The sequence below is a fragment of the Myotis nattereri genome (genome assembly GCF_964212035.1).
Source record: "Myotis nattereri genome assembly, chromosome: 3".
NCBI lineage: Eukaryota > Metazoa > Chordata > Mammalia > Chiroptera > Vespertilionidae > Myotis > Myotis nattereri.
The window spans coordinates 148,272,458-148,416,636 of NC_138077.1; the positions used below are offsets into that span (position 1 = coordinate 148,272,458).

The following is a 144,179-nucleotide window of genomic DNA, read 5'->3' on the forward strand; positions in this document are numbered from 1 at the left end:
CACAGGTTGAGAACCGCTGTTCTAGAGGAAATGGTAAAGTCCAGCTGGAAAGGAAAAGGGTCTCATCCTTGGGGTGTGTACAGTAGGGGTCAGGCATTTGTTTTTCATGTACTCCTTTGTTGGGGAGCACAAGAGACGTGGATGGAAAGTTGTAAGGAGGACATTCTGAGAAAAGGGAAGTGGGTGGAAGGGTGCCTGCCCTGTTTCTCAGAATTCTGACTTAGGGGAGACTTAGGGGAGTGTCAAAGGTGGTGCCCCTGATTATTCCTTGACCTTTCTAAACATGCCTGCGCACATACAGACCCCGGGTGTTTACTGGAGTCCTTATGCTTAATCCCTGGATGCTCTTGCCCAGAGGACAATGTAAACACATGTGTCCTCCCAAGATTACTCACCCTACTGATTGTATCTAAAGATAAAAGCTGCAATAAAAGGCTAATGAGGCAGGCAATCCAGGAGGCCTGGCTTCTTCAGTTGGGCAAGTCCCTTAGCCCTCTCCCCCACAGTGAAACTCTGTCGGAGTAATCTGTTCATCCCTCGTTCAGAGGGTGCTGGTCAGCCCAGCACTCCTGGATCTCCACCTCCTCCTCGCATAGCAGACACCAGGTATAGTCATGAAGTTTGTGTCCTGCACGAAGAGGTCCAGCCCAGGGGGAGGGATGAGAACGGGCGGCCCAGAGCCCTGCTTCTCACCCGTCTCAGAGATGCTTCAGCCTTGAAGAATGAAAGCTGTGCATTTAGGACGTCTCTTTTTACGTTCCTGGATCCTCACTAACTCTCCTTTTCTGCATGCTTTTCTCTCCTCTCTGGAACTTCGTCATTCTTTTTTTTTTTTTAAAGAAGTTTGCAGCATGGAATAATACAAATGATACAAGTTAATATGTACTATGTACTTGGCACATACAGCCAGTGTGCTGAGCACTTTACATGAATTATTTATCCAGTAAATACTTACTTAGGACTGATTCTATATTGGACAGTGTTCTAGGTGTTGGGGATTTAGGATAAACAGACAAAAAAATCCCTGCCTTCATGGGACTTACATCCAAAAGGGAGATAAAGAAAATTTTAAAAGTAAAATATATGATGTGGAGATGATAAATGTGCTGTAGAAAAATTAACTGAGGAAATGCTAAGATATATGGTGTGAGGAAGAGAGTGTGTAGCTATTTTTTAATCCGCTGGATGGCAAAGATTTCACTGAAAATGGATCTACATGACAGCTCTGTAAGACGTAACATTGTTATCCTAATTTAACAGATGAAGAAACTGAGGCTTAGAATATAAACACCTTTTCTCAAGAATAGATCTCTTACCTATTCCTATGCTGCAATCAGCCTCTCCCAGAGCTATTTGCTCTCCCTTCCTAGCTGTAGTTCGAAGCAATTGCACACAGTGAAGGAATCGTGACACCCTGGGTGGTGCCAAAGGCACGAGGAAAAGGAGAGGTGACTTTGCTGGGGCTCCTACAATCGTGATGGTTAGTAGGTCTGCTTACCTGGTCTCCCTCTTAAGCTAGACTGAACCATCCCCATGATTCTGAGCGAGTTTTGTGGCCGTGGGACAGACTTAAAAAAAAAAATCTTAATTTAAAAATATAGACTTTTTAGAGCAGTTTTATGTTCCTATGTACAGCTTCCCCCACTATTACATCCCCTTCAACTTCCTGTTTACAAAGTTAACTTCTTTCCTGTCCTCTCCTCCTCATGCATTCACTCTGGGCGGCAGATGCAAATAGCATTGCTCACTGGATGCTGAGTCCCCACGCACACCTGGGCCTGCGCCCTCCCTCTTACAGATGGCGGACCCAGCGCCTGCAGAGAAGGTCAAAAGGACCCGCGGAAACCCGGGCAGACAGGTGGCCGGGCTGCTGAGCGAGCGCTTGCAGGGTATAGCTGCTGCAGGGTGAGGCCGTCCCTGCCTGGCAGCCCTGCCAGCTCTAGCAGCCTTCGCCTCCCCGGCAAGGTAGTACATTCTTTTCGAGGAATTCCTCAGCTCTGGGCTTCCCCTTCTGCTTTTTAGTTTATCATCCTGAGTTGGCGCATCCTGCCCTCCAGGCCTGTCTAAAAACCCCTTCCTTACTGTGGGGCCTTGGATAAATATGTCCGCCTCGGGGCTGAGTCACCGTTTGTCACCCTCACGGACAGGAGTGCCGTTTCAGCTACAGGGCTTGCCCGGTGGCGAAGAGGAGGCAGCGTCCAGCCAGACTCCCACACCTACAGGCAGAGCCGCTTCTGAGAAGCCGTCTGGGTGGAAATGTGTCATCATCAGCCAGGCAGGCGGAAGAGAGGCCTTGGCAGGGAGAGGGCGGTGACATCAAGCCCAGTCTTGCCAGATTTGAGGAGAGGTCACCTTTGGACTTGACTTTTGAGGGAAAAGGAAATGAAGTCATTGATGAGGCCCCTCTACTTGGGATTCAGGGGATGAGGTCACATCTGGGTTTGCCTTCTTTGGGAGAAGACAGAGTGAGAGCCTGCTGCGGTTCCCGTATTTTGGGCCCGGGAGGAAGGTATACTGTACTAGCATGTGCCCTTCTAAGAGGCCAGCGAGGTTAGGAAGCCCTTCTGCCTCCAAACAGAGGTTTGCCTTCCTCCCTGCAGAGCTAGCTTTTCTCCTGGAAGGTGCTGGAAGGAGCAGCCCCGCCCAGGCCTGCAGCATGCATGGCTAGTGGCGATCTTCTGCTCAGGACTCCCAGGACCACACTATGACTTTCCAGTGCCCTCCCTGGTCATTTTTTTCCCTTCATGGGACTTTTACTCCATAAATAAATAAAAGAAACTGAGATTAAAACATTGTTGTGGGCCTCTAAAAGTAGCATGGGCCTGAGGTCCTCTGTGCTTGATGACTTGATTGGCTTTGAGGCCAGGGCTCTTCTCACCTTCAGAATGACTTTGCCTGGGATGCGTGGCCAGGGCCTGGGCTGTGAGAGCGGCACAGAGCTGCGGCCGCCTCCCTGCACAGACAGAGGGCACTGAGCAGAAGCAGGGCAGTCCACCAGGCAACAAGCTTGCTTCATAGGACTTACTTCATGCCCTCGCTGGTTTGGCTCAGTGGATAGAGCGTTAGCCTGTGGACTGAAGGGTCCCAGGTTCGATTCCAGTCAAGGCACATGCCCGGGTTGCGGGCTCGATCCCCAGGAGGGGACATGCTGGAGGCAGCCGATCAATGATTCTCTCTCATCATTGATATTTCTATCTTTCTATCCCTCTCCCTTCCTCTCTGAAATCAATAAAAATATGTTTTTTAAAAAATAGGACTTACTTTAGGTGAAGTGCCCTTAGGCTAAGGAATTCATCCAAGAGCAGGTACCAGTCGTTTTCACAGGCAAGGGCAGAGAGAGCACTGTTTGGAAACACAGTGCCATAGGTCATCAACCAGTGTCAAAGAAACAATAGAAGGTAGTAGTACATTATTCACATGCATTCATTCATTCAACAAATATTTATTAAACATCACCTGTATGCTAAGCACTAGGCCAGGGGTCCTCAAACTTTTTAAACAGGGGGCCAGTTCACTGTCCCTCAGACCGTTGGAGGGCCGGACTATAGTTTTAAAAAAAACTATGAACAAATTCCTATGCACACTGCACATACCTTATTTTGAAGTAAAAAAACAAAATGGGAACAAATACAATATTTGTATTTGCATGTGGCCCGCGGGCCATAGTTTGAGGACACCTGCACTAGGCCTTGAGGATACAGACAGTTTCCGGCTTTCATGGAACTTACATAAATATTCTACACTGTACATTTGAATTCTCCAGGGAATCTGTTTATAACCACTGATAGGAAAAGGGGGAGGGAAAAAACAGAATTAAATTTTTGGAAGCCTTGTTACCTATTACCTGCCAGCACTTGACAGGCATTAAGTATTTGATCCTCCTGACCACCCTAGGAAGCTCCAATTCTTTTTCTCTTTGATGGATGAGGAAATGGAGGCTCACAGAGGTTAGGAAACCAGGCCATGATCTCACAGTTCCCAAGTGTGGGAGGGAAAGCTCTTCCCACTCATTCCAAAGCCTGCGATCTTTCCACTTACCTACTCTCTCTCACTAGTTATTTATGTTAAGCAGATATTTGATTTCCTAATAGTTTTCCCAGACTGTATTTACCATGTAAAGTTAAGTATATCCCCTTTTTGCAAAGTTAAGGGTCAATTATCTCAGAAACATGTTAAGTTCAAAAAGGATCAGAAAAGAGCCCATATTAGAAATGCAGGGAAGACAGGACCTTGGTCTATTTGAGGGGTAGTGTGTAAAAGTGAGGTGATGGGGTCCCTGATATATGGGAAAACCACCACAGTCAGATAGAGAGATGAGGGGTCACCGAAGTTTGGGGGAGACATCTATTTTTCATATAACAGTATCAGTTAAGTTGTGACCAGACCTCTGGTAAAGAACTCTGGGTGAGGATTAACAGTAACAATGATAATGATAATGATGATGATGACAACCATAATGACCACAACGACAACAACGATGATGATGATGATGACGACAACAATGAGGAAGAAGAAGAAGAAGAAGAAGAAGAAGAAGAAGAAGAAGAAGAAGAAGAAGAAGAAGAAGAAGAAGAAGAAGGGCACTGAGGGGAGATTCAGGGGCAGTCTCCTGCTGTGATGCTAGGATAGGGGAAGTGACTGACAGGAGGAGGAATGAGAATGCCTTGGGATGTCCAGTGGCCTCCCAGGCAGCTAGAGGAGGGATGCCCTGCGGTAGGCCTCTCACTCCCCCAGGGAAATACCAGACAGAGCAAGATACAGGCCCCCCCAACCCGCCCCTTACCCACGGGTTTGCTTTCTGTGGTTTCAGTTACCTGTCTTCAATTTCAATCTGAAAATATTAAATGGAAAAATTCAAGAAATAAACAATTCATAGGTTTTAAACTGGATGCTGTTCTGAGTAGCATGATAAAATCTTGTGCTGTCCTGGCCTGGGTTGTAAATCATCCAGTGCACCTACTGTTAGTCACTTAGCAGCCATCTCAGTTATCAGGTCAATTATGAGGGAGAGAGAGAGAGAGAGAGAGAAAGAGAGAGAGAGAGAGAGGCCACGTTCACATTACACTTATTACAGTATATTGTTATAATTTTCTATTTTATTGTTAATTGTTAATTTCTTACTGTACCTATTTAAAAATATGTTTTTATTAATTTTAGAGAGAGAGGAAGAGAGAAAGAGAGGGAGAGAGAAACACATCGACGTGAGAGAGAAACATCCATCTGTTGCCTCCTTCATGCACCCTGACTGGGTATCGAACTCACAACTTGGGCATGTGCCTGGCCAGGGATTGAATTGGCGACCTTCCTTTCTGTGCATGGGACAACACTCATCCAACTGAGCCACACTGGCCAGAGCTACTGTGCCTAATTTATAAATTAAACTCCATCATAAGATATATGTAAAGGGAAAAACATAGTATATGTAGGGCTTGGTACTACCTGCAGTTTCAGCTGTTCACTGGGGGTCTTGCAGTGTATCTCCCAGAGATAAGGGGGGACTATTGTACTGGGCATTTGGCCAGACCGCACAAAGATGCGCCAGACCCTGGGAAGCCAGATCTCTGATGCCGACATGTGTGTCTTTGGATACAGTCACTCTCCACGCCTCCCTTCATTCATCCCCTCCCCCCCCTTCCTCCATTCTTCACTCCTTCTTCATGGTAAGTAGAGTATATAGAACACACTTTAATCTGTTTTTTTCTTTATTTATTGATTAAGGTATTACATATGTGTCCTTATGTACGTGACCCCTGTACCCAATCTCCACTCAGCAATGTCCGCACACCCCAGCCTGGCAATAGGCTGACCGTGGGGTCTAGTCTGGGGGTGGCCCCTCTTCTGTCGGCATCTAGTTATTGGAGGACAGCAGGTCTTCCGGAGGCTGTGGGAGCTGGAGACGAGCCCTATCCCTGGCACATGCCGGGCTCTAGAACTCTGTCATCTTCTTGTGGGTGTCTGCCTTCCTCTGCTCCCGCTGCAGGCCCGCCTCCTGGGCCCGGAGCTGCCCCAGCTGCCGCTGGGCTCCTGCCAGCTTCTCCTGCAGCTGGGCCACGGTCACGCTGTGCCGGCCAGTGTTGCGGGCGAGGGCCTCCTGGATGCCCCGGATGTCCCTCTGGGCCTGCTCAATCTTCTCCTCGGTCTGGAAGAGCCGCAGGCTCAGGGCCCTCTTGGTGCCCTTGCTGGCATGGTACAGCTCCTTGCCTCTCCTCCTCCCAAGGGTGGCAGCCCCTGCCTCCAGGGTCCCAGGAGCCTGGCCCTGCAGCTTCTCATTCAGAAAGTCAAACACGCTCTGAGCGGGCGGGCGGCCCCCAGGCCTGCCTCCTCTGCCCCGGTATTTTGGGGCCTGACTAGTGCCAGCCTTGCTGCCCTTGGTCCGCTTCTGTAGGATCTCTGCACACTGGTCCAGCGACTTCCCTCGAGGCAGCACCACAGCGTGGATGGGCTCCACCCGGCCGTCTGAGTGTCGGCCCAGACCCTTGCCAAACTCATATCCCATCTTGGCGAGCAGCCTGGAGCCGATGCCCCGCGTGTGCACCTCCCAGCCCGCAAAGGCAGAGCTGCAGGCCCCGTGGCCGGTGGCGCTGGGTTCCGCCACTCTGGCATAGCTGGAATCGTCCGGGTCACCACTGTCTGAGTCAGAGGATACTGCAGGCTCTGGGCGCAGTGGGGGAAGGATGCTGTCCCCCTCCAAAACGGCCTCCTTCAACAGCAGCGAGTCAAACTTGACTGTGTAGTAGCCGCTGTCCATATCAGTGATCCGTGCTGGGTACCAGAGACCATCTGGTTGCTTGGCCAGACATGCAGCACCAGCCTGCAGGGAGCTCAGGTCCGGGTCCTGGAAGGGGCGCAGCTCATCCACAGAGACCACCTGCCCATGGGAGAACCTGCAGTTGTCCAGGAAGCGGCACTTGCCCTCCAGGAAGAAGGGACAGGGCTTCAGGGACTTGTGGGTGGGGTACAGGTAGAGCACCCGCACACCTGCGGAGCCGTCCTCTGCCTCTTCCGTGCCCATGATCATGGCGTTGTGATACTCCAGGGTGCCCCAGGAACTGTGGTAGGGGGCGTTCACCTTCGTCCCACTCAGCTCTCCCTCATCCTCCGTGTCCTCCCCTTCATCCTCCTCCAGTCCAGGCTGGCTGGGTCCTGGCCCAGCCTTTCTTTCAGGTACAGTGTCCAGTTCTGCCCTGGGAGCTACTGGCGCCTCCACTGCTTCAGCAACAGCCTTCTGGAAAGCCAGGTACTCGGTGGCGTCCTGCTCTGGGCGCTCTCCTTCCAGGGTAGCCAGCAGCTTGCTCTTCAGGACAGACACCAGGCTGGCCTCGGTGAGCTGGATCAGCTCCTTCAGGTCTCCGTGGAGCTGGCGCAGGTCGGCCAGCTCGGCGGGATCCAGGCCGGAACCCAGGGCCAGCTCCACCTGCTGCAGCTGGGCGCCGTAGGTCCGGAGCGCGGTCTGGAGGCTCTCCTCGTCCATCATGCGGGGGAAGGCTGGTTTCCCAGGTCGGCAGGGCGGGTCCTGGGTCCTCACGGGGGTGGTGGAAGCAGAGCTTCTTTACTTCCTGTCAGCAGCTCGGTCACCCTCTTTGTTCCTGAAGCTCCCCCAATTCTACCCTGGCTCCTGCAACAGTCTCCTGAGGGTGAGGATCCGCTTCCTTCCTTTGGGTGTAGAGATGTTGCTAATTGTTGGGGTCCAACCCCAGCAGGTCCAGGGGTTCCCAAAAGTGTGGACGAAGTCGGCGAAGAATGAAAGACACGGAGGCAGCGTTCAGTTGATCATCATAGCCAGGTTCTCTCTCCAGGTTCTCCAGCCAAGTTCTGTAGCCATGTTCTCTCGCTAGGTTCTCCAGCCAGGTTCTGTCTATATTTCTCCTGTTACATCTGTATTTATATCAGTTGATTTTAATCCTATCCATTCTATTCCAAATGTTAGGGCGTTTCTTATCTCCATTCCAGGGAGTAAAGATTATGTAGTTTAAGCGTGTTTGTTCATAGTTAAAGTGATTAACTAACCGCCTGGTACTTAATTAAGGGGTTTTACTGACAAAAATCCCCACCTGGGGAAATAATCTTTCTCAGAGAGGTGACCTTGTTTAAAACACATAGCACTTAAGAAGGGGAGCAAACATATTAAGAACAGTATGCCATATATGCCCTTGAAACATAAGCTGTGCAGATGTTTCTTCCCTGCAGCGACTGTGTCAAGCAGCAAGGATGGACCGGCTTCCGGCACTTAATTCAGTCACTTCCTTGAAATTTCTGATTGTTTCCTAAGAATCAAAGGCAGAATTTCTGATTAGCTGAAGTTTCTGATTATTTGGTCTCTTGTTAAAGCTCTCTTTGCCATTCTACTCTCTTCTTTGTCAGATAGATCTGAGTTAAAATATTAGGAAGAACCTAACAAAGGGAAACTTCCTCCTGCTTATATAAACCATCTACATATCTGGCTGCAAGGTCCTCTTCATATACATAATTACCTGTGGTTGAAAACACTTTATCTCGATTCCTGAAAGCACTTCTGCTGCTACCAACAGCAGGGAAGAGTTTCTGGAAAGAACTACAAAGACACTTAGCCTCTTTAAAAGCTCTACTGTCTGCAACCTAGATTATGCCTGCCACCACTTTCATTATTGTATGTCATGTAGCAGAAGTGTGGCAATTATGTACTTCTATATACTTCCAATCACTGCTATTGCAGTTAAACACTACTGACATAATTAACAACTTCAACTTAAAAAGATGCTTTTCTCTTTTAAATGTCATAGATCTTCATTGTGAAAAATTATACAATACAGAGAAACATAAAGAAGAAAATCACAGTACTAAATGATAACCACCATTAACATTTTGGTGAATATCCCTCAAGTATTTTATTTTTCCATTCCTCCATTTTTTTACTATTCTACTGAAAGATTCTAGTAGCAATTTGATATTTTTTTTTGCCACTAATATATATATTATTTTGCCACGAATATATATATATATATTTATATATATATATATCACATTTATTTCCCTTATGCAGTGAAGTAATCACATGCTTTGTGACATTTAGTGGCTGGGTAGTTGTATAGATGTATCATAATTTACTTCATAAATCTATTGGGAACCACAGTTAGGTTGTTGTCACTGAATGGGGTTCAGAACAGGCCTCCCCAAGATGTGCCACTTTGGTATGTGGGTGTGGGCTCAAGAGAAGCTTCTACCTCCACCCCACCAGCTACCTAGAAGAGTTTAAATTAGGGGCCTTGCCCATGATAAGAGTTATTACCAGAGTCAACTTTTGTTTATAACTTATGGCAGGGCAAACACCTAATTACTGAACATCTGCTCTTCTCACCCTCCTTCCCTCTGAAGCCACAGTTGCCTTAACTCATTCCTTAGCTCAAGATGTCATGTACACCTCATTTAACCTTTCTGGCTCCGAACCTCTCATGTATGTGGGATCTCTGAATCTCTCATGTATATGGGGTTCCTGTACCTACATATGTGATTACATTTGGTTATTTTTCTCTTGTTACTCTGTCTGTTGCAGATTTAATTATTAGACCAGATGAAAGCACCTAGAAGGGTAGAAGAAAGTTTCTCCCACTCCTCTTTTTTTTTCTTCTTCTTAACTTTGTTGTATGTAATAGAGACATGAATACCTTGTGCAAGAATCTTTGCAAGAATCCCCAATTACTCCTTTGCGGCAAATTCCCAGAAATGGAATAGCTGGCTGACAGGATTTAGCCATTTTTAAGTGGTTTGCTAAAATATTGCCAAACTGGCCTCCAGAAAAGATGTATCAACGTACTTTCCCAAAGACACTCAAGAGAGTGACTTTATCTATATCCTCAACAATATACTGTCTTGAAAGTAAAACTAACCAGGCAGTTGAAAAGTAGGAAACTCATTTTCATTGAAACTTCTTTGAATACTGGTGAAGTTGAACACTGTTTTACATGTTTAATTGGCCATTTGTATGTGGCTCTGGGGAATGGTTCATTAATGCCAACTACTCAACTTCCTACTGTGATAGGTACCTTTTACTTATTGGTCTGTAGTTAGCTAATTGGTCATTTCCTCTATCAAATCATTTTCAAAGGGATTTTTATGGCCATGTTTGTTTTATATGCTTCCTTTTTCGTCATCTTCTCTAAGAAGGTCTCAGAAAGTGAACATATGTTAAAAACTGCCCAGATTACTTTGCTTCCAAATTTGCTAGTAATATTTCTTTTAAGTCTACTCATGTAATTACTCTGTTTTGAAATTTTGCACGGACTCCTTTTTAACTTAAAAATGAACATGAAACTCACTAGTGAAAACCGTCTAGAGTAGTGGTCCCATCTAGAGCTGTGCTGTTCAATACAGTAGCCACAGGTGATCTTATCACACACAATATAATAATAAGTAAAGAGGGCAGGAGGACACTTTTGATAGAGATGTTTATGGCATAGATGTGGTGATTATTTCACAGGTAATATACTTATCTCCAAACTTATCAAGTTGAATAGATCAGTTTTGTACAGCGTTTTGTATGTCAATCATATGTGGTCTAAAAAAACTAGAGTAACTGGTAGTCAGATGTGGCTATTTAAATTGAAACTTAAAAAATGAAATAAAATTAAGATTTCAGTTTCTTGATTGTTCAATAGCCACTGTTTTGGACAGTACTTTTTCATCATTGCAGATAGTTCTGGACAGCACGTATCCACAGATTTATCTTTCTCTAATCCTTGGACCTGCCTTCTTCTGTCTCCTAGCCTCTGCTTGGAGTGCCCTTCTCATTTCCTGTGTTTAATTCCCACACCTCCTTCAACATATAGCTCAAATGCCACTTACTCTGGGGAGGTGTCTCCTGACCATTCATGTCCCTCAAACTGTCCTGATGCCCTCGTGGCCCAGAAGAACCCTGGGCTTAGAGTGTCCACTAGAGTCAACTGCAGACATCAGTTCTCTGGTCCTTGTCACCTACCAACTCTCTGAAGGAGGAGTTGGTGTCTTCAACTTCTGATTCCCCAGGACCCAGCTTAGTTCCTGAAAAATAGACAAAGCTTAGTGTATGTTGAATAAGTGAACTACCCACCGTTTGCCTTATCCTGTGTAATGATTTATTCTGAAAAATTCTCAAGAACTGAAAATCATATCAAAAGAAGTATGCAAGAGGTCAGCCCGAACCAATATGCTCAATTAATATTTGACAAAGGAGGCAAGAACATACAATGGAGCCAAGATAGTCTCTTCAATAAATGGTGTTGGGAAAATTGGACAGATATATGCAAGAAAATGAAACTAGACCACCAACTTACACCATACACAAAAATAAACTCAAAATGGATAAAGGACTTAAATGTACGACAGGAAACCATAAAAATTCTAGAAGAATCCAAAGGCAACAAAATCTCAGACATATGCCGAAGCAATTTCTTCACTGATACAGCTCCTAGGGCACTTGAAACTAAAGAGAAAATGAACAAATGGGACTACATCAAAATAAAAAGCTTCTGCACAGCAAAAGAAACCATCAACAAAACAACGAGAAAACCCACTGTGTGGGAAAACATATTTGCCAATGTCATATCTGATAAGGGCCTAATCTCCAAAATTTATAGGGAACTCATACAACTTAACAAAAGGAAGATAAACAATCCAATCAAAAAATGGGCAAAGGACCTAAATAGACACCTTTCAAAAGAGGACATTCAGAAAGCCAAGAGACATATGAAAACATGCTCAAAGTCACTAATCATCTGAGAGATGCAAATCAAAACAACAATGAGGTACCATCTCACACCTGTCAGACTGGCTATCATCAACAAATCAACAAACGACAAGTGCTGGAGAGGATGTGGAGAAAAAGGAACACTTGTGCACTGCTGGTGGGAATGCAGACTGGTGCAGCCACTATGGAAGACAGTATGGAGTTTCCTCAAAAAACTGAAAATGGAACTCCCATTTGACCCTGTGATCCCACTTCTAGGAATATATCCCAAGAAACCAGAAACACCAATCAGAAAGAATATATGCACCCCTATGTTCATAGCAGCACAATTCACCATAGCTAAGATCTGGAAACAGCCTAAGTGCCCATCAGTAGATGAATGGATTAGAAAACTGTGGTACATCTACACGATGGAATACTATGCTGCTCTAAAAAGGAAGGAACACTTACCATTTGAAACGTCATGGATGGAACTGGAGAGCATTATGCTAAGTGAAATAAGCCAGTCAATGAAGGAAAAATACCACATGATCTCACTCATTCATGGATAATAGAGACCATTATAAACTTTTGAACAATAATAGATACAGAGGCAGAGCTGCCTCAAACAGATTGTCAAACTGCAGCGGGAAGGCCGGGGAGGGTTGGGGGGCAGGAGGTAGGGGGGTAAGAGATCAACTAAAGGACTTGTATGCATGCATATAAGCATAACCAATGGACATAAGACACTGGGGGATAGGGGAGGCTAGGGGACTGTCTAGGGAGGGGGGATAAAATGGACACATATGTAATACCCTTTGTAATACTTTAAGCAATAAAAAAAAGAAGTATTCAAGAGGCAACATATTTATTTTCAGAATACAGTGTAGTACAATTATTAACTGCAATAAAGTAATGGAATATATGGGCATGCTGGATGAGCTGCCTCACAGAAGTTAGTTACAACAGTAATACTATAAACTCTTTCTTCTTAGAGATATAGACATATTCCCTTGTCCTTCAACAAATATAATGATTTGTTGAACAATTACAAACCAGATCCTCTTAATAATTCTCACCTCAAATAAAAGCCTATACAAGTTTCTGTTATCCTTAGTCTTCCAGAGCCTCCCTGGGGAGTGACAGCATGTTGCTACCAGAAAGAGCATTTGTGAGCATCAGGTCCAGGATACTTTTACCTTTTAAATTTAAAAAAAAAATCACAATTAATATATATTTTATAGAAGAAAAAAGTTAAACACTAATATGTATAAAGAATTATGGATTCAGTCCCTGGTCAGGATGTGTGAGGGAGGCGGCTGATATATGTTACTTACATCAATGTTTCTCTCTCTCTTAAAAAAAAATCAATAAAAAAAAAAAAAGAATAAAGGAGAACTCACTCATAACCTTATCACCAAATGGCAACCTCTGTTTGCATTTGGTGTGTAACCTCCTCCCATTTTTCTATACAAAGTTTTATATATATATATATTTGGCTAATTTTCACACATCCTTCAACATATAGCTCAAATGTCACTTACTCTGGGGAACACATAGGTATTTCTTTCTTGAAAAAGTGAGATCATGCTGTATTTAGTTTTATTTTTTCAATTACACATTATTAATAAGTTTATGCCAATAAATATGTCTATAACATTGTTAATATGTATCTAGGTTTTATTATAAAAACATATCATTTATTTTAAAAAAAATGCTCCATTGTTTTTGAAGCTTAGATTGTTTCCGTCTTTTTTAGTTCCTCTTGTTAGTAGTGCTGTGATGGCTCCCTTTTGAATAAATGTTGTCCATAGATCTATAGGTCTGAAACTGTTCTCCTTCAAGGCAGAAACAAGGGCTGACCTCTGGGGTTTTAGAAGGTGTGGGGACAGGCAGTTATATACCTGCTTAGGCCAACTCAAGAACAAACCAATCACATCAATGGGTCCTGAGTGTTATTCTGAGGTCAGTGGGTCACTGTGGCTGGATTCCCTAGAAGACAGTCTACGGCAAAGCTTATCTGCTAATGCTTCTTTGGGAAGTGCAATGGCAGGGTTGGAAAAATGAGACAGAAGGACAACCAAGGGAATACTTGTTAACAAATTGGACATGGCCTCACGATAAAACACAGATGGCTTCTTGGTGGCATGGGACATCTCTGGCAGGGCATACCACGCCAATGACCACAGGAGGGAGGAGCGGGGTAGAATTTATTGGCCAACACCCTTGGGTCTCCTTTCCCTCTTTGGTCCAGGTTCACTCTATGGGGCATGAACTTCCCTTCACTTCCAGGTTGTGTTACCTGGTCCCTCTTGACAGCCAATGTGGGGGCTGTCTCCAGCTCGGAGGGGCGGTGCTTGCTTAATGTCTGAAGGTGGTTGGAAGAGTGAGGGGTCCCTGGGTCTAGTCAGGGTAAACTCAGGGGACAGAGATGCTCTCACCATAGCTAGCTCGCTGGGGTCCTGCCAGAACCTAAGCCTCACCCTGGGGAAGGCAGGGAGTGCAAAATACATTAAGAAATGGCACCACCAGGGGAAGGGTTGGCCCTGGCTTTTCAGACTGTGTTTTTCCCAGCAGGTCCATCACAGCCCTTGGCTTTGAGATCAAAGGGATTCTGCAGAGTGCTGTTCATAGGAAACACCGCGTGCCATTCTCCCCGGAGGTAGGACAGGGCTGCAGTGTTATAAAGAGAGGAAAAGGGAAGAGAAGTTCTGTGGCAGGAAAGCTCCACCTTTCCTATGGGGACAGAAAAAGAGCAAGAGGTCAGGCAGGGACACTTGGCTGAGCTGAGCGACATCCTCCTCCGCACCTTCTGGCCTGAACCAAGCAGCCCAGTGACTCAAGCGGGCAGCCTGGGCTCACCCGGGAGCAGGCTTCAGAGAGGAGGGCAGCTACAAACCACGGACATCCTCCTGTGCCCTGAGACCCAGGCACCACCACATGAGCACCCCAGCACCGTAAGGGGCAGGGCCAGAGGGAGGAGGAGAGGTTTGCCCTGAAAGACACTCAGAATTCTGTTTAATTGAGTGGTTTCCTTTATGACTTTCCAGACTCTACACAGGGCAAATTTCCCACAATCAGCTGGACTATTAAAAAAATAAAAATGGTAGCAAAGCAAAGAAAGAAACTAGGGTGTTTAAAAAAGAGGGAGAGGCAGGCACAAAGGAGAATGAGTCTGCTGGATGGCTTCCCTGAGTCTCCGAATGCCAAGGACAAGTTCAAGCAGCACACTCGTGTCTCTGAGTCTCTTTCTGCACGGCCAAGGTTGCTCTGGGCATTGCCAATCTGCCTACTCTGGCCTTCTCTCTGCAGCCTTTGGTTTTCTGGCAAGGCCAGATGAGGGTGTGTGTGTGTGTGTGTGTGTGTGTGTGTGTGTGTGTTTTCCTTTCTTTCTTTTTACAAGGATTTGAAAACCGAAAGGAAGGTCATAAACAAATTCTTTCAGATGATCCAGGCTTTGCTTGCATGTCACTGAGGATGGGTTTAAATTCCTTCCCGTTCCCACAGCCTGAAGGATAAACTGAAGAGCTCTCTGAGGTGGGGCACGTACAGGACACGCTCACGCTGATCTATTATGTCCTTCCATCTGCACCTCCATCACAGTGGCCCCTGCTCCTCCCCTGACCCAAGCCTCCAATGGCACCATGTGGTCACTCAGGCCTCAGTGCGCATTCCCCACAGGCCCCTCATTTCGGTCTGGGGTTCACCTGCATCAGACGTAGCTCAGGTTCACCTCCTGAAACCTTGCCCATCGCCAGGTGAATCCGACCGAAGCCCACCTTGTGCTCAGGTGTGAACAGACGTCTGGGTGTACCTTTGAATAAATACATGGCTGTCTTTTCCTATTAGATTATGAACTGCTTAAAAACACACATCCTATTCATTTTTAGTTCCTCAGCACCTAGAACAGTGTCTGTTACCTGGAATGTGCTCAGAAAATGCTGGCTGGGGGAGAAAGCACTTGCTATCCCACTCACCTCACTTCCCAACGGTAAGTGTTCCCCTGCGACTCCCCTGGGGTGCTCCACCTCCTCCTGGGCAAAGGTACAGGCTTACAGCCTTTATGTTTTAAAAAAATATATTTTATTGATTTTTTACAGAGAAGAAGGGAGAGGGATAGAGAGTTAGAAACATCAATGAGCGAGAAACATTGATCAGCTGCCTCCTGTATACCCCCACGGGGGATGTGCCTGCAGCCAAGTTACATGCCCTTGACCGGAATCGAACCTGGGACCCTTCAGTCCGCAGGCCGATGCTCTATGCACTGAGCCAAACTGGTTAGGGCACGCTTACAGCCTTTAAAGCAATGCCAAGCACATTCTCAGTGTTCATAAATGTTGTCCTTAGAAATATGTGCACTATTTTAGGCTACATGTTAAATTATCCAGCACTCAGTCATAGTCATCATGATACTAACAAATTACTTTTTCTCCGTTTTTATGTTTCAATTACAACTGACATTCAATATTCTGTTCATTTCAGGTGTACAGCATAGTGGTTAAACATTTATATAACTTACGAAGTGGTAAGTCTTGCACCCGCCTGGCACCCCGCATACATAATGATTGCCATGTTACTGATTTATTCCCTAAGTTGTACTTCACATCCCTGTGACTATTTTGTAACTGCAATTTGTATTTCTCAATCCCTTCACCTTGTTCACCCAGCTCCCTCATCTCCTCTGGTCTGTCAACCATCAGTTTGTTTTCTGTATCCATGAGTTTACTGGTAAATTTCTTGAGTGCAAGCACGGAGCTAGGCATGTCATATACATCACACCACTGCCCCTCACAACAGCCTTTGGATGGGTCTTCCCAGACATTTTATAGGCAAGGTGACTAGGACTGAAGGAGCTGAGTGATCGTTACACAACACACACCTAGACAGCGGCAGAGCCGGGATATGCACTCTGGTTGGATTCAGATGCTCTCAGGCAGCCAGAGTTTGGCACTGGCCCTTGATGCCTGTATCTCCAGTTACCAGGCAGCATTTGAAGTTTGAGGGAAAGGGAACAAGCCATCCTTCCTTAACTCCACCCCCTTCTCCTCATGACCCCCCACGAATGGCTTCCCAACATAGCTAAGCATCTACTTGGCTGACTGTATATAGTATTACACTGTCACTTTATTTTATTTTCTGCTGTCAACCCGTAGGTTACATCCCCCAGACCTTGCAAATAGCTATGACTGTGGCTAGGATGCAGGTAATCTTTACCTTGATTAGAACCAGGACTGCTGATAAACAAGACATTTACAGCTTAGGGAGGACAGAATTGGGGTGGTGCCAGCATTAGAATACTTAACCCTTTAGTACTTCCTGGGAAGTTGCCAAAATCCGGATGTCTTTAACATAAGCAGAGGCCAGAGAGTTTACATTAAGCGTCCCAAGGTCGTACATCAGGTGTGTGGAAAGTGAGGATTGGAATTCACTCTGGATTCCAGGCCTGGGCTGGACACTCAGGTCAGGCCTGGGTTGTGGTGGGTCTTGAAAGGCAGGCTGAGGGCCACGGGCTGTATTAAGAAGACGGGGGGGGGGGGGGGGGGGGGCGGCGGGGAGGAGGGGGAAGGAGACATATGTAACTCTTTGTAATATTTTAAGCAATAAAAAAAAGAAAGAAACCTATGTTTGTATGAAAAAAAACAACCATGAAGACAGGGGAGGGTTCTGAGCAGAGTCACAGTAAAATCTGAGCTGCACGAGTTACACGTTGGAGAACTGGCCGAGCAATGGAATGAGGCAGGAGCGAGGGCGGAGGGACGAGAGGCTTGTGGGGAGACCATGTAGGCTAGGAGGCTGTTGCCTTTATAGTAGTTATGCTTAGATGAAGTTTCCTCTCAGCACATTACGCTTGAGATGACAGAAAAGTGGGACTGGACAGAAGACAGCTAGTGGTGAGAGGTAGAGGAGTGTAATTAGAGGTAGAGAGCTGGGAGTTACTATAGAAAGGCTGCAGACATAGCTCTGAAAATAAACGAGGTCACTACGGGCAGGGTAGGGACAAGGGAGGACAGAGGGCTGAGGATGACATGTGCACATTTGGCATTTGCAGAGGGGAAAGGTGGGGAATTTGGGAGAAGACAGGAGGAACAGGCAGAGAAATGCAGCTCAGAGCGACAACTTGCAACAAATAGGCTGATAAAGCAGCAGCAGATGCCAAAATTCCTCTTAGGGATGGAAGTATGTTGAGAAAAACTTTGATAAGCTCCCCAGGGGAAAAGGGTAAGAGTGAGGAGGTGAGAGCAGAGGCCAGGAGATGAGAGAGGGAGTTACACTGCCCTGCATTGGGGGTGAGGAATTTGAGACGGAGGTTGCGGAACAGGGCTGGGAGAGGCAAGAGGGGGTGGCTGAGTAACTCCGGGGCTGAAGGGCTTGTACCATATGGGGCCTTTAAAAAGCCTGCATGGCAATCGTGAATGCTCGGCTGTCTCTCCAAACCTTCCTTAAAGTCTCTAACAGGCACAAAAGCCTGGTGTGAGTGTTGGGGGAAACCAAGGAACAGGGTGGACTCATCGTTCAGCTATAGACAGGGACTGAACACGTGAAATGGTGAGGTGCTGAGTGGAAGACGTTTCATAGAAACAGAGTCTCAGAACCAACAGCCTGCAGCCTGAAATCACGAACACACCAGAAATCGGGAAAGCTTGGGGCGGATACTGGACTTCCAAAGGGCATGGATGGGAGTGTGGCCAATGCCATTTAAATCTTAAGAGACACCCAGACTCCAGCTGACATCTGCGGTAAAATCTGATGATGGAAGACCTGCTATTCAATCCTTATTCTTTCCGAATGAGCTTAATATGTGGGTGGATTTTATAAGAGTGAACCTGAGGGGGGCGAGCCCTCAATAAATGGGTTTGAAGATTTATGAGGCTGAAGGGAGAACACGGATCCTAACGCAGCATTACACAGATTCAGTTCACATGAGCCGCCCTAGGGCAGGCTGCCCAGCTGCGAGTCATTCATTTAAAGTTTTCTGGTCCCTTTGTTTGTGAGTAATTGTTTCCTAGAAAACTTTTCCCCACCCCACAATGTTCCTCCTGAACTAGAAGGATGGAACCTACCAGGGAGGCTGCTGCAAAGCCAGGAGTGGGAGGCTTCTGAGACCTGCTCTTGCTGCCTCTCCTCCAGTCAGGGAGGGGTGGTGAGGCTGGGGAGGGCACAGGGAGCTGGGGCCTGGGCAGACCCTGAGCCTGCATTAGAACAGAAGCCAAGGGACCTGGCTAAGGGCCCCCCCCCCCCCGGCCCCGCCAGGTCTCTTCACTTTCACCACAGACAGGATGAGACCTTTCCTCTTATTAGTTTAGAGGCCTGATGCACGAAATTCATGCAAGGGGCTCTGGCCCTCACAACCCCGGCTTCTTCTAGAGCAGCTGTGGGCAAACTACGGCCCGCAATAAAACTAAAAAAAAAAAAAAGACCGTACCCTTTTATGTAATGATGTTTACTTTGAATTTATATTAGTTCACACAAACACTCCATCCATGCTTTTGTTCTGGCCCTCCGGTCCAGTTTAAGAACCCATTGTGGCCCTCGAGTCAAAAAGTTTGCCCACCCCTGTTCTAGAAGGTCGTCTGGATGGTTGTTCTGCTGTTCGGTCTAATTAGCACATTAACTCTTTATTATATAGGATGTGAGTCACAGACCAAGCTGTGTGTAGGCGTGTGTCCACATGCGTCTCTGAGCAACTCAGGAAGTTTTGGCCGACATTGGGAGAAGCATACGATAGGCAAATAAAATTTGTGAAAGCACTAGTTTAAACCCAGTCAAAAAGTTGATGATGTTGCAAATGCGATTCAGTAAAACAAAATGATGGCTTTCTTCCAGTTATTTCATAATAGAAGTTCTACAAAACTCTCCCAGCTTGTCCAAGGAAATTAGAAGCAAAAAAAATTTAAAAACTAGGTGAAGAAAACTACTAGCTTTTTCAATTTTCTGGTTTTCTACAATAATCACTGGATAGGCTAACAGATTATGTGGAATTTATGTGTTACTTGGCCTCCATGGATCCGGTATATCTTTTTTTTTTTAAATATATTTTATTGATTTTTTACAGAGAGGAAGGGAGAGGGATAGAGAGTTAGAAACATTGATGAGAGAGAAACATCGATCAGCTGCCTCCTGCACACTCCCCACTGGGATGTGCCCGCAACCAAGGTACATGCCCTTGACTGGAATCGAACCTGGGACCCTTCAGTCCACAGGCCGATGCTCTATCCACTGAGCCAAACTGGTTAGGGACCAGTATATCTTTTTTAAAAAATTAAATTTTTATTGTTGAAAATATTACATATGTCCCCTTCCTCCCCCAATTAGCCTCTTCAAGCCCATCCCTGGCCCCCGCCCCAGGCCTTCACCACACTATTGTCTGTGTCCATGGGTTATGCATACATGCATACAAGTTCTTTGGTTGATCTCCAGCCACCCACCTCCACCTTCCCTCTGAGAATCCACAGGGATCCTGTATTTCTTACCTACAATTGCTAGTAAATATTAAAGAGTCAGGGAGAGATGCTGCCCAATGGTTGAAGAGGTTGGTGTGGGTAGTGTGGCAGATTGTACTTTTCACAGATGACCGCAACAATATTTTCTGTTCCACACGTTCTTCTTACAATGTAGCATTGGCCCTCCTCCCATTAAAAGGTGAGGTCTGTGTCCCCTCTCCTGCAGCCCTGAACTGCGTAAGCTTTATGACTGCTTCAACAAATAGAGTATGATGTATGTGACTTTCAAGGCCAGGTCAAAAGCTGACACAGCATCCTCTCTGCCTGTAGGAATAGTTGCTTTAAAACTGTAAATTATCATGTAAAATCTCTGACTCTGGAAACCACCCTGCTGTCAGAAAGCCGAGGCTGTACAGAGATGTCCAGCTGAGGATCCAGCCGACAGCCAGGAACAAGTGCCAGACGTAGGAGTAAAGATGCCTGCAGATTATTTGAGCTCCCAGTCGTTGAGTCTTCCCGACTGATGTTCCCAGAAATTGTGCAGCAGAGATGATAAGCTGTCTTAGTGGTGTCCTGTCTAAGTTCCTTACCCACAGATGCTGAGAGTATAATGAAGGAGTTTTACCTTACTAAGTTTTGGGATGGTTTGTTACTAGTACATGGTAATTGTCATTGGAACAGATAGGAGCCCTATTCAGTCCCTGAGTCCTCCTGAGGACTGGAGAGTTAGAGCTCCTTGGAACACTATTTGAAAACCTCCGGACTAGCCAATATTCCAGGGCTAGAAAGTCTATCTTTCTAATAAACCTGGAATGTAATAGTTCATCAAAAAAGAGAAGTACCTTACCTAGTGTTATGAATTGAATTGTGTCCCGCCACAAAGGTGTTGAAGTACTAACCCCCAATATCTGTGAATGTACCCTTATTTTGAAACTGGAGGTCTGGTGCACAAAATTCTTGCACTCCACGGGGGGAGTGGGGGAGGTGTCCCATCAGCCTGGATTGTGAGAGGGCACAGGCCAGGCTGAGGGACCCCCACTGGTGAATGATCAGGGCCGGGGAAGGATATGGGAGGTTGGCCAGCCAAGGAGGGACCGCGGGAGGGTTCAGGGCATGTCTGGCCCGTCTAGCTCAGTCCCAATCAGCCGGACCCCAGCAGCAAGCTAATCTTCTAGTCAGAGCATCTGCCCCCTGGTGGTCAGTGAATGTCAGTTGAGCAGCCTTAGCATATCATTAGCATATTATGCTTTGATTGGTTGAATGAATGGCCAGATAGCCAGACACTTAGCATATTAGGCTTTTATTATCTACTAGAGGCCTGGTGCACAAAAATTTGTGCACTTGGGGGGTCCCTCAGCCCGGCCTGTGCCCTCTTGCAGTCTGGGACCCCTTGGAGGATGTCCACCTCTGGGTTAGGCCCACTCCTTAGGGGATCGGGCCCAAGTGGGCAGTCAGACATTCCTCTGGCAGCCCGGCAGCCCCGGGGGATGTCCACTTACCATCAGGGAGCAGACCTAAGCTGCTGAGGAGGCAGAGGGGCTCCCGCCACCACCGCTGTGCTGGCAGCCGTCAGCCTGGCTTGTGGCTGAGCAGAGCTCCCCCTGTGGGAGCGCACTGACCACCAGGGGACAGCTCCTGCATTGAGCATCTGCCCCCTGGTGGTCAGTGTGTGTCATAGTGACAGTCATTCTGCTGTTAGGGTCAATTTGCATATTACCCTTTTATTATATAGGATAGAGGCCTGGTGCATGGGTGGGGCCGGCTGGATTGCCCTGAAGGGTGTCCCGGATCAGGGTGGGGGTCCCTCTGGGGTGCCTGGCAAGCCTGAGTGAGGGGCTGATGGGTGTTTGCAGCTGGTCACACCCGCTTCAGGGTGGGGGTCCCCACTGGGGTGCCTGGCCAGCCTGGGTGAGGGGCTGATGGCTGTTTTCAGGCTGGTCAAGCCCCGCCCCCCCAGTGGGGACCCTCACCCCATGGAGGTTTGGCCAACCTGGGTGAGAGGCTGATGGTTGTTTTCAGGCTGGCCACACTCTCTTTATGGTGGGGGGGGGGTCCCCACTGGGGTGCCTTGTCAGTCTGGGTGAGGGGCTGAGGGCTGTCTTCAGGCTGGCCAAGGCCCCCCGGGTGACAGAAGCTCCCAGCCTTTCCTTTTTTTCTTTTATTCTGGGATTTATTTACCTTCTATAATTGAAACTTTGTTGCCTTTTGCGGAGGCTACAGCTGGCCGTGGGAAGCTTGGCTTCCTCCATCACTGGAGCAAACAAGCCTCCTGCTCGCTCCAGCTCTGTAGCTGCCGGCCACCATCTTGGTTGGGTTAATTTGCATATAGTTGCTCTGATTGGCTGGTGGGCATGGCTTAAGGTGTAGCAAAGTTACGGTCATTTTGCATGTTTGTCTTTTATTAGTGTAGATAACAACAACAGAAGAGTAATATGCTAATTAACTGGACATCTTCTGGACATCCTTCTTGACAAAGCCGGGGCCTGAGGGAAGCCAGCCCAGGTCCTGGGTGCCTTCTGGCAGTCAGGGGAAGGAAGGCCTACTCTTGCATGAATTTTCATGCATTGGGCCTCTAGTATATATAAGGTTTTTGCAGATTATCAGGTTAAGATGAGGTCATTAGGGTGGGCCCTAGTCCAATATGACTGTGTACTTATAAAATGGGGAAGTTTGGACACAGAGAAAGACACACACAGGGAGAACGCCATATGAACACGAAGACAGAGATCTGGGGTGATACACCTACAAACCAAGAATCCCTTAGGATTGCTAACAAACCACCGAAAGACAGGAGAGTGTTCTGGAACAGATTCTCAGCCCTCAGAAGGAATGAACCCCGCTGACACCTTGCTCTAGAACCGAGACAATAGATTTCTGTTCTGTTTGTAAGTCACCCAGTGTGTGGTACATTGTTATAGAAGCCCTAGGAGAATACTATATCCAGAAGCCAATTTGGACAGGAACAATGGCCCTTCACAGTTCCAAGACCCTCAGTTAATAGAGTTAGATCTCCTGACTGATTCAGCAGTATTTTTTCAGGGTCCATTTTGTATGAGTCACAAGGGGAAGCACTTTAGTGAAGTATAAAGATAAATAAGTTTTGGTTTCTGCACTTATTTGGCCTCCAACTCTGAGAGATATGATAGGTCCTAAAATAACCATAGTACAAGTGATATGTGCCCTAAACACATAGGCAGGTAGACAGTGTTAGAGAAATTCTAAAGAAGTCTTAAGGATCTTAATATAAGAGCCAAAATTATATTTGGATGGGCAGAACTAAAGATAGAAGGGACAGTTCTATGGATATTTAATACTGTATGGTTCCTGTTTAATCAATTCAAGTAACACAGATAAACTGTAAATCCTTTATTGCCTGGCCTAAGCATTATACAGTCCCAGATAAAATTCTGTGTAATTTTTTCCCCTCCCAGTATACATAAAAAAATGTTTATGATCCTAAACATTTTAAAACAACTCAGAATGCAACTCTGTCTTACCACTGTTTACTATGGTAAAGTCAGTGCTATTAAGAATGGCATTATCAGCCCTAGCTGGTTTGGCTAAGTGGATAGAGTGTAGGCCTGCAAACAGAAGAGTCCCGGGTTCGATTCCAGTCAAGGCCACATACCTCAATTGCAGGCTGCTCCCTGGCCCGGGCCCTTGTTGGGGCATGTGCAGGAGGCAAACAATCGATGTGTTTCTCTCACATCAATATTTCTCTCTGTCTTTCCCTCTCTCTTCCACTCTCTCTAAAAATCAATGGAAAAAAATATCTTTGGGTGAGGATTTTAAAAAGAATGCCTTTACCTAAGGTTTTGGAGTCAACTTTCAGACATTTTTGATGCAAGTTCTTGATTAGATTTATAATTAAAGCCCTCAAAAGTCACTAGAAGTTTCTTTTTAAGAAAACTTTTATTTATCTACTAATATATTTTAGCAGTTTTATATTTAGTGAGTTAGGGAAAGCTATCTAAAAATAATTGTTTAGCTGGTTTGCCATACTGGGATTTGATTGTTTTAACATTGTTGTTGGTAGAATTTGTAGGGCAAATCAGCCTGCATTTTAGAAAGTGTATTGAGCATCTTTTATCAGGAGGCTCCCAGTTCAGTGTAGGGTCCAGAACTAGTTTCTCCAGAAAGTGCCACAGTGGCATGTAGATTATTTCAAGTTAAAAACAATGAAAGCCCAGCAAAGGGAAGAAGAGTTTTCTGTTTTATTTTTACCCCCACCCCTCCTTACCAGCCTAAGAAATTCAAATAGGACAGCTGCTTTGGGAAGGGAGCCTTGGTGTACTGCCCTTAGCATGTATGAATTAAATGCGGCAGACAGGGAGGAACCAGCAAAGTCTGTTTGTTAGATTCCCATTGTTGTGTCCCATTGTTTTTAGTTGGCCAAATAAAAATTTGCCACTTGTTTGCTCTTTCTCATCTACCTGTGAATCGCCTGGCTCCTTTTGAAATTCCAGACTCCTCCTTCCCTCTCATCAGTCCAGAATGGCATGTAAGCCTCAACTATCCAATATGTCCTCAGGTCTCACAGTCTTATAGAACCCCCGTATGTACATACATAATAAATTTGGTCATTTTCTTCTGTTAATCTGTCTCATGTCAATTTGATTATTAGTCCAGCCAGAAGAATTTAGGAGGGTAGAAGGAAAATTACTTTTCTGCCCCCACACTTCCATTTCCTCCTCCCCTCCATAAACAAGTCTTATGTAATGTAAATCAGGTATGTAATTCCTGTGGCATTCTTTATATTTGCCATTTGACACAGGTTATCTGGACTTGACAAAATATTTATGTAGCTAAATGGTTAGACTGAGAAGTTCTGGTTGAAGCTAAATCTCTAGCTTTCAGTTGCCCAAGCATAAACTTATTTTAAACATTTTCTCATTAAATAAAGGCTGTCAACATCCTGTCTTTGTTTCTGGGCGCATAGAACTAAATCTGTTAGCGTGCTGACCTTGTTAAGGCTCTTAAGGCTCGGAAAGTGACCACCCAGAAAGTCTGAGTCACACCACCAAAGGCTGGGACCTGGGGAGAGTTAAGAAAAAATCCCAAATAAAGTCTTCGTTAACATTTTAACAAATGTCAGAATAATTTTTTCTTTAACACCACTTAGAGATCATTGATATACATGAGCTTTCAAGTTTTTGCTGAGATTGGCTATGCTACAAAGTATTTTTCATAAAGCAATTTCAATCACTAAGAATTATAATTTATACATATAACTCAATAGGCACAAATGGAACTCATCAACTATTGCATAAATTTGTGGACATTTAGTCTTCAAACCTACAATGAGTATGCCTTAATGTTTTGCATTGGTTTTAATTATTATTTGATTAAATTAACATGGTATGTTCAAAGCTGTCCAAATGTTACTTGGAGTATTATTTTAACAAAATTACTCCACATAGTTTATGTAAAATTATAAGGGAACCTCAAGAATCTTTGCATATCAAATAGAAGAAATGTTATAATGTTTTCTTTATCAAAATCACTGCTAGGAAGTTGATTTTTTTTTTTTTTTACAAGAACTATGGAAGAGAGATAAAATGCAAAACTTACATGTTGCTTCTTTTGTGTCACTTTTCCCAAGATCTGTGTTGCCTGAGACTACTAAGAAGATGGAACAAAAACACCTTTTTAAAAATGGTGATGTCTAGATGTAACTTGAGTTGAAATGAAATTAATTCCTTAAAGAATTAAAGAAATAAACTGAAGAGAAAGTCCATCTTCCACTTGTTCCCAAACTTTCCTATCTAATAAAGAGGGAATATGCTAATTGACCCTCACACCATCGCAAAGATGGCAGCACCCACAGCCAATAAGGAAGGAATATGCTAATTGACTGCCTGCCCTCAAAGATGGCAGCGCTCACAGCCAATAAGGAGGGAATATGCTAATTGACTGCCACACTCTCAAAGATGGCAGCGCCCACAGCCACAAGATGGTGGCACCCAGTCCCTTCAGCCCCCAGGTGGGCCCGGTGGCTCCATGCATCTGCCTCCAGAGTCCCCCAGTCCCCTTAGCCTCCCAGCTGCCCAGGGCCACCCGAGGCGCAGGTAACCAGGGCCAGCCGAGGCTTGCGCTGCTGGCAGTGGCAGCAGCATAGGTGTGATGGGGCGTCACCTTCCCCTGATCACTGGGTTGCCTCCTGCCCCTGAGGGTTCCCGGACTGTGAGAGGGGGCAGGCCAGGCTGAGGGACCCTCCTCCAGTGCATGGATTTTCATGCACCGGGCCTCTAGTACAATTATAATAGAAGAATCCATGAATCATAGTAAATAGAATGGCCAATTTGTTTAGATGTTTGGTGTTAACATCTTTGCCTAATGCTGTGTCTTTTATGCAAAATATTCAAATTCTGAAAACACTCTTTCACTTATGGCATCCTGATCATTTTTGCACCTTGCTTTGTTCAAATACGTTCAAGTATGAAATTTAAAGTATAACCCGTATTCAAAGATTTACATATGTTGCATTTCTCAGTTCTTGTCCAAAATTCCTCCAGAACTCTCACACAATGCCTTCTAAGTGTCTGATGCACACATTCACATGGCCCCTTCCACCACACTCAGTCCTTCATCTCAATAGTCCTTCTTCAAAGGACTGTCAGTTGCTTATCAGTAAAATAACTGAGCCATAAGTGACCATAGAAAAATATGCAAAGTCATAATTTAGTTTCAAAAGTTACCAATCACAAACTTTTATATATAAGTGGTACAAGTGTTCTTATGAAAGGCTTCCCTACTCCTGGAGCATATGTGGTTAACCAGGGGAGTCCTCCTAGCTGTGCAGAACCATTCTGATCCCTTTAAGTAACCACAGTCATTTACCAAGTATTTACAGAAAGCTGGGCTGGCTGGACAGCAATTGTACAATCTGATCTGGCACATGTACAGAAATTGCATATTACACATTATGGCACTAATTACCCAAATGAAACTCCAGGGGCACCTTGGGTAGATGCAGTACAGTGAATTAAGGAAGGAAATAATTAGTCACAATTGCAGAAACTGGCTAAACACAAAGTGAAAGAATGCATGCAGCCCATTTCCTGCAGAGTACAGGGAGCCTTAGTAACAGAATATGCAAAAACACAACAGAAATGCCAAAGGTAAACAGGAGTTCTTCAAATGAGTAAGAAAGGGACAAATCCCAATTTTACATTACAAAAATGACTTTATTTAAGTTATTTTCTGTTCCTACGTACTACATAGCCAAATAACATTAAGACATTTTACCATGAATTTGCACGACGACAAATCAAATTTCAAGCATTTTCTTGACAGTCTTAGAGGTTTTGCCAGCATTCGACACAATGTGAACACATACAGACAGGGAGAGAAAACACGAGGCAGAGGGAAAACTGAGTGAGCACGTAAGGCGTTGGATTTCAAACTTAGTAAAATAGTCATTAAAGAGACAGAATCAGGTGGGAGGGGGAATGGTAATTAGCAGAAAGCAAATTTATGTCACATTAAAAACCATGCGTAATAACTGTTTTTAATATGGTCAAGAAATTAAGTTCAAATTTATATACCCCCTTTCAAGGTCTTCTAAGTAAAAAAAAATTTCCTTGGGGGTGGGAGGCGGTCCTTTTTCCTTCTACCCAAAATGAACCTAGGGATGTTACCTGTGTCAGTGACTGGCTTGGGAACATGAAATAAGAGTGGATCCCTAATTTGAAATTGTATTAGAAGCATGTCACTGAAGCGTAAATCTGAAAAGCCAGTGGCAGGTCTGGCTGAGACTGTCCAGATTTTCTTACAATGTGTCTAAATAGATACGGGAAGATGAGAAAAGCTTAGACCTTCGAGACATCACCTTCACTAACAACGGTGTTGTTTTGCTGATTTAGGGTTAGTATGGAACCGGACCCTGAGTTATTGAGATCCTACACAAATGTGAACTGTCTGAATAACATGATCACATTCAGTATTAATAGGCGAATGTGAATTGAATCTTAGTCTCTAAACACAAATTGAAATTATATTGAAATTTATCTATTCATTACTAAGTACTACTGACAGTTTGCATACAGATGGATCATGAATGCCCACTGTTTAAGTAAATATGTCATTACTATTAATTAGGTATGAAATTAGAGAGTAAAATAAACTACTTAAAAATGAACTTTTATTACAGTAGAATGAGAAAAATAAATAATAGCAAAACTCCTCTTGGGGGAAACGGCAATAAGAGATGTGAAGATTTTGTCTTCTCTTCCTTAATATCAGAGATCATATTGCAGGAACTTAAACTTTCCTCATCCCAAGTAACTCAAGGCCTTGAGAGACAGATAAGGAGTCACCTCTAAATGAACAAAATACTGACAGCAGGCATATTTCCCATACTGTTATGAAAAAGCAGGATGATGCCATGTAAACTGTTAGAACTCACTACGATTAGCTATACGGGGAATGTGTGGCAGGAAAAAGGGTGGGTGAACAATAAAAAATTGTAAATAACAGATTTTACTGTATCAAGAACCTTTATATTAAAAGTGCGGTTAAAAACAAATGAAATGAAAACCCAACCCATAACTAGTTTTCTGAGGTGTGATCTTAGGCGAGTTCCATTGGGATATACTTAATACGCTCCATTTCAACCAGCCCATCAGTCAGGCTATCTATACTTAACCATTAAAACAGACCAAAAAGAGTAGCTGTTATGGGCTTCAAGCACCCAAAGGAGTTAGAGTATATATGGTACTTATATATTTATACAAGCAGTTTCCCATGGATCCTATAGACAGAAGTTTTGTGTGTTTTTTTTTTAGCAAGAACACTTATAAAATATGGGAAAAGATTAGGTAAACATCCCTTTTATATGAAGTGGATCTATTAAAGGACTTTAGAAAAGTGAGCAGATTAGTTACCTGAGTTTCTCTTTTAAAGGCTAAATACTTGAATGCTTTTTTACTTAAGAATGTGAACAAAAATCTGTAATATTAAAATGGGCGAGCGTTAGAAAATTTCGACTCAAGATAGAGTTTGAGAATTTTGAATTTTTATAAAAGCTAATAGAAACATCTATGAATTTTCCTTTTTAGTGAAAACAGAAAGTCATGGAACTATGCTGATTTATTGGATGTTATTTAGAACTTAGGTGAAGGGTCAGCCTGCGGACTCTTTAAGAAAGCAAATCGAGTTCTTTTGGAATTTTGAGCAAGTTGTTATAAGTGATAAAATAATTACTAGTGACTTACTTCAGTTATGAACCCATGTGAGATTATGAGTTAACACCAGATAAAGACTTTAGCATCAATACGATTTTGAACCTGAATAGACCCCTTTTGAAGAGTGATATAGAAAATAATCATAAATTTTATACAGAAAAATAGTGCACCCAGTGTTATAACAGTAGCTCTTGAAGTTTACCTTTCAAGGGGGTATTTTTGTCATCCTCAGCTGTGGACAATCTTCCAGGTTTTTTGTTTGTTTAAAACAGGCCTATGTTTCTAAATATAGCACATTAATATGAGAGATTATGTGGATTATTTTGTGCAGCAGCACATTGTTCATAATCAGGATCCTAACAATATTCTGGAATTGAATACTCTACCCTACAAGAAATATAACCATGTTACTATTTTGAGCCTAATGTTTCAATAACAGGTAGAAATAAATCAGTTATATTAATCATTCTAACCATTCTAACCCTTGGATATAGAGCAGAAATGTGAAGCACTTTGGCCTACAGGATTAGATTATTAAGTAAATAAAAAGCATCTTTCCCCAATTCTTCACCCCATGCTGTCCTGCAACATTAAACACACGACTGAGGCACATGTATCTGCTGAGTAGTTCCTGTGGTTGTGTTTCATATGACTCAAAGTAGCGCTGAGCAACATCACCAGGATCAAGGGGCAAATTTTAAAGGCAGCATTTTGAAACCCCAAAGCATCTTCCTACTTTCTCTCATTGTTAAGCCACAGAACTTTCGTAGAGGAGACTAGGGCTTGGCAAATGGTCCAGGTGATTTGGTCAACAGAACAGAATTCCATGATCAGTAGTACTGGTCCTGGATTGTGGGCACAAACAGTGTTTTCCTTTTCTGTTCCAAATACTTCTACAGTTAGCGAAAAATTTTGCCCACAACCTAGAAAATGTTGGATTTTTAAGTACAAAGACATGAAAGCTCTACTGATCGTCAGGCAAAATTGCTAAGTGATGTCCACTTAGCAATTTCAGAAAAATGTAACAGAATCATTCTACATGATATACTTATTTTAAGCCAAAGAGAACATACAGGGTTCCTGTGCTTGAATCACTAGCGTCACAGCAAGGGCAGACATGAGGGGAATTGATTATATACATAAATATGTGGATTATTTTGTGCAGCAGGAAGAATTTGAATAGATTCCACTGCCACACTGCCGGGAGGAACCAGTGGGCCTGACTGGCGTGTACCAGCTCCTTAACCGAATGCTTTAGTAGTGAAATATTTTTCCATCTGATGTATCTCATTATCAAGATTTCAAAGATGATTAAATTACTCAAAAAACCAGGCTTCTAATTCTATGATTTTTAAATTTAATTACCCGTTTTAATGAAAATAAATCTAGCTTCTCTAAGGTTGCTCACCAGTACTACTTAGCTATATTGAGATTAATGGGAGGAGCCTCTGTATTTAGCTTTTAAATATTTTTAAATGTTGGTAAAAAATGGAAATTGATTAAATTATAAATGACGAATTCAAGCATGCCAACTATGAGAAATTACTGTCTTCACTCACTTTTAAAAAATCCTTGCCTAAGGATAACTTTAGCTGTCAGGTATATGAAATAACGTAATCTAGGAATCTCTTGGAGGTGTGTGTGGGGGGTGGAATTTAAAGATAATAGTTTGTGTCAATGCACTTATGTGAATTTAAACTCCAGGAAAGAGTGTTTTATAGAATGAAGGACTTGGTCAATGGAGAAGGCAGCTGGTATTAAAATAACTAGCACAGGTTCCTTGGTATACACACAATGACAGAAAGAGCCAGGAACTGTACAGGTGTAAACAAGCTAACAATGACCTTGGCAAAATATCTTCATCTATTTAAAAAAACACCCAGAAGCATGCAACTTAAAATGCTTTCCCTTTCACAAGAATTAACTGAAAAACAACGACAACAACATCAACAAAAACAGAAAAACAGATGGAACCACCAGTTTCTGTTAGTAAAAAAAAATAATAGGTACATTAGGTTCCAAGACAAATAAAACTTTAAAATATTAATATTGAAAAAATACAATTAAATTTTTATTAAAAAATACATACTCCTGACTTGATCTTTGTGTACATTTTGTTTTGTGTGAAAAGAAAAACTGGAAAGGCATTAACACTACCTAATTATTTATACTGTATTTGGTAGAAGCATGTTTCAGTCAAACTTTAAACAAAAATAAGTTATTCTGTTTTCATTTGCTCCCGGACATCAGAAGGCAGAGTGTCAAACAGGGCATCTTCCACAACTAAACCAGCTCTCTTCAGAGCTCGACAGTCACCTAGTTCGGGAGGAAGGGTTTCAAAGTGATTGCCTTTAAGATCTAAGTAGGAAAGGAACTGTAAATTTCCAATTTTTGGTGAAAGTATTGATAGGCTGTTTTTCCCAATCTTCAGAGTTTTAAGTTTCTTGCAGAAGTAGAGTTCGTCTGGAAGGTTCTCCACTTTGTTACAAGTGATGGAAAAATACTGTAAACTTTGTAGAACTCCAACTTCAGGGGGGATAAAACGAATGTCATTGTAGGACAGGTCCAAATATCGGATTTTGTTGCATAGGAAGAGGTGGGAAGGCAGCACCTCTATTTTGTTGTGACTGAAAGACAGACGCTCCAGGCTGGTGAGTTTCTTTATATGCTCTGGGATATAGGCGATGCTGTTATGCCACAGTTTTAACACTGTCAGCTTCCTCAGGTGCTGGAAGCTAACGATCTCTTCTATAGATTTCAGATTATTCTCCTTGAGGTCCAATTCCTGGAGGCTGAGCAGGCTGAACACGGCATGAGGAATGCGCTCCAGGTCACAGTGCACCAGCTCCAGCTCGGTCAGGTTGGTCATCTTCTTTAAATTGTTGAGCATCACCAGCTTGGTGCCATCGTTATGTATGCACATCTTCTGGAGATGGCTGGACACATCAACCACTGCCTGAGGGATCTTGGAAAGGTTGCTTTTGATAGAGAGGATTTTAAGGCTTTTGAGGTCCCTCAAAGACTCCAGGGCGACGTTTTTGGAAATATCGTGACTTAGAGAGCCAACCAGGTAGAGCTCTTCCAGATTCCGGAGTCCATACATCCAGGGGGGCAGCTCCCTCATGTCGTCAAACTTGACGCTCAGGACCTTGAGGTTTTCCTTCAGGAAGGAGAGCGCCGCGCTGTGGATTTTGACTGAGCACTGGTGGAGAGAGAGCTCTTGGAGATTGTCTAGCTGCGCAACGGTGGCTGGTATCATCACGTTCTTAATGATCTCAAGCTTTAGCGACTGCAACTCTGTAATTTCAAAAACAGTGTCTGGAAGGCCAGAGAGCATGATGAGAGGCAATTCCAGGCGGTTGTGGGCATTCGTCTGTAGCTTCTGCCTCAGCTTGTCGGGAGTCCACTCGTTATTTAAGTTCAGCTGCTTTAATTTGTTTTCACTCACTTCAGACAGGAACACTGCAAATCGCTTGGAATACAGAGGGTCATACTGATCTATCATATGAAGCATAAAAGCAAAGTCATTTTTCACGTCTGGAATATCATCGATTCCAGTCTCCTGCCGGACATATTCAAAAGAGTATTCCTTTAGAGAGCGGTAGAACAGCCAGTATAAGGTGTAAAGGCACGTCAGCCCGTAGATGCTTACGAAGCACAGGTAGCAAAAGGAGAGTTTTGAGAACAAGTGTGCCATGGTATGATTGCAAGAAAAGTTCTTATACCCAGTCATGTCCTGGATGTCAACATTACAGTCCACTGTAAACTGGACCTTGGAAACCAGGGCGCTGTTGTATGCAATGATGATTAGGAATTTTATAACCTTAAGTACAGTCTGGCGAACATACATAGCATATAGTATATCACCTTCTTCTACATGCAGCCTGAACTTCTTCACCTTCTCAAATAAGGCCTTCGCTTGCTCCCCTTCCTTCTTATCCAGAGCCCCTGCAGTGGATTTGTCAACCACAAACTTCTCAGGAATTGACTTTAATGACTGAGAGTTGACCAGGGTGCCTTCTGGACCAGACTGGGTGGTGTTGGACCTGCTCATGTTGTTCTTCCTGTTGTCCTTCTCTTCTGAGTCCTCCCCGGACACTTCTGATAAAGCCCGTGTGGTCCAGGGAGAGTCAAAACACTTCCCCAGGATGGAGATGAAATGTTCTATTTTGGAGCTGGAACCAGGGAACTTGAACCAAAAGTTGCTGCACAGCATGAAGATCAGGGTGTGGATGAGGACAAGGTAAGGGAAGTACTTGGCATACCAGTGGAGGGCTCGCTCATAGCACATCTGGTTTATAAAGCTGTACTGCTGAAGGTCCAGATCTGTCTTCAGGCCTTTCATTTCCACAGTGACCGGGTTAGTCGAAGATGGGTTAGGTGGAGGCAGTGGGGTGGTTCCGGCAACTGCTTGAGAGACATTCAGAACGGAAGAGTGGTTCTCAGACGGCTGAACTCTTTTCGGAAGGCAAATGATCTTGTCTTGCATGACCTGAAACACAGAAATAATATTTTCAAATTATATTATTCAAAGAGCTTTCATAATGTCATTAGTGCAAAGAAAGCAGCAATAACATCCAATAAATGTCCATTTCCTTTGTCTGGAGAATACAACGTTCAATTCCTGCACAATGTTTTATTCTTAACCCGCATGTTGGAAAAATGAAAATTTATGACTTTGTTAATCACGTCTAAGTTATGACATAAAACACGGCAGTTTTGTTGACACAGAAAGATTCATAACAAAATAAATCTTTAAATAACTGTCATGTATTTTTAAAATGTTGCATTTTCTCTCTCTCGCTGGGAGAACCAGTCATTGGTCTGGGAAGTACATCCCTTTATCAGGCTCAGTCTTGAGCTGGATGGCTCCCAAGATTTCGATTCACTTGTGTATGAGAAATGAAAGGATTGAAAGGAGAAAATATGGAAGAAATGCCTGTCTTTACAATTTCCTCTTCTCCTTCTAACCATACCCTGGATGACATGCACAGATGAAAGTGAATGGTTTTAATAGGATGGGAATTTCCCAAGCTTTTATAAAAACCATATCTTCAGAGAGAGGGGAAAGAATACACAGGTGTTCAAGAGTGAAACAAGTATGTTTAATCTTGCTCACTTTTCAAAGTATTACATTGAGAACTTCTCTCCTTGTATAAATACTGAAATTTGTTGAAAAAAAATATTAAGCCAGCATAAGAATATCTAGCAGTCTCATAAGATTGCAATTTGGGTAAGAGAGAATGTATCCTTTGAGAAGATTAGGTAGTATGAGGCAGAATGCAGCTTGAATCAATCTGGAGGAGTCACCCCCAGAGAGAAACACACGGAACTGGGACTCGGTGAACAATAAGCAAACAGTTCAGAGGAGTAATAACCAAGGAATTGACAGCAATAATATGTGGAATTAATAATGCAGGGAAAGTCTCCTTGTACCTTAAAATATCAAATGACTAGAAATCTATAGTGTTCAGTAATTCTGCAACAGCAAATGTTTAGTAATTTGGCAACAGCTAAGTCCTTTATATTGACTAGAGAAGTAGAAACTGAGTCCACTGCAAAGCGGACTGTTAAGGCCACAAACTGGTGACATGGGAGATACAGCCCCCCAGACAGAATTACAAGGTCTGACAATGAGGTGGAGCATCCAACAGAGTAGAATGCCTGGTACATAGAAGACCACCAGCCCACATTTGCTGAGAAAGTGAATGAACCCAGAACTGACACTAGTCCTTCCAATTCAGAGTTGCCATAGGTCTGTGTGTGGACCACATCTCCTCTAGAAATGAAGATAAGGATGGTTATTATAGTAATGCAGCAGCAAGCTTATGTTGTATTTAACATGCAACTGACTTATTTTAAAAATGCCATGGGTATTAATTCTTTAAATTGTCACCTTGACCTGATGAGGCAGGCACTCCTATTATTCCCATTTCACAGATGAGGAGACCAAAACACAGAGAGGTTACGTTACTTGCTCATGTCATCTAGCCCAGCCCACCAGGACCCAGAGTCAACATTCTTGTTTTATTTTACTGAATTTCTAGGATTAAACCAAAAGGATCCCAACCTGATAGTAATTTAAAAATTACCTTATATGAGTTATTCCTGTTTTGGGGGAAAAGCTTAAATTTTCCCATATCCTAAGCAGATAACAAGGTAAAAAGAGAGGTTAGAGGAAGTGGGGGAGGGCAAGTTTCACCACAGGATTTATAAAAGCTCTGTCCTAGAATGTAAACCAGGGGGCCAATACTTACATAAATCAAAAGAAGAATAACAAACGTAATTGCATTCAGGGATTCAGTGGCTACAGAGGTGTGAGAACTGAACAGCGGTCTTCATAGAATATTCTCACTTACCCATGCTAGAGAAAAAATGTTGAGCATGCCCATTCAGTATACCTATGTGTATTCATAAGTATATCCATAAAGTACTGTCAATCTCTATGTCAAATAATAGAAAAGCTTAGTTCTTTTCCCTTTAAGGTAAATATGAGTAAAACTTTTAATTTTTATCTAATATCTAAGTGGAGCGTCCTTCATTTATCTTGGGGTCAAGCACTATACCATGGAATCCCAGGAACAGAAATCAGTAGGAGAAAGCCTAAACAAATGCCAGACTACCTTGGAGGAATATAAAAGAGAACGAGTAAGAAAGTCAGTGTTTGTGTTCTGTTCTGAATGTTTTCCTATTCGTGGTCTCAGAAGGACTTCAACAGTCTGTGGAGGAGGCAGAAGGTGGGGGCCTGAGACCAGCGGGGAAAAGGGATTGCTTCCCTGAGCACCTTCTCCAAGAGTGACACCTTTATGCTAACATGCTAATATGACATCGCTAGTGGTGTGATGAAAACCGGTGTGAAAGCAGTTAGAAGGTAAAAAGGCAGGCACCTTCCTAAGGTGCTAAATCCCTGCCAAGCAACCAGGCAGCCCCATTTCTGTCCCCCTGCCCAGCCCTTTCCCAGGCTTGCTCCTAATGATGGAAGGTGATAGACCTCTGCACCGGGGTTGGGTAGGTTTCAGGTTATGCACTGCACCAAGGTGCCCAGCTAAGGGGCACCTCGCTTGGCTATGGCCACACAGTAGGGGGTCCTTTTATTTATTCTGAACAAAGGCACCTGATCAGTGCCTCTGCCATGCTAGGGAGGCAGGTCATATTCTCCCCATTCTACAAAAGAAATCGACCAAGGTAACATACTTGCCCAAGTTCACATAGCTAGAAAATGATAAAGCAGGAATTTGAACCCATCTTTTCCACAACGTACTGTCCTTCCACCACTCCACACAGTCTCACCAACTCACCAAGCTTCTGCTAGGATGCCTTTATAGAGAACGGCCCAGGGTAGGAGGGTAATTAATACATAGACGGTCTCCAGAAACTCCTCTCAGTCTTTGGCATCTATTTCTCTTTCAATCTTCACAAAGATATAAATTTTAAAATGTATATGGTTAAATCCCAGAAAGGTAAAGACAGTGGCCTATTTTCCAGAAGCCGTTAAATTCTGAGAACTGAGCACAGAGTAGAAAAAACACTAGACTTGAGTCACAAAGAACAATAACTGCTTGTGCTGCTAAGAGAACATATGCTGAGAAGACTCCAGCAGAGACACAGCTCAGAGTAGACGTCGCAAGGAAGGCGATGGCAAGCTGTCTAAACCAAAACTATGAAAAGGAACAAAGCAGTTTACTCACCAGTAAAGAGTGTGGAGATTTAAACAATAACATAATTTAAAAAAAGAGGAAGTGTTCCAGTTATCCTCCATGTTTAATGGAAACTGTATTTCTGAACACTACAACTTGGAGAAGAACTGGGAGAAGGATCAGTATTTTCAAATTATAGTAAAGAGAAGGAAGATAAAAGAATAAGTCAGACAGGATTCTTACAAAAAAGAAAAAAAGGACCAGCTGGTGTGGCTCAGTAGTTGAGCGTCAACCCATGAACTAGGAGATCAAGGTTGGGGCACAATCTCCAGCAGGGGGCATGCAGAAGGCAGCTGATCAATGTTTCTCTCTCATTGATGTTTTGCCCTCTCTCCCTCTCCTTTCCTCTCTCTCTAAAAAATCAATTAAAAATATTTTTTTAAAAAAGAGGACACTGGTTTTTAGCAGCTTCCATCTCACCTGTGTGGACAGAATCCCTGTTGATTTTCATTGCCAGATGTTATGTGGGCTCTTCTTGGCACTGCTGCTCCAGGCTGGGCAGCCTAGTATAGGTGTCTGAACTGGGATTGAGACCCCTTGCTCGTTGGGGAGGAGGGGTCGAACCTCTGTAGCTGAGATAACCCTCCAGATTCTCAACTGCCACATGGGGTATGGGGCCAACCAGTTTAACATCTCTGCCCCTCCTACCAGTCTTAAAGTAGCTTCTTCTTTACATCCTTAGTTATAGGACTTCTGTTCATCTAGTCTCTGCATGGCCATCCAGATTGACAGTCCTATAATTTAGTTGTAATGTTGATGTGGTGAAAGGAGGAGGGGAAGGCAACTTCTCCCGACTCCTCCATCTTGGATCAAACCTCAGTGTCTCTTTTGTTCAAAGTCATTTCGTTATAACACTGATGAGATACTATATAGACACTTAACTCTCACTTACGTCCATTAGCCTATGGTAAAATTGGTTTCATTATATGTCATTCCACTTAAAGTCACAGAACCCATGGGCCACATTATGCGAGAACTTACTGTACTTCATTTCTTTTTACCTTTATCCAGTAATTTAAGGATTAGATTGTAAAACAAGTCCTAAAGAAAGGCTTCAAAACAAATTTTGAAGGAATAGTTGTAGGGTTCCAGACTGCTGATGCAGGACCAACACAATGCTCGGGGAAGAAGTGGGAGAAAGCCCCGCCCCAACCCCATTCTCTCAAACACTGAGGCGCAGACCATCGCCAGCTCTCGCACACGTCACACCTGGAGGAATGCCACCAGCATCTCCTAGGGGCAACCCTGAGGAGGAAAGGAAGCTGGAGACTGGAGCTACATGGAGGGTTTGTGCAGTGGGAGGGAGAGAAGGGGGAAAAGATACTGGGGAGAGAAAGACATTAAAAAGGCAAACTGAACAAAAGAATCTGATCCAAAATATAGGAAGGTGAGGAAGTGGATATGAAAATATTCTTGAACAAAATCATCTATGTTAAGGGAAATACCTAAGTTAGTTTGGGAATGAGGAAAGGAACACATAAAAGAAGGTGAGTCACTGAGAGGAAAGATCATGAGAAGCCAAGGCAACAAAGATGGCTAAACTCTCCTGGACAAACAGGCTTGGAGGTAGAAGGCGAGTCAGCAGAGCAGAAAGGGGTTAGAACAGAAAAAAAACAGGTCAAGCAACGTGGTAGGAGGCTGAAGTATACACTCACTATTTCTATTTTGGGATGTAAATACCTTTTGATATTCCCCAAACTTTTGGCAAAATCCGCTACACACACACACACACACACACACACACACACACACACAACTATCACTACACTTGTTATGAATGGGTTTTCTAGACATCACAGCAAAAGTCAAGTAAATTTCATGCTTGATCCAAATTATACAGACAGGGAGAGTTTGCCTGGGAGGGTAAAAATCTACAATCTAAGCTGTTCCCATGGGAGCAGGAACTGAGACCATGAGAACCTAATCCTTGCAGGAATCTGTCAGAACTTGGGGTGGGCTGTGGACTGGAATTTGACCCAATATCCCCAAGATCCCAAGAAGCAGCTGACATCTAGGTGACAGAAATACTTCTGTCATAAAATGCTCCTCTAGTCTTTACAATTACAGTCCCTAGGGGAATAAAAATCTACATGTAAATTTGTTCCGTGATTATGATTATATCTACGTAATATTTCTGGAAAAGAAACCCAAGGGTTGTAGGGATTAGAGAAATTGGCTCACTAAAATTAGGATTTATGAATTCTCATTTTGCAAATTATTTTGAGATAACACAGCAACTGTTTCTGGGAAGAAAAAAGGAACTCAGTTTCCTTAACTCTAAGGTAAATAAAATAAACTAAATTTCGTTTTTGTTTTTTATAGGGAGAGGTTTTCAAGAAAAATAGTGTAAAAATTCAAGTTTCCTTAAAGAAGGAAACAACCCATTGAAACCATGCCCTGAAATGCTGCTCAGTTCTAGGAAAAGAACTCAAATATTTAATATTGTAATTGTAAAGTTTACACCAGCAAGGAGATGCATTTTTTAAGGGTTTTAAAAAAATGTTTTTATTGATTTTTAGAGAGAGAAGAAGGGAAAAGGATAGAGAGATAGAAACACAGATGAGAGAGAAACATCACCGATTGGCTGCCTCCTGCATACCCCACCCTGGGGATCAAGCCCGCAACTTGGGCATATGCCTGACCAGGAATTGAACCATAACCTCTTGGTTCCAGGGTAGACTCTCAACCACTGAGCCACACCAGCCGTGCAGGAGATTCATTTTAAGTGGCGCTTGTGCAAACTTTATTTCATACAGAATTATCTTGCATAGACAATAAAATATTAGGGCCTTTTAATACTAATTTTCACAATTTTAAATCATGAATGTTCATAATCTTTGTATGATATACCTTTGATGACTGTTATTTGATTCTCAGTCCTTTGTTAGAATCATAACACCATTACAATGGAAAAGAGTAAGATCTTAATTTAGGCAGTTTCCAGAAAAGCACTGCAATGAAAGCAGAACCCTGCAGGATAACAAGTTGAAAAAGTACCATATTTGCATGAATGAGAAACCAGAGGGCTGAAGTTAAAACAAAACAAGACAAAAACAAAACAAAACCACTTAGCTTCAGTACAACAGCTTGAAATAACAAAGATAGAGCAACATAAGGACCAAGCTTAGTTATGAGCTGCCAGAGATATAAATGACATGAATGGGAGTGGTGTAGGACCATGTAGAACATAAATACTGAGTAGTCCTGAGTGGCGCCCTCAGGAAAAGTTAACCATTTTGGAGGATCTGCTATAGGTCAGCTATTATGTTAGGGATACCAAGAAAGATTAGCCCTCAAGGTCAAGCACAGGAGAGAGACAACCACATCTGCAATTAGTGTGATAAGTGCTCAAATTCAGGCTAGTCTATCACAATGATCTTTATAATCAACTTCTCTAGATACAGAAAAAACAACACCACCTCATTGATGTTATTTTTATTGAGATTAGACTACATTTATAAATTAATTTATGAATAACATCTTTATGGTGTTCATTACTCCTCTCCATGGTGTGGGTTTCCATTTGTTCACATCTAATTTTGTGTTTTTCAGGAGTGTTTTATTACTTTCCTCACATAGATTTTGGATATTTATTAAGTTATGCTTAAATATTTTTTTTTGCTATCATACATCTATTTTTCTTAAAAAACACTTTAACAAAAGGCAGAGTCCTCCCTTCACCTTTCCACATGCCCAAGCTGATTCTGAGTAAGCCCTGATGAGTCTGTTGCATGCTCTTCCAGATCTACACCTGTGCATTCACATCTGTATGATATATAAACACATGGGACCTCATTATGTGTATTCCTGCACCTGGAGTTTTCCATTCTCACAGCATGTCTTGGAGACCTTAACACACTGGCACACAGGGATCTAATTCATTCTAAGGACCACAGAATCACAGCGTGGAGGCACTACGTAATTTATTAATCACATTCCCATGATGATGTGCATTTAGGCAATTTTTCTACTGAAAGAAGTACCAGTCTCAAAAAATTACATGCTGTCTGATTTTACACGACATTCTATAAAGTAGAACCGAAATCAGATCAGCGGTTGCCAGAGGTTCACTGCAAAGGCTCAGCACCAGGGAATTCCTTGTGGTGTTGAGATTCTTTTGTAGCATTTTTGTGGTGGTGGTTACAAGAATTTGTACATGTTTTAAAACTCAAATATATATCTTGATTTGATAAAGAGTGCATTCTTATTTATTTTTTGTTAATACCCTCCTGAGGATACTTTTTCCCATTGATTTTTAGAGAGAGTGGAAGGAGGGAGCTCAGAACTCTTATCCGATTCATCACTTCTTTCAGCAACTAAGTGCAATTTAGTTTTTCCACCTGCTGATATTTTTAAATTCGGTGACTTTTTTATTTCCAAGATTTTTAACTTTTTATTATATCCATTTGCTCTTATGTCTTATCTGCCTCCTTTTTTATGTTATGTCTTCATCCTTTTGGCCATTGTAAATATACCTATTTTAACTTCATTGTTTGTTTCAAAGCTTAGTTTCATTGTAAGGGAATCAATGTTTCTTTTTTTTTCATAGGTAACAGAGGTTATTTTATTTTATTTATTTATTTTAATTGTCTTATTGCTTAAAGTATTGCAAAGAGTATTACATATGTCTCCTACTCCCCAGTGTCTTGTGTCCATTGGTTATGCTTATATGCATGCATACAAGTCCTTCGGTTGATCTCTTACTCACCCCGGCTCCTGCCCCCCAACCCTCCGGGAATCAATGTTTCAACTGCTAATTTTGTTGAGAGCCTTTCCTAGCATCGTTTTCTTCATGTGTTCTGGGCGTTAGGCTTGTTCTGAGAAGAAAACTGTTTTCCACCACCTCTCACACGCTCTTTTGTGGTTTCCTGCACCCAGCCCCCAGGCCCCGAACCCACCAGTAGGTCTTCTCATGGTATTTTGATGTTCCACTGTAATGTCAGGATCTCACGAATCCATTCCCGAAGCCCGTGGCAGGCTGACTCAGTTCCTGGTTGGGAGGCACCCCAATGCACAGCTTCCTCTGAGGCACCAGACCCAGCATCCAGTCAATCGCCATTCTTCTCCGCTTCCTTTTGGGAATGGGGGCCGCTGGCTTCCAACAGTGACCAGGCTCCAGGCTCTTATCAAGCCCGTGCATTTTTAGTTCCCTTTACTGGCAGGAGCTAAGGCCCTGGCTGCTACTACCTCCTTTTGGACGAGAGCCCAGCAGTTGTTTAGCCCCACTCAGGCTTTCATTTGTACTCGACAGAAATGCGTATCTTGCTTTTGAGTCCATGTCTGAATTTTTGTTATCTCTCTATACTTTATCTATCATGGCTAGAGTCATTGAACAGAGGGAGTATTTTGAAGTATAAGACTTGCTTTATCTTCTTCTCCAGAAGACACAGTGTGGGTGTGGGTGTTTTCAATAAAAATTAGTGTCCAGACTCACATGGAAAATCAGCATTCTGCATTCTTTTTTTTTTTTAAATATATTTTATTGATTTTTTACAGAGAGGAAGGGAGAGAGATAGAGAGTTAGAAACATCGATGAGAGAGAAACATCGATCAGCTGCCTCCTGCACATCTCCTACTGGGGATACACCAGCAACCCAGGTACATGCCCTTGACCGGAATCGAACCTGGGACCCCTCAGTCCGCAGGCCGACACTCTATCCACTGAGCCAAACAGGTTTCGGCAGCATTCTGCATTCTTTGGGTAGCGCCAAACAGGGCAAACCTGTAATGCCAAATTCCCCTCCCCACGAAAAAGAGGCCGAATGTCTTTACACACCTCCCACTAGCAGCAGATGAAGCACTTATCTTCCTACAACTTCAACAATTAAGTCCATTACTATTTTTCTATGAACAATCCCCCAACAACTATTTCCCCAGTTTAGACTTGAAATCATAATTATGACTATATTATCACTGAAAGAAGTGAGACAATTTGCTGCGTATGATAAAACAACTGGTGTTATTATACGTTAACTTGTCATCCAGGGGTATTCTTCACATTGCAGTTTATTCTTTAGACAGTGCTTTCATATTGTTATGGCAAGTGTGATAAAAACAGGAAGACTGGAGCCACAGAAAAGGCCATTGATCAATATAAAGGTGATTTATTTTATCTTTTACCCCCTCTCTGCTCCACAGACTCAAATACAGCTGGTTCCTGATAGTTCTACCCTAAAGCTGATCACTCAGATTTGTCCCCATTCTATTAACAAACCAAGTTATCTCCTGCTGACCAAAGAATGACCTAGCAAAACAGATTGCAAAGACCTACTCCCCTGGATTTGTTCATCCTTACCAAGGACAGACTGTCCTTTATCAGCTAAAACGTAGTGAATATCTACTATTTGCGAACCATCACAAGAAAATCAAGGAGTCAGACCCAATGTTCACTATTCTGAAAGCACTTAAAACAGGGGTCCTCAAACTTTTTAAACAGGGGGCCAGTTCACTGTCCCTCAGACCATTGAAGGGCCGGACTATAGTTTTAAAAAAAACTATGAACAAATTCCTATGCACACTGCACATATCTTATTTTGAAGTAAAATAAACAAAACGGGAACAAATACAATATTTGTATTTGCATGTGGCCCACGGGCCGTAGTTTGAGGACCCCTGACTTAAAATCTCGCTGGAGAAACATAAATAGCCATATGAAAAGTCAAACAGGAGTGCGAACGAGGCAATACATACACGTCGTGAATAGTGTGGTAAGTACATTAAATGTTCAGGCTTGGAGTGAGCAGGGAAGGCTTGATGGAATAGGAGCAGCTTCCCTGGGACCTCAAAGCTCCTGGGCTTGGACAGGTCCCTGGGGAAGTGTAAGGTCAGAACCTTGTGGGTTCCACAGACAGCACCAAAGGTGTACACTTAGGAAGAGCAAGGGAAAAGCTAAAGAAGATGGACTGTTGCTCTTCCTTTCTAAGGTAGACCCATTTCTCCTGGCAAAAGGGATGGAGATATAAGAGAAGAGAATTAATTTTTATGTCACTAAGTTATCAGTTAATGTACAATCTTAATTAATCTTGTTCTCCCAGAAACGAGGTGCTGGAGGACAAAGCCTCTATTTTCCAGAGGCGTGAAAGTCACCCTTATCAGTGCAGAATTAACTCTGAAGATGCAAATTTAGTATCAAGGCTAATTACGTCCTGAAAATATTTTAAGTCCAAAAAATACCTTGATGGGAAAGAAAAGGAACTGAGAAGGCAGAGAACATGGTTCCAGAGGGGAGAACATCTGCATGCTTTCATTTCTAGTAAGTGTCTTATTCCTTAGTCTTGCTATTCTCCAAATCCAATCCGTGAATACTTGGGGGCCATCGCCACTGGAGCACAAAAACACACCCATGGGCACCACAGACACTGCCTCACTCTCTCCAGCACAGCCAGGTCCTTGTCGAGATGGCAAAGCATAACTGCAAGGGTGTGGCCCCGTCATTTCCTGCCCACTGTGCACATGTTCTCTTCCTTGTTAATGATATTTAAAACGTATATGATCAACAGGAAGCAACACATTGTGTATGGACAAAGATTAGATCCAGATAGTAAAGAGAGAGAAAAAAGGTCTAAGCAACCTGCCAAGTTTGAAAGTGTTTATTTATTAATAGATCCAAGGGCTGCTGTTTTTATTGGTTGCTCATTTCTCCAAGAGCAACAGAAAAAGGAGAAGAAAAATCATAGCCGGGCAGCTCTGAGGCATGGAGTTGATGTTCTTAGAAAAATATCTAAGGGATTGGAGGGATGAGCTGATTAAAACTTGAATTTCTGAAGTTATGCATTCTCTCCGTAGTAAGGTATAACAACAGTACACTTGCTATAGGGTTCATCTGTACATGATTAAAAACCAGACATGAAGCACATCTTCTCACGTTAAGCATTGTCAGAGACTTCTGTGCTTGAGGACCAGTAAATGACACTAGTCTGGTAGAAGAATTAAACACTGAAAAACATACACCATAATTTCCTGAGTCATTACTATACAGAACAAGAATACATAGTTAAACAAAATTGGACCAGTGTTTTTACCTTCTGATTCTCCCTCTATCAGAGCACCAAAGAAAACATAGTGTAAAATTACTTGTTTTTTTCTTATCATTTTACTTCCTAGACCTTTAAACTCCTTAAAAGTAGGCTTCATCCTTCTTGACATTGACTGGCACAAATCAGATAGACAACAAACCAACACTGTGCCCCGCCAACGCAAAGGAAAGCAAAGCATAACAATAGCAAGTGCACACATTATAAACTCAGATGCCAGGGGACATCTGGAGATAGTCGCTTGCTAGCTACTTTCCTCTGAGATGAAACAATTCATTTCACACATCCTCCAAATGGGCAAGTGATGTCAGCCTAGCGATTCCTAAAGCCGGAGCGAAGTGCTGACTCATTTAAGAAACACAAACGGTGCCAGATTTGGGAGGCACTACCCATTTATTCCTAAGTGAAAAACCATCAAATCTACATTAGGATCATGTCTACATTTTGATAATTCCATAAAGGCAATTCTACTATCACTGTAAATATAGAAAAACTGAGTTTTCCATGGGTAAACATCACTATACATACTATGTATGTTAATTTAAAAAATAAACATATATTTTTATTGATTTCAGAGAGGAAGGGAGAGGAGAGAGAGATAGAAACATCAATGATGAGAGAGAATCATTGATTGGCTGCCTCCTGCATGCCCCTCACTGGGGATCAAGCCTGCAACCCGGGCCTGTGCCCTGACAGGGAATTAAACTATGCCCTCCTAGTTCATAAGTTGCCGCTCAACCACTGAGCCACACCTGAATGTTAATATTTTAAACCCTCGAGAGCCCGAGACTTTCCAGCCATCAAAGATGCTTTCATTTCTGTAGTTGCATCTTAGTTGCATTTGCTTTCTTTTTTTTTTTTGAGGAAAGCTGCTCCATGACACAAAAGCAATTAGAAAAAAAAAATTATCAAAAATGAGTGAATGCAATTCAGAACTGTTTTCATTTTGCTTCATAGCAGTTTTCCATAAGCCAAGTAGACTAGTGAATTACCTAACCCATGGCAATCTAAGACTTAAGTGCAAAGCACTCATTTCAAAATCAAAACCATGTGAGAAAATTCAGTGGATATACAAGAACTATAGATAAACATTAGGAACATACAATTTATGATTCATGAGAGACAACTTGTTTCAGTTGTTTGAAAATTTTGAAGTATTTATAATTATGCTCTTGAGATAATGAAGGAAAAGCTCTTTTTGAATCCACCATCAGGAACTGAACTCTTAGTTCTGTACTCAACTGTCTAAAATCGGGACACCCTGCAGTTCACTGACAGATCTGTGAGTAGGAGGAAGATTAAAAAAAAAAATTTGGAGAGTCCAAACAGAAACATAAATCCTTCGGACTATTCACACACAATGTCAAACAGCACAAAGTTACAGAATTCTAAACACCGGAAGAATCCAAATAACAACAACAACAACAATACATAACTGGACTGAAAGCATATTTTTAAAAACGATCATTTATTTTAGAAATTTACTATAATAATCAAAAGAATAATTTGCTATAGTGCTCAGCAATGAATGATGTCAACTGCCAGGCTGTGGTCCAATCTATGTGAAGGAATAGATGGTATCATTTATGAGAGAGAAGGAGCTGTACCTTGTGACATCATAGAAGGATTGCAGGTAAAACAAGAGTCATTACAATTCTTAGTCATTTAGCTGCGTTGGATGGTAGGACAGTTTCATTTTTCAGTCATGTGCTTTGTGGAAGTTAAGCTCTCTGGACTCCAGGAATACCATTAATTTGGATAAGAAAGGTTCCACACATTCCAGGCAAATAGATCAAACTTCAGTTATGGATTGTTTCTTTTACCTGACTTATCTCTGGTTAGAACTCAACACTATTCTTTGTTCCTCCTTCTTTCTAGGAGAAAGTGGGCTGGTAGAGATGGTAATGTCAAAGGAAAAGTATGGAACCTTGGTGCTGATAGGGTTTAAGGTTTAGAGTTCAAGTGGCTGGGGCTCTCTGTTGAACTCTCTCTTCAGAGCTTCTCTTGGGAGTCATCAATGTGAAATTTCTCTTATTCCTGGAGGCTGGAAGCTGGTGTGATATGTTGGGTCTGAAGCTGCCTCTTAGAAGTGGATCATACCCTATAAGAACAGCTCAGACAAGCTCTACTCCTGGCCTTAGGGACAGTCAATAATCTCCTCCTCTCTTGTCTCTTCCCTTTCCCCTCCTCCCTCTGACTCTTCCTTGCCTGGGTTCCCCTTTGTTTGCTCTCAAGTGCGGGGGGTGGGGTGGGGGGAGGCATGGAGGATGAGGAGGCTTCTTGAGCTGCCCTCTACCTTCTACCTTCTTCTGGTCCAGGTCACATAGGCCTTCAGTGCTTACCTGGTCTGGCTGAGTCACCAGAAGATTGATAGCAAAGTCTGGGGCCACAGCTTAGCTGTTGTTAAATGTTCTTGTCCTCTGTCTATATAGCTCCTACAAATTCCTCTGAGAGAAGGAAGCAGGGAGTGATGGGCAGGAAGAACTGGGGCATCTGGTCCTTGATCTTAGACTTCTCTCACTCTGTTTGCCAGAGATGCAACTAATCACAATGAGGACTATACTGGAAATGCCCCAAACGAGGACAAGACATTTGAAGTCTATATAGTTAAAGAGACTAAAAGTCATACTTTGCCATCCTATTTTTCACAATCAATCTGTGAAATGGAAATGCCTATCCTGCTCATTTAATAAAACTGAAGCTCAGGAAAAATTCATGTGTTTTACTTACAATCATATCAGAGAGCCCCAGCCACTTGAACTCTAATATGATTGTAATATCTCCATGTTTTCTGTGTGAAGTTTTGGAGAAAAAATTTAGCTTTTCTCTTTAAACTTATTTGATCTAACTAAAATTATAAAAATCAACCCAGATTTTGTATTTCCAGTGAGCATCTGAGGTCTCTTACGAGGTAAAATGATGATGTAGTTGACGGTGTATTTGTTAGATAAAAAATTTGTGGCTTATAGTCCAGAATTTCTAAAAATATAAAATTAAGCGACTAATCAATATAATCATGCATAATGTAATCTAGAAGGAAATGTTTTTTGATCATGCATTATGTGTTTTCTGAGTCCAATATCTAACACCTACATTTTAAAGGTTAATATCAATATCCCAAAACATAAGCTAACATATTTGAACTTAAGGTTACATACCCTTAGTTTTAGATATCAATGCAAAGAATCTCACCAGCTCTGAAGGACTACCTTACCTTGAGTAGGGAGATGTCAGCTCAATTTATAAAATAGCTTACTCTAACACTGCCACTCAGCATAGTTTACTTCTTAGGGAAGCTAATGTTTTGAATTTGCTATTACATGATGAAAAGTCACTGGGTACATTTAAAAGCTTTTATTCCTTTATTCCTAGAAATAGGAAGTGCTATTACATCAAAGAAATTGAAAGTCTTTATTTGCTAGAAACTTCCAAATGGACATTTTTTAAATTTTACCTTACCTCACAAGTCTGATTTTTAAAAAAAATAAGTTTTTATTCTTTGTAATACACCATATTATGCGCCCTCCCCCAGCCCCCGAATATATTTAAACCACCCTATACAGAATATAGAGAAAATTGATTTCCCCAGGTAGACCTAACTGTTCTTCCTCTTTTGCAGCCATTGCAATATCTGGTTATTACAATATGATCTCTCTCTCTCTCTCTCTCTCTCTCACACACACACACACACACACACACACACACTGCAGCAATTATCTTATGTTTTAGAAGGATATACCCAGTGACTTTTCATCATTTTGCCCCTCCAACTGTTTCTTAAGCTCCCTTGAAACATAGATGAAACCTTAAATTATTTTGTATTCCTATATTGCCTAACACAGTGCTGGGAACCTAGTCAAATTCAATAAATATGCACTGATTAATTTGCAGTTAAGCATAACACTTTATATATATATATATATATACACACACACACACACACACACACACACACACACAGAAGCTAGAGAGTAATCTGTCAAGAATGTTATAAAAGAGATTTTTACATTGAATGGGAACTTAAACATGATCACCTCTAAATTCTCTTCCACTTTTGAAATTGTTATTTTTATATTTTAAAAGAAATGTAACTAGCACAAGACTACAACCTTTATGGATTAGCATAAACCATTATCATGAAAATATCAACATTACTAAAAAACCACTAAACTTAAATACATTTTTAAAAATCCCTTAAAGACTGAAGTATATGAAATAGTTGATAAACATAAGCAAGCCCTCAAAAGTTCACTTGAAAATTGGTTGTTTAGAATGAAGGAAGCATTTTCCCACAAAACAACATGGAGGTTTTCAGATTGTCAGGGCAGCTCATAAAGTCCAACCCCGGGTACAAAGTCAAGCACTAACACTGTTACAGACCTTTTTCACCGCTCATCATGGAGTTTACTGCAGGAGGCTGGCAATATGCTTCACACAGCATCCGTATGAAAGGGCAGTCATCGGGTAAGGGCAACCTGCTTCTCATCATGGCAGTCGGCTAAAATTTTATTATGAAACAACTACATATGGCCAAAACATAACAAATTCTCAGTTCTGTAAAATACAGGGTAGGGCGAAAGTAGGTTTATAGTTGTGAGTACACGAAACAGAGTTTATCCTTGTATTATTATTTATAAATTATTGTATTATTTGCCATGTGAACTGTAAACCTACTTTTGCCTCACCCAGGATACTCCCATAGGTCTCACTGAGAACACTATGACTTGGTTATGAGGTGCCTCAACTTCTGTAGCGTTTTAAGTTTCTTTGCCATAACAGCATAATTTCTTTTTTTATACAAATTTTAGCTATGGTTTTCCAACATATAAGGACATATAACCATATATAAATCAGGATTTATCTCTTATTAGCACACTATTACAGTACATTCTCAAAGGGCTTTTCCTCCAAGTTTACTGCACAAACATAAGGCCCTGTCTCATTTCTTTGGCACTGGATTTATGCTAATTATTCTAAGGATGATGATCTGCAGAAGGCTACGGTTAATCAAAGAAAAATCATTTTGCTACTGGCTGCTTTTTAGACTTTTATAATTACCTCACATAAAACTTTCCTCCATCCGTTTACAATGCAGTTTTAAACTGCATTTGCACGGTAATTATTTTTAATCCTCACTCGAGGATATGTTTTTATTGATTTGAGAGAGAGAGGAAGGGGGAAAGAGAAACCTTTATCAATTGTCTCCTGTGCACTCCCGGACCGAGGATTGAACCGGCAACCTTTTTGGTGTATGGCGATGCTCCAACCTAATGAGCCACCCAATAAAGGCAGCATAATTATTTTTATTAAGACGGTTTCTTTGAGATGCTGGAGCAGATTAATTCACTCAACGCATTTGTTGGGTGCATGTTCAGTCTAAGACAAGCAGGCGAATAAAGATGAACCAGACACAAATCCCGCCTTTTTGGCAGCTTAACGTCCTGTAGTGGCAATGATATATGCTCTTAACATTTTCTGCCACACTGTGGCCAATTAACTGTCAACAAAGAGGTAATGCTAATTGCGTTGGCAGTCCCTAGGTCCCAGGTTCCAAACACTGTAGGATTAAGTCTTTTGTCCTGACTTTGACAAGTCATAAAATTGAAAGCTGGAAGCTTAAATCTAAGACACCTGATATTTGTGGAAGCACAAGTGCTCCAAAGCATTAGTGGTGATACTCAGTTTGGGTCAATGATGATGTTAAGCCTAACAAAGTAGACCCAAGCAAAAAACTGAAAGGGGCCTCCCTCCCCCCGCCCCCCCGCCCCCGCCGTGTTCCTTCTGTGCCTGCCACACTGGCCTCTCTTGTTTCCTTTGCCTGGAATGTTCTTCTTCCAGGTACTCACAGACCCCCCCTCTCTCAGGTCCTTTAGTTCTGCTCAAATGTCACCTCTTCCAAGAGAACTTCCTTGACCCCCTATTTAAAGTAGGACCTCTGTCACTCTCTCCCTTACATGGCTTTATTTTTCTCAAAGCACTTATATCTGACATTGTAGTTGGTTATTTTTTTGGCAGGATCTTGCCATTTTTATCATGGCCTAACTGCACTGCCAAAAACTTTATTATATGTAAAGAACAAATGAACATGGTTCTCATGACACATGGATTCTCCTTGCAGCCTCCCCCTCACCAGGGCATTTGGTTTCTGAAAGGGCATCTCCAGTAACAGCCCTTCAGATATCTGCTGTCTGTTCTCATGTTCCCTTCAATCTTCTCAATTTTAGGCTAAGAATACCTTCACCCAGGCCTCTTGTAAGGGTCTTTGGTCTCTCTCTTCTACTGCTCACAATGACTTCAGTTATGGTGTAAAACACTAAAAAATGCACATAGTAATTCAAAGGTCTCAGCCCCCTCTAAGGCCATTAGATGATCACTGTACATTAGCACATGGCAAAAATGTCTCCTCTACACTTCCCACTCCCTCACCCCCTTTATTCCACAGAACAAATTCTGGCGAGCTCCTATATGTGCCTGATACTGTTCTTGGTTCTGGGAATACAGGAGTAAATTCTACTGATAAAGCTTAGCCTTATGGACTTTATATCAATTAGAGGTAATTTGCCAACAAATTTTTGTTTTTGAAACAAAAGGATGAGCTATCTTAAAGCTAATGATTTTCCACAATTATGAAATTTAGAGTTAAATTTCCCTCTTATGAAATACAAAAGAAATATTTGCATAGAGATTTAGAAGTTTACAGTTGAAACGAATAGGATTTAGATGGAGCATCTGACTCAGAGTCTGTAAACAAAACTTGAAGAAATTAGTTTATATAGTCAGGGTGGTGTGTGTGTATGTGTGTGTGTGGGGGGGGGGTGGGTAGGGAGAGGGGGACCTCAAAGGTGGAGGGCTGAATTATCTATGTTACTCAATGCATAGTAAATCAGTTCCTTTCTCCCTCTCCTTTTTTCCTCCCCCCTCCTCGCCCCTTTTCATCCATCCCCTTATGCCATTCTATTCCCCACTACCATAAGTGAGCACTCTTCATATAAATTTTGATATGATTATAAAATTTCTCAAAAAATCAAGTCTGAATTTTGTAAATATTGCTTTTAATTCATAATATAATTTGTGAGGATTGGACATCTTTATAATATCAAGTCTGTGCCATCCAAGGACATACAATATCTTTCCATTTATCCAAATTGTTTTACATGTCATTTATTAGACATTTTAAAAGTTTTCTATGGAGTTCTTATGTATTCTTGGCTAGCTTAATATCTAGATACTCAATCATTTTTATTGTTATTTTGAATGGTATCTTATTTTTTGTTACATATCTCTTAATTGTCATGTATTTTTCTCATTGGGAGTATTTTATTTCATATTTTGAAAAGTGGATACAAAAACACTGAATTTTGTTTTTGTTATATAAAACTGGGTGTTCCACAACAGTAGTCATCCTATATCTAATAATAGACAAACAGGGTAATTGACCGTACCTTTGCTAAGCCTCCCATTGGCTAATCAGTGCGATATGCAAATTAACTGCCAACAAAGATGGCGGTTAATTTGCATATGTAGGCTCCAAGTGGCGGAGCAAAGACTGAGGGTGAGCCAGAGCCGGGAAGACAGAGGACGGAAGGCGGTTCCGGCCGGAGCGAAGGCCTGGGTCCCGGGTGCCAGAGGAAAACCGATGCCGGCAGCCAGGAGAAGGGAAGGCCTACTGCATGAAGAGACTCGTGCAACAGGCCTCTAGTTATAAAATAAATATAAAAATGCAGGCGTTTATAAAGGAAAATAGTAGCACAGGGGAAGAAGGAACAGCACTCTTTATGTTAAAGAGAAGACTCCAGACATAACCTAGAAACTTCCCAGCTTTGCAATAAAAATGTTGTCCCGATGTTGGTCGAATCCTTACCACAGGGCCTTTGCGTGGTGGCTGAGAGGAGTCAGATGTTCTCGGTGAAACGAGAAAGAGAGGACTGTGAGAGGAACTGGGTGAGGGCAGAAGGGGAAGCGTGGATCTGTTTGCCTGACAGGGTCAGGGGGTTGGGGAGCACCACCACGTCCAGGGCCCAGATTTGAAACACAAGATCATCTCGTCCATATCACAGCAAACCCACTTAATAGAGACCTTTAAACACAGGTTTCGGTGATTTACACCCACAGAGCAACTACAGAGAGTACATACAGTGGGGTCTTGACTTACGAGTGTCCCGACTAAAGAGTTTTTTGAGATACCAGCTGTCTCTCCGCCGATTTTTTGCATTGAGTTGATAGAGTAATTTGAGCTAACGAGCTCCTTAACGAGCTTGGTCTCAGAACAAATTAAACTCGTAAGTCAAGGCCCCACTGTATATGGTAAATCTCACTTGCTTCTTATAGGAAAAACCCAGTGCTCTGTCAGTAATTTGTTGAGGGGAAAGATGTATCATTAATCAATAGGCAACATGATCATAACCATCCATAACAGTGAGATCAAGGGAAATGCCCCTCATCCACTGATTGGCATTGGGTGGCATCAGAAGATCTAAAAAAGGCATTTAGATTCATGCCCTGTGTTAAACCCAAGAGGGTGAGGTGAAAGGCACTCGTATATTATTCTTGTGGCCAGGCATGCACTGCACATTAAATTGTCAAGGTGACAGATGACAAGAGGTAAAGTTCTAGGGCGAATGAAAAGTATCAGTTTGAATAAACCACCATGACAAGACTTCCTAACTAAGGCATATTTTTGTTTCTAGATGTAACAGGGATTTGAAACAGTATTTTTCTCTTAAAATATCCACCACTATCCCTACAGATGTGAGAAAGACTGTTCTTTAAAATTATTTTCACCAACAAATGACTTTTGTTTCATATTCTCCAAATACCCAAGTAGAATGGTGGGTGACATATGGTTACATAGATACTCTAAAATAGAGGAGGTCTTCATTATAAGGCTACCCATTAGTGCTATCAGAGATTTCATCTGTGCTCTGAGTTTCACCTTTAACAATAGCCCAATCTAAGTATGAATTTCTGGGCTTCGATCTCTAAATTGAGATTGAACAAAAGAGAAAGATATACTAGAAATCTAGACAGTGTGGGACAGAGGAGGGGGAGGGAGACAGAAGCAAAAGTTCAGGGCACATTATCAAAGTGAGCTCCTCTGAAATCACTCTGGTGTCTCTATTATTTACCAACTATAGTTTCCAGTGAACTGTTTGTGAGCATTTTCTCCTGAAGGCCATTGGCCATGGAGGTGGCACTACTGGCTCCAAGTCAGAGAAGCAGAAGTTAACTTCAGCCAGATTGCTCCTGGTGATTGGGTTAAGTCTGCAGGGACTTTTTGTAGATGGTTTCAAGTCATTGAAATCATTCTCTCCACCTCCCTTCAACACTCCCCCTGCCCCCCCCCGCCACCCCCCCTCCCACACACACACACACAATTCAGAAAGCAGGAAATGTCTTTCCTGTGTAATAGTCACAGAGCAGTGCCCTAGGGTTTCCAGGGGGCTTGTATCTTCCAGTTCCTGTTTCTGGTTTCTAACTGCTAACTCTATATTTGGTAATGGCCTGCCTGTGGGCTGTTTTGGATTTGGTATTAATAAGATAACCTGAGTCACTAAGCAGAGATCTAAAGCAATCTTATTTTTCCAGGAGGCAACGTGTTGACCTTTGAGGATTTGGTCTATTTTATTAAGTGTGTTGAGTTTTTGAATAGTGTTGTTTATAGCACAGCGTTGGGTGTTTACATGATTGGTCCTTGAAGGTGTATGACTATACCGGAATAGGATACTACAAGCACTCGCCTGCTTTACAATGAGTTTATATTTGTTTCTTATGTGGGAAGATGTAATCTAAGCAGTGCTCTTTAGAGTATGTGCTGTTATTCCATGGCAGCCTTGAAAATAGCTACTTGCTCAGAAATGAACAAATACTTGTCAGACGAGTGAGACAAGAGTGTGGATTCTAATTCTTTTACATCAGGGCAAGAAAAAAATCAACACTGTATTGGCAAATAATAACTTCCTCTTTCCCCCAGTATTTTCAAAGCTGTGTATAGTGTTAAATCTTTAGGAACATAATCTTTTAGGAGTAAACAGAGAGAGAATCAACTATTATTTGCCATTGGAACAAGTCATTTAGAACAGTGGTCGCCAACCTTTCGGACCTCATGGACCACCAGTGGCCCGAGGACCACCGGTTGGCGACTGCTGATTTAGAAAACAATCAAAAAGTTATTGGATTACTATTTTATCACCAATCTATGCTCTTCTCACCCTACCTGAGATTTGATTTGTCCTGTTTTCAAACCCCAAGAATTATTTTGTTGTATAAATAAGATCAGAAACAATGATCGCATTTTCATTTTATAAAGGGAAAATCAAATTCGTGCACCGGTGGGGTCCCTCAGCCTGGCCTGCACCCTCTCATAACCCAGGACCCCTTGGGGGATGTCAGACTGCTGGTTTTGGCCTGATCCCCGAGGGATATAGCAGGGCCCGAAGCGGCAGGCGGCCGGGAAGGAGCCCAAGCCTGGCTGCTTCTACAGCGCCCGGGCCCACTGCGCCTGCCCCTGGCTTCTGGCTGGGCTGTGCTCCCACTATGGGAGAGGGTTTACCACCAGGGGCAGCTCCTGCATTGAGCGACTGCCCCCTGTGGTCAGTGCGCATCATAGTGACCAGTTGAGCGGTTGACTGGTCATAATGGTTGCTTAGGCTTTTATATAGATAGATTGTAAAATCACCTTGTAAACAGGAAAAGTATTTGAGCATCAGAGAACCTTTATTTATGAAGTTATCAGTCATAAGTCAATTATCACAGTAGGGCTAAAATAAGAACTTACATTTTCCTAAGGAACATTCATTTGTTATATGGAAACTGGTTGGTTTTACTTCCTTTAGTAATTTGCAACATATTTCATTTTTAAAAATATGTTTATATAGTTTGAAAGTTATTCTTTTTTATAGCAGGTAAATAATTTTTTAAAAAAATCTAAACTGTCAAACAGAAAAGTCACTCTTTTTATAACTTTCTATTTTAAACCCTTAGTCATTTGCATTTGTTTTTATATTTAAAATCCTGTTTTACAAGCCCACAGTTGGCCACACAACCTGTACAACTGTAATAGTTCCATAATACAGTGGGGCCTTGCCTTACGTGTTTAATTCGTTCTGAGACAGAGCTCGTAACTCAAATTACTTGTATGTCAAATCAAAAAGTGAACGAGAGAGACACGTGATGCTGGGCTGATGTTGTGGCATTCACTGTGACGTTTGCTGCGCCAACTAGCGGTGGGGTATCTGAAGCTGGCTCGTAACCCGAATTTTAGCTCGCAACTCAAAGCAAAAAATCAGCCGAGAGACGGTTCGTATCTCGAAAAACTCGTTAGTCAGGACACTCGTAAGTCAAGGCCCCACTGTATTCCATACCAGCGAGCACAGGGGTGAAAGACACATGCTACAAAATCATCCTGAGATCTGAACCCTTGCTGCTTCCCTCTTGGCTCTGGGGCAAGTTATGGAACCTTTTATGCTTCAGAAATATCTTCTACTTCCACAGGTTCATTCTGGGAGCTAAAGCACATATAGGTCCTAGCACACACAGGGTCTTTACCAATGCCACGCAATGAAAGCGCTATTAGCACTCTGGATAGGATGGGATGTGTGAGGAAATGCCCCTAAATGCCATCTGCGCCAATTAATGAGGGCTTTGTGACACAATCACACTACAGGGCTTTGTGACACGATTCCACTGACTTTTTTCTTCCATTCCTCTTTCTAAAATATATATTTAAGCCCGGCTGGCGTGGCTCAGTGGTTGAGCATTTACCTATGAACCAGGAGGTCACGGGTTCAATTCCTGGTCAGGGCACATGCCAGGTTGCAGGCTCGATCCCCAGTGTGGGGTGTGCAGGAGGCAGCCAATCAATGATTATCTCTCATCATTGATGTTTCTCTCTCTCTCTCTCTCTCTCTCTCTCTCTCTCTCTCTCTCTCTCTCTCCCTTTCTCTCTGAAATCAATAAAAATATTAAAAAATAAAAGAAATATGATTTGTAAAATATACATTTAATTTTGTATACTCATTCTTTGAGACTAGGCTCAATTTTTACCTCCTCAAGTCTCTAACTCCCAGTAGCTGAGATGATAGCGTCATATTTAAGGTTCTAAAGGCGCTTATACACCGAATAATGACATTGCTTATGTATTTCTATGCTCTTTAGACTATTAGTAACCTGATGGCAGGGGCTGCACGGTATTTCTCTTTCAGTGTCTATAGCCCCACACAATGCCTGCTATATCACTGGTGCTCAGAGATATGTTGAATAAGATGGTCCACTCCGAATTCTGATGCAACATTCCTTTGGGGCATCTCAGTCTCTTTTCAGAACCCTGACATCTCAGACTATATTTCCTATACACAGTCAACTGCCTCCATTTTCTTTTGAAAGGCTGGAAGGATGAAATAGGCCTATGTGTGATGGGCCCAGGTTGGGTTATGTGCCTGAGGAGTGGGCAAAGAATGTGGGTGGTGGTGGTGGTGGTGCAGAGTAGGGTGCTAAGTGGAGCGAGAAAAGAGCTTCTGTACAGCAGAGACCCACGAAGGGGGCTGGGCCTGGGAGGTGATCCTGACCGTGGGCCAGGAAAGATGCTGAAGTTGTGAAGGAATCCCCTCCTGCAGTCACTGCAGCACACCTCCCAAATGATGTTCATTACAGGTATTTTCATAGGCACATGCTCTCCTCTGTTCATTTTTTCCAAGTTCACTACTAGCTCTTAAAGATTTCCTGTGAGGTTTCTCTTTTCTGCATTTCCTCCTGCCACGGACTATGTACACAGAAAGAACCTCATGCTTGTGGCGGTGCTGGGTGCTGGGTACAATGACAAAGGAAGGCGGATGTGCAGTCTTCCTGCTGCTCTGTGTCACCTCCCTCTGTTTCCCGAACTGGCCATTCCAAATCTTTGCCCTTCTCCTTAAGGATCCTACTCTGCTCGATTCCTTGTTGCCACGTCCTATCTTCCTTACCCTCAATCTCTCAGCATATGTGCCACTTTCTACTCCACAGAAGCCATGAGGCATACATGCCCGTCTCTCTCTGCCTCTTTCCTCCCTCTGCCCCAATAAAATGCACCTATACCCACCATTCCCATGTTGGTGGAAGGTGCGCTCTAGACCAAGTCAAGGATGATCCTCCAGCCTGGTTCCATCACCTCCTTCCTCCTGAGATGATCGCTCCTCACTCCCCTGATCTCCTGTGTCTTGTATCCAACTGCCTATTTAACATTTCTACTTGGGGAGCTAACACATATCTCTAACTTAACATGCTTAAACTTTTTCCAGTTGCTCAGACCTAACCACTGTTAGAGTCATTTTTTATTTCTCGTTTTCTCTCATACCTCACATTCCATCTTTCAACAAATCTTAGTGATTTTCTTTTCAAATATATCCAGAACCACTACTTTAATCCTGGTCCAAGCCATCTGCTTCATGTCTTGCCTGGTTTATTGTGGTGGCCTTCTAAATAATCCCCTGCTTCTGTCCTTGCCGCCGCACTGTACTCTCAGCACCTAGAAGGGTCTTGTTCAAATCTAAGTCACATACTGACTACCCTCTGCTCAGACTCCTCCAAACCTGTCCCATCTCACTTAGGGAAAAGCCAAAACCTTTATAAAGACTCCAAGGCTTCTCCAGACTTCATTCTCCTCCTCCACTCACGCACTCTTCTCTGGCCTCCTGGCTTTTCCTTCAACATGTCAGGGATGCCCCTGCTTCAGGCCTATAACATCACCTGGGGTCTTTCTAGGTTCATCTCCACATTCAGACTTACAAGACTATCACAAACCTCCCTCAGCACCAGAATCACTTAAAAAGGTAGAGGATGGAGTCACAGCTTGCCAGCAAGGTGACATCAGGCTTCCCCCTTTGGGGGATCTTGTCACTGTCTGTATAGGGTCCACGCTGCTGCCCAGGAGCTAGGCTCTTCCTGAGCCTCTCCTTCCTGGATCATCCCAGGTGCAAGGAAAAAACATCCACTGTCGGCAGAGTCTGGATTTACCCTGGCTTGAAAGCCTTATGTTCCAAAGGAGCCCATATCTCTTGTAACCCAATAGATACCTCTTCCACGTGTCAAAGGACATGCCTAGTTACTAATGTCACCACAATCACAGAAGTTCTATGCTATGGCTTCCTACCAGCCCAGATGCCGTTGACCAATCAGCAGTCACTTGCATCATAAACAATGTTGCCTAGTAACACTAACATTCTACCTTTACCAGGTCTCCAGAAACACAGGGTTAGCAAGCTGAGAAAGTAAATGTCAAATTCTCCCACAGAAGGGTCCTGTGTGAACCCTCTGCCTATGTGTTCCTGGCTCTTGCTGTTCCCTCTGCCTGGAAGGCTCCTCCCCGGACATCTGCATGGCCTGCTCCTGCACCTCCTGCAATTCCTTGGTCTAAGCCCCTTCAGGTCAGCCTATTTGAGCTGGGACCTCCTACAGTCCTCGTATGTTTGATTTTTTTTCCCCATTGCCCTTATTACCTTCTAACATATTTACTAATTGATTTTCCTTCTGCTGCTGTTTTTTTCCCATAGAATGTAAGTTCCCTAAGGTTGGGACATTAATTCTTTTATTTTTTTTCCGCCTGTATTGATAATTCTTGGCTCCTAGAACAGTGCCTGGCACACAGTAGGTTCTTCAACAATTATTTGTTTTATTTATAGACGAATTTATGCCTTTCCTCTCTTTCAAACTCTAGGTTTTCATTGCTCTTTTTTTTTTTTTTTTTTGGAGAAAAGGAAAGGGCAACATTTTTTCAGCCAAGTAAAAGGTAGCATGGTGTTAGGGATTAAGAACAGGAAAGTTGGGGCCAAACTGTCTGGGTTTGATAAGGGCTTTGCCACCCACCTTGGGAGGATGCCCCAAACGCTCTGTGCCTGAGCTGTCTCATTTGTAAATGGGGATAATAACAGTACCTCTGTCTTAGGGTTGCCATGAGGATGAATGAGTTTAAATATATGTAACATGTTCAGAATAATGCCTGACACAGAGGAAGTACTACGTGTTAACTAGAGTTAAAATCAGCTTTAAAAAGGCCTTTATTTTTACTCTGCACCACTTCTATTTTTCTCTCTTCCAAACCTCTCTTCCTCTCAGCTGTTTTACCTGAAAGTCACATCTACCCCACAGCCTTTTGTTTTCAATTACAGTTTACATTCAATACTATTTTGTACTGGTTTCAGGTGTACAGTAGAGGGGTTAGGCAATCGTATACTTGACAAAAGTGTTCCCCCTGATATTTCAAGTACCCAACTGGCACTGTACATGGTTATTACAGTATTACTGACAATATTTCCTATGCTGTAATCTACATCCCTGTGACTATTCTGTAACTGCCAAGTTGTACTTCTGTGTGCAAACGGTGAAGGGATTCTGAAGTACCTCGCCCCAGCCTTTACTTTAACTTCCATCCACCCACTGAAACTAAGATTTCTAATGGCCTAGTTGCTACTTTCCTCTCCGTAGTCCATGAACTAGTTGTACTGCCTGCCATCATTAACCACACCTGCCTTTGACTTCTGAGCCCCTCCTCCCGTTTCCACCTGTTCTTACAGCTGCCCCTTCTTAATCTTCTTCAGATGCACCTTTTTTCCCTTCAATCACTCTTTAATGTTATCCCTAACATCATCTCACTGGCCAGTCCCCCTTGAGTGATTCCATTCACGGGCATGGCTTCAACTCTCACACTGATGACACTCACTGAATTTCCTGAAGTTGCCCTGTTCTTTCTCACGTCCATGACTTAGAACTTCCCTTCCTCTTCCTGGCATCCTTTCCACCCTCATCTCCCTCTCCCTAACTTCAGCTGGTTGTCTAAATTGTAATACAACCATCCCCTTTTCTCTTGTTCCCAAGCCAAGCACCCCTCCTCTGCACTCCCTTATTGCTTATGGATATATCCATCATAGTATAACACAACCTTTCCTGATTGCTGGTTTATTCAGTTTTACCCCCCAAATAAACTCTCTCTCTCTCTCTCTCTCTCTCTCTCTCTCTCTCTCTCCATATATATATATATAATTTATACACACACACACACACACATATCCTCAAAGTACAGTGCCTGGCACATAGTAGGCATACAAAAATACCTGGATTCAATATATGAACACACAGCATCTATATAGAATAAATTTTGATTGGGCTACCTTTTAATTAAAAACTAAACAATGGATAAAATTAAGAATGATATCTCATAAAAATGTTCTTCCAGAAAATATCAGGGGTTAGTGAAGAGGTAAAGAAGAGAGTTCCATTTTGGCAATATAAATGGCGCTGTGGCTATACATGTTATATTTTACCATAAAGCCAACTTTGAAAGATAAGGGACTTCCTTTAATGTTAGTGACATCAAATACTATTTGACTCCCCTTACTTCTGTGTGGGCCCAGTGAAACCTTATGAGTACCATGTTTACCTTATTAGGCAAGTCGAGTAAATCAGGGCTTCAGGCTCCCTGCCATGATTATAAGCATCATCCACAAAGACTGAAGAGCAACTAACAGTTACTTGGTGAAAATCACAGAGCCAGCTCTTGTAAGGGTTTCAATGACCATCTTGCTGTGGCTCCATTTGACATGAGTCTAGGCACCTACCTGTAAAGTACAACCAAACACCCCGATCATCAGCATGGCCACGGAGAGGTAATCGGTGAACACATCCCACCACGGCTTCAGCACCCGGAAGGCAGGCTGCTGCTCAGAGAACTGCCGGAACTCTGTCACGGGAATCATGTTTCTGAGAAAGGAGAGATTACTGGTGAACTCATTGATCTGCATGCACAACATACTCCATTGTTAACAACATTCGAGATGCTGCTTCAACCCTCCAGAAATAGTGATCTGAGTTACAATAGTAGTGGTCACGGCACATTGGTGTTGTCATAAGTCATTGACTAAAATAAGGGGCCTCACAGGAAAAAGACAAGTTCCTTCACTCACTACTGTCCAATAAGCTGGCTCCCTTTGGCTCCACATGGACCAGACAGTCCATGGCAGAGCAGTCTCAGAATCCATTATTTCCTGGATTCTCTCTTAAACAGAACAAGAGGGCACCAGAAAAAGCAGAGCCTAGCCTTAGAGATATTTTTGCTATTAATCTTACCATTTTGGGCTGTTGCTTTAAACTATTTTATAAGTGTCATCTCAGCATTGGTTTGTGTTCATTCTCTACTGTGCCCTACATGTAAAGTATTTTGCTTGTTCCTTGGGGAAGGCAAACAACTTTGCCATATGGTCCTTGTCTTGTAAGAGGGAAGATTTTCATTATGGTGGTGGCTGGGGCAGAGGGGGACTGGGGTGATCTTCATTTTGTTGCACCCCCTCCCCTTTTTGGTCCCTGTTCTTTTGACTTGATATCTTTTTCTATTTCCTGTACTTATCACATTTTACTGTGAGCCTCAAACTTATCCTTTATCTCTTCTGAGAAATCAGTTGGTCCTGAAAACACTTACCTCTATCTAATAATAGGCTGCACTGGAGACTCTGGGAAAAGGGGAATCGGCCGCATCCTTTTCTTAGTCTGTATTCCCCTTTTTCAGTGCTCAGTCCCACTGCTTTTATTTTTTTTTAAATTAAATCTTTATTGTTCAGATTATTACATTTGTTCCTCTTTTTTCCCCCCATAACTCCCCTCCTCCCAGTTCCCACCCCACCCTCCGCCCTCATTCACCACCCACTGTCCTCATCCATAGGTGCACGATTTTTGTCCAGTCTCTTCCCGCATCCCCCACACCCCTTTCCTGCCCAAGAATAGTCAGTCCATTCCCTTTCTATGTCCTTGATTCTATTATAATCACCAGTTCATTCTGTTCATCAGATTATTTATTCACTTGATTTTCAGATTCACTTGTTGATAGATGTGTACTTGTTGTTCATAATTTGTATCTTTACCTTTTTCTTCTTCTTCCTCTTCTTAAAGGATACCTTTCAGCATTTCATATAACACTGGTTTGGTGGTGATGAACTCCTTTAGCTTTTCCTTATCTGACCTTCAATTCTGAATGATAGCTTTGCTGGATAAAGTAATCTTGGTTGTAGGTTCTTGCTATTCATCACTTTGAATATTTCTTGCCACTCCCTTCTGGCCTGCAAAGTTTCTGTTGAGAAATCAGCTGATAGTCGTATGGGTATTCCCTTGTAGGTAACTGACTTTCTTTTTCTTGCTGCTTGTAAGATCCTCTCTTTGTCTTTTGTTCTTGGCATTTTAATTATGATGTGTCTTGGTGTGGTCCTCTTTGGATTCCTTTTGTTTGGGGTTCTCTGTGCTTTCTGGACTTGTAAGTCTATTTCTTTCACCAGGTAGGGGAAGTTTTCTGTCATTATTTCTTCAAATAGGTTTTCAATATCTTGCTCTCTCTCATCTTCTGGCACCCCTATAATTTGGATGTTGGTATGCTTGAAGCTGTCCCAGAGGCTCCTTACACTATCTTTGTATTTTTGGATTCTTTTTTCATTTTGCTTTTCCAGTTGGGTGTTTTTTGCTTCTTCGTATTTCAAATCTTTGACTTGATTCTTGCGGTCCCCTGGTCTGCTGTTGGGAGTCTGTATAATATTCTTTATTTTAGTCAGTGTATGCTTAATTTCTAGTTGGTCCTTTTTCACAACCTCGAGGGTCTCACTAGATTTCTTGAGGATCTCACTACATTTATCAGCGGTTTCTAGAAAGTTCTTGAAAAACCTTGAAAGTGTGGTTTTGAACTCTATGTCCAGTAGTTTGCTTTCCTCCATTTCTGTCATTTGTGTCCTATTTGTCTTGGCATTTTTTATGCTTTGCTGTGTCGATAGAATGGCTTTCTGTGCTAAGTGTCCTATAGGGACTGGTGGCTCAGCCTCCCCAATTACCTGAAGTAGACACTCTTGGTTGCACCCCCTTGTGGGCTTTGTGCACAGTCTTGTTGTAGTTAAGCCTTGATTGTTGTAGGTATCACTGGGAAGATTTGACCTCCAGGCCAATTGGCTGTGAGAATCAGCTGTGTCTAAGGTGGGAGAACTTCTGTGCTGAAGACACCCTTCTGGGGCAAGACTTGCTTCAGTGGGGCTTTGGTGCTCACTGAGTCTGCCCCCTGAGTGTGTCCCTTATGGATCTGCAGAGTTATAATTGGATGGTCCCACTCTCACCACTGGGTACACTGGCTCTTGGATCTAAGGAGTTGCTAATCTAGCCTCTGCCTGAGGCTACCCTGCAGAAGCCAGCTGTAAAGCAATGCAAGTTGCCCTGGGGGCCTTGGGCAGCTGCAGTTTGTTTAGTAATTTTCAGATTACAAAGGGCCGGGCCTTTCATATGCAAAGGCCTCCTTGCACTGCTTGGGTGGGGCGGAGCCCCAGGGGATCAACTGGGTGGGCGGAGTGAGCAGTATGGCTGCTCTCAGTCCTGTCCTCAGAGGCCCTGGCAATCGCTGTGTGTGCCTCCGAGAGAAAGCTGCCCTCGAATTCCGACCAATGCCAGACAGTCCCGCTTCTCCCGTATGAGTCTGGGTCCTCAGAGACTCGCCCGGAACTGGAGCTCAGAGTCCTCGACTTTGTCCCGATGAAACAGGCAATCGTGACCTCAGCCGCCAGCCCTCTCTGCATGCACCTCTGCACCTTTGTATTTTACTTACGCACTGCACCTCCTCTGAGTCTCAGTATGCTATTCTCTTTCCTTCTAGTTGTAGAATTTCCACTCAGCCAGCCTTCCTGTGGTTCTGGATGATGTTCATTCCGTCTTTTAGTTGTATTTTGAAGTGGTTGTGTGAGGCAGCAATCTCCGGTGTTTACCTATGCTGCCATCTTGGTTTTCTCCCCCCACTGCTTTTATTAAGATCCAGGACTTAAAACTACTCACCCTGCTACTGTGAGAAGGAATATTCTTTCCTTACCTTATGGCAATGAGAAAGAGTGGCCAAGGAGGACTAAAAGGAAATTTCTCACCATTTTGCCATCGTTGGATCCAATAATCTAGCTCACTGCTACATTTATCCTGGTTATTAAAGAGTCTAATTAAGACAGGGGAAAGGCTACATTTAGTGCTTATTCTCCCAAGCCTTCTGTTTCCTGGATCTCTTTTCCCTAATGTCGAATTAAAGGCTGTACAATAAACAGTGCAAAGAAAAGCCACTGTTCTTTGAATTTACTGGTGGTTATCTTTGGAAACCATTATAATGTTATCCATTCTGTCTTGCTGCTTTATCTGACCTTTTCTTAAGCAGTAATATGTCTTCCTCTTGGATTTGTTTCTTAATATAATGTTGAAAATTCAACTGCTTGGTGCAGCTCTCACCTATGACCTATCTACTTGGCATCTGTGCAGCATTTGATATAACTTCCTTATATTACCAAAACACAACTTTCTTAAGTCCATTTTGTTACTAACACTAGGTTGCAAGCTATTTGAAGGTAGAACCTATGTTACACACATACATTATCAAAACCATGTTGTACGTAAGCCACGCAAGCTAAATAAATGTGCATTCTTAGTGCCATTAAAATTCCAAACTAGCTCAAAGTTTAATTTTTCTGACACTTCATGACCTCTTTTCTCAATGAATCATTGCAATCTCACTGCCCCGAATGTTTTCAAGTCATGGTTGTTCCAGCAGTAGTCACAGACAGACACCAACTCATCTTAATTTCTAAGCTTGCTGCAGAAGCTATCATCTTCTTCTATTTCACATCCCCATCACTCACTGCAACGTCTGCGAACAAGAAGCCCTTAACACTGTCTGTTGAGTAAATAAATGAGTGAATTCAGATGCTTGTTCATGGAGCAACGCTTGTCCAAATCAGATTTGGGGTGGCCTTACTCTGCTGCAGTGACAAGTTCAGTACCTGTGCTCTAGTCCACCTTCTTTGATAGATTTGGTGGTTGTGTCCTTCATGATAGGTTGCTGAACACCTTGGATTTGGGCTTGCTCTTTGAAGTGGGGAGCAATTTCAGGAATAAAATGCACCTATGTAAAGAACTGGTTCTCAAACTTTTTAATCTTGTCCTGGCTGGTGGTTAGAGTGTCGGCTATCACACCAAGGGTCACAGGTTCAATTCCTGGTCAAGGGCATGTACCTGGGTTTCAGGTTCAGTACCCAGCCTGGTTGGGACTTTTGCAGGAGGCAATCAATCAATGATGTTTCTCTCACTTTCCCCCTCCATCCCTCTCTTCCACTCTTTTAAAAATCAATGGAAAAAATATCCTTGGGTGAGAAATAACAAAAACAAAACAAAAAAACCCCAAAACTTTTTATCTCAAGACTCCTTCACATTTTAAAATAGATGGGGTGCTCAAAGAACATTTTTTAAAATGTGGGCTGTGCTTATCAACATTTACCATATTAGAAGTTAAAACCAAGAAATTAAAAAATAAGTATTAACTCATTTAAAATAATAAACCCATTTCATGGTAACATAAAATATGCTATAAAAATAATTATATTCTATAAAACAAAAAATAAGAATGACATTGTTTTATGTTTTTTAATATATATATATATATATATATATATATATATATATATATATAAAAAATTGATTTTTACAGAGAGGAAGGAAGAGAGATAGAGAATCAGAAACACCGATGAGAGAGAAACATTGATCAGCTGCCTCCTGCACACCCCCACTGGGGATGTACCCACAACCAAGGTACATGCCCTTGACCAGAATCAGACCCAAGACCCTTCAGTCTGCAGGCCAATGCTCTATCCACTGAGCCAAACCGGTTAGGGCTTGTTTTACATTTTTGTAAATCTCTTTAACATCTGGCTTAATAGAAGATAACTGGGTCCTCATATCTGCTTCTGCATTCAATCTGTTGAAATATGTTTCTTGATTAAAATTTATGAACCAGATACGTGTTTGGAAAAGGGAGAAGTACCTTCCTAGCCTTTTCATATAATTGTGGATATTAATTTTTGATAACATATTAAACTGACTTGGTTAGCTGCAATATGGAATCTGAAAACTATCAACTTTTCAAACTCCTGGTATTAAAACTCATTCACCTATCTTGCACTTTGAATAGATCTTTTACCTACGCATGATTTTTAACAATATGCATTGGTCATCTGGAGAATATTAGATCGCTGAGTTATGTAGCTCTTCCAAATGATATTAAAATTCATGTTCATGCCCTGGCCGGTTTAATCAGTGGTTGGAATATCTGCCTGTGGACTGAAGGGTTGCAGTTTTGATTCCTGGTTAAGGGAACGTACCCTGGTTGTAGGTTTGATCCCTGTTCCTGGTAGGGGAGCGTGTGAGAGGGAACCAATTGATGTGTCTCTCTCACATTGATGTTTGTCTCTCTTTTCCCTTCCTACATCCCCTCCACTCTCTCTTTAAAAAAAAAAAATCAATGGAAAAAATATCATTGGCTGAGGATTAAAAAAAATCATATTCATTAATATCACCACTACTGTCATCAGAAACGCTTTTAAGTAATGCAAAGCTGTCAAACTCATAGTGGTGAGTACAAGATTTCCAAAATTTTAATCATCATTTGAAAGTCTGAATTTCATTTCTGGCAGCACGTATAACTGATATATCAGTTGTTCTTTTTAAAGTGTCATTTTGTTCATTTTGAAAAAAATGTCTTCCACATACTGAAGTCTGAATAATCATTTGTTTCATTCAAGTAAAAAGGGTGTAATATGATAAAGGAGCTAATTCAACTTTCAACTCAAGTAAGGACTTCCTCTTGAGACACCCATTATACTTATTTTATATGTTCTTTACCCTCACCACAGTGTATTAATACAATATGCAGCCAAGGGTTGAGAGTTATTAAAATCGTAATTTTACTGCTTCAATGAGGACATTACATAAAACTGGCCATTTTTTTAAAGCAGTGTGTGCAAATGAAGAATACAATCTCTATAGTACAGTCTGGTGCCTCTATTTTGATCCATGCTAAGACACCTCACCCACCACCGCTTTTGTACCACCAGTGAAAAAGGCAAAAAACATCTTAGCATTAAAAAATAATTTGGGCCCCGCCTGGGTGGTTCAGTTGGTTAGAACATCATCCCATACACCAAAGAGTTGTGGGTTTGATTCCCAGTCAGGGCACATACCTAGGTTGAGGGGGAAGAACCAATCAATGTTTCTTTCTTACATCAATGTTTCTTTCTCTCCCTTCCTCTCTCTCTAAAAATCAATAAAACATATCCTCAGATGAGAATTAAAAAATAATAATTTTGACCTTGTGGACCCCTTAAAAAGGTTTAGGCTACCAGGGTTCTATGAACCACACTTTGAGAACCACTAAGGTAGAGGCTCATGTTCCTTTATCTATGGCTCTCCTTGAAAAAATCCTGGGTAGTCATTACAGGTGAGGTGCCCCAAGGCTTTGGCTGAATTGTCTTCACAGGCATTATTCTCCTAACATGGAAAATAGACGAAGAATCTAAGAAACTTAAGGGTTATCTACTGCTTCCTAATATTGGCACAGCCTAGTTAAGATGGATTACAAGACTTGTTAGAGAAACAGCTGGTCAAAATGACATAGCCTTTTAGTGTTATCACTCAACTCAATGTACATAACCTCTTGTGTGTGTGTGTGTGTGTGTGTGTGTGTATGTGCACCTTGTATGTACATGCTCATATATGTATGTACATAAATACTACATATAAATGTAGTTAGATGTATAATATACACACAGATGTAAGTACATACAGACTTTATTGTTTTAACATATCACAAGGCTCAAAATCAATATCTAGCACAGCAGTAATCTTTGGAATAAGTTTTAATGCAACAAAAGGGGGGAGTGTTGAATAAAAAACTCCAAAACTGAAAAGAGGATGGTAGACCTTTTGCTTTCTTAACTAAAAACTGTTTAGTATTATTCTTACACAAATTTCAGCACCTCTGAAAGTCATACATTACAGTGACAACCACACTTGATTTCTTTCATTATTATTATAGTTTCCATGTGATTTGTGACCATTTCAAGAACTAACATCTTAAGCTGTAGCAGTCATTTCTGAATAAACTGCTGGGATTAAATAGTTTTTTCCCCCAGAAGCTCAATCAGCATAATTTTATTTTACTAAATTTTTTGTTTGTTTTACTAGTAGAAATGCAAATGATATCTTTATATATTTTTTAAACTCCAATCTCCAACTTGTTATGTAAGATTTTAGTTTGTCTAATTAAGTAATGTCTTTGGAAATATGGCATTTCAACTTTAATCAAGAGATTCTGGTATTTTTAAATTAAAATATATATAAAGTTTTAAATTTTTCTGCTCTGTGTCCTATTGCAGAAATCAATGTGCACTTCCTTTATTAAAAACATTTATTATCAAAAGTAATCTTAATGGCTTCATTAGCCAAAAACCTTTACCTCTCAAATTTATCATGGCATATAATTCTTTGTTAATGAATATTGGTAAAGTGGTTGCAAATCCAGAGTTTTTTTATTGCTTTCATTTATTTGACTCTTCCTGAAATTATCTTCATTCCTCTCAGGAGAATTTTAGTATTATATTTTCCAGAATTAATGACACAGAACAAATTCTACTCTTTTAACCCATGTCTTGAAGAATATCAAACTTATTCTACTTTGATTCAAACTTGATTGTTAACATTGTTCCTCTATGGCTATCAGGTGGATACAGCTAACTCATGCTTTGTTCCAGATTTTTTTCTGGCATCATCTTTAGACAGTACAATTATACACAGTTCAAGGAAACAAGGGCCCGTTCTATCATATCAGTAACATGGTGAGTGGCTCCTTAAAAGTAAAATTAAGCCCTGACCAGTTTGGCTCAGTGGATAGAGCGTCGGCCTGTGGACTGAAGGGTCCCAGGTTCGATTCCGGTCAAGGGCATGTACCTTGGTTGCGGACATATCCCCAGTAGGGGGTGGGGGTGTGCAGGAGGCAGCTGATCGATGTTTCTAACTCTCTATCCCTCTCCCTTCCTCTCTGTAAAAAAATCAATAAAAATATATTTTTATTGATTTTTTTACAGAGAGGAAGGGAGAGGGATAGAGAGTCAGAAACATCGATCAGCTGCCTCCAGCACATCCCCCACCGGGGATGTGCCCGCAACCCAGGTACATGCCCTTGACCGGAATCGAACCTGGGACCTTTCAGTCCGCAGGCCGACGCTCTATCCACTGAGCCAAACCGGTTTCGGCAATAAAAATATTTTTTAAAAAAAGTGAAATTAAACAATTCAATAATTCCTGAGCATGTAAAAATATGAATTCTACAGAACCTCCCCCCTCCTCCACTACATATATTATTCACCTATGTTGCTAAATCTAACAGTCAATTCTTAGCCCTCGCCTATTTGCTCTATCAGCAGCATTGGCACAATATGACCATATTTTTCTTTTTTTAAAAAAATGTTTTTAGTTAATCCTCACCTGAAGTATTTTTCTATTGATTTTTAGGGAGAGTGGAAGAGAGAGGGAAAAACAAAAACATCAACATGAGAGAAACACATCAAATTGGTTGCCTCCTACACGAGCCCCAACCAGGGCCTGGGCCAGGGAGGAGCCTCCAACCAAGGTATGAGCCCTTGACCGGAATCAAACCTGGGCCCCTTTGGTCTCCAGGCCGATGCTCTATCTACTGAGCCAAATCGGCTAGGGCATGACCATTCTTTACTTGACTTGCAGGACGTCAGCCATTAAATTTTCCTCCTACTTCCTTGGCTGTTCCTCCTTAACTTCTTTGCTGTTCCCTTCTCTTCTCCCTGGCCTATCTGGGGAGTGCCCAGTGCTTAGTCTTTGGGGTTTTCTTTTCCCTAACTCACTCATTCTCCTGGAGATACATCTAGTCACAATGCTTCAGTTAGCATCTGTACTAAACACAAATTTATACCAGTATTGACTCATGGAACCAGTTGCCTACTTGACATCTCCATCTGGAGAGCCACTAGACACATGAAATTCATTATGTTCCAAACCAACTCTAGCTCCATTCCCTTCTCCCTACCTCCTGTATGCCCACCAATGCTCTTCTCTCGGAACTTTCCTGTCATAGTTGATGGCAACTCCTCTTTCCAGCTGCTGAGGCCATATGTCTTGGAGTCATCCCTGGCTCTGCTCTGTCTCTTACACCCCCAATCCAACCTGTCAACAAATACTTATTATATGTTCCTTAATATGTTGTCTGTCTCCTCCAACAAGAATATAAGCTTCATGAAGGCAGGGACTTTGCCAGTTTGTTTTGTAGAGTGATGTATCCCAACTACCTAGAAAATACCGCTTGGCATATGGTAGGCACTCAATATTTGCTGAATAAATTAGTGAAGATGTAGTAATTATAATGAAGAAAAGTGGTGTAATTGCCTTTCATTTTAGAAATAATAATTGGAAAGGCCAAGTGTGTGTCTGAGTAATGTCAGGGGAGGACAATCCTGCAGCACAGGGCCAGGACATTTGCACATCTGAGGCCAGTAGGACAAAGAGTGCAAAAAAGGAACAGGCCAGAAACGCCACAATTCATTTATGGTTCTTCTCTGTTGTACCCAAAGGCTCCATAAATCAAAATAAAGTCATCAGGATATGCTCAATTATGAAATAACTGCTTTTCCTTTAGCTTGCACAGATGTAAATAAAAATCAGGAGAAAAAGCCAAGTTTTCCAATTACATAAAAAATGATATCTTTCTCTCTTGGGAGAGCATGACTCTAGATTGTATTTTACTCTGCAGCTGTGGTACATGAAACAAACTATTTCTAGAAAAATCCACTGAAGAAGACCGTAATTATATGGCTCTATAGAAATATATTTAATTTAAAAATTACAAGTGGGTTATAAAATTATAAAACCCGAAAGGCACTTCAGAGGTCATCTAGTCCATAACTCTAATTTTAGGAGTGAAAAGCTTGAGTCAAGAGAGATTAGGTGACTTGCCCAAGGGCCACAGCTAATGGTGAGTCCTGACTTCTAACCAAATCTTACTCCTCACTCTACTGTTCTTAGTTAATACTACATCACGCTGATTTGGATGTAATGAATCTATCATATACTAAGAAACAAATAGTTTAAACAGAATATCTCCCATACTCAATTTCTCTTTTCATGCTCCTATTTGACAATATAAATTTTTTAAATAAAATTTTATGAATACATTTAAATGATTCTTAAGCTATAGTGCTCTTATAGTCCCATAAATGAGAACTTCAGACTCAGAAGGAATAGTAAGAGGCAGGTTGAACTTGCAACCTGCAGGGGTCCAACCCCAACAGGTCCAGGGGTCCCCAAAGGTGTGGACAGAGTCGGCGAAGAAGGAATGACACGGAGACAGCATTCAGTTCATCAGCAGCCTAGCCAGGATCTCTAGCCACGTTCTGGTTAGGATCTCCAGCCAGGTTCTGTGTCCATGTTCTCTTGCTAGGTTCTCCAGGTTCTCCAGCCAGGTTCGGTCTCCAGATTCTGTAGCCAGGTTCTTCAGCCAGGTTCTGTTGCCAGGTTCTAGTCAGGTTCTCTTGCCATGTTCTATCCAGGTTCTGTAGCCATGTTCCCTCGCTAGGTTCTCCAGCCAGGTTTGGTTGCCAGGTTCTGTCTAGGTTCTCCAACCAAGTTCTGTAGCCAGGTTCTGTCCAAGATCTTTTGCCATGTTCTCTCCAGCGAAGTTCTTCTGTCTCTAGGTTCAGTGTAGGTTCTGTGTCTAGGTTCTGTGTAGGTTCTGTGTCTAGGTTCTGTGTATAGGTTCTGTGTCTCTTGGTTCTATCTTCTAAGTTCTGTGTTGTTACATCTGTATTTATACCAGTTGATTCCAATCCTATCAATCTCTATTCCAAAGGTTAGGGCATTTCTTATCTCCATTCCAGGGAGTAAAGATTATGTAGCTTAAGCATGATTGTTTGTAGTTAAAATGATTAATTACCCGCCTGGCACTTAGTTAAGAGGTTTTATTCCCTCCCTAACTTCAGGGGAAAATCCCTACCTGGGGAAACAACCTTTCTCAGAGAGGTGACCTTGGTTAAAACACATAGTGCCTAGAAGGTGAGCAAACATATTAAGAACAGTATGCCTTATATGCCAGGTCCCTTGAAACAGCAAGGATGGACCGGCTCCCGGCAGCAACCCAATATACTTCTGTATTATCATCCCCTTCAATAATTCGATGATGTCATACATTAAATTAATGGCCCCATCACATTTGGAAAATATTCCAATTGAGCTTGTTTTCCTAAGGGTAGTGGTGGTCGGGAGCCACATGACTCTTCACTAGCAATTCTTATTCTCTCTCATAACAGGAAGATGTTATACCTCTTCCTCCTTATACTTTGCACATATTTAAAGAAAAATCCCTTTAATCACTCTACTTCAAGCCGTCCATCTCAAGGGCTCTGCTTTACATGACAGTTTCCACAGTTATGTTTATCGTATTCATAAGCCTTCGAATCCACTAACAATTTGTTACATATGATCAGTAGCTGATTTTTCTCTCACAAGCATAGATTACCCTCATTTACTTGTACACGTGCTCTAACTAATTATGGATATAAGATATGTCAGGCACTGTGCTAGATCCTGGGGAAATGAAAACGAACAAAGCAGACAAAGTGCCTACCCTCACTCACGTGTATCCTCATGGGAGAATGCGCATTAAAGTGATTTCTGTAAAAGCATGATTTGTAACTGATGATTTTTAATTTAAATTTTTTATTGTTGTGACTGATCTTTGTACATGTGGTTATTGTTTCCTGTGCCAATGGTGCACTTTAAGAGGTGGTTGTTTTTATTTCACTGAGAATAGGGTTTATATCTTGTTTATCTCTGCATCTTCTAGAATACGGCACAATCCCTTTGAATAGACCCTAAATAAACATTTGCTAAATTAAATTAGACCTAAACATACACAGACACTCACAAACAAATACACACACACTATCAAGCATTTTGTAGTAAAGACCAGACTCTTCTATTATGTTATTACTAGAGGCCCAGTGCATGGATCTGTGCTCTGGTGGGGGGTCCCTCGGCCTGGCCTGCGGGGATCGGGCCGAAACTGGCTCTCTGACATCCCCCAGGGGGTCCTGGATTGCGAGAGGGTGCAGGCCAGGCCGAGGGACCTCACTGGTGCACAATCGGGGCCAGGGAGAGACCATAAGAGGGTTCCAGGGCGTGTCCAGCCCATCTTGCCCAGTCCCAATCAGCCGGACACCATCAGCAAGCTAACCTACCAGTCAGAGCGTCTGCCCCCTGGTGGTCAGTGTGTGTCATAGTGACTGGTCGAATGGTCAAACAGTCAAACACTTAGCATATTAGGCTTTTATTATATAGGGCTAGTGGCCCAGTGCATGAAATTCGTGCACTGGGGGGGGGGGGGGATTCCCCCAGCCTGGCCTGTGCCCTGTCACAGCGCAGGAGGCCTGCGATCCATCACCCCAAAGAGGTAGGCCCTGCCCACCCATTCAGGCCTCCTTGATGGATTGCCCCAAAGAGGTAGGCCAGAGCCAGGGGAGGCCCCGCCCCAAACACTGCAAGTTCCCGCCCACCCGCACCTGCTGTGCACACAGGCTCCAGCTGATAGGTCATTATGCGTGAGGGTGTCCCGACCACTTGCATATTACCCTTTTATTAGTATAGATCTTGTTATAAACTTTGACACTATGATAAATAAAAGAGTGACTATTATTATGTAGCTTCACATTATAAGTAATGATTATTCAAAGAACATCCACTACCAAAGGGAACGCTGAAGAAGAGGAAAAGAGTCAGGAATAATTTATAATTTCAAAGTTAAGGTTCACCGAAATTTTAATGCACAATGTTCTGTCATTTGATATAAACAGGATGTTCGACCAATGACTTCTTAGGTCTCAGCTTGTACCTAATGGCTGAATTTTTGGACTTCCTTATCAAAACATTACACTGTTAAGAAACAAGTGACAGAAAATAAATCCAAACATAAAAGTCTTGTCTATAATATATTGGTTTGGAATACTTCATTTATACATCAGTATGACAATAATAATTATTTAATGCTTATTCTGTATATTTTAAAGTAAATTTAAATTCAGAAATTTTTTTTCTTTTCTGAAATGAGGCTAACGTGTAATCTAATAGTCTTTAAAAAATTGGACCAGAAAAGATTATCACCAGATGTTACTCATTCCCTCCCTCATCTCTGTTATTCTGAATATACCTAGAGCCTCTCTGAGAAATATGGCTTCAGCTCTCTCTGCATCCTACTGGTCTTCTTGGTCACCTCTTCATTCCATGTTGTCTCTATCTCCTTTAAATCAGGTATAATTTTCCAAAAGGCAGAGTGTATACTTACCCACCCCTCCCCCTATAGGATCCCAAATCCTTGAAAAGACTATGTGTTTCCCCTCAAACTCTTGATATCATTCAAATGTGATTTAGACAAGGTTTCAGTTCTTTTTATCAGTCTCAACATTAAAAAATGAAGCCTAGAATTTTTTTTTTGTAGTTTGTAATGATTGTTTTCGAAGACTACTGGTATGTCTTCTTCCAAAGGAAAAAAAGAGACTGAGGTTTATCTCCAATCCACTTTTCCCCTGGAGCAAAGAAAGTCCAATAGTTGTAAGCAGCAGACATAACATGAACATACATGTATGTACAGGCCAGAAAATGCAAACCAAACAAGTTTGGAGAGTCTATGAGGAGGGCGCCTTTTTTTCCTGATGAAGGGATCCAAGGAGAGAAAAGTGGAGGAGAATACAGTAAAAGTCCTGCCTTTCAGAACATTCAAACTAATGTTTTTTGTTTATTTTTCACCCTCTGGAGTGTACAATAATCTGAAAAGGCAAGGGTCTCCTTTTAGTTCATATTGCTAGCTCCACAGCCTAAAATGCTCAATAGTTTGTTGAGTTAAATTCCAAATGATTCTGGGGCGGGGGGGGGGGGGGCAGGCAGGAGTTGTCTCTTTTGTTCCAACAGGAAGCTTGGTGTGTTTTACAAATACCTTTTCACAGATAGACTGTATCTATAAATACAGATAGACTGGTACTTATAAAAACAGTCAACCAAAAGTGTGCCAGGGAAGTTAAAGCAACTTGTTACCAAAACTTTCCCACTAAGCTTTTTGTTTTTAATGGGATAAAATTTTTAAATTTCCAGACGTTAAATACAACAAGTTGGAAACAGTAAACATTGCTCAGGAAACAAGAGATTGGTGTTTAAAGTGAGAGATTAAAAGACGAATGGATTTATAGTCTGATCATTTGTATTGCCCTTTTTATTATTAAACTCATCTTTCCTGGAACCGACCATCCAAAATTTCCTTTTTAAGATCAGGGATCTTAGAAGGATTCCTAATAGCAGAAAAACTAACTGCTGAGTAATTCTGCTTGGGGCTTTTCAAGAGGGTTCTCAGGAAGTCAGCTCATTGTCTTTCCCTCTGGTTGTGCTCCATAAAGTGATGGAAGGAAGATGTTCGGGTCTCCAGCCTCCAGGGAAGAAATAAAAACCCAGCGCTGTAGGAGGAAATCAGCAACTACCAGACGTTCACTGTCAGTGTATTAAAACTGCCATGAGCGTACCTGAGCATTAGAATATTTGGTTTCTGTCCATCCAACCAATAAATATTTAATTCAAGACTGCGTGCCTACAAGAAAAATATTTTTTTGAGTTTGGCTCTAAATTTAACATATTGATTTAATGGCCATCTTTTCCAAGTATGACATTATTTCTCACAGCAAAGCTAAATAAAATCTAATGTGATGATATTCGATAGTCCTAGAGTCTCAGATCCTAGAATCTGAGGGAGGCATACAAGGCTCTAGGACAGCGGTTCTCAACCTGTGGGTCGCAACCCCTTTGGCGGTCAAACGACCCTTTCACTGGGGTCCCCTAAGACCATCCTGCATATCAGATATTTACATTACGATTCATAACAGTAGCAACATTACAGTTATGAAGTAGCAACAAAAATAATTTTATACTTGGGTCACAACATGAGGAACTGTATATAAAGGGCCAGAAGGTTGAGAACCACTGCTCTAGGAGAAGAGGTCAAAGGCCACTTGCCTCTCAGACCTAGACTTTGACAAAAATCTAAACAGAAGAAATGCTTGGATTATATGAATCATTCAGGAAAATACATCTGTTTTTGAAGCGATTTATTTAGTCAAAAACAACAACAAGGAAGAACAACAAAAACTATCGCAAAGGAAACAGTGAAACTAGGTGATTGCAATTGTCAAGTGATACGTGTGGCTTTCAAAGGTCACTAAAAGGAGATAGAAGCAATAGTAGCAGGGCCTTGTGGTGCTAATACTGTAGCTGGAATGTTCTTTCAATCCCCTTTGCTTTGCAGACTCTGATACAATCTGCAGAGCTCAGCTCTAACACCATCTGCTCATGGAAGCCATCCCTGACCAGGTCAAATCCAGCACCAGAGGCCGCCACGGCACAGTGGACTTCCCTCGATGGCGGGCCCCTGTCACAGACACCATTCTCCATTCATCTGTGTGGTTCTTGGATTAATGTCAGTCTCCACTGTTTTCCCAGCACCTAAGAGTCTTTGGCACATAATAGGTGCTCAACATTTATCCATCAAATAAAAGAATAATGGATTAAAAACAAAGTCATGAGAATAGTGTAAGTGTGAGAGCTCAGACTTACTCATTTGAACACTTTGTCAGCAGTTTGGAATAAGACCCAACTCAATGCCATCTTTATAAACAAACTGTATAGTACTTGGAAACTATTTACTTGCCGCTGCTATTGTTAATCAGAAAGACGGCTTGGGGCCAGATAAAGTCTCCCTGAGAAAACTCTCTCAAAGACATGAGAACCCTGCCCAATTTAAAGCGGTGGAGAGACCTAGAAGATAAGATACTGAAGCTGAGCAATATACCAACTGGCATGGCGACACCTAGTTATCTTAAGACAGCTTCAGAAGTGGTTTTATCCAGTAACTTCATCAATGGGATGAAAAGGTGGATACGGGATGCTTAAAAGGAGCAAAACTAGTTCAAGGGTTGTTAAATTGGGAGGTTTTAGTATTAATCACAAATCCTAAAAAGTAAAAAAAAATCGTGTAGCAAGGTCACAAAAATTTATTTAGAACATTAGCTTTAGTAGAAAAAGCTAAGAAAGAAGCAAAAAGAAACTTACTTTTAAAAGCCAAACATTTCAAAACCTTTGTTGGAAGTTCAGAAGTAAAGTGGGATTTCGGAATGAGGGGATGATCTTTTGGGTGGCGTAGGGTCAAGGGAAAAGAGAACGTTTATGGAACAACTGTGGGATTTGTTTGTTTTTGGTTGTTGTTTAATGTTGATACTATTTTTCAGATGACCCATGTTAAAAACTTTTTTTTCCATGTTAAAAACTTAACAGACCAATGTTTTAGGGGCCTAAAAAATGGTTACACAAACATAAATTAAAATTGTTTAAAAACAAAATACATTTCCATTCAACAGAGAAATAGAAATTGGTGGGAAGACATGTTGGTTCACGTCTACTCAATGTCCTTCGTTACAAACAGGGTCAGAGTCAGGATTGTTGTGGGAAAGAAGTGGGGTTTGGGAGAATGAGACGGAGAGAGCCATCAGACCTTAATTCACCCTGGGCTCCTTCTGGAGGCTGAGAGAGGGATGAAGTACCATTGGATATTGCTACTCCAGGAGGAGAAAGTTTCCCAAGGATAAAAGCAGTGAATGACTTTGAAAATCTTTTTCTCCCTAGTAGCGCCTACTACAGGGCCTGGAAGCATTATTCATTCTTTCTCTGAGTACTAGAGTAGCTTTCATCTGCAAGACATTAAGCTCAGTAATGTGGATATACAGTGAGTAAGAGAGACATAACCACTGACCTTATGAACCTTACATTACGTTGGAAAAACAGGTAATAAATAATTACACAAAACCATTTAGTCAAAATTCGGATAGGTGTGAGGAAGTGGGAGTTTAGGATACTCTGATAGATAGTACTCTGAGGCGCCTGAGCTACTGGGGGTTAGAAGTGATGCTGCATGGAAACATGAAGGAGAGGTGAGAATGGTTATCTAGGGACAGTTGGAGGCGAGGGCCAGGAGAACATGCTGGGCCAGGCAGGATGAAAGGTCTGCAGTGTAATGGCTTTTTGTCCCCACTCTGAGATGTATCATTTTGCCCTCCATCACTCACTATAAATATTTTGTTTTTGTTTATTTTGAATTAGGGTGGAACTCATGTTTTCTGTCTCTGGAGACACAGGGTAGCCTGAGCTGGTCCTGATTCCGTGAGACCAAGGGAGCAGTAAGTTACATGTTCTCAGACTAAAATGGCAAAAAGCCACCAAGACTCACCAAGTCTTTATCTAAGGCATTTATGCAAATCTACCCCAAGCAACCTTTTTGTAGAAGCCTGTAGACTGAAACAGTTTTCCCTGCTGCTAAACTGTCTTCTAAAACACATGGACCAAACTCCACTGGGTCTCCTGGGTCATCCTCCACGTGACGCCTCAACTCTTGTTAATACAGTGTGAAGATGCCCAAAGTTCTGCTTGAGTAGCCCACGCTTGCACTGAATTTACAAAATTCTCATCACAAATAGTGAGCATCGTTCTAGAACCTCAGTGGGCCAGTCATATCAGTGAGGGGGCTGCTCAGTAATTTCCTGGGACTGAACACAAGTGGCAACTATGAGGGCCAAAGGCGGCTGCTCTCCCCTGCATCTGCCCAAACATGGTCCAGCCTGCAGGGTAGACGACACACTTAAGTTCCAGTTCCTGCTTAGGAATGGACTTCTGAGGATATTCAGTCTCTGGCTGGAGGATAGTCTCCTTTGGGCTGTTTTTAAATTTTCTTCTTTGTTCCCTTTGATATATCGTTTTTTCTTCCTTTTATTTCTTTCCTCCTGTCCTCCCCCTTTCCTTCCTCCTGCCTTCTTTCATCATTCGTTATCCAATTACTATGTGTCAAGTATTAGGGATAAAAGATAAATAAGAAGCTGTAGTCGAATATGTGGGGAATAGATCTGTAAACAAGGAGACTCAAAACGTGTTATCCCTTCTCTTTGCTCCGCAGCACTTTGTATGGATTCAAACCCCAAGGGTTTGTGTGAACCAGACCAGCATTAAAAAAGATACACGCCACATGGCCATTTAACCCCTACGGGTAGTTTGCCAAAAGGTCAGAGATATAAAACCTAGCACGAGATTGCCCTGGGATGAAGTAAAAATGAAAATGGAAATAAACAGCTACCTTAACTTTTACAATCTGAACTTAGAAACAGAATAGTTTGGGATAGATATTTTTTAATATAAATCCCCTGCTATATGAATTGTTGTAACTTGATATTCAAAACTCAAGAACCAAATAGATTTGGAGAATAAGAGGTACTATGAGCCTGGCCTGCATGGCTCAGTGGATGAGCGTCGACCTATGAACCGGGAGGTCACAGTTTGTTCCTTGTTGGAGCACATGCTCGGATTGTGGGCTTGATCGTGAGCAGGGGCCATGCAGGAGACAGCTGATCAATGATTCTTTCTCATCACTGATGTTTCTGTCTCTCTCTCCCTCTCCCATCCTCTCTGAAGTCAATAAAAATGTGTTTTTTAAAAAGAGGTACTATTAGAGATGCTATTTATTAAATATTTCTATCCATTATTTATTTTTCAATTGACATACAATACTACATTAGTTTTAGGTACATACTAATAACAATGATTTGATATATGTATATATTGTGAAATGATTACCAGAATAAGTTTAGTTAACATCCATCACAACACAGTTACAATGTGTTTTTCTTATGAGAACCTTTTAAATCCACTCTCTTAGCAATGTTGAAAAATACAATACAGTACAGTTAACTATAGTAACCATGCTGTACATTATATCTCTGGGATTTATTTATCTTATAAATGGAAATTTGTACCTTTTAACCACCTTTCCCATTTCATACCTGCTCCCTGCCTCTGGTAACTACCAATCTGGTCTCCATATCTATGAGTTCAGTGTTGTTGTTTTTTTTTAATTATTAAGCACATAGTGCTTATCTCTCTTTGTCTCACTAACTTCATTTACCATAAAGTTTTCTTGTTGCCTAAGGTCCATCCATGTTGTTGCAAATGGTAGGATCCCTGTCTTTTTATGGCTAAATTATAGACATAATATGCATACATATTTATCACATTTGTGTTATCTATTGATGAACACGTAGGTTGTTTCCATGTCTTGGCTATTGTAATAATGCTGCAATGAACAAGGGGTGCAGGTATCTTTTTAAGTTAGTGTTTTCGTTTCCTTTGGATAAATACTCAGAAGCAGAATTTCTGGATCATATGGTAGTTTTATTTTTGTCTTTTGAGGAACCTTCATGCTGTTTTCCATAGTGGCTGCACCAACATACATTCCCACCAACCTTTTCTCCACATCCTTCCCAACACTTACTATTTCTTTCTTTCTTTTTTTTTTATAATAAACATTCTAACAAGTATAAGGTGATATTTCCTTGTGGTTTTGATTTGCATTTTCCTGATTAGCGATGCTGAGCACCTTTTCATGTACTTGTTGGCCATTTGTATGTCTTCTTTGGAAAAATGTCTATGTAGGTCCTCTGCCTTTTTTTAAAGCAGGTTAGTTTTTTTTTCTATTGAGTTATATGAGTTCTTTATATATTTTGAATATTAACCCCTTAGCAGATATATTATTTAAGAATATTTTCCCATTCCATAGGTTGCCTTTTCTCCTTGTTAATGGCTTCTTTGCTGCACAGAAGCTTTTTAGTTTGCTGTAATCCCACTTATTTCTTTTTGCTCTTGTTGCCTTTGATTTGGTGTCAAATCCAAAAAATATTGTCAAGACTGATGTCAAGAATCTGACACCTTATGTTTTTCTTCTAGGAGTTTTATGGTTTCAGGTCTTAAATTCGTCTTTAACACATTTTGAGTTGATTTTTGTGTATGGTAAGATAGTGGTCCCGTTTCATTCTTTTGCATGTGGCTGTCCAGTTTTCCCAACACTGTTTATTGAAAAGACAATCTCTCCCCATTGTTATGTTTATCCATTATTTCTTAAACTGGCTTTTTTTTTATTTTTCCTGGTGAGAAGGTCCACAGCACTTTTTAAATCCTCAGTGGGATTTATAATCCCCCCAAATACGTAAACACTACACCAACAGTACATCAGCTATTATGACTATAGAAATAGCTGTGGAAAGAAAGCAGCTACTGGAATTAAATGAGAAAAAAATCAGAAGAACATGAGTGAGTCAGCAGGAGGGTATAACAGCTTTAAAGGTATCAACTTCAAAGAAAAAATGAAATTATTTGGGTTGTCTTAGTAACACCAAGATAAAATGTGGAAATGAAAATGTGAGACTTGACATTTAAGAAAACTTCCTTCAGCATAAGGTCCCTCACATCATGGAATGAGCTTTACCATGGCGACAGGAAAAAAACATAAACGGATTAAAGAAAGAAAATATCCAAGGGAGGAGAAGCATAGTAATAAGGATTAAGCTGAACTAATAAATATCCTGTACCTTTCTTTTCTTTAATTCACATTATTAAACAGGGGAGAGCAAAGTGTCTGCAGCGATCAAATTAGACTTTCTTCAGTGACATGTGATCTTAAATGATTTTAAATGTTCAGCTTTTGTATTATTTCCACCCACTCACTTTTCGCCAAATGGTACAGAACTTCTACTCATTCTAGAGCTCTGGCTTTATTAACAAGAAAAGGCAAAAGAAAAAACAAACAAACATAAGGAATAGGTTATATTTTCTATGCTCAATCTGTACTTTTTTTGGAGGTGATAATCTCTGGTAATTAAGACCAGACCGGACATTCATATCAATATAGCATTATAGTGGCTGGGGGCACAGCACTGAAGTCCAAGTGTCTCATTCTCAATCCTGGCTCTGTCTGCCACTTGTATGCTGGGTGACCATGAGCAGGTCACTAAATCCTTCTGTTTCCTCATATTTAAAACGGGAGAAAGGGTATAGCTTCTTTCACAGGGTTGTAAAGTATGTAAGGGATAATTGTGGCAAACACTCTAGTTCTAACTTGAGGTATCACACTAAAAAATAATTATTTATAAAAATATAAGAAACAAACTTTGAAAGAAACATTTGTGTTAAATGGGAAAGAAAAAGTATAACCATGAACTTGTAATATTTTTGTGCCTCTCAATTGCCCAGCATTAATGTTATCTGTTGAGCTTTCTTTTTAACTTCCATGTTAAAACCATGAGGTAGGTATTATCTTGGCTCTACGATGAAGGAAATGTGCAGAGACTAAATAATTTCTCCATGGTTGCAAAGCCTGTGAATGGCGCAGCAAAACTCCCACTCAGGTCTGTCAGATGCCAATGCACAAGCTCATTCGACTTCATGAGAGAAATGTTTTCGTCTCTAACAACCTTCTTTATTGGAAATTTAGCCCTGTCACCTATGGGCAAAAACATCTATTTGGGCAGTTCGCTATCTGAGGACTGAATTTAGGGCATATTTGCGATTTGCACACTCTAGCCTAAAATCTGGTGCTGGGAGAGAAGTCCAGTCTGAGGAAAGATTTCTTTAAAGGTTAGAAAGGACTCAGCTTCTCTCTGTAAAGGAATTACTGGTATGGGACTTACTCTTCTAGAAAAACAGAATTTTACCGCAGCCACAAGAGGCCTCTATGCTGTACTCTTGATTACACCAATTTCTTTTGTCTGGTGCTAATCCCTTGGGTGGAGAATGCAATTCCCAAATTCCACGCAGTTCCAACCCTTTAGTGGGAAAAGTGTGTGATTTCTAGGAACTCAGTGCAGCAAAGCAACAAGAACCCTCTGTACCGGGAATTTGAATACTGGGAAATGTACACCAAATTAAAATAGAAGGACAGTGACTACTTACTTCCTTTTCATTGTTCTTGTTCCAATTAATTTGGGCAAGACAATTATTAACCACCTCTTGTCTCTAGAAAATGATTAGAATCTCCCTTCCCTGGTGTTTCAGTGAAGTGTTTTGCTTTATTGCAGATGCGCCCACAGAGAGGATTAGTTTTCCTTTAAAAAAATGGTTCAAATGTTCACTGCTTTTTAAAAATTATGACTCTGCATTTCGCCTTTCCCATTCAGGCCCCACAATGTTTCCAGAGAATTCCCAAGGGTACCTAATGTCTCTATCCAATCCATGGCGCCACAGCCTTAGTTCTGCCAACTAATTTTTGACGTGAAGACATATCCAAACGTACTGGACACCTCAGAAGTTGCAGCTCTGTCAGAGGAATCTGACTTTGAGGTGATTCACATCCACCTGAGTTCCCCAGCTCACGTTCCCTCAGCCACAGTTTTCTGCATATCATCAGAGGCCACCTTGCAGATACTTCTGTTACTGCCCTGCTTTCTATTTTACCTAAATTTCTTCATCCCAGCTTCCCAAATTCTTCCTTCTCAAGTCTTCCCCGATTTAAGGAACGCATGATCTACCTGATGGATCGATGTGGGGGTTGAGACAGGGAGATGACACCAAGATTTCTGACTTTGAAAATCAGAAAGGATGGGATTGCCATTTACTAAAGGGAGGGGGAAGCTACAGAGGAGCAGCTGTGGGGAGGGGGTGGGGAGGAGTTTCGCCAGAGACATGTTAAACCCGAGATGTCAGCCGTCCAGGTGGAGGGGCTCCGTTAACAGTTGGATGTATTAGACTAGCGTTGAAAGATCTGGCCTGAGGATGTACATTTGGGAATGATTAAGGTATAGGAAGTAGTTAAAGCCACGGGAGAGAATGGAGTCATGTAGGAAGTATATAGAGAGAAGAAAACGACCTAAGGATTTCCAGCAGCAAGGGGCATTTTCCAACCAGATGTGGGATTGGATCACTCTCTCACTTCCTGTATTTTACATTCTCTGATCATATTTACAATATTAATACTAACTTGCCAACACCAGTAGCACACCATCCCAGCATTCCCTTTTTCATCCTCCAAGTTACTTTTCTCAACAGCATTGTCTTAATTGATATATTACACATGTGCTTACTTGTGTTTTGTTCTGTCTCCCGCCTTACAAGGTAAATTCCATTAGAAAAGGGGGCTTCGTTTTGTTCACTCTTATCTCCCAGTATGCAGAACAGTGCCTGGAACAGAAACAAACAAACAAAATACTGAATAGTTGCTGAATGCGTGAATGAAAAAATGAGTGCATATCTATTCTAGAATTCTCCCACTTGTGAAACATATATAACAGAAACCTTTCTGTGAATACCAGAATTTAGGGTTAGGTGCACTTGGTTTTGGGGAAAAGAACCACTAGATTTCTTTTGCAACTCTGCACTTTTTCATGACACCTACAAAGAAGGCATAAAAGGCCTCTTAGGAGATTTATATGGAGGTTGAAAAGGAAAATCTTTCTTTGCCTTGTTCAGTGAGTTGGAAGAGGGAAGATAAGAATGAGAAAAGAGGTGTTCTCAGCCTGATTGATTTGGAACCTTGGGCTCCTTTATAACATTAGCAGAATCATATTCTTTCCTTTACTCTCATTGACTGCCTCAGTGACACTCGCCTGGCTATGGAATAAGGTAAAGACCACAAGAAGAGAAGAACAGGAGTGTGCTAAGCAACAGCAGTGCAGTAGTGACCATTGATGACTGGGGTCAAGAAACTCAATGGCAAATGACCAGCAACACACAAGTGCAGAAAAATGGGAAAGTGAGGACTGTGGGAAGTTATGGTGACTCAGAAGTGCAACAAATGAACAATACCGTCATTCTTTAAAAAAAAAAAGATACTGAACTTGTAGTATTCAAGAGCCAGAAAGGTAATCGTTTGCTCTAACAAGCATCATTTGGGTCCCTTACTAGACTTTGAGGCTCTATCTTTTAAGAGGAATCGGGAAAATATTAGATAGACATTTATTTAAAAGCAACAAATTATCAAAAATGTATCCAGATGGTAATCATTTCTGACTCATCTCCATTGCAATCACCCTGGTGCATGTCATCATCATCTTTCAAATGCATTATTGCAGTAGCCTCATAATTGGTCTCCCTGCTTCTACCATTGACTCAAACAGATAAGTCTCAACTGAGCAGCCAGAATGATCTATTAAATTATTGAGTTTCTCCTTTGCTCAAAATCATTTCTCACTTAGAGGAAAAGCCAAAATCTGTACAAAAACCTCACAAGATCTTCATACTTGGCACTCCCCCAACCCCAATACCAGTGGCATAGCCTTCTCCTTCATTCTTGCTTTGCTCCAGCCACATTGGAACTTCTTGAACAACAGGTTCACTCCTTCCTCAGGGCTTTGCATTTCCAGTAGCCTTTGTCTGGAATTCTCCTCTTGTTGTTATCTGCGTGGCCCAACCCCTGACCTTCTTCAGGACTTGCTGAAACTTATCCAGATTCCAACCACACTTCACCATCCCTGTCACTGTCACTCTGGTCCAAGCCTTTACCAGCCCTTGTTTGGATAATACTGCAAAGTCGATGTAAAATTACAACCCCACCCACAGACCCAGCACTCTGTCCTCCTGCCCTGCCTTAGTTTTCTCCAGAGCATTTAGTATCTCTGAACATAGTACATTTTTTAAAATTGATCTTTATTGTTGAAAGTATTACAGATCTCTCCTTTCCCCCCATTGAGCCCTCCTCCCTGCGTCCATCTCCTCACCAGCCTTTTGCCTCACTATTATCTGTGTCCATAGGTTATGCATATATGCATATAAGTACTTTGGTTGATCTCTTCCTGCCCTCACCCCTTCCCTCTGAGAATCCTGTCTGTTGTATCCTTCTGTGTCTCTGGATCTATTTTTTTGATCAGTTTATTTTGTTCTTTAGATTCCACATAAAAGTGAGATCATATGATACTTGTCTTTCTGTGACTGGCTTATTTCACTTAGCATAATACTCTCCAGGTCCCTCCATGCTGTCTCAAAGGGTAAGAGATCCTTCTTTTTCACAGCTGCAGAGTATTCCATTGTGTAAATGTATCACAGTGTTCTTGTCTTTTATCCACTCATCTACTGATGGGCACTCGGGCTTTTTCCAGATCTTAGCTATTATAAATAACACTGCTATGAACATAGGGGTGCATATATTCTTTCGGATTGGTTATTTAGGATTCTTAGGATATATTCCTAGAAGTGGGATCACTGGGTCAAATGGCAGTTCCATATTTAATTTTTGAGGCACCTCCACACTGTTTACAACAGTGGCTGTACTAGTCTGCATTTCCACCAACGGGGTACTAGGGTTCCTTTTTTTCCCCATCCTTGCCTGCACTTATCATTTGTTGACTTAATTGATAGTAGCCAATCTGGCAGGTGTGAGGTGATACCTCACTGCTGTTTTAATTTGCATCTCTCTGATGATTAGTGACTTTGAACATTTTTTCAGATGTCTCTTGGCCATTTCTATGTGCACTTTGGAGAAGTGTCTATTTAGGTGCTCTGGCCATTTTTTTTTTTTAATTATTGGATTGCTTATCTTCCTTTTGTTAAGTTGTCTGAGTACTTTATATCTTTTGGAAATTAACCCCTTATCAGATGTATCATTGGCAAATATGTTCTCCCATACAGCGGGTTCCCTTTTCATTTTGCTGATTTTTTTTGCTGTACAGAAGCTTTTTATTTTGATGTAGTCCCATTTGTTTATTTTTTTCATTGTTAGTCTTGCATAGGCATCTTATCAGTGACAATTTTGCTACATGAGATGTCTGATATTTTACTGGCTACATTCTCTTCAAGGATTTTTAAAGTTTCATGATTTACATTTAAGTCTTTTATCCGTTTTGAGTTTATTCTCGTGTATGATGTTAGTGGTCTAGTTTCTTTTTTTTTTTTTACATGTACTTTCCAATGAACCCATCACCATTTATTGAAAAAACTATCTTTATGCTCTTGTTTCTAATGTAAAATATTAATTGAACACAATGGCTTGGGTCAATTTCTGGGTTCTCTGCTCTGTTCCATTGATCTATGTGCCTGTTCTTGCGCTAGTACCAGGCTGTTTTGATTACAGTGGCTTTGTAGTATAACTTGATATCTGGTATTGTGATCCCTCCAACTTAGTTCTTCTCTCTCAAGATTGCTGCAGCTATGTGGAGTATTTTTTTTGTTCCATTTAAACTTTTGGAGTGTTTGTTCTAGATCTGTAAAATATGCTATTGATATTTTAATGGGATTGTATTGAATCTGTAGATTGCTTTGGATAGTATGAACATTTTAATGATGCTGATTCTACCAATCCATGAACAGGGTATATTCTTCCACTTGTTTATATCTTCTTTTATCTATTTTTTTCAGCATTCCATGGTTTTCCGAGTACAGGTCTTTTACCTCCTTGGTTAAGTTTATTCCTAAGTATCTTATTTTTTGTTTTGTTTGTTTTTACAATGGTAAATAGGATTTTTTTTAAAGAATTTCTCTTTCTGAGAGTTCATTATTGTAGTATGAAAATGCCAGTGATTTCTGGGTGTTAATTTTTTAAAATATACATTTTATTGATTTCAGAGAGGAAGGGAGAGGTAGAGATAGAAACATCAACGATGAGAGAGAATCATTGATCAGCTGCATCCTGAACACCCCCTACTGGGGATTGAGCCTGCAACCCAGGCTTGTGCCCTCGACTGGAATCAAATCTGGGACCCTTTAGTCCACAGGCCAATGCTCTATCCACTGAGCAAAATCGGCTAGGGCCTGGCTATTAATTTTTTATCTTGCTACACTGCCAAAATCATTTATTAAAACTAGTAGTTTGGAGCGAATCTTTAGTGCTTTCTATGTACAATAGTATGTCATCTGTGAATAATGACAGTTTTACATCCTTTTTTCCAATTTGGATGCCTTTTATCTCCGCTTCTTGTCTGATCACTGTGGCTAGGACTTCCAGTACTATCTATATATGTAAAAACCTAAGCAACCATTCAACTGAGTTAGGCCTGTAGTGCTATGAACTTCTCTCTCAGAACTGTTTTCACTAAGTCCCACAGATTTTGATTTGTTGTGTGTTCATTTTCATTTGTTTCCAGGAAGTTTTTTTTATTTCTTCTTTGATTTCATTGGTAACCCCTTCATTGTTTAATAACATGCTATTTAGCCTCCATGTGTTTGAATGTTTTGAAATGTTTTCATTGTAGTTGATCTCTAGTTTCATGCCATTGTGATCCAAGAAGATGCTTGATATGATTTCAATCCACTTGAATATCTACAGACTTAGTTTGTTTTGTAACATGTGGTCTATCTTTGAGAATGATCCATGTGCATATGAGAAGAATGTATATTCTGCTGTTTTGGGGTGAAATGTTCTGTAAATATTAGTTAAATCCATCTAATCTAATGTGTCATTTAAGGGCACTGTTTCCTTGTTGATTTTTTATCTGGAAGATCTATTCAGTGATGTCAGTGGTAGTGTGACTGAATTGCTTCTGATTTCCCCCTTAAAGTTTTCCAAGAGCTTTTTTCAGATATTTAGGTGTTCTTATATTATGCATATACTAGTGGCCCGGTGCATGAATTCATGCACATTGAAAGGAAATTAATTAGAAGAAATATTTTAATATCACTATTTGCCCTTTCTCTATAATAGAAGTGTCAGAGATGAATGAAAATTAGTAAAATGTACATGAAAATATATAAATTGATTAATAAAAAACAATAGCATGATATAACAACAAATATTTTCCATGAAATTTTTACTGTCAGAATCTTTGTTTATCATTAATTTTTTAAAAATATGCCAGGTATTCTGGAAAACTTACATCATTTGGACAAACGCTGCCTTTGCTACAACATTGAGTAAATTCTCCATCATATGGTTTTTCATCAGAGAAATTTAGGGATAGGCAAAATTGACATGTAAGTCATTCCACCACAACTGTGTTCGATAATTGCATCTTCATTTACCTCATTTTCACTAGGAAAGCAGTTCTTACCAGTATTGGTATTACTTGTCTATGACAGTTCTTCAGACATGTTCTGTTGACAATGTTGCTTTCGTTCGGCTTCAGAGGTACATTGTGCCAAAGGTTGTTCTTCTGATATATTCTGTTGACATTGCCACTTTCTTTCAGCCTCAGAGGTACACTGTGCCAATAGCTGGTCTTCAGATACATTCTGTAGACGATGCCAGCTTCTTTTGGCTTCAGAGAAACGTTGTGGCAATAGCTGGTCTTCAATATTCTGTCAACAATTTTGGCTTCAGAATGTCAACAAAAACGTAACGTCATTGCCCGGCACCCACAGCCACCATTTGTGGGCTGGGCTGGGCTGTGGGCCACATTTTGTGCCATGGCAGCGTCAGCTGTGATTTGGTGGGCTGTTGCTCCAGGGTGGTGGCAGGGCCTGTGTCCCACTTGGGGGAAGCCGAGTGTTGCTTTGTTGGTGCCAGGTCCGTGGTGCCATTTCTCTGTGCATATCATGGCCGCTCCTGCATTGAGTGTCTGCCCCTGGTGGTCAGTGAGTGTCATAGCAACTGGTTGGACAGTGGGAAGGACACTTAGCATATTAGCCTTATATATATATATAGATTTTTGCCAGGGTTACATCATCTTGTTGTATCAATCCCTTTAGTATTATGAAGTGGCCTTCATTATCTCTTGTTATGGCCTTCATTTTGAAGTCTATTTTGTCAGATATGAGTATTGCTACCCCAGCTTTTCTTTTCATTTCCATTTACATGGAATATTTTTTCCATCCCTTCAGTTTCACCCTGCATTATTTTTTTTTGTTCTGAGGTGGGTCTCTTGTAGACGGCATATATATGGGTCTTGTTTTCTTATCCATTCAACTACGCTATGTCTTTTTATTGGTGCATTTAATCCATTTACATTTAAGTCTATTATTGACAGGTACTTATTTGTTGCCATTTTAATTCTTTATGCCCGTGTTCCTCCCTTTCTCTCTATTTCTTCTTCTTACAACAGTCCTATTAGCATTTCTTGGTTTGCTGGTTTGATGGTAATAAACTCCTTTAGCCATTTTTGGGGTGTGTGTGTGTGTGTGTGTCTGTGAAGCTCCTAATTTCACCTTCAATTTTGAATGATATCCTTGCTGGACAGAGTGGTCTTAGATTCAGTCCCTTGCTTTTCATTACTTTGTATACTTCAGGCCTGAAGTGTTTCTATTGAGAAGTCAGATGATAGTTTAATGGGAGCTCCATAGGTAATTTTCTCTCTCTCTCTCGCAGCCTTTAAGATTCTTTCTTTGTCTTTAACATTTTCCATTTTAATTATGATGTGTCTTGGTGTGAGTCTTTTTGGTTCATCTTGATTGGAATTTTCTGTGTTTCCTGGACTTCTGTGATTATTTTTCTTTACCAGGTCAGGGGAGTTTCCTGTCATTATTTCTTCAAATAGCTTCTCTATTCCTTGCTCAGATTCTTCTTCTGGTACCCCTATTATGTGTATGCTCTTAGTTTTATGTCGTCCCAGAACTCCCTTAAACTCTCCTCCTGCTTTTTAATTTTTTTCCCAATTGCTTATCTGAATGGGTGTTTTTTCTACCTTGTCTTTTAATTCACTTATTTGATCCTCAGCTTCTTCTAGTCTATTGTTGAATCCTTCCAGTGTATTCTTTTTCTTTTTAAATATATTTTTTATTTATTTCAGAGAGGAAGGGAGGAGAGAGATAGAAACATCAATGATTAGAGAGAATCATTGATCAGTTGCCTCTTGCATGCCCCCAAGTGGGGATCGAGCCCACAACCCAGGTACATACATGCCTTTGATCAGAATCGAACCTGGGACCCTTCACTCTATCCACTGAGCCAAATCAGCTAGGGTCTTCCAGTGTATTCTTTATTTCAGCTATGTCATTCTTCATTTCCAATAGATTCTTATTCATTGTTTCAACTTCTTTTTCATGTTGGTGTAGTTCTCATTAAGTTCCTTATAATAATTATTAAGTTGCTTATTTCTCACTAAGTTGTTTGAGTACCCTTATAACCATCATTTTAAATTCTTTATCTGACAAGTTGCTCGTCTCCATTTCATTTAGTTCCTTTCCTGGCGCTTCCTCCTTTTCTCTCATCTGTAGGTTGTTTCCTTGTCTCCCCATTTTAGCAGTCCAGTAGTCCAAAGTGCCAGGTGAGGTGGGTTGGGTTGTGGGGGCAGGTCAATGTGTCCAAAGGTGACTGGTCTCACAGGGTCACAGCTGTGGGTCTGATCTTCTGGTGGTACTGGGTTAAGCACACCGGGTTGCTGTGGCAGGTCTGTTTGTCTAGGGACATCAGGTCACATCTATTGGTGGTGTCAGGCGGTGGGGCCATTTGTCCAGAGGTGCTGAGTCAGGCAAAGTAGGTGGTAGTGCAGGTCTGTGCATCTGGGTACATTGCATCACGATGACAGAACTGGGCACACCACGTCAAGGCAGTGGGGCCAGTCATCCAGGGGAGCCAAATCAGGACAGCAGGTCCCCTGTGTACAGGCGGGCCACATGTCAAGGTGACAGGGTAGGCTGGGTGGTCCACTGGTGGGGGGAGCAGAGTGGGCCAGGTGCTGCTCAGCTGGTGGAGGAGGTGGGGTGCTCCACTCAAGGTGATGGCAGGGCAGGCACTCCACTCACTAATATGGTGAGACAGGCCCTGCATACTGCTAGTCAAAGCAGCCGGCTGGTACTCCACGGCCCACAGTTTAGGAGCACTGAGTTGCTACGTCTGGTTTTTGTGTCTAGAGGCTTTAGCTCCTAGCAGTGTGGTCATGGGCATCCATCTGTGGCCTAGGGGCACTGGGGCAGGGTCGCTCCCCGCAGCCTCTTCCTGTGGAGGACCCTGCAACTCCTTCATAATACATATTTTAATTACTATGCATAATCCCTGTAACATTTCTCTATAGAAACAGAATCTATACAGAAATGTTACATAAATTGAGATAAGCAAAGGACATAGGTAAGTCTAAGTGATGAGTCAAGAGCATGGAAGTATATAAACAGACTGACATACCAAGTATAGAATGCTACAAATTCATATATAAAAACAGGCTTCAAACTGCTGCATGAGAGATTCAGGGTATACAGGAAGACCTGTTAAATGACTGAATAGAAGATTCTAGAACAAAACCTGTGGATTGGTCATGCTATAGTGATATGATAAAATAGGACAGTGAATTATGTTTTGAGGGTGAGAGTTGCTCTCTGAATGCACACTGCTAGGGGAGCCCCTTCCCCCCTGCTCTGCTCAGAGCCTCTTGAGTGTTTCTCCAGGAGTCAAATCACTTATTGAAATGGCAGAAAATGACATGTGTTTCCAAAGGGAGAACACATGGACTGATATTGAACTAGGAAATGCCAATTGGAAAACCTGTTGACAGAATCTGGGCTGAGCCAGTCTCTTGAAATTTATTAGGACATCTTGGAGGAAACAAAACGGTGTGTAGGTAGAATGGTGATTGGCTGCACATTAGAATCAGCTAGAAATGCTTGGGTCCAGTTAAATCAGAATGCCTGGGGTGAGGTTTGTTTTTAAAGATTCCCAAGTAATTCCAACATGCAGGTGGGGTTGAGACCCATTTCCCTAGAAACTCTTATTTCCTCTTCTTGTGATAAAAAAACAAACAAACAAAAAAAACACCTGACGAGGTCTTGAAGAAAAACTAGAGCTTTATCTGGACCTCCCAATGTAGAGCTCATATAGTTAAAATGATTTCAGTACTTGATGAATTTACAGTTTAATAAGTACAAGGAATAAGCTATTCATATCTTTAGTTAATATGTACCTCAGACTCCACCTCTCGTCTTCCCAGATCACCCCATCAAGATCAACAGGCTCTCCCATGGGAAGAGCATGCTACTAGGATAACATTTGAAAGGGTCTTAGACTATAACTTCAGTGTTCTATTTTTGAAGCCTACGGCTGTGTATTTTCATATGCAGTCCAAGATCAACACTTTCCCTACCTGCTCTGTTCACTCCTTCACGCCCCTGGGTTATTTATATACTCATCTGTCTCCCTTCCCCCACTCTGAACTCTGTAGGGGCAGAGGCTGCCTTGCTCATTTGGGCACTCCCAGCCTCCGGCCTAGTTGTTTGAGCAGTAATGGTTTTATGTGACAAGGAGCTCCACAGGTATAGCAATGACCTACCCCTCCAGAGTTTCCTGAATGTAGAAAATGCTCTGAACATTACAAGTGTAGTTCTGGAGGGTTCCATCTTTATTTTATAGGTGCTTTTTTGGTAGAATAGCAGTATTAATCTTACCCAGCAAAGATCTCCTTACAGATGAAGGAAAACCCCACCTCCATCACAATGTAAGCTAAGGTTTACTCTGTACTTAGACAGTGTCAGTCACTTCACATGTATCCTATTATTCAACCTCCAAGCATCGATTCCTAGATTCTAGGCCTATTAACTCACTCTTACAAAAGAAATGGAGGCTTCAGAAGGTTAAATCTCCTGCCTGGGGTTACACAGTGGCAAGTAGAGAAGCCCAAGTACACCCCAGGTAACCTGTTTTAGAGCCAATTATTAGACTAAACTTCTAATAATTCTAAACTCCTAATAATTTCATGGACAACAGTAAGAACAGAATTGAAAACTGAACTCCTTATTGATTTAATCTAGGAATTAGAGGGAAAGAGTATTTTCCTTTACAGAAGGATTTCTTAGGAACTGAGAGTGATACTACTTAAAATTTCCTATTAATTTATAATATCAGAGATGCTTTCTTTTAAATTTATATTATATTCACAGTGTAATTATATTAGAGTTGTTTTCTTTTAAGTCTCTGTTAGTGCCTCCTAACTCTTTGGGTTTAAATATCTTAGCTCTTCATTTTCTTGGTCAATAACTTTAAAGAATTTAAAGGATAAAATCTACTTCATCCAAGAGCTAAGTGAGAGTACAGATACTCCATTTCCTTATTGGAGTGCCCATTTTCAGTATACTATACATTCACATTTTTAATTAATATTTTATAGTTTGGCACCTGGTGATACACAGGTTCAGTTTTTATATCAACAGTTTAGTTTTAGAAAGGTAATAAGGATTTCTGGTTCATAGGTGATTCCAATATAAAAACAGTGATGGTGCTTTGGTATAATCTTTCTAAAAATGAGGACATAGCTGTCCATTTTTAAAGTACTGTGTTCCTGCTGCCTTTTCCACTTCCATTAAATAAATGCCTTAGTTGGAGTATGAGATGGTAAGAGATGCGGAATGACTTTTTTAAAATGTTATGGAGGTTAAATATTTTCTAATTCATTTTTCAGATTATATTCTAAAAACAAACGTATTCTAAAAACAGGTTCATTCCAGGTTCCCAAGCACACACACCCAAATAGATTAGTTAATATATCAGAGCCTTAGGCTGGTTTCAAATGCTATACTTACACTGCTTATGATGTCACACAAGTAATTTTTATTCATTTTGAATATGTCAACAGGAAGAGGTCTGGCAGAAACATAAAAATTCTAAGCAAACTAATTCTGAGACTCAAGCAACTCCATTACCAGAAACGTTAGTTAAGCCAAACAGTAGTGTGGCCAAGGAACACCACTGTTTTCAAGATCTGTGGTTTCCTCTTATAAGGGACCTATTCTGCTCTTATTTGGATCTGGCACAAGGGGGCTTTTTGACAGCATGGTATATTTCAATTAAAAGAAGCATCTCATTACAGCTGAGTAAACATAGAGATGTTCTTGGTCATACACTTAGATCCCTGAATTTTCTATAAATGCATCTGCTGCTTAAAATTAATAACACACTTTACTGCCTCACCTAAAACATTTTTATTATGGTATAAAATTCTCAAAATGCGATATGGTCCTATGTGCATAGTTCCAGTTTAGGTCTAAAATATTTTTCACTTCTGCTGAAGAACAGGTCCCCTGAACATTCTGCAGAAACAGACTGTCATCATATTAAGCATCTTTCTGCTAAACCACAATGCCCACTGCTTACTGAGGCCACTATTACACGTAGGTGGACTATTCATAAAGATGGGTAATGCTCCCACTTAGGGCATGGACATAATACTAATTGCTTAAAAAAATTTTAAAGCCCTGGCCAGTTTGGCTCAGCGGATGGAGCGTCGGCCTACAGACTGAAGGGTCCCAGGTTCGATTCCGGCTGGGGCACATGCCTGGGTTGCAGGCTCAATCCCCAGTGGGGGGTGTACAGGAGGCAGCCAATCAATGATTCTCTCTGATCATTGATGTTTCTACCTCTCTCTCCCTTTCCCTTCCTCTCTGAAATTAATAAAAAAATATATTAAAATTTTTTTTTAAATTCTCACCCAAGGATATGCGTATTGATTCTTTTAGAGAGGGGAAAGGATGGAAGGATGGAGGGAGGAAGGAGAGAGAGAGAGAGAAAGAGAGAAAGATCAATATGAGACATCAATTGGTTGCTTTCCATACATGCCCCAACCAGAGCTCAAACCCTGACAGGGAATTGAACTGGCAGTCTTTCATTATACAGGGTAACACTCCAACCAACTGAGCCACACTAGTCAGGCAGGGCTCATTGCATTTTACTACAAAATTCAAAGGTAATTTGTGCAAATAACCTTCTTTATGAAGTAATTACTATTGTTTTGTACATCTAGATGAAGTCCTTAGTCTAAAACACTATATGGCAAGTAAAATAAAAATACTCCTGTTATTACTCTATATGTATATATTACCTCATTGAACATCTGAACTCTAAGTGTAGTCATAAGCAGCAACATTAATCTAAAAAATAAAACTAGCCTTAGCTGGTTTGGCTCAGTGGATAGAGCATTGGCCTGCGGACTAAAGGGTCCTAGGTTCGATTCCAGTCAGGGCGCGTATCTCAGTTGCCAGCTCCTCCCTGGCCCGGGCCCTGGTTGGGATGCGAGCAGGAGGCAACCAATTGATGTGTTTCTCTCACATTGATATTTTTCTCTGTCTTTCCCTTTCTCTCCCACTTTCTCTAAAAAAAAAAAAAAAAATCAATGGAAAAATATACTCGGGTGAGGATTAAAAAATGCTGTAAAGAAATACAACTGAAAGTCACTTCTACTCACCATTTTGTTCAACATAAAGTGGTAGTTACAGTGCAAATTTTACAGCCAGAAAGACCTAGGTTTGGAATCTAGCTCTGTGCCAACCTCTTTAAATGATACACACTTAGAAAAGTACCTGGCAGTATATGACAGTTGTCAAGCTCATTATGTAATTAAGAAAATATGAGCGAGGCTTCTCTCCTAGCAAGCTTCTGGATTCTGAAAAACCCCATTTATTGTATGTTCTCTATATCTATTACTCATGGAAAGTGCCTAAAAGTACCCCACATAAAGGTTTTTGGGGTCTTCAATAATTTCTTAAGACTGCAAAGACCCTGGCCAGATAGCTCAGTAGGTTAAAACATTACCCCAATACACCAAGGTTGCGGGTTCAATCCCAATGAGCACAAAGATCAGAAGTAACCAATGAATGCATACATAAGTAGACAATGAATTGATCTTTTTCTCTCTCTCTTTGACAAATCAATAAATAGAAATTTTTTTAAAAAAAAAAAGAGTGCAAAAGCCCTGAAGCCTAAAATTTGGCCAATGGCTTTTCTACACTGCAGCCAGAGTGATCCTTTGAAAACTCAAGTTAGATTATGAATCTCACTTGTTCAGAATCCTCTAATGGCTCCTCCTCTCTCAGAATAGAGGTGGACAAAACACTTAATGAGCCTACAACACCCTCTGTAAATAACTACTCCTCCTCGCTCAGGGCCCTCCACCCACACTGGTCTTCTTGCTGTTCCTCCACCATGCCAGGGACATGCCTTTTTATTTGCTGTTCCCTCTGCATGGCTCTCTCTTTCCTCAGATATAAATGGCTCCCTCTCCTCCTCCAGGTCTTTGCCTTATAAGCCATAGTTTTAATTGTTTCCCTCTCCAGATAGTTAAATACGTGCACATATTTTCCCTGTTCTCCTCCTTATCTTTGCCACCTGTCTGTCTGTTTACTCTAACCCCTCTGTCACAGAGTAAGTCCCAGGGACAGCGGTTGGTTTCTAATCTCAAAGGACAGCCCCTCTGATGGTGCACTGATCCTGTGTGGTCTTGAATTAAAAACACATGGCTGATCTCAAAGGGTTATCTGTCTAAACCTGTAGGTAAGATCATACTTAACCCATGGCAGAGAGCAGGAACTCAACTGTAGCTTTAAAATCTGCCCGAGACCCAACCTCTAAAAAAATTTGTGGAAAGGCTGATGGCTTGATGTCAGAAAATTCTTCATTTTAAATCCTTATGCTACAGGTAAAACTTCTATCTCTTTTCAGAAGAGATGTACAGCCATTCTCCATATTCAGTTGGAGATCCCCTCATACCCCTGAAAGTAATTACTAAATTACCCTCCTTGTCATCATCTGAGCTGGAACATGCCAATGCTTTTCATTTGTCCCACACAGATTCAACTTTTCTTTTTTTTTTTCTTTTTTAAACATTTTTTTATTCATTTCAGAGAGGATAGAAGAGGGAGAGAGAGATAGAAACATCAATGATGAGAGAGATTCATTGATCGACTGCCTCCTGCACACTCCCCACTGGGGACCGAGCCTGCAACCCGGGCATGTGCCCTTGACCGGAATCGAACCTGGAACCCTTTGGTCTGCAGGTTGACGCTCTACCCACTGAGCCAAACCGGCTAGGGCCAGATTCAACTTTAAAATGCTCGGATCCTCTTGGTGATGGTCTTCTCTCTCCCCCCCAAGGTTTTCATCTTCCTGTTAGCTATGTAGCCTTAAACCATAAGAGTTAGTGTGGCATCAACAGATCCCTAGGGTCTGCTTTTCTTTTCTCACATTCCAGTGTACGCTTTCAAAATATGCGAACAGACTGCCTTACAAAAGGCAAACTGTCCCAAATCCGTTTGCATAACTCAACTTCCTCCAAGAAAGAAATCAGTGTTCCTGATACAATCCTTAAGTAAGTGATTCTCATGAACCTTAATGACATGAACAAACTGGGAAATTGGTTACCACCCACATAGTTGACCAGCTGTCAACCAACCAAATATTATTTTCTTTTGATGTCAAATCTAACATTTTTCTAACCAGTCTCTTTTCCTATGAAATGTTCTTAACAAGAGCAAATCTTTGAATTGGTCTACTAGAGAGCTTTTGCCTTACAGGAAATTTGTTATAAAACTTGGATACATGCTAATAGCACTGCTGTCAATGTTGTTTTATAATGCAGGGTCAGCGAGCTTGTTCTATACAGGGAGAGATAGTAAACCTTTGGGCCTTACAGGTCACATCTGGTCTATGTGGCATAGTCTTTTAAAAATATTTTAAACCCTTAAAAAATTTTAAAGCCAAAAAATTTCAGCAAGTGGGACATACAAAAACAGGTTGCAGACCCAAACTACCTGGACCACAGTTGGTCAATTCCTGTTGTAGTGGTTCTTGGAAGTCCAGTGGGAGTTACTCATCTCAAAAGGAACCGAGCTGTTGGCAGCCTCTGGGTCAAGGAAGTTCACGGCATTTAAGCTATTGAGATCCTTTGTGTATCTCTTCTAATCATGGATTTTTTGCTGTTCTACGGCTATTTGAGTATTTGAGTGTCAAAGTCTAATGGCCATCTGACAGGACTCGTTCTTCGAGGCTTAAGACGACTTACCATCTAAGTTGAGAGCTTGGAGAGCAGTTTGGGCCCTAAAATGGAATAAACTTGGGGTTGGAGTTAAAACAAAACTCCTTTCCAGGAGGAGATTAAAGAGGTATTTTGATAATTGAGTGACATAAGGGACTTCCAGAAAGGAAAGTCAAGTGCAGACCCCAAAGTTTCTGTCCCACATCTTATGTTTGAGAACTTCCATGGCCAGTGCTTTGTATTTGACACATTCCGTGCTAAATGTCTGCTATATTACTAAGAAACAACCAAAGCCCTTAAAAGGAAAGTGTAGAATGAGAATGTATGCATTGTTAAGAAAAAAAGTATCTAAATCTTGGAAATGAGGCAAATGGAGGGCAGACTATTCTTTCATTGTAATATTGAATAATTGTTTAGGAAAATATAACTTTCTTTGACTTGTTAATGACTACTGATCAAAGCTCAGACTTGTAGATTTTTGTCCAGTGAGTAAGAAAACCCAAAACATTATGTTTTTTATTGCCCTGAAGGACATTGCCTAGTTTTGTATCTAAGCTCGCAATGTTATTCTAAGTCTCTTTTTCCCCCCCAAATAATTCTTGAATGCTCTTTGAATCCACTCTGCCATTCTGCCAGCTCCTTCATCAAGGAGTTGAATAAGTCTTTAACATGTTCATTTTATATCTAAGAGTCATGCTTAACTTTCTGAAAATTATCCTTTGATAACATTCACAAAAGTCTCAAGTTATTTTGTGTTTTGCTTGCATTGAGTTTGTGTATATATTTGTATTTGCATTACCCCAACAGTTAAAGTAGTGTGTAGGAATTGGCTCAGAAGTTTTCTATTTGCCTGTGTCTGACAGCAGTTATTTACAGTGTGCTTTTGTGGTCAGTGAGTTCTTTGGGCACCTCCACCTCCTAGACCCACAGCTTCCTATTGGCTTAGAACGCCTTTAAGAACGAAGGCTAAGTGGTCACAGGAATTTGTCCTTTGTGTGCTAGGAGAACACCTCCTTACACAAATAGGTTCACATTGAAATGAGAAAATAAGGGGAAATCTGCCTGGGTGTGAAAAGAAAAAGAGTTAAGGGAAATTTCTGCCAGGTCTTGGTCTGACAGTGAATGAAAGGAATAGTTCTAAATGGACCAAAACAGATAGAAATCTACAATTTATCAAGATAATCCCTCCATCACCACCCCAGCAACAGAACAGTGAAAGAATGTTAACCAATTAAAAGTGTTTTACTTTTAAAGTTGCCTTTGCCTCTTTCCAGAGAGACTCTAAATCCTCAAATGAATGGAGGTCATATATTCCAGGAAGAAGCTAATAAACACAAATACCTAGAATAAGGGAATATGAAAAATAGTTATTGCCCCAGTGCTCATAACAAAAAGAGGGGGAAAATTACACAAAAGGGAAATTTGGACTTAATGGGTGGTATTCAGATCATTAAGGATAACGAACCGAAAAATATGCAAATTGCTATCTGGTCAGCCTTCATCCACCCTTGCTAGAGTTCTTAACCAGAACTTTTAATGCAAAGTAATTTAATAGTGCTTTAATAGTACTTTGCAAACTACGGTTGAATTATATAAAATTCAATGTTCAATTGATATTTCTGATAATGAGGAATACTTGGACAAATTAAACTATTTTGCTCAATGTCTTAGCCTTGACTTTACTCTAGTTGTGGAGATGATACAAAAATTATACCTCATTTACATCAAAATGATAAACACATAGATACCATATGATCTAGCAATTTCACGTCTATACATATTTACCCAAAAGAAATGAAAAAATATATCCACACAAAAATTTGTATCTGAATATTATTAGGGGCACTATTCCTCATAGCCCCAAAGTGGAAACAACCTAAGTGTCCACCAATTGGTGAATGGATACAGAAAACATGGTATATCCATGTAATGGAATATTAATCTAGCAGTGAAAAGGACTAGCACATTGATACATGGTATATAACTTGATACATGGATGAACTTTGAAAGAAGCGAGTTGCAAATATCACATTCTGTATGATACCATTTATGTGAAATGTCCAGAATAGACAAATCTATAGATTCAGAATATAGATTAGTGGCTGTCCAAAGTTTGAGCGAAGTGGAAGGTATGGTGAAGACTGACAGCTAATGGGTACAGCCTTCTTTTTAGGGTGATAAAATTGTTTCAAAATTGGATTATGGTAATGATTACACAATTCTGTAATTATACTAAAAAGCATTTAATTGTATACTTTAAACAAATCAGTGTTATAGTATGTATATTATATCTCAATAAAGCTGTTAAATGTATTTTCGTTCATGCAAGACTAATCTGTTCTCTAATAGGATGCCTATTTAATGGGAAGTTACTAAATTCCTTATATTTGTCTAAGTCAGATCATTACACTAAAAATTTTAGTCTTTGTAGATATGTTCAACAACATTGAATTGTAACTAATTATAACTAGTCTGTTTCTTTAATGGTTGTAAATTTTAGGCATTGCTGCAGTAATGTAAAACCATAAATGTCATAGCTATCTGATAAGTTTTTAATATGAACTGTGATACATGATTTTTAAGTGGTAATGTGAATTGTAATTCAAAATAATTAATTTTAAGACCTGGGACTAACATTAGAACTAAGCAATTGTGAGTAATCTTTGGCCAAATATGACCAAGTGATAGTTTAAAGCTATGTATCATATCGCTATACATAATTTACTCTTTTTAATACTGGTACTCAAATAATAAGACTAATTATTGTCACATCTGGGACAATATTAAAATTAAGTAATTATGAATAATCTGGCAAAATAATATCATATGAGTTAAGGCTATGTATCATTTCTTTATACATAAATATAATTTACTAGTGGCTTAGTGCACAAAATTCGTGCCTGGGGGGGTGTCCCTCAGCCCAGCCTGCAATCTGGGCACCCTCGGGGGATGTCCAACTGCCGGTTTAGGCCTGCTCCCCCTCAACTGCCTCCGCCCCCTGCCAGCCTGCTCACCCCTAACTGCCCCCCCTGCCGGTCTGCTCTTCCCCAACTGTTCCCCCCTGCCAGCCTGCTCGCCCCCAACTGCCCTCCCTGCCAGCCTGCTCACCCCTCCCTGCCTGCTCGCTCCCAATTGCCCTCCCTTCCTGGCCTGATCATCCCTAACCACCTCTGCTTCAGCCTCGCCACCATGGTTTTGTCCGGAAGGACATGTGGAAGGTCTCCCAGAAGGTTTCCCAGTCTAATGAGCATATTACCCATTTATTAGTATAGATTCTTCGTAACACTCAAATATTAAGACTATAATCATTATTTTATAACATACTTTATAAAATTAATGTTATCTTAAAAACTAAACATTAACACTCTTATCACCCATCATTTTTAGGTTGTGATTTATATAAGTAACATATACTGAGATAAAATTAAAACTTAAAGCAGCTTATTAGAATAGATAACTGATAACTCAAAAGAAAAGTTATTTTTGAGATGACCTTTTTTCAATATGAGGCTATAAAATTATTTACTTAGTATATATTCTACCCAGATGACAAAAGTTAGTTTTTTCCTCACCCAATCCAAATGTGTTCTTTCAGACGGGACAATTAGCTTCCTTGTTTTTGTGCTACTTTTTGATATTTCAAATTTATATATAACTTAAAGCAAAAAAAAACCAAACCCAAAACAGAATGAGATTCTTCGCCTCTAGAGAAATTAAAATTCTGAGATTTCATCTGATTTAGCTGTTACTAGTTACTATGTCAGCCACCAATATGACCTTTTCTTATTACTGGGCATCTACATTGCTATCCAACAATATTTTAAAATGTTGCTTTATGTTCTAGATTTGGAGCAATAACAAAAGGAGTTTAATATTCAAAACATGTTTAATACACACTCGACAGCCTCTAGGTAGTATCATATGTCTGCTCCCCCGACTATAAGCCAGGATGTGGCACTATCAAGTAAAAGGGATGCTGGAAATAATTAGTTTTAATCGATTTGCTCCTAATTCCTTAATTAGAGCAACAGTAGGCTGTTCTGTTCATTGTAATCCACTTATGGGAAAGATGTCAAGTTAAAAAAGTTAAAAGGTAAAATGTTATTTATGTGATTATATTATTAGATACCTTTTCAAGAGAAGTAAAGTCATCTTTGCATTTGTGTACCAGGGCAGACTGAAATAGACTTACTTCTAAGATTTTGCTCATAAATTTTAAGTAGCTGCATGCCCGTCAAAGATGAGGGTGACACTTACTTTTAGTGGTTGCTTTGTAGATTCCTTAGGATGTGTGGTATGTGTCATTATGTTGGCTCCAACTTCCAGTGATTCAATCAATGAATGATGTCCTCAAAGTCCTGTCCTGAACAGCCCTGCTCAGCTCCTGTAGACAAATGCTTATAGCTTCTTTTATGGAGTCAATCCATCTCCTATTTGGTTTTTCTCTTTTCCTGTTGCCTTCTATTTTTCTCAGCATTATTGCTTTTTCTAAGGAACGCTGCCTTCTCACAATGTGCCCTAAGTAGGACAGCTTCAGTTTTGTCATCTTTGCCTCCAGTGAAGTTTCAGGCTTAATCTACTCTGGGACGCACTTGTTTGTTTTCCTGGTGGTCAATGGCAGAGGTCTCTTTCAACACCATATTTCAAATAAATCAGTTTATTTCTCCTGTCAGTCTTCTTCACTGTCCTTAGGATGAGGAATCCTAATTTCTAATCATAAGTTTGTAAAAAGAGATATTTTTACTTCTTCCTTCCCAACATTTATGACTTTATTGTTACTAGAGGCCTGGTGCATGAAATTCCTGCACGGGTGAGTCCCTAGGCCTGGCTGGCAATCAGGGCCAATCTGTGGGGCAACCGGCAAGTTGATCGGGGCCCCCGCTTGCACTTGCCTTGGATGACCTGGTGCCACCCACTTGTCAGCCCTGCCCCCTCTCCCCTCGCCACTGGTCACCTCCCTCTGCAGGGTGACCAGTGGGGCAATCAGGGGGGCTCCTGCTCGCACCCGCCTTGGCTGGCCTGGCACTGCCCGCTCACTAGCCCCAACCGCCGCCACTGCTGGTTAGGGCCTGCGGGCTGGGGGCAGCTCCTACATTGAACATCTTCCCCCTGGTGGTCAGTGCACATCATAGCAGCCAGTCATTCTGCCGGTTGTTCCATCATTCGGTCAATTTGCATATTAGGGTTTTAATATAGACAGATTTTTTCATCCTTACTGCACTGGCTAGCCTCCTGTATAATGTTTATTGGGGATAAGACTTATTCATGGAAACCAGCTAAAGAACCACCCAGTTAGCTGTCAACAGTTAGTCGAGTCTAACTGTTGACCTTGAACCCACATTTTTTATCTAGTCTAATGATATCTAACTATGCACTATTCTAATAAAGTGCTCCTAGTAAGAATGAATCTTTGAACTGACCTATGAGAAACCTTTCTCTTTTATGTAGGGCTGAAATAAAACTTTAACGTATGCTTTCTCAAAGTTTTTCTAACAGTCAATTCAGTCTACTAGTTTTTACCACCATCTCATCATTCCCTAACTTTGCTGATTCTTAGGAATAATTTTACTTTTGTCTTCATGACATATAGTTAGCCTTTCTCTAACTTGTGTTACATTCATTTATTCATTAAATAAATATTCACTGATTCTTTGTTACATACTAGGTATTAGTATAAATATTAATGATACAGAAATGAATATAACAAAACAAACAAAAATTTAATATGTTTGTATGGTTGGTTTACTCATTTTTCTTTAAGATATAACCCTCTACTTTCCTTAAGTGAATCTCACTGCTTAGTTTTTAGTATTTCCTTTATTTCATTTTGCCAAGCTCATTTCTAATCCTTGCTTCAACACCATGCTGCTCTCTCCACCATGGAGCCAGGCACAGAAATACCAGATACATGTTTTCTATTCTGCCACCAGATCCTTAAATGAGATGCTGAAAACTCCACTCAGACCCAAACCCTAGACCAGTGATGGCGAGCCTCTTGAGCTCAGCGTGTCAGCATTTTGAAAAACCCTAACTTAACTCTGGTGCCGTGTCATATATAGAAATTTTTTGATATTTGCAACCATAGTAAAACAAAAACTTATATTTTTGATATTTATTTTATATGTTTAAATGCCATTTAACAAAGAAAAATCAACCAAAAAAATGAGTTCGTGTGTCACCTCTGACACGCCTGTCATAGATTCGCCATCACTGCCCTAGACACACCTCCAGATGCTAGCTCCTCAACTTTAACTACCTTCTGGTTCTAGGGATCCACATAATTGTGCATTAACTAGAAAGTTGTGTGTGCAGGAGAGTATTCCCTAACTTTGCTGATAAGAACATTAAGGATAATGACCTTGCTAATGTCGAGGGAGATAATACAAATTAGCCTGACAGTGTTTTCTTAATGAAACTAACCTCATTTATTTTTAAAATACAAGATGTTATTAGCTAAATAATTTTCTATAGTATTTTCCACAAGTGGGATTTATAGGTTATATCTTTCCCATTTTTTCAAAGATATCTGAACCCATTTCTAATTTTCATAAATTTCTAAAATATTTGAAAAAGACTAGTTAGTAATTTTCATTGATATGACAAGTTCTTCATGTACACAGGGAGAGCTCACAGGACCCATGAGTTTTCATATATTTAGCTTACTTAGTGACTTTTCCCTAGGGTTTATTTTGATGTCCTGATGCCGGGAGCCAGTCCATCCTTGCTGTTTCAAGGGACCTGGCATGTATGGCATACTGTTCTTAATATGTTTGCTCACCTTCTTGGCGCTGTGTTTTAACCAAAGTCACTTCTCCGAGAAAGGTTGTTTCCCCAGGTAGGGATTTCCCCCTGAAGTTAGGGAGGGAATAAAACCTCTTAACTAAGTGCCAGGCGGGTAATTAATCACTTTAACTACGAACAATCATGCTTAAGCTACATAATCTTTACTCCCTGGAATGGAGATAAGAAACACCCTAACCTTTGGAATAGAGATTGATAGGATTGGAATCGAATAGAGATTGATAGGATTGGAATCAACTGGTATAAATAGAGATGTAACAAGACAACAGGACACAGAACTAAGAAGACAGAACCAAGAAGACAGAACCTACACAGAACCTAGAGACAGAAGAACTTCGCTGGAGAGAACATGGCAAAAGATCCTGGACTGAACCTGACTACAGAAATTGGCAAGAGAACCTGACTAGAGCCTGGTGACTGAACCTGGCTGGAGAACCTGGACAGAACCTGGCTGGAGAACCTAGCGAAGGAACATGGCTACAGAACCTGGCTGGAGAACCTGGAGAACCTAGCAAGAGAACATGGACACAGAACCTGGCTGGAGAACCTAGCGAGGGAACATGGCTACAGAAACTGGCTGGAGAACCTGGAGAACCTAGCAAGAGAACATGGACACAGAACCTGGCTGGAGATCCTAAGCAGAACCTCTCTGGAGATCCAGACCAGAACTTGGCTGGAGATCCTGGCTGGAGATCCTGGCTAGGCTGCTGATCAACTGAACACTGTCTCCGTGTCCCTCCTTCTTCGCCGACTCTGTCTACGCCTTTGGGAACCCCTGGACCTGCTGGGGTTGGACCCCGGCATCCTGACTTCATCTTTCAATACTTGTTCCTCATTTCCAATCATATATAGAAATATTTTTTTGTTAATCTTCACCTGAGGATATTTTTTCCACAGATTTTTAGAGAGTGGAGGGAGGGAGAGGAGGGGGAGGGGGAAGAGAGAGAGAGAGAGAGAGAAACATCAATGTGAGAGAGACACACTGATTGGTTGCCTCCTGCATGCATGCCCTGACCAGGGCTGGGAATTAAGCCTGCAACCAGGTATCTGCCCTTGACCAGAAATCAAACTCATGACACTTCTGTGCCAGGGCCAGTGCTCTATCCACTGAGAACACTGGCCATGGCTAGAAATATTTTTGTGTACATATTTCATAACTGTATTGAGAAGGATAACTTCTAAATTACACTATCAAATTTCAGTACCAGAATTAAAAATAATAGAAATGGAAAAGGATACAATGCAAGAGGGTAAATTAGAAACGTTACTTTAAAATATATCATTAATACTTAATCCAGGACCATTTCTTGAGTAGCAATGTCCCAGGCACCACGCAGGTGCTGTGGATACAGATGTAAATAAAACAGCTATGGCCTATATGGTCTCTGCCCTCATGGATGTTCACTGCAACTCTAAAAATCAAACAGACAAAAGTGCTGAAAAACAAAGATACTTCTGAAGTTTGGGGGTAAAGGAAAGGGAAAAGATCAATTTGGTTAAGATGAAACCTGGAGGATAAGAAGATGACTTGTTTTGGGTTAAGGGCAGAAGCAAGAGCCAATAGGTTCCAAATGCTGAAAGGAGCCAGTAGAGTATAAAAAAACCAAGCTCCTCTATCCCTATAGCACCCAGATTAGACATCAGAAGCCCGGGCTTATGCTCCCCAGGGAACTAAAGCACGAACCAAAAATGAGAAAGCTAAGAATGACTTCTCCAAATATCTACTTGTTGTGAGCTGAAATCCCTTTGATAGGAAACATAGTGTTTCATGTTTATAAATAAGTAGCTTAAAATACAAATGCTCTAATAAGGACAAACTCATTTATATTTATACTAGAGGCCCAGTGCATGAAATTCGTGCACGGGAGGGGGGGTGCCCCCTCAGCCCAGCCTGCACCCTCTCTAATCCTGGACTGCTGGTTCCTAATTGCTCACCTGGCTGCCTGCCTGGTCACCCCTAACTGCCCCTCTCCCCTGCCGGGCTGATCATTCCTCACTGCCTCTGCATGTCAGCCTGATTGCCCCCAACTACCCCCCCTGCCAGCCTGGTCACAGCCCCCCCACCGGCATGGTCGCCCCACGCAGCCTGCTGTTCAGTTGTTCGGTCGTCCCTCACTAATCCCCCTGCTGGCCTGGTCGTAGGCAGCCATCTTGTAAGGGTGTGATGGTCAATTTGCATATTACCTCTCTATTATATAGGATAATTGACCAGCCACATGAATGGCTAATATCAGAATCTTTTTAAAAAATATATATATTTCTTTATTGATTTCAGAGAGGAAGGAAGAGGGAGAAAAAGATAGAAACATCAATGATAAGAGAGAATCATTGATCGGCTGCATCCTGCACACCCCACACTGGGGATTGAGCTTGCAACCCGGGCATGTGCCCTTGGCCAGAATCGAACCTGGGACCCTTCAGTCCACAGGCCGACACTCCATCCACTGAGCCAAACCGGTTAGGGCTAATATCAGAATCTTACCAGCATAACAAAAGTAAATAAAGGATGTTGAGCATTTAAAGTTTGGGAAAAGCTTTCCCATCCTGGAAAAATAAGAATGTGGGTAAAGGAGGCTTGAGAAGATAACTTTGTGAAATTTAATAATTTTGCCAAGGTGCAATCGGGACAACAAAAAGCCTTATATTTTTTACATATGTATTTAGGTTTAAAAGCCAATATAATAGTACATGCTTTTTTTTATAAGGCAAAGAAAAAGCAATCTAATTCCAGAGAACTTGTTCATTAATGTATCAAATGCATTCATACAAATATATATTTATATATGTGGGGATATATATATATATATATATATATATATATATATATATATATATTCATTCTATTCTTCATGTATTTTAGTTGCATATGGCTCTTTCGTGAGTTTCTAACATAATACAGAATCATGCTACATCATGTATTCTCAATAGGGGTGTGATCTTGCCTGTGTTGAAAATTGGTTCTGGGGAGCAGGGTAAAAAAGTCTTAAGCAATGTTTTACAGCCTGCGAAAAGGCCACATTACGTAAGCAGATATACAGTGTACCTATGATAGTGTAATTTACCTGAAATAGGCCTGGGGAGGGAGAGTAATAATGAAAGGAAGGTTGAGGAACACTTTTCTCTGAGTGTCATTCTATTTTCTCTAAGGTTGCAAGCCCTTGGGACAGTTGTTTTGCTTTAGCCCCACGAACTTTCCTCTTGGCTCTACCTTCCCACCCTTCTTCAGTATGGGAATAGCTTTGCTTCTTCCGAGTCCTCAGAGGGGTTCTTTAAAGAACATAGAGTTCTCCTGGATTCCTTTGATTCAAAATACTTCAGTCATCTGAACCCCTTCAGTTACTTCCCTAAGCTTTCAAACAATTTGCTTAAAATTAATTTTTTAATTTTTTCAATTCTCCCTTTTCTTTTCTGAACTCTATTCAGTTTCTGAACCCATATTGTCATTTCTCTACCAACTACCATTCATAGTTAGATACACTGTAGACTACAGAACTGCATTTTATTTATTTATTTATTTATTTTATATATTTTTATTGATTTGAGAGAGGAACGGAGAGGGAGAGAGAGATAGAAAATCAATGATGAGAATCATTGATTGGCTGCCTCCTGCACGCCCCCCACCGGGGACCAAGCCCACAACCCAGGCATGTGCCCTTGACCGGAATCGAACCCAGGACCCTTCAGTCTGCAGAGTGACACTCTATCCATTGAGCAAAACCGGCTGGGGCCAGAACGGTATTTTAAAAGGACACCCATCCAACACCAAAAAATGATCTTAAGTTCACTCCTAGAATTTATGACAGTGTGTTATACTTCTATGCAGATAGCCTGGGTTATTTTTTTGTTTCATGCCTGATATTAGGAAAGAGTTCAGTTATTCTTTTCCTTTTTAATGCTTAGAAACATTTCAATATGTTTTTACCAAACTACCTATTTTAAGGAAAGTTCTGAAATTACCCTCTTGCCCTTCTGTGCCAGCCCTGGAATCAATGGGAGTATATTAATATACTAGAAGTTCAAGGCCACACTAGTTTCTCTTGCTCACCCTGACCCCGCAGTCTCTTTCCTAATTCTACTAGTATAGTCCAGCATTGAGCGATATCTAACAGGCCTCAGTCATATGTTAGTATAGTCATGCTTTGCTTTTACCTCCTCCTTTTTATTTTTTCCACCTCTCATATTTGTGGTGAGATTATCTGGGTCTTTTCTCTGTGCTAATTATCTCATGAAGGTCACTTCCAGTGGTAGCCAATACACTGCCACGATGAGTCTTATTTCCAAGCTAAGGGGGTTGAAATCCTCCTTGCTTATTATCTCAACCTTCTCTCTAAGGCAAGGGTTCCTTTCCCTCAGGTAAATCTGATTCCTAATGAAAGAAATCCATCTGGACTGTTACCCCATCTAAAATGCCAAACTACTCAAACACTGGGGGCATGCTCAATATCCCTGCAACTAAGGAGTTTATCATCCCCCCACAGAAGCAATTTATTAATGAAAATGCACTATCATACATGGCACCTAGTGGACAAGGCTTGTTTAAGAATGATGCCTTTCCAGTAAATGGAATGCCAGTTAAATTGGTGGAGAAGGCTGGGATGAGCAAGTCTCAAAATAAAGAGGAAGGCGCTACTAACAATCATGTAACAGAGACAAATAACTTGGGTGTCTGTCCTAATTACTGTAGGAATCTCTCTCAGAATTTCTGACTCATCTTTCATTCAGGAAATAAAAAGCATGTAAGTTTTATATAAAGCAAACGTTAAGAAACAGAAAAATGGCCTGTCCAGTGTGGCTCAGTGGTTGACCCATGAACTGGTCAAGGTTTATACTGGGTTGCAGGCTCAGTCCCCAGTAGGCGGTGAGTAGAAAGCAGCTGATGGATGATTCTCTCTCATAATTTTGTTGTTGTTGTTAATCTTCACCCAAGGATACTTTTTCCATTGATTTTTAGAAAGAGAGGAAGGGAGGGGGAGAGACACAGAGAAACATTGATGTGAGAGAGAGACATCAATTGGTTGCCTCTCACACATGCCCTGACCAAGGCTGGGGATTGAGCCTGCAATGGAGGTACGTGCCCTTGACTGGAATCAAACCCGGGACCCTTCAGTCTGTGGGCTGATGCTCTATCCACTAAGCCAAATCAGCTAGGGTTCTCTCTTATCATTGATGTTTCTCTCTCTCTCCTTCCCCCTTCCTCTCTCTGAAATCAATAAAATATAAAAAATTAGTAAGAAATAGAAAAATGTCCCTGTCCTCAAAGAGATTATAGTCTTTTATAGGATATTACTTGGACAAATAACTAAGAAAGTAAAACATAATATTATTTACAGCATTAGGGCTACATGTCTGAATTGTAAGTGAATGGGAAAAAGATTTAAAATACAAGGTACATGAGCTCAGCTAGATGTAGCATTCAGGCTGAGCCTTGAAGGAGATGCAGAATTTCAGTGGGTAGACGCTCAGTTAAGGTAAGGTGTGTGGGGGGCAGACCCTGGATTTGTCATGGTGCCTTCTGTGAGCGATAAGCAAGGCTGAGAAATCAGGAGAGGCAGAAAACAGGAAAGTGTTTTTGCCAAAAAATACATTCCAACCAAAATGTGGCTAGCAAAGTCGTAAAAAAATGTGCAGAGTGGAACAAAGGAAAAACTATGTGAAGTGAGTAAATATGTGTAAGTCAGGACTACAAAAAAAGGATGTGACTCAAAAGTTGGAGATGCTAAAAACTGGATTAGAATTTTGTGTAGCCATATGAAAAATGAATCACAGATAACAGTGACTAATCACTATATACATGCAAAATACACAAAAAGTGAAATACAGCAGAACTTTCAATTAGTGCTAGCCAGGATACAGAGCATTCACCCACCCCATTTACTAAGCACCAACTAGGTGACAGCAGCTGCCCTGTGTATGCACTGCTACATCTAATCGGAACAATGATCCCTCCAGGTAGGCTTTATGAACTCCCTTACATATGAGGAAACCAGCTCGGAGAAACTGAATAATGTCAATCAGTTGGCACTCCTACTGTGCAGAGCCAGAATTTGATGCAGCTTTTCCTATCTTTTAAAAAAACATGTATCTTTGTTGATTTCAGACAGAAAGGGAGAGATAGAAATATCAACAATGAGAAAGAATCATCCATCAATTGCCTCCTGCATGCCCACAAATGGGGATCTACCCTGCAACTCTGGCATGTGCCCTGACCGGGAATCGAACCGTGACCTCCTGGTTCATAGATCAATACTCAAGCACACCGCACAGGTTCAGCTTTTCCTATATTGAGGCTAGGCTCTTTACCCCATGCCAATCTAGGATGATTTATATCTTAAGATAAATTAAATGAATTCAAGGATACCTCTACAGTGATTTTTACCCTTGTTGGTTGCAATATGCTTTCATAAGCGATCCAGGGCTGGAGACACAGCCAGTCTTTGGAAGTGTGATATATGTAGCCCATGGCCACCATCATTTTGTGGATGAGAACAGCTGATGGGCAGAAGTGAAATGTCCATTAGGTTGAGCTCTTAGTTAGTCATTTAATAGAGATCAGTGGCAAGAACAGGAGTTTGGGAAACACATGGCCCTGATTCCAAATTTGAATTCCGCTATATAGTAGTTACATGAAAAACCCTGGACAGGGGACTTTACTTCCTTGACCGGTTTTTTCATACAGTCACAATACATTTATGAAGGGAAAATAAGAGGGAGTTTTAGATAATGGAAAAGTCCATCATTCGGCTAAAAGGGCTTGGCCTTATTCAGGCATTAATAGTCTTCAGGCATTAATAATTATTCAGGCATTAATAATTTTCAGGAAATAAAAAGCATATAAAAACTGGGTACCGTAGAACTTAAAATATTGCTAACTTTGTATTCTTTTTAAACGATAAACTGATAAGCTTCATTAAGTGGAAAATGATTCATTCTTTTCTCTTACAGTCTCTTACATTTTTTTCACTAAAAGCATTCCCTTCTAAAAACACATTTCATTAAGCAAATTGAAGTGCTTAGTTGATCTGAGAAATAAGAAATTAGTACCATTAACAAAGGCTTGGATAATTCTATTAATAAGGAAACTGTTAAACACGCTGATATGATGGTTGTGTTAGTGGGCCCTATCTGTGGTCAACATCTCTTCTGTGAACCTTAAAAAATATCCATCCTTGCAGCTACTTCCCACCTTCTCCCCGAAAGCAAACAACCTATCCTAGAGAGTGTTTAAGTTAATGACTCCAAAGTAAAGCAAATCAGGGTTACACCCTTGGCCTTCCCCATTTAACCAAGTCACAGAAATGCAAACATCACAGATTCCTTGTATACATCTGTTATCTATGCCTATACATCCAACACAAGGCGTATGAATCTGAGCAAATTTTGTGAAGTTCAGCTTTCATTTTGGTTTTACACAAATCATTTAAAAAATATAGAGAATGTATACACCTAAAAAGCTCATTGGTCCCGGCGATTTCTCAGTGTTGTGCCCACCGAAAGGGTCACTGCCACGCTTCCTCCTCTAGCATCTCGATGGCATTTTTTTTTAAAAAAAAAAAATATTTTATTGATTTTTTTACAGAGAGGGATAGTTAGAAACATCGATGAGAGAGAAACATCGATCAGCTGCCTCCTGCTGGGGATGTGTCCACAACCAAGGTACATGCCCTTGACCAGAATCGAACCTGGGACCCTTTAGTCCACAGGCCAACACTCTATCCACTGAGCCAAACCGGTAGGGCTCTCGATGGCATTTTGAATGACTTGTCTATGAAGTCTCACGCATGCCTTAGGAAACTGCTGCATACCAGTCCCGAATGCGCTTACGGCTACATTTCCTACATTACCAGGGGCTTGTGAGAAGTGTGTGTGTCTAAAATAGGGCTGCCATTTTCTTTACCTATTCCTCCCCCATCAGGCTTCGTTAAATAGGGTCATTCAAGCCTTCCTCTGCCCAATGCCAGCACTCTCATAAAGATTGATTTTTTTTTTTTCCTTTACGGGCGATAGGAACTTGAAAGTGTCTCCTAACTGGTTTGCTGGGAGTTTTAAATACGTTAAAAGAATTTGAAACCAAGTTTAGTGTGGCCCTAACACTGAGCTATCCGTCCTCGGATGTGGGCTGGGTGTCTATGATCTGAAGGAACTGGGATCTGATGTACACCGGCCGGCGCGGGGTGGGGGAGGGAAGAACTGGCGGGGCGGAGTGTGTGTGTGTGTGGGGGGGGGGGGGGGGGGGGGATTAATAAAGAAATGAGCGTCTACAGAGCACACCCTACACTACGGTTCCTGAGTTGCTCACTCCATCCCCAGCTACCTCGTTTCTGGGAACCAGCTGGAAAGGGGAAACCCAATGGGCAGGAGTTTAGGTTCAAGGCAGCCATCCTGGACTCAACCGCGGGCCTAGACCGACACCTGGCTTGTGGGGCCCACGCGACCGGGCTCATCCCTCTCTCCCCTCGGGTCCTGCAAGGGGGCGGCGTCACGCTGTCGGCCCCTTCGGGGACCTTCACATTCCTCTGCGCCCAAAGTGTGAACTTCAGGGGCGCGGGGGTGACAAGGGGACAGCAGACCAGGAGGGACAGGCCCTGGGGTCTCCGGGATTTTGAAGGTAGCAAAGAACCACGACCGCCCCCGGCGTGGCCCCGTTTCCTCCTGTCCCCCCCTCCCGCCCCTCACCCCCACCCCAGTCCGCAGAACCTGCAGCGGCCGCGCCGCGCTTGGCGCCAGGCTGGGGACCCGCGCCCGGAAGCTGGGATGGGTGGGGTAGGCTGGGTTGGCGGGTCCCTGCGCCCCAGCAGCGTCGGGCTCCAGGGACCACACAGGGGCAAGCGACCGCGCTCTGCCCGCCCGGGAGCCGGGAGCCGGGAGCCGGAGCCGGAGCAGGCAGGGAGCAGGCGGGGGAGTGCTGGCGCCCGCGCACCTAGCGGACCGAGCCGCAGTCCCCTGCGGCCGCCCCTCTCCATCCTCCGCGCCCCGCCCTTACCTCCGCGCGTGGGGGTGCCGGTGCGGAGGGTGCTGGGGAGCCGCGAGGTGGCCCCGGGCCGGGCTCAGCGGCGGCCAGCGACGGCGGGGTCGCCCGCGAGGCCGCTGCTCATGGCTTGTCGCGCCCGGAGCACTGCGGCCGCGGCCACGGCGGCGCCTTCCTCCTCGTCCTCTTCGCGGGCTCCGAGCCGGGACGCAGCTAACGCCCCTGCCCCGCAGTCCTCCTCCTCCCGCCTCCCCGCCTCCCCGCCTCCTCGGCGCGGACCGAGCCGCCTCCAGCGCCGCCCCGCGCGCAGCCGGGCCAGCGGCAGCCAGCGCCGCCCAGCGCCCGGCCCCGGGGTCGCCGCCGCCGCCTGCCCCCCTCCCCGCCCTCCTCCCCGCCCCCGCGGTCCCAGCCCCCCTGTGACGCAGGCCGCCGTGCCGGCCCGGGAACTTCCTCCCCTGCGGAGACCACCCCGCGCCCGCGGCCGGCCAGGGGGGCTGCCCACCGCTGCGGGCACCTCCTTCTGGCCGCTCCCCAGCCCGGCCTCGCGCGCCCCTGATCCGCCCACCTGGCGGCTCTGCCCCAGGAATCGGCTGGGGCTAGCGACTCCCCCTTCCCCCCAATCCCCAACAATGCGCGGAAACCCCCGGCCTTCTCTGCGCGCAGCCTCCGCTCCACACCGCAGCGCCTCCCCGCTAAGTTAGAGGCGGCAGCCACCACTGAAAATCGCCCTAATGGGAACTCCGGGGAAGGACCGGGTCACGGTAGAGGTAACCCCATCCCCTTATTTCCCTCCACCCACCTGAACCCACGGATGGGAGTGGTCGTGGAACGCATGGAGGTAGACGCCGAAAGAGGAAGCTAATTTCCCTGGACCAGGAAGCCCATCAGCCCTTTGACACTCGAGTCTCCTTTCTCTCAGGAACCCCCATGTTGCGGGACGCTGACAGCTCCCCCCCCCCCCCCCCGTAACCCTCAACCTACCCCATCTCCCAGTAGCAGATTCCAGGGACGCTGGCACTGAATGCGCCGCCTACAATTACATGCGGTGCATAAAGGGGTTGACCTGTCTGGTCAAAACCACCTGTTGTTTGAGAGTATGGGGGGAGGGTTTTTTTCTTATTGATCTGCACCATGCTTTTACCCCCCACACTCCCTTAACCCAATTTCAGGATGAAAACGCAAACTCTGTCTTCTGTACGGAAAATCTTCCCAATGAAAAAATGTGCAGACAAGATTGCTAAGTAATATAGTCTTCTGGGATGCTTTATCAATACCCGCTATTCTACAAGCACCCCAAATTAAACAATTGCTCTGTCCCAGCAGCCAGGAAAAGACCGATGTATGCGAATAGAACAATTAATATACAACTAATAGTCTTTCACTGGTTGGTTTCTTCTTACATAGCAAACCTTAAGAAAGTAGGCACCTCCTTTTACCCCATTTCCATTTCCAAGGCAGAATGGACATTTGTCCAAAATTGTTCTCATGGGCTTTATCTGCTTCCCCCCAGCTAACCTGGCAAACTCCTACACGTTTACAATTCCAGTACTGTTTTGGGGTTACCCCTCTCAGAAGACTACCTTAAATCCTTTTAGCCCCTAGGAGATGGCTCCACACCAGCCTGAGTGAACCTAGATCAAGACAAAAATCTAGGGTGGGACCTTCTTCCTAAATAGCAGGTGGGAAAGTTCCTGGAGAGTTCCTAGGGAAAAAGCAGAGGCTGAGTTTAGAAATTTCGAATACCTTGCAAGCCATGGGTACTATCTGAGGTAGGATCAGCTCTTAAATGTATTTAAAAACTCTGCCAAGCAAGTACTAAGAGCATGGACCTCGTGTGGTGGGCCTTATCCTGCAAGTGCGGCCAAAGCGCACCTCTGTCCTTCTTGTACCACAGGCACCCAGACCCCAAGCTTAAGCATCCCTGAATTGTTCCATCTCTACCCAGTATCAAGGAACCTTTCAACCTGAGACTTTGGACTCAGATGAACTAGGAATACTACTCTTCCTGTGTCGATGTAAAGAAGTAACTGCTATTCTTGTTTTTAAATCATCAGTTAGATACTACTATAGGGTATTATGAGAATTAGATAACATACTTAAAGCAGCAAGAACAGTGCCACACACTCTATAAGTACTCAACCAAGGTAGCTGTTATGTACCATTCATTACTACTCTTCATTGCCCCGAAAGCAAAGGAGCTGGGAACAGCAACAAGGTTTGGAAATGGGATATGAACCCCACAACTGGAGTCTCCCTACTTTCCCTCTTCACTTGCTTAATTGTAACACTTTTGTCTACCCTGTGCCTGCTTTCTAATAGGGTGAACTGGATAGTTCTACGTGAAGTCAAGTGATTCACATACACACTAAAGTCTGAGGGGCACCAGTCTGAAAACCACTATGTAATACTGCTTAGGTCGCTTTAAAAACACAACTGTAGCATGTAAACCTTAAGTCTAGTCACCTCACCTCAGTCAGCCTAACTCAAGTCAACATTCACACTTATCAAGCCCCCAGTGAGGCACCAGGCGAATCATCAATCAATCAGCCAACTTCTGTGAATGCTGGACCCTGAAAGTCTCAAAGCATCAAGCTTATTCCCTGACTTCAAGGTGTTCACAAAGCATAGCAGAGGGGACCTGGCATGCACATGAATCACATAAACCATTTCAAACGAAGTATCATTGAAATTTAAAGAAATGAGAGAGCACTTGGGCTAGGTGTGTCTATATAGAGCCACCACCACCTTGACCTTCCACTGACTACTAAACTCTTCAGGCCCAAGTTTGACATTCTAGATGGGCTTCCAGAATGACTTCCCACACTTAGACTCCACATAGTTACAAGTCAGCCATGTCCTGACTGGCAATAGGGAATAAGTAGATTTTTCTGGGCAGTGTAGGGCAATGGTAAGGGACTTAGAACGATACAGACAGATCTGGGCTCAAATCCTGGGTCTACAACTCACTAGGCATGTGACGCTGAGCTTCCTAATCTTAGAATCCCAGTTCTCCGTGTATCTATTGGAACATTGGTACCTACTTTTTAAAATTCTAGAAAAAATATCTGCAGCCCCTTTAGAGGGTCCTGTGGAAATGGTCATTGTATTACATTGTTTGTTAGCTACAATGCAGGTTGGGTTGTATCATTCCTTGAAGGCATATTTCAAAAGTAGCCTTTCCTGTGAAGCCTTTGCAGGCTCCAGACCAGTGTAATTTCCCTTCCCTGTGCTCCCACAGCACTTGCTTGAACCTCTATTTTGACACTTACCATGGTGCGCTGCCCTTTATTGCTACACTTTCGCTTTACTGCTGTGTTTTTATTCATCTCAGTGTCCACGCCTAGCATAGAGCCTGGTTAAATGTTGAAAGAATGAGTTTTAAAGTGTATTGATTCTGATTTCAGTATAACTTGTATTGACGAAAGGCTCTAGAACCCACATGAATCCTTTAGCTCATAAAGAGTTTATATTAAAATGAATGAGTATGTACATGTATCTGCTTAAGCCTTGATTTCTCCGAGCTGGGCTTCTTCTTTAAGACCGCTGCCTTCCTGCTTTGTTTTGCATTTGATTTCAGTTGATCCTGCCTAGTAATAGTGAAAGTAAAGTGTAAATTCTAAACCCAAACCACCAGCATTCTCGGTCCACCCTATGCACATCTGCTCCCCAGACCATTTCTGAGCTCTGTGGGAAGGATCCCGAGCTAACAAAGTATTGTTGCTGTTAACACTGTTGCAGCCATTAGTACTTTCTGAATTAAGAGCTGCAAGATAAGAGCTGCAATAATTTTGAAATCCTTAACTCTATGCCATCAAAAATGCTAGGACAAGGAGAATTCAACCTCCCTTAGAAAATGTTCTGTGAGACAGTTGCCCAAGAGGTGGTGTGGTGCTGAGAACCTAAAAATAGGATACTACAAAACTTTAGGTCAAATTCTTTTAAAATCAGACATTGATATTATATACTCTCCCTCCCCCTGCAAAACACACACACACACACACACACACACACACACACACACACACACTAGAAGTAGTTGGTCCCACTAACTTGTGAGATATTCTTTGGAAATAATAATAATAATGAGTAAGCACTTATTAGGTACACATGTGTGCTAAGTATGTTCTAGCTGTATATATCTTGTTTAATCACCATAGGCAGTGCTAGTCTCCCCTATCGACAGAGGAGAAACCCGAGGCACATACTAATCAACTATCTAGCCAAAGGTCATGTGACCAATGCGTGAAAGAGTTAGAATTTGGACCCAGGTAACTCTAATTTTAGAGTTCTCATGCTTAACTACCACTCAATCACATGGCAAAGGTATATTTATTTTTAAATCGAATCCATCAAGTATATTCAGTAAGGTGCATGATTTTTTTCAGTAGTTTTTCAAATTGCATTCATTCATACTTTTCCCAATAGAGTGGCCACACCCTAAGTGTGCCTTCATAAGGTGATTTGACAGCTCAGCTTTAACTGAAAAGCATTTTATGACTAAAAACAAACTTCTTAATGAAAGATCATGAAATGTCTGTGGCTCTGACTTTAGGCAACATGAAGTATACCAGGCAGAAAGCTTTGTTCTTAGAATTATTGTTTATATGGTCTAATGATAAATAAGTCACATTATAGATATATGCAGTATAAGTTTGAAATAAAAAATGAGCTTGACATTCTCAGCAAATGCCACTGCTATCACTGTATTACTAAATAATATTTCCTTGCTGCCATTAAGCATGCACAGTTACTGAATTAAGAACTTTCATGTATTATTAAACTCATTAATTAAATCTACAAATGACTGGCTCTAGCCATGAACTGAATTATTCTGATGATAATGAAATACTCTTAAGGGACTTAGAACTTGCTTATTTATTTAAAAAAATAAATTAAAATACATCTCCCAAGGAAGGTAACTCATTTTTCACAGGACTCAAAATTTCCAGCCACTTCTTAACACCATATCATATTGTGCATAATGTATCATAGAACATTTCAGATCCACTTTAACATTGACTCGCTTCAAATTTCAGTGACATCAGCCCTGACAAAGCACATAATTTCAACTCTAAGGAATTGCCGTTTTCCTTTGACTAAGAAACTTCTCTTTTTCTGAGGCATACAGGTCGACGATGGCCCAAGAAACCTTATCATAGTAGTGAAATTGAAGATGCTATTGTTACTCACATGACTCACTTTGGAAAAGTATCATGGACGGTGCTTTGTATACTTAGAAAATGCTATCACCATGCCTAGAGGTTCTCTTCGTAAAGATACCACCCCATAGTGACACAAGGTGCATTTTCTGGAGCCCTTTTGGAGCTCATTTATTAATTTCCTAAATTTACTCGCATTGTGTACCTCTGGGGAGTGTGGGGCAACCAAGAAGGAGGCCTGGTTTGCCTTCTCAGTATCAATGACAATGATCAGTAATGGTCACTTTTATTGCTATTTGTGAAAAGATCACATACTGGGATCAATGAGACCTGGATTCCAGGTGTGGCTCTGCCATTGGCTAACATTGGAACTTAGGACAAGTCTCTTAAGATCTTTGGATCCTCAGTCTCCTTATCTGAAATGAAGGGGTTTAAATGGGCGATTTCTTAGGACTCGTTCAGTGCTAAGACTTTCCACATCAATCTGAAAATGATCCATATTGATCTTTCCTAGATTTCAATCAGTAATGGATATATTCACCTGCATGTAATCAAAGAAGCAGGAAGGCACCCGTTCCTGCTATCTATGGGAACTCTGTCTAACGCAGGGCAGACTAGTCAGGCAACATCTTCCCAAAGCACCTTGGTCTCCCGCCTTCTGTTGCCAGGGAGATGGAGCCATTCCTCCACTGAGACATTTCCAAGCAGCTTTCCGTAGAACTCTACCTTTTGAAACCCTGAAAAGTAGGGGTCCTGTGGTCAAATTCATTTGGGGAATGCTATACCCTCTTAGAGATCCACAGTGCGTATTAACATGCTTAGTGCTCTGAGAAGTCCTGCGTTAAAAATACTTGTTCACGCCTGGCCAGTGAATAGAGAGACGGCCTTCGGACTGAAGGGTCCCATCCCAGGTTTGATTCTGGCCAAGGGCACAAGCTCGAGTTGCGGGCTCGATCCCCAGTAGGGGGCGTGCAGGAGGCAGCTGGTCAATGATTCTCATCATTGATGGTTCTATCTCTCTCTCTTCCTTCCTCTCTGAAATCAATAAAGAAATATACATATATTTAAAAATACTTGTTCACTTTGTTGAACGTAGCATTTTTCTAACCTCATTTGGTGATAGAACTCAGAATAGAATGCCTGAATTGTTATTCTAGAGTTAAAAACCACAAAACTTTCATAAGATACTTTTTGTAAAGAGAAGGAAATGATATGCCCTATTAACTCATTTAATAAAGATGTCCCAAGATAAGCCCTCTTGGAAGATGTTTTCTGCAGCTATTTTCCTTACACACATTGGCCATAATGGAGTGCCTGTCATTTTTAATAGGACAATAGCATCCATTCTCACTGTATTAGTGTAGCACTATTTTTTTTATACTAAAGAATATTCCATTGCATTTACATATTCTTATTAGCCTCTAGGTTCTTTGTCATCCTTTTAGAAATAGTTAAAACTAATGTAAGACAAACATACCTTAGCACTCAAAGGGCTGGCATAGCATAGTTTATTTATTAGTGGCTGTCGGGAGACACTACTCCACAGGTCTAGTATTTCTGCACATCTTATTTCTCACACACAGTGAGCAAGGCATTACAGGTCTTGTGAGCAAAGGGCAAGCATATTTGCTGTCCAGTATAATAATGTTTCTCTCCAGGACAAAGCACAGCATACTTACACTCATAAAAAGGTCACGTTCCCTAAGCTCATGTCCCTCGTCTATAACACAGCTACTGCTACTGTGTTGGGGCTCCGAGAACTGACACAAAAAATGCTGATCCTCTGGCTACTGCTATTGCTGTGAGTAATGCACTTTCTTTTATCTCTGATTCAGGGGTTTTATGCCTTCTGCCAGCATCCAAGGAACTGTAACAGGCTAGTCTTGTAGCTTGCAAGGAGTAAAGTCTTAGACTTTTCACAGTTCTTGATAATAACTTGCCTTTTCCTCCCTGTGAATTGAACGTTGGTGGGATAACTTTATATCTTCAGGTGTTCTCCCTCCCTGGATCATTCCTGGTCTTGTATTCCCTCCTACAAATGCTCCTCTGGGCTTGTTGAAGCGCTTATAGTCACCCACCCCTGTTTCTGAGGAACATTCAATGGAGGCGTAGTCTTAGTGATGCACTTTGATTATGGAATATCAAAGAAAGGCATTATGAATTTCTATCCAGCATGATAGCATTTCATTAAAATGATTACAAAATAGCCCAGCGAGTGTGGCTCAGTGGTTGAGCATTGACCCATGAACCAAGAGGTCACGGTTCAATTCCCAGTCAGGGCACATGCTCAGGCTTCGGCTCAGTCCCCAGTGGGGGTGGGGTGTGCGCAGGGTGTCCCAAAATTCACGCAAGATTTGAATTTTGCATGAGCGTTAACAACAACAACAAAAAATAAAAGCCTAATTTTACTTGGTTTATTGAATCAGATTCTAACATCTATTGCCCTTTGATTTCAATCCCTTCAATTTGATAAGTATTACCAAGTACCAATTATGGCCCAGGAGCAGGGACAATGAAGACCAATGAAGACCACGGCTTTGCCTATGTGCCAGCAAAGCTGTGGAGGCCATTTACCCAATGTGCTATTCCATACATAACCCTATACTGTATGCTTTATGAATCAATAAAAAATTTACAATTTTTAATTATAAACCTGTGTTTTCTATCAAAATTACTTCTTGTGTGAATTTTGGGACAGCCTATATTATACAATTATCCTTTTTTCCCCAAAGGAATTTAAACATTAATCCTCAATGGAAATGAAGTAACATCTTACAGTAAAGAATGGGTATGTGGGAGTGGGGGAAGTACTTCTGAGTTAATTATACTGATTGCTTCCAAAAACAATGTAGAAAGAGGAAAAGACTAGAGTTCAGATAAGATAAATTGCTTCATGTGACCGAAGGGAGAATCATTTTACCACAAAATGAAAACAACTGTGGTTACATTTAGAAGAATGAAAACATCCAGATTTCTCAAATGTCAACAATATTCTCCGGCTTGTAAAATGCTCCTGACAGCAGTCTATTTACATCTGATATGATGTCATTTCATATTAACGGATTTCATGGGCTCACCCCAAACTCAGAATTATGCTTTCTGTAATTATGCTATGGATCAGTTGCTTTGAAACAGACATTTTCTGCTTGAAAGGTTTTCAGGGACTTTAGAATATAGCAGTAAGCAGGTTGGGAGCATCCTGGTCTGGAGATTTGAAGAGGTAGGCTGCTAACTTGCGACAGTCACAATAGGGTAGTAAATTAACATTTGTTGAGTACTCTATGCAAGGAGTGGTTGAAAGCATTTTACTTGTATTATTTCGGTAAACCCTTGTAACAGGCCTATGAAGTAAGCATATCACTGTCTCCATTTCACAGGTGGGGAGCTTGAGGCACAGGATGGTCATGTGACTTCCCCAAGGTCATGCTGCTAGTAAGTGGCAGAGCCAGGAATGGAATGCAGGCGATCTGGTTCCACAGCCCACTTACCACTATCTGTCTGCCTTATAACATCAGAATTTTTTAAACTGCTAGAAAATGTGAGTGATTTCCCCCCCTGGAATGTTTATGAGAAATAAACTTCAATTTTCTTGCTTCTTTGGAATTTTATCTCTAGACTATTATCTTCTAAGATATAATGTTCTGTTCTTCATTTCCTTATAAGGAATCTATTTCGGGACCATTAAGTATGAATTATGTTGATCATCAACTCATGTTGACTGAGAAGGTGAATATTTCGCAGCTCGTTTTGAGTAGTGAGACACTCCAATTAAGGACACTGTAATCAAATTTCCACCTTGAAATATTCCACATCAGGGTTTTTGTTTTTGTTTTATAAATAGACTTTATTTTTGGAACAGTTTTAATACTTTATTGTTTAAAGTATTACATATGTCTCCTTTCCCCCCGTTGGCCTCTCCCCAGCCACTCCCATCCCCAGCACATGCCCTCACCCCCCTACTGCCTGTGTCCGTGGGTTATGCTTATATGCATGCATACTAGCCCTTTGGTTGATCTCTCTCCCCTCCACCCCTCCATCCCCCATTCCCCGCCGTCCCTCTGAGGTTTGATGGTCTGTTCGATGCTTCTATGTCTCTGGATCTATTTTTGTTCATCAGTTTATGTTGTTCATTATCCACATAAGGTTTTGATGTATCTCAAATTTCTAACATAAAATGCACTTGAAAAATTATTAACTAATCCTATATAATAAAGCCCTAATATGCAAATCGACTAAAAGGTGGAATGACCAACGGAATAACCAGTCACTATGATGCGCACTGAGCACCAGGGGGCAGACACTCAACGCAGGAGCAAAGCAGTGGCAAGCAAAGCAGTGGTGGCAGGAGCCTCTCCCCCCTCCACTGCAGGTGGGCAGTAGGGAGCAAGGGGTCCTGGACTGCGAGAGCCCTAGACTGCGAGAGAGATGTCTGACTGCCAGTTTACAGGCCAAAGCCAGCAGGCATACATCCCCCAAGGGACCTTGGACTGCGAGAGAGCGCAGGCTGGGCCAAGGGACCCTAACCTCCAGTGCACGAATTTCATGCACCGGGCCTCTAGTCTAAAATAAATAATGATGCTTGGTATTTATCTTTAAGTCTGTATCCAGAGAAGGAGGAAAAAGCAACAATATTTTTAATGTTATTAGTTCTTTCCTTGGGCAAGCTTTAAGTTTTCATGCTCAAGAGTGGTGTTATTACCAGTTCTCCAAATCACCCACAATTGCCAGTCCCCAAATGGCCACTTTGTGACCTGTCTAGACGAACAATCACATCACAATGCTTTTCCTCTGATCAGACTGGCAGCTTATCCAAGCCAATCTCCCAAGGAGCATGCAGGTGGGAATTCTGAGGGCTTTCAAGGGAAAGGAACTTTAAAATCTTGGCTTGACTATTACTTAGAATGATGAGGAAATAATTTAATATACAGAATTTGTAGATTGATGCCCAGCCCCTGAAACTCCAAAATGATTTCTGAAATCTAGTGATAGGAAGGTTTCATGTAAAACTATGTATTGCTAGATCGGTTCAGTGTTCTGGCCACTGAAGACAAATGGATGGGACAAGTTTCGGATGCAAGGGCAGGATGCACTTCTACATCTGCTGTCACCATTCACAAGGAAATGGTGAATGGGCATGGTCTTTGCTGAACAACTTTTGTGGAGATTGGTGAGTATTTTTTTCTCTTCCTGTCAAGGCCTTGAAGAACCCAGGAACCTATTGAGTGGGACGTTTTGCCTCTCCGCATCTCAAATCTAGAGTGAATCTAGAGGTTTAAGAGAAGCAAGTATGAATCCATCTCCTACTCTTCATGAGACCTCAAGTAGCTGCACAGAATATCGTAATTTCCTAGCTAAAAGGATTTGCATTTATCTGGATTTTAACCTTATTGCATGTTTTTATAATTTTTATGATAACTGAATGCCCATGTACCCAAGGTTTTTGTTGGTTTTTTCCCCCCACTTTTCTAAATGTTGGACTTGTTTACTGAGGGGACACTCTAACCAAATTTGCACCTGCCTTTGGTGGCTTGTTGCTCTTTCCTACCTCCTTAATTTTGTGCATACTTCGCGCCACCGTCGAATTTCCCTTACTTCTCTTTTCTCATCTCTCCACTCTCCTCTAGCTTGCTTCAGTCTTTAAATGTCCCATTCAAAGCCTATCTCCATGAAATTTTTCTGATACTTTCATTACTGTAAACTCCTACAGTAATTAACCATCTTTTTATCTTCCGTAACTGTGAGAACTTACATAAGTTACTTAACCTCTATGAGCCTCAGTTTCTCCACAGGTAAATGAGAAAATTATAGTACCTACTTTATAGTGTGGTCTTGAGAATTATGTCTTTTAATACATGTACCTTAGTACAGTGACTGATAACATTATAAACATGCAATAAATTTTAATTAATATTAAATAGCTACTTGTATCTTCTTATTCATTTATCTCATTTATTGTTAAAAAAAATCTTTATTGTTGAGAGTATTACAGATGCCACCCATTTTCCCCCCATAGCTCTCCTTCACCCTGTTCCTGCCCCACCCCAGGCCTTCACCGTCGTATTGTCTGTGTCCATAGGTAATGCATATATGCATGTAAGATCTTTGGTTAATCTCTTCCCCTCGCCCCTTCCCTCTGAGATTCGTCAGTTTGTTCCATGTTTCCATGTCTCTGATTCTATTTTATTCACCAGTTTCTTTTGTTCATTGGATTTTGTCTTTTAGATTCAATTGTTAATAGATAAGGATTTATTGCCATTTTATTGTTCATATTTTTTTCTTCTTCCTCTTCATTTTCTTCCTCTTCTTAAAAAATACTCTTCAACATTTCATATAATACTGGTTTGGTGGTGATTACCTCCTCTAGCTTTTTCTAGTATGTGAAGCTCTTTATCTGACCTTCAATTCTAAATGATAGCTTTGCTGGGTAGAGTAATCTTGTTTGTAGGTCCTTGCTATTCATCACTTTGACTATTTCTTGCCACTCCCTTCTGGCCTGCAAAGTTTCTGTTGAGAAATCAGTTGACAGTTGTATGGGTGCTCCCTTGTGGATAACTAACTGCTTTTCTCTTGTTGCTTTTAAGATTCTCTCTTTGTCTTTAATCCTTGGCATTTTAATTATTATTTGTCTTGGTGCGGGCCTCTCTAGGTTCCTCTTGTTTGGGACTCTCTGTGCTTCCTGGACTTGTAAGTCTATTTCTTTCACCAGGTAGAGAAAGTTTTCTGTCATTATTTCTTCAAATAGGTTTTCAACATCTTGCTGTCTCTCCTCTTCTTCTGGCACCCCCATAATGTTAATGTTGGCATTCTTGATGTTGTCCTGGCGTCTCCTTACACTATCTTCATATTTTTGGATTATTTTTTTTATTTTTCTGATTGGGTGTTTTTTGCTTCCTCATATTCCAGATCATTGATTTGATACTCAGAATCCTCTACTCTACTGTTTAATCCCTGTAAATGATTCTTTATTTCAGTTAGTGTATGCTTAATTTCTGACTGGTCCCTTTTCATGTTTTTGAAATTCTTGCTAAGATCCTTGAAAGTCTAAGTCCCTTAAAGCTCTTATTAAGACCCTTGAACAACCTCATATCCATTGTTTTGAACTCTGTATCCAATAGTTTGCTTGCTTCAATTTCTTTCATTTGTGACATGTTTCTTTGTCTCCATAATTTGGCTGCTTCCCTGTGTTTGTTTCTATGTATTAAGTAGAGCTGCTATATCTCCCAGAATTGGTAGAGTGCCATTGTGTAGTAGGTGTCCTGTAGGGCCCAATGACTTAGTCTCCCCAGTCACCTGAGCTGGGCACTCTAGGTACACCCCTGTGTGGACTGTGTGCACAGTCTTGTTGTAGTTGAGCCTTGATTGCTGTTGGCATCACTGGGAGGAATTGACCTCCAGGCCAGTTTGGGGCAGGACTGGCTACCGTGGGAGAACTGCTGTGCAGGAGACACCCCTATGGAGCAGGACTTTCTTTAGTGGGACTTTGATGCTTACTGAGTCTGTCTCTTGAGTGTGTCACTTGTGGATGTGAAGAGTTGTAATCTGGCATTGTCTGAAGCTAGCCACTGGGTCAATGGCTCTGGGGCCTCCCAGGACGTGCAAAGTTAGCCACTGCCTAGGGCCACCTGGCAGGAGCCACAGAGAGATCTGAAGATGTCTGTTACTTGTATTGGGCTTGGAAGTGCCCAGGCAGGCCCAGCTGTGAAGCAAGGCAGGATGTGCTAGTGCTGGATCTTGGGCCTCTTTTTGGTAGCTATGGTACATGCTGATGTCAGATGCTACTTGTTTAAGAGATTTTAGGAAAGTCTGAAGCCTGAGCCATTCATACGGAAAAGCCACTACAAACAGCTTGGGTGGGACTGCAAATTGGGTGACTCTTGGAGAGTCATCAGGGTGGAGCAAACAGTGTGGGCCAGGCTGATGGAAACTCAGATATAGCTGCCAGTCAGCTCTTGAATAGGGAGGTCCTAGCAAAGGAACAATGACCCCCTCAAGCACCCTGTCTGGGAGAAAGCTGCCCCTAAGTTCCTGCCCCAATGCCAGACAATCCAGTTCATCCCCAAATGTCCCAAGTTCCTTTCAAACCGCTGCCCCCGCGTTGGAGCCCAGAGGGATTGAGTCTGAGTAAGTCCGTGTACTGGCCCTTTAAGAGGAACTCCCTGGTCTCCAGCAGCCTCTGTGACACTAAGCCACAATCCCTACTGGTTTTTACAGCCTGAAGTTATAGGGAATTCTCTTCCCAGTACTGGAACCCTGGGCTGGGGTCTAGTGTGGGGCTTGGACCTCTTGCTCCTCATGGGAGGCCTCCACAGCCGAGATATCCCTCCTGGTAAAAACACGCCACATGTGGGTGTTGGACTAGCCGGTTCGTGCCTCTGCCCTCCTAACAATCTCCATGTACTTTGTTCTTTACTTCTCTAGTTGTAGGACTTCCATTCAGCCAGATTGCAGGCACTTTTGAATGATGGTTGTTCTCTATTTTAGTTGTTATTTTGATGTGGGAGGCGGCAAGTACTGGTGTTTAACTACACTGCCATCTTCAGCTCTATCTACTTCTTAACACTTTACATTTTTTTCTTATTTCTCACATACTTAAGGTTGAAAAATTATTTGTTGATTTAATTATTTTAATATAATGTCAAAGGAGGAGTCCATTCTTCAAGATTGTTTTTTAAGGATATTGACAAACGTGAAGGGTTTCCAGTTGCCAATTTTCTTAAAAATCAATATCTTATAACTTGATATATAATAATTTTAAGTAAACATAATGAGTTCTTATTGCCTGAATAAACTGTATATAATTTTTTACTATTTCATTTCTATTTCAATTTAATCCTATCTAATAAAAGAGAAACGTGGTAATTGGTGTACGACCGCTACCCTTCCCATTGGCTAATCAGGGAAATATGCAAATTAACTGCCAGCCAAGATGGCGGCCGGCAGCCAGGCAGCTTGAAACTAACATGAGGCTTGCTTGCTTCAGTGACGGAGGACTCCAACGCTCCCCGCCTGCCGCTGCAGGCCTCTGAGCTGCAACTCTAAGCAACTATGTAACAAATATAGAAGCTAAACAAAACCCCAGAAACCTGCTTTAGTCCACCGGGCTTCAGCCAGGAGGATTGCAACATTGTAAGCAAAGGCCAGAAACCTACTTTCAGCAGTGGAGGCCTAAGAGCTGGAGCCAAGCCTCAAAGCTAAAGCTGGCCCAGAATAAAAAAAAGAAAAAAGAAAAAAAGAGCGGTTGGGAGCTTCAGTCACCCCCAGCCTGAAAACAGCCCTCAGCCCCTCACCCAGACTGGCCAGGCACCCCAGTGGGGAGCCCCACCCTGAGGGGTGTGTGACCAGCTGCAAACAGCCATCATCCCCTCACCCAGGCTGGCCAGGAACCCCAGTGGGAACCCCCACCCTGATCCGGGACACCCTTCAGGGCAAACCAGCCAGCACCCACCTGTGCACCAGGCCTCTACCCTATATAGTAAAAGGGTAATATGCCTCCCAGCACCGGGATCAGCGGAGCCGCGAGGCCTCCCAGCACCAGGATCAGCATGACAGGGGGCAGTGCCCAAACCCACTGATCGCCCTGCGGCTCTGTGTGTGACAGGGGGCGGGGCCACAACCTCTCTATCCACCCTGCTCTGTTCATGACGGGAAGGCGCCCCAACCCCCTGATTAGCCCTGCTCTGTGCCTGATAGGGGGAGCTCACCAACCCCCTGATCGCCCTGCGGCTCTGTGTGTGACAGGGTGCAGTGCCCCAACCCCCTGATCGGCCCTGCTCTGTGTATGACAGGGTGTGGCACCCCAACCCTCCCCCCCCCCCCCCCACGGGCCCTGCTCTGTGTGTGATGGGGTAGAGCCATAACCTCCCCATCGGCCCTGCCCTGAGTGTGACAGTGGCGGCGCCCCAACCCCCTGATCCGCCCTGCTTTGTGGATGACAGGGGGCGGGGCCCCAACTCCCCTATTGGCCCTGCTCTGTGCGTGACAGGGGGGAGCACCCCAACCCCTGATCAACCCTGCTCTGTGCGTGACAGCAGGGAGCTCACCAACCCTCTGATTGACCCTGCTCTGTGCGTGACAGGGGGTGGAGCCGCAACCTCCCCATCGACCCTGCCTTGAGTGTGACAGGGGGCAGTGCCCCAACCCCCCAATCGGCCCTACCCTGAGCGTGACTGAGGGTGGCATCACAACCTCCCAATCCGCACTGCTCTGTGCATGACAGGGGGCAGCTCCCCAACTCCCCAATCGGCCCTGCTCTGAGCCCAACCAGGGGCTGCACCTAGGGATTGGACCTGCCCTCTGCCACCCGGGAGCAGGCCTAAGCCAGCAGGTCGTTATCTCCCGAGGGGTTCCAGACTGCGAGAGGGCACAGGCCGGGCTGAGCGGCCCTCCCTCCCTCCGAGTGCACAAATTTTTGTGCACTGGGCCTCTAGTACATTATAAATGGCTGCCCCACAGCAGTGCTCAATAAATGATCATTTCAGCTTGCTTTAAGTGACACCCTCACTCCCTGCCCAAAGGATAAAGCTTAAAGTTAAAATCCCTGATGATTTTTAAATAATAGGAGACCATGGTGTAGAAAAAAATATCTTTGTCCTGATTTCTGGTACAGAGCTCTTACAATGTTTGGAATTTTCCGACGGATGGCGGTGTCTTTGTTAAGTTAATGAGGTGACTCAAGTGGACCTCTTGATAACTTCAGGAGGGGATCTGGACATCAGAAAGACCAACCATGTGAGTAGAGTGTTGGAACTTTGGGTCAACCTGACTCTGCGGGGAAGAAGGGTTGGGGGGCTGGAGATTGAGTTCAGTCATGTGGCCAACGATTTAATCAACCATGCCTGTGTAATAAAAACTCTGGATAGTGAGGCTCAGTGGAGCTTCTTGGTTGGTGAACTCGTAAACGTGGGCATCGTGTAATATGCCCTGACGCCACTGGGAGAGGGTGCAGAAGCTCTTTGCTCCCTTTTCGACCTGGCCCTAGGTATCCCATTTGGCTGCTCGTGAATGGCATCATTTATAATAAAGCCATGATCACAAGTATAGCATTTTCTTGAGCTCTGTGAGTCATTCTAGTAAATTATTAAATCTGAGGGCACCGTGGAACCCTCAAATTTGTAGCCAGTTGGCCAGAAATGTGAGTGGCCTCCCAAGATGTGTGGCTAGCATCTGAAAAGGGATGGTTCTCTGGAGCTCTTTGCCCTTAACCTGTGGAGTCTGCACCAACCCTAGATAGTGTCAGAACTGGGCTGGGGTAAAAACAGCAGACACATATTGAGTAGTTATTACTGGAATCTACAGATATAGATCAAGTCACAAAAGCATGATTTCATATATTATAACTGTAATAGACTGATTTACTATAAGTCTCCCCAGCACCATCCTATATAATAAAAGGCTAATATCCAAATTGTCCCCATGGGTGGGAGTTTGACAGACCAGGAGTTACATGTGCTCTGACCATCAGGGGGTGGGCAGCTGGGGGAAGGGAGGCCCCAGCCAGCAGCCACTAGGGACCTTACCTGTGCACAAATTTCATGCACTGGGCCTTTAGTAAAATGATAATACCACTTCCTCTAATTTGGCTTACATGCAACCTATCAGGATGGCCTCATGCTAAAGAATCATGCCTGTGTGTCACTTGAAGACAAGAGAAGTCAAAATATTTTGACTAGCCCAGGCAAGGCATTTGTAATGCATTGTGACCCATGGTCTTAATTCCAGAAGGCTCTACCAATAGTTTATTTTGGCAAAAGATAATATGTGTCCTTCTCCACTTAATTTCTTTGAAAAACATTCCACCTAAGCAAGGCAACTAATTCTAACTAAAGAGTTATAAGTAAATGGGTATGTTGTGTGCACTGTCTGCATCCTTGGTAGCAATTCTGAGAAGAATTGAGCTACTAGTGCTGGTAATACTGGTTTTGAGAGGAAAAAAGCTTTCTCTATTGCTCCCCAACCTGTCTATTTTCCAATTTTGTCAGTAAAACATAGCAACAGAGAGAAAGAAAAGGAGTCCACAAGGATCTGAGTACTTATTGTCCACCAGGCTCGGTATGAGAGCTTTAACTTGTTAGCTTATTTCATCCTCATTACCTTCCTGAGGAGGAGGTTGTCTTTGTACCCAGCAGACACTCAAACCATGGCTCTGAGTTCCCTGATGCCTCAAAGCTAGTAAGTTAGAGAACAAGCATTAGCATTGAGGGTCATCTCATTCCAAATTGAAACTCTACGCTCAACTTTACTGCTGCATGTCTAGGTTTGGGCCTCGCCCTGGCAGGCCCCAATCATGGTCTGGGTTCAGAAAGCAGAGAAGAGTTCTCTTTCCCCCTTAATTTTTTTCGGTGGCCTGTGTTAATCAATCCTCAATTTAGGGTAGAGTAAGCTACTGAACCCATTTCCCAAGACAAGTCAGAGATTGCCACTGGCAAGGCAACCCTGACATCTTTTTGTAGCCTTTTCCCTTGGCATTCCCTCTGTTAGGCAAATTGGTGCTAATTATGGGGCAAATGGGAATAAGTAATCATCACAGCCTCCTGGAGACATCCTCAGGGCAGCTGCCCAGGGCACGTTTGGCTGTGTTTACAGAACGATCCCTCACTCCCCTGAATGAACTGTCTAGTCTTTAGTAGCCTGCAGAGACTCTTCCAGCAGGAGTCCTTTATTGTGCATCTCTCTGTCCACCAGGAGATCGCCTAGAAGTTTCAGAATGTGCTGAAAGCACGCTGGGTGAGGCTGAGCCCCACATTACTAAGTGTCTATTTGTCATTAGTAAAGGGCTTTTCCTCACACCTAACCTCCCAGGGCCTGCGATATGGAGCCCAGACCCCTGCGGGTGGACACTGAAAAGAGCTGGATAAGACATGCTGACCTTTGCAGTGTTTCTTGGCCACCAGCAGGGTGGGCACCCTGACATTTTGAACAGCTGTGGGCAGGAGCCTGGGCAGCAGAGTGCCTCCTCTTGCCAGAGAACACCTAGAGCTGAATGCTCCGCCCCCCCCCCCCCCCCCCCCCCCGCATCGCCTGAGGTTTCATGGCAGTTGACTTCCCATGGAAACAAGCAGAAATCTGTTTTCATCATCCGGCAGTTTTAGTTTCCTAATTTGTATGGGAACCTGGAGATACAGACATGTGGTACATTCATTATCCCAGAAAGCTACAGCTGCAAGAAAAATAGTTAAAGCCAGTCTTAAAACTGGCAAGCGTCATCATGTGCCTTCAAATTACTTTCCGTAATCTCGGAGACTGTCCTCGATGCCGCCAAAAGAGTGGTTTCTGTGTCAGCTTAGGACGTCTAGCAGGACTTACACCTGAACCTGGGTGTGCTTCCCCCACAGCACAGCCCAGCTGGCCAGCTCCCATGGTTGGATAAGGAGCCCCTCTTATCTCCTGAAGCAACAGAGGGAGGGAAATGAACACAGGCTGAGTTCTAATCCTGACCCTTGTATTGCCTAGTCCGTGACCTTGGCCTAAAACTAAGCTTCTCTGTGCCTCATTACCCTCATCTGAAAACTTTATTGAATCTTTAACACCATTCATTGGACATCTATTTTGTGGCAGGCCCCATTCTAAAAACTGAGATAATAGCAGTGAATAAAATAGGATCTTCACCTTTGTGGAGTTAGATCCTATTTTAGGGAAATAAATAAAACAGATGAGTAGGAGGCATAATATGTTCAGTGGCGTTCAGTGATGATCAAGATTATGGAGAAAAATAAAGCAGGGGAAGGGAGTATGTGGGCAGGGCAATGACAAATTTAAAATACTCTGGCCACCCAGACGGCATGGCTCAGTGGTTGAGCGTCGACCTATAAACCAGAAGGTCACAGATTCTCGGTCAGGGCACATGCCCAGGTTGTGGGCTTGATCCCCAGTAGGGGGTGTGCAGGAGGCAGCTGATCAATGATTCTCTCTCTCATCGATGTTTCTCTCTCTCTCTCTCTCCCTTCCTCTCTGAAATCAATAAAAATATTTAAAAAAATAAAATAAAATAAAGTACACTGGCCAAGGAATTCTTGCTGAAGAGGAGGCACATGAGACAAGGCCTGAAAGAGGTAAAAGAGCTCAGCCGAGCAGATGGTGGAAGAAGAGCATTTTGGACAAGAGGCCCTGAAGTTGGAGAGGACTTGCTGTTTTGAGGAATAGCAAGAAGTCCAACATGACTGAAGTCCATGACTATGGGGCTTTGGGAACCACCAGAGAGAATTTGATTGTGGTCATCCTTATATTGGAGGGTTTTGAGCAGAGAAGACATGATTAAAGTTGTGTTAGGGTTACTCTGGCTGCTGTGCTGAGAGTAGACTGAAGGAGCGGTGGGGGGGACACAGACATCTGTGGTCATTGAAGGGAGGCCTTGTGATGGTTTGGACTAGGGGAATTGGCATTTGATGGTGAAAAGTGGTTAAATGCTAGCTAATAACACTATTTTGAAGGTAGAACTGCCAGGCTGCCAGGTTGGATGGAAGGATAAGTGGAGTGAAAGATTACTCCAAGGCTTTTGGTCTGATTACCAGGAAGAATGGAGTGCCCGTTCTCTGAGATGGGGAATAGTAGAAGGGGAATGGCGGGGTGGGGGGGGGGGGGGTAGGGGGGGAGGAATGGCAAATCTGGAAATCAGTTTTCAACATGCTAACTTTGAGATGCCATTTACAATGCAAATGGGTAAGATGAAAATATACTACTTATCAAACAATACTCACCAAATGAAATGAATCTAAAAGAACAATTGCTTTTTTCTTCAAGAAAAATAAGAGTAATCACTGCTGATGCTATGTGATGAGAAGCCAAGATGACTGAGAAGTAAATAACTTGGTTTCTATGCTTTTCTAGCATTATTATTATTATTATTATTATTATTATTATTACTAGAGGCCCGGTGCACAAAAATTTGTGCACTCAAGGGGAGGGGGTTCCTCAGCCTGGCCTGTGCCCTCTCGCAGTCTGGGACCCCTCGGGGGATGACCACTTGCTGGCTTAGGCCTGCTCCCCAGGGGATTGGGCCTACGCTGGCAGTCAGACATCCCTCTGGCAGCCTGGCAGCCCTCGGGGGATGTCCACTTGCCAGCGGGGAGCAGACCTAAGCTGCAGTTGGACATCCTTAGCGCTGCTGAGGAGGCAGGAGAGGCTCCCGCCACCACCGCTGTACCGGCAGACATCAGCCTGGCTTGTGGCTGAGCAGAGCTCCCCCCTGTGAGAGTGCCCTGACCACCAGAGGGCAGCTCCTGCATTGAGCGTCTGCCCGCTGAGAGTCAGTGTGTGTCATAGTGACCAGTCATTCCCAGTCTTTCTGCTGTTAGGGTCAGTTTGCATATTACCCTTTTACTATATAGGATAGAGGCCTGGTGCATGGGTGGGGGCCGGCTGGTTTGCCCTGAAGGGTGTCCCGGATCAGGGTGGGGGTCCCGCTTGGGTACCTGGCCAGCCTGGGTGAGGGGCTGATGGCTGTTTGCAGCTGGTCACACCCCCTTTAGGGTGGGGGTCCCCCTGGGGTGCCTGGCCAGTCTGGGTGAGGGGCTGAGGGCCGTTTTCAGGCTGACAGGTGACTGAAGCTCCCAGTCTCTCCTTTTTTTCTTTTTTTTTTATTCTGGGATTTATTTACCTTCTATAGCTGTCACTGGAGCTGAGAGCCGGCTCCAGGTCTGAGGCCGCGGCTGGCTGAAAGCAGGTATCTGGGGTTTGTTTAGCTTCTATAATTGAAATATTGTTGCTTCCGGAGCTCAGAGCTGGGCCACGGCAGGCAGGGAACCTTGGCTTCCTCCATTGCTGGAGCAAGCAAGCCTCATGTTCGCTTCAGCTGTGTGGCTGCTGGCCGCCATCTTTGTTGGCAGTTAATTTGCATATCCTGCTGATTAGCCAATGGGAAGCGTAGCGGAGGTATGGTCAATTACCACGTTTGTCTATTATTAGTTAGGATTATTATTATTATTATCTCCTTGTAGTTAATTATCTTCTAGGATTTCAAAGTTAACAAATTTAAAGGTGAAGAAAGGTCTTGTCACTGGAACATACAATAAAGAAACACACATCCCCCTGCCCATTTACATTCAGTGCTTTCGTCTGAATGTTTGTGTTCCCCCGGAATTATATGTTGAAATCCTAATGCCCAATGTGATGGTATTAGGAGGTGGACCTTTGGGAAGTGGTTAGGTTATGAGGGTGGAGCCTTCATGGATGGGATTAGTGCTCGTACAAAAGAGACTCCAGAGAGCTCCCTGCTACTCCACCACCACGAGAGGACCCAGTGAGAAGTCAACAGTCTGCAGCCCAGGAGAAGCCCTTCACCAGAACCCTCCCATGCTGGCACCATGATCTTGGACTTCCCAGCTTGCAGACTGTGAGAAATAAATATTTGTTTATAAGCCACCCAGTCCATGGTATTTTGTTATAGCAGCTAGAAGGAACTAAAACACACAGATTAGAGTTGGAAAGAGGTCATCTACACTAATAAAAGACAAAGATGCTAATTGACCATACCTTTGCTACACCCACCAGCCAATCAGAAGAGTATGCAAATTAACCCAACAAAGATGGCCATTAAATTTGCATACTGCAGGCGGGGCGGGACAGTGCAAGCTGCCATTTGGGCCTCCCAGGTGTGACCCGGGGCGGCGGGGCGGGACAGCATAAGCCACCACCCGCCCCACCGCCTGCCCCACCACCATCGGGTCCTCCCGTGGATAAGCCAGCAGGTGATCATCCCCCGAGGGGTCCCAGACTGCGAGAGGGCACAGGCTGGGCTGAGGGACCCCCCACTTCCCCATTGAGTGCACAAATTTTTGTGCACTGGGCCTCTAGTCATATATATAAAAGCCTAAGTGACTGTTATGACTGACAACTGGATGACTGGCTGGTAGCTATGACACACACTGACCACCAGGGGGCAGACGCAGGAGCTGCCCCTGGTGATCAGTGCGATCCCAACAGCTAACCTCTTTTGGTCCCTCCCTCCCATCCCATTCTCCCCCTGCCCCCCCAGCCAGCTGGCCCCAATCGGGACTGGGCATGATGGCCCTCATTGCTGGCCAGGCCGAGGGACCCCACCTGTACATGAATTGGTGCACTTGGCCTCTAGTTTATGAATAAGGGTGTAGAGAAGATCATGGAGGAGAAATGCCTATGCTTTTATCAGTTTCAAGAAACTCCCTCCCTCTTCCCCACTATATGGAAGGCTTGAAGCTGGAGCCTAGTTGTGTAGTAGAAATTATAGTATCTAGCTGGTAAGGATGCCCAGGGCCTGGCACAACATAGAACTCAAAAAATTTTAGTTCCCTTTCTTTTTCTTAAGGACAAGAACTCTTAGTGGGTACATAATAAATGTACTTAGTTCTAGATTTGAATTTAGTCATTTTATATATTATTGTTTCTAAGGTACTGGAGACTTACATGTCAGATCAAGGTAGAGTTAAGACTTTAGAGCAGTGCTACCAAGTGGAAATATAATGCAAGCCACATGGGTAATTTTAATTTTTCTAGTATCCACATTTTCAAAAATAAAAAGAAGGCAATGAAATTGATTGTAATTATATGACTTAACCCAATGTAGCCAAAGTTTTATCCTTTTAACATGTAATCAATATAAAAATATTGATACATTGTAGTGTTTTTAACTAATTCTTTGTATTTCACACCTATAGAATAAAGTAGCCCCATTTCAAGAGCTGAATAGCCACACGTGGCTAGTGGCTATCATACTGGGCAGTGCATGCTGGTTTCAATCAGGAGGTATTCTCTTGTTTTATGGTTTTGTGAGCCTGACATTCACCTGTAGAAACACGGTGTATTTTCAGTCAGTCAGGCTCAGGTATTGCTGGTTCCTGTGCTTTATATAGCAAGCAGGTATGTGGTTGCTATTCCTGTACACGTTGGGAACAGAGGACCTCAAACTGTCTTTGTGCACTGAGCACTTGGAATGATAAATTGCCCTGCAAGTCTCCTGCTTCACCCGCTCTCACCTCCCACAGGTAGAAACACAACCCAGTAAAAACCACAAAGGAAAGATCCAATAAAACTTTGGCTTGGGTAGGTGGTCAATCCCAATGGCTACATTTTAAAATGTTACTTTTCTCTGATTTTATGTTAAAAATTTCTCTGATGAAAAAGCATAAAAATGGTGGGTGGGGTGGGGGTCACAACTTAGAATTGGTGGCAGGAGGTCTTCGAGGAATGGCACACACAGGAACGACAAACAAAGGGAAGCTATCTGCAAAAGCAGAGCTCCTAGGCACAGAATAAGCGGGGCCTTACCTTACATTTCAGATGATTAAAACGAATTCCATGCTTTTGCTGACTTGATCATGTTTCTAACTTACAAAATTCCTCCCTGACTCCAGAATATTAATGTTGGCCCTTTGTGGGGAGGGTTACTGCACACAATACTGTGTCTAAGCCTTTTAAATGCATTAATGTATTTTAGCCTTATGACAGTTCTATGATCCTTATAACAAACCTATAACAGGGTTGGGCTGGAAATGAAATAAATAAAATAAAATAATAAAATAAAATAAAATAATAAAATAAAAAATAAAACAAAACAAAATATCCCAACCTACCAGAGAGTAAAGTGGTGGTAACCAGGGGGTGGGGTGGAGGGATAAGATTAATGGTATTAAAGGGGACAGATTCATAACAAGTAGTAAATAAGCCATGGATATCTAATGTACAGTATAATGAATATAGACAATTTTATACTGTGACTGTGACATGATAAATATCACTGCAATGGCAGTCATATAACAGTATATAAATGTATCAAAGTGACATGCTATACACCTTAAATTTACACAATGTTCCATGCCAAACTTTTCAAAATATTTTTAATTATCCTATATAATAAAAGGCTAATATGCATATCCACCAAACAGTGGAACGACTGGTCACTATGATGCACACTGACAACCAGGGGGCAGACGCTCCATGCAGGAGCTGCCCCCTGGTGGTCAGTGAGCTCCCACAGGGGGAGCACCGCTCAGCCAGAAGCCCTGAGACGGGCTCATGGCTGGCAAGTGCAGTGGCAGCTCCTGCTTCCGCAGCAGTGCTAAGGATGTCAGACTGACAGCTTAAGCCATCAGTCGAACACCCCCTGAGGGCTCCCGGACTGCCAGAGGGTGCAGGATGGGCTGAGGGATGCCCCCTCCCTCCCCCCGAGTGCACAAATTTCATGCACTGGGCCTCTAGTTCAATAAATAAAAAAGAAACAAAAGAGTATAACAGGTTTCAATCTCAGCTCTCACTTGCTAGTTAGGACACTCTGTGAGGCCCAATTTTATAATATGTAAATTATGAATAATAATGACTCACCTCATAAGATTGTTGTGAAAACTAACCTGAGTTGATGTGTGAAATGTACCTTGAACAGTGCTTGGCTACTTTGCAAATCTTGAGGAGAGAGGTTCCAGCATATTCTATGGCAAGGAGGCCACAGGATTAGACTCTTTTCTTCCAGCCAGTAATAGACAGCGGTTTTCTTCAAGAGCCACAGTTTCCCTTGCCCATATATTAGAAAGTTTTGGAGGCTCTATTAACCATTGGAGAACTTTCTAGAGTATTTACTGATAAAAATCAAGAACTTATTCCAACCTCACTAAAATTTTGAAGTAATATTTGAATAGGTAATATGTGCAAACTTAAAAGAAAATATACAAAAAGAAATGAGAAAAGAGTGTACAGTTACCAGTTTTTTGTTCATACACCAGAGATACTCTGCGATACCCAAGGGCTTGCCCTCTCTCCCTCCTCCTCTCCACCTCACCCTCTCTCTCACACATATACACTTTCAAATGCTCAACTAGCAAGTATATTCAACAGGTATGTATTGTTTTTATTGAGATATTCCAAAGCCCCAAGTGTTTGTAAACGCTTCAAGCAAGAGTTTCAGTTTAGGAGTATTGATTAAAGTTTCCCCAAGGACACTTTCTTACAGACTCACAACAGCTATTGGCTGTTAGGGATCATCTCTCCCAAGGCCCCAGAGAGGTGTCGATAATCAGGTATAATGAGCAAGCAATGGTAAGAAGAGAGCATAGGAAAGGAAGGTGACGCTGATGAGCACCTACTGGGTGTCAGATATGACTCTAACATTTTAAATGTACTGTCTTAATTTTCCCAACCACCCTGGAGATCATTATTATCCTTCCCCATGTTGCAAACAAGAAAACAGGTTATAGAAAAGTTCAGTGACTTGCCCAAGCTAACACAGCTAGAAAGTTGAGGAGGCAGGATTCACTCAGACCTTACTGGGTTTACGACTCAACTGCCTTTGTCTAGACCAGTGGTCGGCAAACTGCGGCTCGCGAGCCACATGCGGCTCTTTGGCCCCTTGAGTGTGGCTCTTCCACAAAATACCACGTGTGGGTGCACATGTACAGCGCGATTGAAACCGCAGAAGTCGGTATTTTGTGGAGGAGCCACACTCAAGGGGCCAAAGAGCCGCATGTGGCTCGTGAGCCGCAGTTTGCCGACCACTGATCTAGTCCATTCCCCCATCAATCAGAAGGGAACAGACTTGGAGAATGTTAAATGCAGCTTTTTGGCAAAGCTGTATACATGGCATGCCTATATCATCTGGTCTCCCTTTTCACGCCTTTCCTGTCAAATAATAACTGGGTTATTACAACAGCATCAAAATCTGAAAAACTAACAAAACATCAAAAGCAATAACCAGTAGGCAGAGACCAGAGTCAACAATCCTTCTGTTTCAGTTTCTCTTCAGACGTATGGGCCATTGGCCGGGACACATTGTCATTGCTCATGGAGGTCCATCTAAGACAGGCTCAAAGAGATGTTCATTTTTGTTGGGGAAGGCAGATGCTCTACCCCTGTGCTGCCTTCGTGGGGCCCCAGAATCCTCACTTCTATGGCTAACAGAAAAGCAGTTAGGATCACTGAACACATACGATTTTTGTAAACAAAAATTCCTGAATAAAAGAAATAGATTCTGTTTTGATGGTGTCATTGTCTTTATCAGTCCGGGCTGCTGTAACAAAATACCACAGACTGGGCGGCTAAAACAACAAACATTTATTTCTCACAGTTCTGGAGGCTGGAAGTCCAGGATCTTGGTTCCGTCTGATTTCATGGGGACTCCACCCTTATGACCTCATCTAAACTTAATCACCTCCCCGGCCCCAGCTCCCGAGAGCATCACATTAGGGTTTAGGATTTCCACATATGTGTTTTGTGGGGATAAACATTCTGTCCATAACACTGACAATAACAACATAATGTATGCATACAGAGTGCGGCATGGCTCACACTAGTCACCTCATTCGCCCCTCAGGGTTGTTATTGGTAAGTTAGCTATTTTTATTTTCCCTGTTTTCCAGATGAGGAAGCTCAGTTGAGAAGGATCCAGTGATTTCCCCAAGGTCACACAGCTAGGAAGTGGCAGGGGGTGGAGTGCACATTCTGGGTTTCTTATTAAAATCCCTGTTCTTTCAGCCGCATCAGGAATCAGGCCATGCTGCCTCTAGTATTAACAGCAGCGTTCCCAAAACAGGACGAGCAATAAAGTTTATTTAGTGCGTTACCATGTGCCAGTCTCCTTGAGCTCATTATCTCCTGGGGTGGGTACTATTCCTCTCCCCAGTACGTCTCTGAGAGAACCTAAAATTAACAGGGCTCAGTCACTTTCCAAGATCACACAGCGAGTACATGATAGAACAAGTCCTGGTACCGGGTCTAGCTAATTCTAGAGATTATGTTCTTATTAAACACTGTGCTCGAATGGCCTTTGAAATCCTTTTTACAAGCAGCGTGTAAGACGTAGAGGGGCTACATGAAGATGGAAAAATTAAAACAACAGAAAAAGAAGAGCGGCATGGAAGATGAAAATATTTTGTTACACATATTTATTGAGATGTTAGCCAGAAATGCAGTTCTTGCCCTTTAAAAGCATTAGTGTCCTACAATGTACTCCATTGAAAGTCCTATTTTCGGGGCACGCAGATGGAGGACAGATGTTTCTTTATGCTCTGAAAGGTCCATTCTATGTAGCTGACCATAATGAGATTGTATCTTGTTCCGAATGTTTCAGAAAAATGGCAACCGACAGATCATTCCAATTCAAAGCCAAATCAGAGCAGTTACTGCATAGATTTGATGAAAACAACAACAGGATGTTACTTGGTGGTTTGGGTGGGAACTTTTCATGTCAGATTTCATTCTGAGCCACACAGATGTTTTCAGAGAGGCGAGCGTTCTACCCTGAAATTCAGCCTGAAGTCAGAGAATTGCATGATTGAGACTGACATGATGGGGGCGCAGGGGGGCTACAGGTGTGGGGAGAGCAATGCTGACCTTTATTTTGGTGCGAGACAGAATTACAGGCAGAACAAAGGCCCTGGGGGCCATGGAGAGTGGGTGGGAACTTTGCTGTGGCTTGAGCATGACTCTTCAGATAAAAGACACTTTCTGTGGGCGCTGCAGTTGAACTTCAGTGACAGAGCATACTTTAAACTAGAGGCCTGGTGCATGAAAATTCATGTACTGGAGTGGGGGGCGGCCCTCAGCCTGGCCTGCCCCTTCTCACAGTCCGGGAGCCCTCAGGGGCAGGAGGCGACCTGGCGATCAGGGGAAGGCAATGCCCTATCTCACCTCTGCTGCTGCCACTGCTGGCAGCACAAGCCTCAGCTGGCCCTGATTACCTGAGCCTCGGGAGGCCCTGGGCAGCTGGGCAGCCGACATCTGATGCTTGCCTATGCCTCAGGCTGGCCCTGGGCAGCTAGGGGGTTTAGGGGACTGGGGGACTCCGGAGGCAGGCACGCAGAGTGGTCGTGTCCGCCTGGGGGTGAGCCCGGCCTTGCCGTGCACCTGCTGCCCCTTGGGGCTGAGGGGACTGGGTGCCGCTATCTTTGAGGGCGGGGCAGTCAATTAGCATATTCCCTCCTTACTGGCTGTGGGTGCTGCCATCGTTGTGATGGTGTGAGGGTCAATTAGCATATTCCCTCTTTATTAGATAGGATGCCCATTTGGGAAGAAAGCTTAGAACTCTAAGAGAGTATTTCACAGCCTTCCTTGTGCTTTGGAGTCATGATTACAACCTGCGAAAAAGTTCTTAGGGTCAATGCACAAGTGCAATGTATGTTTTGACTGAGCTGATTTCTGGGTCAGGAAGTCTGTTTGTATTCTACAGAGAATCATAGCACTGCAGAGCCTAACACTGGCTTGCAGTTACCTGGCTCACTGTTCATTTTATTGAGGAGGAAACTGAGGTGGGCCCAGGGAGGGTAGTGACATTCTGGAGGAACTCAGCCCAGCGGGGAGAGCATTCCTGAAGACATAAAGGACCCTAGTTCTAAGCAGTGCTTGCAAATTTGGCTGAGTTTTTCACAGTATCTAAGAACACACTCGCTGAGATCCGATCTGGATTCTAAACCAGCTTTCTTTGCTTATTAGCCATGTGTGTTTTGGTAAGACATTTAACTTCTTAATGCTTCAGTTTTTTCATCTATAGAATGGGCACAAGATTTTCATCCTTTAACCTCATCACACCCATTAAACCCTCAGATAAGGTACTCAAAATCCTACTTCCTCATGCTGTTTCCTTATGCACAAGCCTCTAACGACTTCTCATTGTTTTAACAGTTTGCCCACAAAGGTACCCACTAGCAGTTCCTGGCACATGCACTGGACTTTAGGCATTCTGACTGACCCCCTGTCCCAGGGCACTGTTTGTCAATGCTTGGCTTCCTGCTTTTCATTGGTTCTGCCCCTACAATGTGCTGGGCACTATGCTAGTTGAAGGGGATTAAAGAGATGAAGATATGGTTTCTGTCATCAATTTAGTGAGGAGGAAATTTATAAATAACCTCATCACACTATTGTAAGGGCTGGAATGAAAGCACCCAACTCCTACTTGGGAGAAGGTAGGTGGTCAGA

General features: G+C 42.3%; 2 protein-coding genes across 2 annotated transcripts; both read right to left on the reverse strand.

Moving 5' to 3' along the window:
* Positions 1 to 5,924: 5,924 nt before the first annotated feature.
* Positions 5,925 to 7,474, reverse strand: LOC308516713 (zinc finger CCCH-type with G patch domain-containing protein-like; the record flags this gene model as incomplete). Its single annotated transcript, XM_081087772.1, has 1 exon — positions 5,925 to 7,474. One exon carries the CDS (start codon positions 7,472 to 7,474, stop codon positions 5,927 to 5,929), a length of 1,548 nt encoding a protein of 515 aa, XP_080943898.1. The 3' UTR covers positions 5,925 to 5,926.
* Positions 7,475 to 31,354: 23,880 nt separating this feature from the next.
* Positions 31,355 to 115,404, reverse strand: LRRC8C (leucine rich repeat containing 8 VRAC subunit C). The gene is made up of 4 exons (XM_081087771.1): positions 115,168 to 115,404; positions 84,882 to 84,978; positions 61,617 to 61,758; positions 31,355 to 33,795 (listed from the first exon to the last, which is right to left on the reverse strand). The coding sequence occupies exons 3-4, from the start codon at positions 61,752 to 61,754 to the stop codon at positions 31,522 to 31,524; spliced, it is 2,412 nt and encodes an 803-aa protein (XP_080943897.1). The 5' UTR covers positions 61,755 to 61,758; positions 84,882 to 84,978; positions 115,168 to 115,404; the 3' UTR covers positions 31,355 to 31,521.
* Between the last annotated feature and the right edge of the window lie 28,775 nt (positions 115,405 to 144,179).

What these genes read in the sequence shown, in the direction of transcription:
- LRRC8C (XM_081087771.1), bottom strand. Translation starts at nt 61,754, where the DNA reads ATGATTCCCGTGACAGAGTTCCGGCAGTTCTCTGAGCAGCAGCCTGCC. An exon ending in TGTTTGGTTGTACTTTACAG is followed by an intron (nt 33,796 to 61,616) that starts GTAGGTGCCTAG and finishes TCTGTGTTTCAG; the next exon opens with GTCATGCAAGACAAGATCAT.